General features: G+C 38.7%; 2 protein-coding genes and 3 non-coding genes across 18 annotated transcripts; all 5 read right to left on the bottom strand.

Moving 5' to 3' along the window:
- Positions 1-6,547: 6,547 nt before the first annotated feature.
- LOC131369645 (U5 spliceosomal RNA) lies at positions 6,548-6,660 on the bottom strand. Its single transcript, XR_009207291.1, has one exon. It is a non-coding gene; the product is annotated as a U5 spliceosomal RNA (small nuclear RNA).
- Positions 6,661-6,770: 110 nt separating this feature from the next.
- LOC131369675 (U2 spliceosomal RNA) lies at positions 6,771-6,965 on the bottom strand. Its single transcript, XR_009207322.1, has one exon. It is a non-coding gene; the product is annotated as a U2 spliceosomal RNA (small nuclear RNA).
- Positions 6,966-7,271: 306 nt separating this feature from the next.
- On the bottom strand, positions 7,272-7,384 carry LOC131369650 (U5 spliceosomal RNA). The gene has a single exon (XR_009207295.1). It is a non-coding gene; the product is annotated as a U5 spliceosomal RNA (small nuclear RNA).
- Positions 7,385-24,311: 16,927 nt separating this feature from the next.
- On the bottom strand, positions 24,312-96,498 carry rapgef6 (Rap guanine nucleotide exchange factor (GEF) 6). Of its 12 annotated transcripts, XM_058414900.1 has the most exons (28): positions 95,873-96,489; positions 88,103-88,172; positions 86,968-87,031; positions 86,030-86,152; positions 68,458-68,589; positions 68,023-68,203; positions 67,291-67,427; positions 61,768-61,926; positions 58,914-59,066; positions 55,272-55,436; positions 54,915-55,022; positions 54,547-54,750; positions 54,142-54,250; positions 53,780-54,023; positions 46,156-46,313; positions 39,992-40,232; positions 38,111-38,488; positions 35,522-35,733; positions 34,589-34,712; positions 34,110-34,133; positions 33,300-33,517; positions 31,331-31,510; positions 28,846-28,974; positions 28,509-28,646; positions 28,117-28,276; positions 26,926-27,365; positions 25,585-25,851; positions 24,312-25,204 (listed from the first exon to the last, which is right to left on the bottom strand). In XM_058414900.1, the coding sequence occupies exons 4-28, from the start codon at positions 86,141-86,143 to the stop codon at positions 25,182-25,184; spliced, it is 4,398 nt and encodes a 1,465-aa protein (XP_058270883.1). In that variant the 5' UTR covers positions 86,144-86,152; positions 86,968-87,031; positions 88,103-88,172; positions 95,873-96,489; the 3' UTR covers positions 24,312-25,181. The 12 variants fall into 12 exon arrangements, 9 of the variants coding, with proteins under 9 accessions (XP_058270883.1, XP_058270881.1, XP_058270880.1 ...); XM_058414898.1 differs by lacking the exon at positions 86,968-87,031 and having other exon boundaries at positions 28,852-28,974; positions 95,873-96,492; XM_058414897.1 differs by lacking the exon at positions 86,968-87,031.
- A 2,816-nt stretch (positions 96,499-99,314) lies between these two features.
- Positions 99,315-141,338, bottom strand: fnip1 (folliculin interacting protein 1). Of its 3 annotated transcripts, none has more exons than XM_058415170.1 (18): positions 141,098-141,338; positions 132,782-132,914; positions 130,486-130,614; positions 130,128-130,231; positions 129,852-129,926; positions 129,681-129,772; positions 127,980-128,063; positions 126,994-127,065; positions 125,488-125,623; positions 125,126-125,327; positions 121,058-121,143; positions 115,550-115,696; positions 114,671-114,840; positions 108,386-109,760; positions 103,663-103,828; positions 103,064-103,261; positions 102,649-102,764; positions 99,315-102,377 (listed from the first exon to the last, which is right to left on the bottom strand). In XM_058415170.1, the coding sequence occupies exons 1-18, from the start codon at positions 141,184-141,186 to the stop codon at positions 102,299-102,301; spliced, it is 3,453 nt and encodes a 1,150-aa protein (XP_058271153.1). In that variant the 5' UTR covers positions 141,187-141,338; the 3' UTR covers positions 99,315-102,298. The 3 variants fall into 3 exon arrangements, with proteins under 3 accessions (XP_058271153.1, XP_058271152.1, XP_058271154.1); XM_058415169.1 differs by having other exon boundaries at positions 99,316-102,377; positions 130,486-130,617; positions 141,098-141,337; XM_058415171.1 differs by lacking the exon at positions 127,980-128,063 and having other exon boundaries at positions 99,316-102,377; positions 130,486-130,617; positions 141,098-141,337.
- Between the last annotated feature and the right edge of the window lie 2,841 nt (positions 141,339-144,179).

Below are 144,179 nucleotides of genomic sequence, written 5' to 3'. Positions count from 1 at the left end.
GAGCTTTCTTGGCACGGTACTGCTCTTCTGTCTCAGCAGGGGAGAAGCTGCGAGGGCGTTTCGGCGTCTGGAACGGGAAGCGCAGGTTCCTCGTCAGGTTGAAGATGGACCCGGCTGCTCCGGGTGGCCTGGTCCACCCTCCGGGGAATTTTTCCATCGGTCCCAACCGGGGTTTCCTCCACTATCCTGGCCAGCCGTCGTACTGCTGGAAGTGTGGGGCCCTTGGCCATGCAAAGGAGGTCTGCTCTGGATGGAGGTGCTGCATCTGTGGCTCGGAGGACCACCTCACGGCCGAGTGTGGTGCGCCAAAGGCCTGCAGTCTGTGTGGCAGCGAGGAGCACCTGTATCGCCAGTGCCCATCGAGAAAGGGGACTTATGCCAGTCTTTTTGCTGAGGAATTCCTGTCCTTAAGTGCCCGGGAAAAGGGGGAGCAGGAGGAAGCGGTGTTCACCGAAGGGGCAGCAGAGCCTGCGGCATCAAGCGGGCCAGTGAGCGAGGAGGTAGCAGGGCCATCTAACAAGGAGGTTCAGCTGACGCAGGCAGAAGGGGGTTCTTCAGACCTGACCCCGGGAGAGTCGCTGACAGCCGGCCAGGTAACCCCAGCCGTGGGAGTACCGTCGGGGGAAGAACAGGCTTCGAGGCCCAGTCTGGGGCTGGATGCCGCGCTGTTTGGAAGTTGGGCGGAGGCGACAGAAGGAGTAGCGGAGGCCTCGACCCTGGTGCAACCAGACTGGGCCTCAATGGAGTTCTCGGACGGCATGGAGGATGTGGGATCAGATCCAGAACAGGATATGGGGGAGGGCGGCAGACTCTCCGGGACTGGAGTTACCACAGAGGCGGAGGGGGCGACGGAGGAGAGAAGAATAAAGAGGTCACGTCTGGAGAGAGGACGGGAGTTTGACCTCCTGACTGTAGGGGACATTATAGGTACAAGGGAGATTGAGGTGGAGGGAGCGCGGGCTGTACACACATTGGGGGAGGATTGTTTACAGTGGGATGGAGGGACAAGGGAGGAGGAGGGGTGGACACAAGTTGTGGCAAGACGGGTCAGAACAGGGGCTGGCAGGGGTGGAGGGGGATAGTAATACCATTGAATAAGATGGGTAGTGGAAAATGGAATGAGCAACAGTTGGGGTGTGAGAAGGATTGTGGATTTTGGGGTGGTGGGGAGGGGGGGAGGGAGGGAGGGGAGTGAAGGCTTGGCTGGTGAGGGTGGGTGGAGGGAAGTTTTTCTGGGAAAGGCTTGGTTTTGGGGAAAGTGCCTTGAGATTGTGTTGACTGGTTCGGATTCTTTTAAATTTTTTTTTTGATGATTAGAATAGCATCACTTAATGTGCGGGGCATCAAGCAGCCTCTCAAAAGGACGGCCGTGTTTTTGAGTTTGCGTTCGGTTTCTTTTGATCTGTTATTTTTGCAGGAAGTCCATTTAAGCTTGGAGTGGGAGGTGGTTGAGTTCACGAAAGGGTGGGATCTCGGTCCAGCCGTTTGGGGTGTAGGTGAGGGGAGGGGAGATGGAGTGGGGGTGCTGTTCAAATCTTTTGAGTGGGAGGTGGAAAATGTAGTTTCGGTAGTGCCAGGGAGGATTGTCTGTGTAGATGGGAAGTGGAGGGGGATTAAGTACAGGGCTATAGGGGTGTACGCACCGTGTAGGGGAGGGCAACGGCGGGGGTTCTTCCGCCTGCTGGAGCCTCTTTTCTGCACAAATAGAGTATGGTTGGTTGGGGGGATTTTAATGTGGATGTAGAGTCGGGGGGGGGGGGTTGTGGAGCTGGCCCATACGATGTCAGGAGCAGGCCTGGTTGACGTTTATAGGGTGGTCGATCCACATTCCCCGGGCTGGACATGGAGGAACTCGCGGGGTGATACATCTAGGCTCGACCTCCTGTTTGTGCCGGAGAGGGTGAAGGTGCCGAAATGCTTTCTGAGGCCCTTTTGGGCCTCCGACCACTGCATGGTGCTCGGCAGCATCGAAGTTGAGGGTTGTCAAAGGGGACGAGGTTGTTGGAGATTGAACTGTTCCATCTTGCAGGACCCTGCCTTTGTTGAGATTTTTCGCCATCTATACACAGGTTGGCGAGGGTTGCGGGTGCTGTACGACACACAGCGTGAGTGGTGGGAGGACCTGAAAAAGAGAGTTGCCACCCTGGTCTGCTGGTGGGGCCAGGAGATGGCAAGAAGGAGAGTGGAAAGAGCCAGGCAGTGGTCAAGAGTCCTTGTTTCGGCTTGGAAAGATGGAGATTGTGGGCGGCTCAGGGATGCCAGTGAAGCCCTACGAGCTCACTTTGAGGCGGAGGCCCACAACTACTTTGTTCAGGCGGGTAGGCAGGCACTTGAGTTGGATGAGCGCCCTACACGCTTCTTTTTTAATAGTGTCAGAAGCCGGCAGCGAGGGTCTTATATAGAGGGTTTGAGTGATGGTACCCGGGTACTGACTGTGCCCGAGGACATGTTGGGCTGCGCTAGTGCCTTCTACTGTGACCTCTTCCAACGAAGGGGATCGAGCGGTGAACTGGCAGCCGGGTTTCTGGACTCTGTGGCAGATAGACTGCCTGGGGAAAGCGTAGTGGAGTTGGAAGAGCAGGTGTCTCTAGAGGAGGTGGAGAGTGCTATGCTCTCTCTGAAAACAGGCGTGGCTCCTGGAGGGGACGGTCTCCCTGTGGAGTGGTACCGGACCTTTTGGCCCCTCGTGGGCCCAGATCTGGTGGCCGTTTACAGGGAGGCGTTTGGGGCTGGGCTCCTTCCACAGTCAGCAAGAGTCGGGCATATCGCCCTCCTACACAAGAAGGGTGACAGGGCGGACTTGGCAAACTGGCGGCCGATCACGTTGCTGACGGCAGATTATAAGATCATTGCCAAGTTACTGGCCCTACGCCTCAGAAGGGTGATGGCCACGGTGGTGCACCCTGACCAGACTTGTGGGGTGCCCGGACGGACGTGTGGTATGAACCTGGTGCTGGTCAGAGATGCTTTGGCATGGGCGCCGCAACGCCAGGTACCGTTGGCTTTGCTGAATTTGGACCAGGAGAAGGCCTTCGATCGTGTGTCGCACGCGTTTCTGTTTGCGCTCCTGGAACAAATGGGCTTTGGTCCGGTTTTCACGGCCATGGTGCGACTGCTTTATACCGGGGCAGTGAGCCGTGTCACCATTAATGGACATCTTTCCGAGTTGATCGAGCAGAAAGGGGGGGTCAGGCAGGGGTGCCCGCTCTCGCCGATGCTCTATGTGCTGTTCCTAGAGCCTCTGGTGGAGAGGCTGAGAAGAGATCCGGATTTTCAGGGACTTCATATCCCGGGCGCGAACGGGGTTAGGGCCAAGGTGTCGGCGTATGCCGACGACACTACGCTGTTCCTTGGCCGAGATGAAGACTTCCGTGCAGTGGAGCGGGTGACCGAGGCGTTCTCAGATGCTACTGGTGCCCGAGTTAACCGCGGGAAGTCCTCCGTACTTTATGCTGGGACGTGGGCTGGAAGGGCTGAGGTCCCGGGGGGTTTCTCTCTTTGCCAGGATGGGCTCAGGATTCTGGGCATCGTCTTCTGGAGGGAGGACAGCGCCCAGAAGAACTGGGACATTGCCCTCAGGAATGTACAGGCGAGGGCTGAAAGCTGGAACCGGAGGGATCTCTCTCTTTCGGGGAGGGTGCTTGCGGTCAATGCCGACCTGTTGGCAAGATTGAACCATCTTGCCTATGTCTTCCCTGTCCCCTTTGTGACAGGACGGCGCCTAGAGCGCCTTGTGTTTACGTTCATTTGGGGAGGGAGGAAAGAGCAGGTCATCCGCGTACAAATGTATAGGGATCGAGAGAAAGGGGGGAGAGGTGTGATTTGTGCCCCCCTCAAGACCATGGCCTTGTTCATGTCCTTTGCGGCGAGATTGACCAGGGGGTCGGAGGGACATATATCGCCCCTGTTTGCAAAGTTTTGGCTGGGTTTCACTTTGCGAACGGTGATTCCCTGGAGAGGCACGGCACCGTGGTCGGTCGACCGCCCATGGCATTACCAAAAGGCGGTCGAGTTCGTCCGGGACCAGCCGTGGTGCCTGGTGGACAGTCTCGTCCTGGAACACCGTAGGCTGTATAAGAAGTGGAGGGATTGCTGCGCAGAACACATGAGCGAGGCACTGCCCTGCATGCCGGGTGTAGATTGGGCGAGGATTCAGCCGAAGTGGCTAGATGGGGCCAGCAAGGATCTGCACTGGTTGGGGGCGCTGGGGCGCCTCCCTGTGAGGTAGAGGCTCTATAGGCACGGCTCAACTCGGACGCCCCTGTGTCCAAATGGGTGCGGGGGCGAGGAGACCATTGACCATGCATTGTGGTCATGTCCCATCGCGGCCCGCTTCTGGAGACACGTGTCGGAGTGGTTGCCCGCTGAAGAGGGGGCAGCGATAGGCCGCGATCTTGTGCTGTATGGCAGCGGATTGGGGCACATGGGGCCGGGGATGGCAAGGCCTCTGTGGCAGGCCGTCTCGGTGGCAAAGCGCATTCTTTGGGGCGCGAGGTGCGAGGGCATTCGGAGCCTGTCCCGACGCGTCAGTCAGGCACATCTATTCCGGTTATTCAGGGCCAAGCTCCGTAAGGTGCAAGGTGAGGAGCAAGGGGGGGAGGGTTTTGTGAGGGTAGGACTGGGAGTTTTGGAGGGGGGAGGCTTTTCGGGAACCACGGTACTGGGGTCCCCATGGTGGCCAGACCGGTGAGGTGATGGGGGTGGGATCGTTTAAATTTCTGTATTCTGTTGGATTTGAATGTTTTGGTCTCCTGACATATTTGTGATAATTTTCTTTGTGAATTTAATTTTTGTGTAAGGTGGTTTGTGTTATGACAAGAAATGTGACTGTGGGTCTGATTGTTTTGGGTTTTATATTGATGTGTGGTAAGTGGGTGGGATTTAAGAGGGACGGACTGGTTTTGTTTTGCTGGATTTGATGTATCGTTTATTATTGTGTGGAACCGGTTCTAATAAAATAAATAAATAAATAAATCTTTTGCCTTTTGTTAAAGATTTCCATGCAGAGAAATATCAATGAGTTTGATGTAGTTTTCTGTGCTTTGCTCTGTTAAAGCTGTGTATGTTTCAATGTTAAATGGGTTGTTTCCTGGAGCTGGGTGTTATTTGCTTATGTGACTTTATGCATGCCGGTATATGTGTGGCCTGAGGCTGTCCTTTAAGCAGAAGAGATAAAAGTTTACTGCTTCTTGGCCTTTTGGCTAAGATCAAGTGTTCTCTGGTCTGGTTTTGGTGTTTGACTGGGTTCGAGAAGGAGCATAGACATCATTTTTCATCGACCTGGCTCGTTTCCTGCCTCGGCGCAGTGTGCTCTCTGCATTGTGTTTCTGTGGCGCTGACAATACGATTCCGCAAGTCTCAGCGCTCTACAAGCAAGGGAAAGCGGTTTTTCAGACAAACGCATGTTTACAGCTGAATGGGGCACTTTTTTGACTTTTTTCACACGATTGGGGTCAACAATGATATGAAATGTGATTGTTTACTTTAAAATGTTCAAATTCATAAGAAACATGGGAAAGTGATAAAAAATATGAATTTTCATATGTAATATGATTTTTTTCATCAAAGTGCAAAAATTCACTAAAACATGGAACAGTGATATTCCATGAAAATTCACTTAAAGTCAACTTTCATTATTTTTCATCGAACAGACTCGTTTCCTGCCACCGTGCAGTGTGCTCTCCGCATTGTGCTTCTCTGGCCCTGAAAATGCGATTCCGCAAGTCTCAGCGCTCAGAATGGGGCACTTTTCTTTGACTTTTTTCACACGAGTCGGGTCAACTATGACATAAAATGTGATTGTTTACTTTAAAATGTTAAAATTCATAAGAAACATGGGAAAGTGATAAAAAATATGAATTTTCATATGTAATATGATTTTTTTCATCAAAGTGCAAAAATTCATAAGTAACATGGAAACAGTGATTTTCCATGAAAATTCACTTAAAGTCAACTTTCATTATTTTTCATCGAACAGGCTCGTTTCCTGCCTCGGTGCAGTGTGCTCTCTGCATTGTGCTTCTCTGGCGCTGAAAATGCGATTCCGCAAGTCTCAGCGCTCTACGAGCAAGGGAAAGCGGTTTTTCAGACAAACGCATGTTTACAGCGAATGGGGCACTTTTCTTTGACTTTTTTCACACGACTGGGGTCAACTATGATATGAAATGTCATTGTTTACTTTAAAATGTTCAAATTCATAAGAAACATGGGAAAATGATAAAAATATGCATTTTGATATGAAATATGATTTTTTTCATCAAAGTGCAAAAATTCATAAAAAACATGGAAAGAGTGATATTCCATGAAAATTCACTTAACAAAGTCAACTTTCATCATTTTTCATCGAACAGGCTTGTTTCCTGCCTCGGCATAGTGTGCTCTCTGCATTGTGCTTCTCTGGCGCTGAAAATGCGATTCTGCAAGTCTCAGCGCTCAGAATGGGGCACTTTTCTTTGACTTTTTTAACACGTTTGATGTAAACTATGATATGAAATGTGATTGTTTACTTTACAACGCTAAAAATCCCATTTAACGTTGAAGCATACACAGCTTTACAAGAGCAAAGCTCACAAAAATACATGAAACTCAGATGTTCCTCTTCACGGAAATCTTTAGTACAAGGCGAAAGATTTATGCATGACTGAAGAGAAACCTGGGTTATAAAAAAAAAAAAAAAAAAATTGAATGCAGGGTGGGTTGAATGCAGACATAATTTGATAAGTAAGTAAGTAAGTCAGTCAGTAAATGTTTCTCCTTCATTTTACATCAGAAAACGGTGCACCAAGCCTGGAAGTACTGCAATACCAAGCCGATCCGTGGAGCGGACGTAGCTCCCAGCTCTAAAAATCTGTTTAATATAGAGGTCGTATCAGATATTTAACTGATAAGAACAGTTTTTTTTTTCAATCCAAATCCTACCCATATCCATACCTAACCATTTGCCTTCTCAAGGTCAGAATAAGGATTGTAACGTGAACCCAGACCAACACCAAAAAGCCAGACCAGTGAACACAATAGATCCAGGCTAATACGCCTGAGAAGCGATCCTACACAAACCCCATTCCATCTATTCTCCTTCTCAAACCCAGTCAAAGCCCAAAACCAGACCAGAAAACACTTGATCTTAGCCAAAAGGCCAAGAAGCAATAAACTTTTATCTCCTCTGCTTAACGGTCAGCCTCAGGCCACACCTATACAGGCATGCATAAAGTCACATGACCAAATAAGACCCAACTCCTGGAAACTACCCATTTAACATTGAAGCATACACAGGTTGCCAAAGCAAAGCTCACAAAAATACATCAAACTCATTGATGTTCCTCTCCATGGAAACCTTTAGTAAAAGGCGAGCGATTTATGCGTGATTGAAGAAAAACCAGAGCTATAAAGAAGAAAAAGGGAGCAGCACCGAGAAGCCCTAGTCGGAGAAACACAATGCCCGGTGAGGGTAAGGCCCACATCCCACGAGCAGAGTCGCTCCTGGTACTGATAGCCACCTGGATAATCTTCCTCTCCACACACACACACACACACACACACACACAGACAGCAGAGTTCCTAAACGGTTACTTGTTCATCTTTGTTGTTTGTTTTACATATGACACAGCGTTCACAAAATTTTTTGGGAGTAGTTAGTAAAGCCTATAACATGCCAGTGTTTCCTTAATTCTCTTACTATCCCTCAGTTTCTTCTGTAAACATGGTTTTCCTGTGGGCCCATACCAAACACCTTGTTTTTGGACACGTCCCAACTGCCTCCAGCTTTGTTTCTCCTCACAATCACCCATAATCCCTGTAATTCAGTGAGATTTTGAGTAGGAGCAGACAATATAGTCATGATATTTGTATTTTGTTTCTGTTCCAGTTGTTTTGCTGCTGCTTTCGCCACTGCATCAGCTTTGGCATTACCTGTGGAAATAGGATCATTACAATGCGTAAGCGCTTCACATTTACATACTGCAATAGCATTTGGAAGTAGGATTGCATCCAGGAGGTCAGCTATCAGGCCATGGTGCGCGATAATCTTGCCTGAGGTCAAAAACCCCTTATGCTTCCATAATGTTCCAAAATCATGCGTGACACCAAAGGTGTACCTGCTATCACTGTAAATATTCACAGTCTTACCCTCTGCCTATTTGCAGGCCTCTATGAGGGCAGTAAGCTGATCCATCCACAAATAGTTCCAGATCAGGGTTGATCAGCGGTATCTCTGGTAAATCAGGTCTTTGACTACAAACTTCCTTGATCACACTCACACAATCATGAGGCTCTCCATCCAGCTCTGTGGGAAGAAGAGTGGCAGGGTTACAAGTTGTGCACCATTTAACTGTGACATTCGGCATTCCTAAGAATGCAGTGTTATATCTCAACCATTGAGCGACCATCATGTGTGCTGTCTTTTGTTCCAAAAGCAGTTGCAACACTGCATGTGGTACCAACAAAGTTAATTCACTGTAGCCTATGATGTCTCGTGAGGCACTGACAGCTTTCTCTGCTGCAGCCACTGCTCTAAGACACATAGGAAGTCCTGCTGCTACCGGATCTAGCATTGCTGAGAAGTAAGCCACTGGTCACAGCCTACCCCCGTGCTCTTGAAGTAAAACAGATGTCATTTTTCGTCCACAGTCTGTGTAAATGGACTCATCGGGTCAGGAATGCCCAATGTGGGTGTCGTCTGCAATGTTTGTTTCAGGCGTTCAAACGCAGCATTTGCAGTCTCAGTCCACATCACTTTGCTGTGTGCTTGCAAGCCTTGTCCGTGAGCAATAGTGCTCAGCGGTGCCTCTAACACAGCATAATTGGGTATGAACATACAAAAGTATGAACACATACCCAAGAATGATATTAACTGTTAGTAACCCGTCTGGGAATTTTCTGTATTGCTTCCACTCGTCTCGAGTGTTTTACCTTCTGCAGAAATTAAATGTCCTAGGAACTTCACTTCTTGTTGTACAAATTGCAGTTTTGACAGGCTTGCTTTATGTCCTTCTTTAGCGAGGTGGCAGAGCAATTTAATCGTGCCTTTTCACACTGCTCTGTAGCGTTTCCAGGTCGGCTCACTTGCTCATGGGGTCAGTTGCATCCTTCTCAAAAACTCAATTAACCAAACCCCCCCCCCCCCCCCCCCCCCCCCCACACACACACCCAAAGCGGCTGGAAACGCTCATCCTGACCCCCACACGTACACACATAAGGAGAGTTCCTTTATTCAAGTTTCAATAAAACAATAGTAAAACCCTACCTGACCCATGCCTAACACACCTGTATATATGTATTCCCCTTTTGCCTTTATATTTTTATTGTTGTATTACCACTCATGACCTGTTGTTCTGTGTTTTGCATGAAACAGAACATGTTTTATAAGATAAGATTATATGTTTAATTGCCTATACCCAGTTTCCTCTCCTCTCATACTGTCTCTTTCCAGTCTACTATCAAAATGATCCTCTTTTACTTTTATAAGCAATAGTGTATGCCATATGGTCATTCAAGTACATAACATGAGCCTACTATACTTTAATTGAAACTTTATCCATTCCCCGACTTCACTATAAAGTATGCAAATGAGTGACCTAGCGGAGACAAAGAAACTGTATGTGCGCCTTTTCTTCCCGGCACGACCTCTTCTATCGTCGCCCGACTCGACTCCGATCTTTCTCCGGGACAATACTTCCACTTTCTTCCGAGACTTTGCCGGCATCTTCAGTCGAAGAACTTTTGTTTGCGCCACCGAAACCTTTTTCGTCTCCAGCGGAATCTCGTGCTTGCTCTGAGGACTTCGAATCTCCGAACCTCCTTGATCCACTACATCAGGACTCTTATCAACGAACCAATGCAAGTAAAAGTTACTAATTATTTTAGATCCGCAATTTTAAGCTGAAGCCCCTTTATTAAGGCGAATCCTAATTACCCTGACGATTCTCACACGTGGTAACCAAAACTCGATCTGAAACTTGCCATATTTGATCTCTTCTCTAGTTCCTTCTCTCTCTCTCTCTCTCTCTCTCTCTCTCGTTCTGATTTTCCTCCGTATTCCCTTCCTTACTCTCTATCTCTCTTTGCCTCCTTATCCTCTCTCTATAGGCCTTATTCTGTCTTTTATGAATGTGTGTCGTAGTTAGTATGTGTTGTGTGTTTCTGTGTCATTAAATGCATTTTATTCACGAGTGATTGTCCCTGTGCTTTGCTCACAATTTCGGGGTCCCTGAATATTGACCTTGCTACGTGCTAAATTACAGCTAGTACTTTATAAAGTAGTTATTCTTTCTTGGCCAGGAAGATAACTTTTCCTGGAATTAATAAACAATTATACTGCCTGTTCGGTGGACGAACAAATCAAATAATTGTGTTACTGATTCTCTGACAGTTAGTTCTAAAACCCCCATTTGAATATTTATAATTAATTATAATTACACTTAAATATTTAAATTTTGAGCTAATTTCGTTACAGCTCTTTAGTCGGTGTGGCCAAAAGAATGTCATCTACATACTGAAGCAACACAGATTTCTCAGTTAGCTGCAGTGTATCTAAACTGTGCTTTACTGCTTCATTATAGATTGTAAGTGACTCACAATAGCCCTGACATAAGCGTGTGAAAGTATAGGCTTTTCCATTAAAGGAAAACGCAAACCAAAATTGACAATCTGGATCTATGGGTATGTTAAAGAATGCGTTAGCTATATAGACAACAGAAAACCATGCACTGTCAACTGGAATTTGGGACAAGATAGTGTATGGGTTGGGAACATTAGGTGCATCACAGCATCATTGACCACTTTCAAATCTTGTACGAATCTCCACTCCTCCGGCTCCCCTGGAGCTCTTATTTTCCTTACTGGGAAGAGTGGTGTTCGCACAGGAGATATCTCACATGGCACTATAACTCCAGGTTTTCATAGAGAATTAAACACCAGTGTTATTCCTGCTATAGCTTCTGGTTTTAGGGGGTATTGAGCGCTCTTTGGCCTATAATCTGATTTTGGTGTAATGATCATTGGAGGGCAATTTTTAATCAGACCATCATATTTTCCTTGGGCACTTTTCGTAGTCGTACATCTGAAAGTTCCAATCTGGGTAGGGCCAAGTCAGTTTTGTACCATGGGTTGGGATCTGTCCCAGGAAGGGTCACCATGCCTCTCTCAGCTCTAGGCAGCCAATTAAGTGCTGTGCTATATGCATTTAATTTTGGGCTGTAAAGAACAGCTGGCTGCTCAGTTGGTTCCCACTCATGACTTTGAGTAGCCTATAACATCCATTCTCCCAAAGATTCCCAGTCATCATTGACGGATTTCGCTAGAGAGAGATGTGGAGATCCATGATTCATTTGGAATGGGTGTGGATGACCAGCTCGAACTGAAACCTGAGATAAATCTACCTCTACAGCACATCTGTGTTCACTCCATATCACACGCTTCAACATCAATATGTCAATATGTCTTCCTGTACCATTCTTTCTCATAACTTTCATGTGGTTCGTGCCTGTGTATGTGTGCCTACAGTGCCACGCTTTCGGTATCATGTAGTCTGTGTGAGAAAAGGAGGTGAGAGATTTCGCTTTCTCTACTAGAGAGTGTGTGACATCAGTGAGAGAGGAATTACTCATTTTCCACACATAGAGCAGGGGTCTGGGATAATATTTTACAAAGCAGGAGTTATCTCCCCATTCTATCCTAAGGTCTAGTGATGTGCTGATCAGATTTAAATTTAGTTTGCATATCAAATCTCAACCCAACAGATTTATTGGGCAACACTCAGAAATTAAAAAAGAGAATTCAAATTTTTTCTGTGTAGTTACTATATCACATTTTAAGGGCACAGAGAATGTCTCAATTACTGACATCCCCGATGCTCCTGTAGTACACAGAGAGTGATATTTATTTAGCATAAGTTTCATTCATAGGTGAAATAGCAATCTCTGATTCTTTACTAGACATTGGATTAGTGACAGGTAGAAATGGAACGGTTAGCTTAAGCTTTTCTTCATTGCACAAAAAGATCAGACTTACCCTTCCCTGGCTGCTCACCTGTCCCTCACCCAACCAAACCTTATGCTTCTGTGTTTGCTTCTCCCCCGCAAAGTCTCTCCGGACAGTCTCGTATCCAGTGGTCTGTTTTTCCACAAAGGAAACATCCAGTCTGGCTTGCCCCATCCTCGACCTCTGCCATGGCCCCTCCCCCTGTAAAAATCTCCTTGAGCCTCAGATAACTGAACCATAGTGAGACGGTGTTTCATTTCTGTTCTTTTTTCTTTCCCCTTTTTGTTTTTTAGCATTCCACAACTTTTCTGTGTGCACAGCATGTTGTTCGATCAGAGATAACTTTCTAGTGTCCCAAGTAATACACGTTTGTTTGACTTTTCTTGCAATGTCCTCATTTAATCCATTCATGAAACTATTTCCGAAGTGTGCCCCATAGGGTGTAATATCCGCTGCGGCCAAGTCCGCTGGGCGCTCGAGGCCACTGTGAGCATCATGCATTTCTGTTAATCGTGCAAGATATCTGGAGACTGTTTCGTTATCTTCTTGTCTGCACATAGAGATTTTAGTCATGTCCATCGAATGTGCTGGAAATTGCATCATCTGGTATCGTTTCCTTCAGAATCGCCTTTTGCTTTTGGCTACTGGTGTGAAAGCACACAGGGCAGTAAGGCGTAGAGGCTCCAGGTCCCGTATAACAGGGAGGAGGGTCCCGCTCGGCTGCTGTGGATGGTTGGGGTACGGATGCGAATGGTTGGAGTGGTTGTCTGTTTCTCTGAGGTGGTGGTCTGTGAGGGCAGATGTCCAGGTCTGGGCTACAAGAGATTTAGTACACTGAAGAGAGGAAGATTGAAAGTTAGTTTGCACATTTGTTTGTGCTTCAGTTGCCCACATATTATACGCAACCCAGTCTACTTCTCGTCTCTTTTTCCCATGGCCATGGTCGGTGAGGGTTCCTGTATTCTCTCAACAATCGATCAACAGACAAACGCCTAATTTACCTCTTTTAGCCTGATTTAACCTGCACAGGTAACTCAGCTGTGCTCGTCAGCACCAGCGACGGCTTTCCTCAAAGTCAGCTGAAGGTAGTTATAACGTCAATACCATAGTATATAGTTAGTTCCCAGAACTATTCATGTAACTTTACTGGTTCCAAGAAGCGTTGGCCAGAATCCAAGCTTAACCCTTGTATGGTGTTCATATTTTTGTTACTCAGCCAATGTTCGTGGGTCTGGTGGACCCTCTGAATTTTTTGGGTCTTTAATTCAACACAATCAAACAATTTTATGTTAAAATACTCAACAGATGTTTACTTTATCCCAATTACAAGCAATATAAACAACATATATGGTTAATATTTGCCCTTTCCATTTGTTAGAACACATAAATGAAATACATTGCTGCTTGTTTTTATTTTCACTTTTTAATAAAATGTAATAAAAAAAGGAATATCAATTATAATCAAGATATGACAAAACAGTTCATCAAATTTACAAATGAAGCAACGTTTTTCATAACTATTGATTCTTATTTATTTGAAGTTCATAGAAATTTAACCCATTCAGGTCAGTTAACACAACATTAGCTGAACAAATACAGTAACCATGTCAGTCTAGACAACACATCAGCCCCATTGAATACATTGCCTTTTCATACCAGCCTATACAACACACGAGGGGCAGAGTTTTAATGTGTGTGTTGCATATACACTTTTTGCACTTGATGCATGCATATTGTGTTTTTCTGTCCATCTTGGGTCCACACACTTCACAACGCTTCTTCTTGTTGTTTGCTGACTGCAACCTAGAATGCTGAGAAAATCAGGAACACCTAACACTTACACCTCACTATTGCAAGGCATGTGTGTCAGCAGCATCACACACACACTTCAGGCTCTGATGATGGTGGTTCTGTAGATTGGGTGGATGGGGCACCAGCATTCTTCTCCTGAATCCTCCTTATGATGGCTGCAGACGCTGGGGTTCTTGGAACATGTTGTCTGCTCTGGATTTGTGGTCTCACCAGTGCCTTTCCCAGTTCCTCAAAAAAGAGGCATCTCCTCTGGAGCTTCCATCTGTTCCACTCTGGGTTCAGCGCCATCCAGTTGACAAAGCCGTTGTACGCTGAGATGTCCAATATGTCAAAGAATATCACCACCGGCCAGCATAAGGTCCTCCTTTTGCAGCTGTAGGCAGTCACCAGCTTGTCCATGTTGTCCATCCCTCCCTTTTGCGGCATTATAATCCATGATGATCTCTGGTTTTTGATGCTCCTGGCCAGTTTGTGCGAGGTAAAAAATTGTCGCATGTAATGTTGTGTCCACTGAATCATGTCCAGGACAACTCTCATTCCTTGACTCTTCTCAGCAGCTTCTCCATCAGGTTTCCCTGTGTAGACTTGTTGAAGTTCCAAGAATATGAGGAAGTGGCATCACAGGCAGCCCAGATCTTTATACCATATTTTGCAGGTTTAGATGGTATATACTGCCTAAAAGGGGCAATGGCCCCAAAATAGCATCAGCTGCTCATCACTGATGACATTAGGCGCACGCGCACGCACACACACACACACACACACACACATAGAAACAGCAGGCCCAGACAGGAGGAGGACAGTGTAGGTACACAGGACCTACAATTTCCACACTTTTATTAGCCCAGGGTCCAGTGGACCCAAACATCCCGTATGTAATATATATATGTGTAGGGGGGGTGTACAGTGTGTGGTCATTGAAAATGATATATGTTTCTGATATATGTTCTTCACAGAAAATGACCCAAGGCCAATGAGTCTGAGTTTGAAAAAATAATTAATCATATCATTTTTCTTTTGATAAAAAATGAAAACGGGTCCCACAGACCCGAACAGCATACAAGGGTTAAATTCTGCCTACCTGAAGCCGATAGTCTCAAGATGGAAAGAGCGAGAGTTTAAATAAATTTAAATCTTACCACCTAATTCCAGATTCCAGAGATGCTCCTGGTACTGACAGCCACCTGGTTAATATCTACCTCTCCACACACACACAGCAGAGTTCCTAAAGGGTTACTTGTTCGTCTCTGTTACTTGTTAAAATTTCCACAAGAAGTGATAAAGAATATGAACTTTTTCTGACAAGCCTGTTCGATGAAAAGTGATGAAAGCTGACACACACATACACACACACGTGCACAAACCCTCTGTACGTGACACACCCATTTTCTCCCCTTGAAATACTTTATGTTTCCACATACAGAATATTGTAGATTCATTGAGCGCAACTATGGCTACTTGTCCTGATGCACCTAAAAAACAGAAATCTACTACGGGTAGATTTTCAGACATCTTAGAATGCGAAAATGTTCAATACTGGACATTATCAGAAGACTGCACAGTCGGTTTTATTTCAATGTAGGATCAGTAGACGTAACGCTTTTCAAGCTATCGGGACCCTACCCAAAATTTATAACATTTTATTTATGTGGTCACTAAAGGAGATTAACAAAATAACAATTACCAATGGTACTGACATAAATTAAATCTAGTACGATATAAACTGTATGATGCAATAAGAAAATATATGTCTTTTGGTGAAAAATGCTGGATATTCAGTCAGAATAATCTACTTTCTGGATAACAATAATTAGAAAACAAAACCAAACCAAAAGATTAATAGCTAACATCTATTCAAGGTCAATATGTTTTTTTTATTATGCAGGGTTTGGTTAAGTGTGTGACTAATTCAGACAGGAGAATTTATTTTAGCTCTGGAATCCAGTTAGTTGTTGAAACAAGTAAGCCTTTTATGTACATTATGAAAAGTTTTTTTTAAAACTGTAAAGCTAATCTTTGTAATGCAAATCTTAAAATACATAAAATTTATATATATATATATATATATATATATATATATATATATATATATATATATATATATATCATGATAAAGTAAGGTAAACTGCTGAAGTGGAACAATAATTACTACTAAAATTCAGTTCTTATTTAAAAAAGTTTTTGCTGCATGTTCTTATAATGTGTGAATGTTGGAGCTGGAAATAAGATCATCTTTGGCACTGGCATAGTGCTGACAGTAAATACAAGTAAGTTACTGACATTAGTAGTTAACAAATTTTAACTTTGCACAAAAGCTAAATATTATTAAACATATTAAACAAAAATATTAAACATAATATTTGCTTTGTATATCAAGAGCTTAGTGAGACTGAGACTGAAGCATCACATTATAAAATTTCTAAGAAACTGGACTGAGTAGAAGTCCTAGAAATAGTACTAGTACCCAATATTGTAATGTTGATATCTGGATATTGTAATGTGCAAAAATGCCTGGTAAAAGATTTATACTATACAGTCATTGTTCAAAATAAGATATGATAATATATGGCACCAAAACAGCTTAAAACCAGAAAATTATTGCACAGGAAAATAATGTGTGACTACTGGAGTCCGGAGAGTGTACTTTGGTTCTGGAATCAAACTTATTGTTGAGAGAATTAAGTGGCTAACAAATTTTGAGAGAAACATATTCTTACATGCTTGGGTATGTGCAAGTGCTGACACTGAACAAATTATATATATATATATATTCAGTTTGAATTTTCCCTAAAGCATCACCACACAAAGATTATAGTTGGCAGAAAAGCATTATATCAAACAATGTCTATCAATTTAGATAATCTTTCTAAACCTTCTGATGTTTTTGAAATTTGACTGTGTTTACGTTAGTTAGCTAGTACTGGCATGTAACACTGGCATATTGTCATGCTCAAAAATACATACAGTAAAATAATACAACTTTTACTTACAGTTCCATGAAGCAATCAGTATTACAAAATAAAATAAAAAAATTGATGAATATTGCTTTAGAAGAGAAAATTTTTGCTTAGGAAAATAAGTGTGTGACTGAAGGGGCCAGGAGAATCTACTTTGGCTCTAGAATCAAACATTGTTGAGACAAGTAAGTGGCTAACAAATATTAGGAAAAATATTTAGCATTTTTAAGATGTACATTGACCTCCAGTTTTAACAATAATGTTAAAAACTCAAATTGGGATTCATGTATTGTTGTTCACAATACCTACATAAAAATGTAGCTGCTAGATGTTGCACATAAAATTACACAAAAATGTAAGAGTATATAAAGTAAAGGTAAGGCAAAATGCTGAAGTGGATCAATAATAATTTTAAAAGATAAATTTCTTATGTAAGAATGTTTTTGCTCCTGGTCCATATAATGTGTGATATGTGCCGGATATAAGATATTTGGCAAAACACACTACTGACAGTGAAAACAAGTTACTGAAATTAAAATATTGTATAGTTTACAGTTAGATCTTACTTAAAACTTATTACAAATGATTCAAAAAAGAAAAAATCTCAATTCCACTGAATCTGATGTCTCTCAAAATTCAATTAATTAATTCTTAAAATGCCTTTAAAATGATTTATTCTGCTAAAACACACGACAAGAATTTAGGAATTATTGAAAATATTTGAGAACACACTTCTTGCTCTGGGTTTGTACAGTGTGTGTGTGACTAGCTCTGATAATTGAAAAAATATATTTTGGTTCTGGAACAAAATTGATTGTTAAAACAGGTGAGTGTGTCAGGCACGCCGGACCCAACCCCTCGCCAGCGCACTCACTCTCCCAAGTACTGATTTAGTTCACCTGCACCTCATTAGTTTCTCACCTCCACTCCCCTATTTAAGAGCACTCTCTCCACTTCTTCCCTGTCTGGTCTCGTTTAGATACTGACTTCATATCGTGCTGACATTTGTTAGCATTATAGCTACCGCTATTTCCCCGTTTTGCCTGACTACTACCTTCTCCTCCACGATTGCTTCTCTTCCCAACTCCACTCACCTCTGTGCACGGCCTCCAGCTCCGGCTCACAGTCTCCTCCGAAAAGCTGAGTATTCTCCACTCTCCCTCTTTCCACCCGCTTTCAGTTCTCAATAAACATACCCCTTCCGGGGTTTAAATACTCCATTGCCTGTTCTTCTCTGGTGTTTTATGACTAAGTAAACTCCAAAAAGTTCTTGTATGTGACAGGTCTATAAAAAAAATTCTTAATGTTCAATTATTATTATTTTGTATTATATTAGATATGCTGGCCAACATTTGACTGATCTGAAATGTGCTAAAAATTTGTAAAATTCATTTGTAGAAGTTCTAGAAGAACACTAGAAGATTGTTTGGTAATGGTCATTGTTTATATGCCATTACACAATTAAATTGAGAAATGTAATCTTTGGGGAAAAATTGTGTAAGTTAATGGTAATCGTTTTAATGGAATTTATGTATAATGATGCAATGCTTAACAAGACATCACTAGAGTACCTAAATAACTTGGTTTGCACTGATTTTATAAAACTGAATACCATTTAAATGTGAGCTCAACTTTGAAAAACTGTTTATATCAAACTCTTTGAAGGGGTCGTAAACCATCAACACCCACAATCACACACATACTTAACCACTTGTGTATGGTTAATGTTTCTATTGATTAAATAGAAGTTGTACGTTTATCTCCTGAAGGTTACATAATGCAGCGTTCCCAGACCCACACACACAAGCATATGGACAAGTATGTTTCTATTGATAAAGCATAGAATTTATAAGTTTATCTCCTGAAGGTTACATAGTCATCCCACAGACTCTCTTGGAATCAAATTAAGCACAGAATTAAGTCGTTCACTTTTTTTTCACAAATTAGGAAAAGTGTAAAAATGAAGTTAATTTTTTTAAACTGTGATGTGTGTATGGTAGCTACCCCAAATTTATAACATTTTATTTGTGGTCACTAAAGGAGATTAACAAAATAAATTACCAATGGTACTGACACATCTAGTATGATGCAATAAGAATATATCTTTTGGTGAAAAATGCTGGCTATTCAGTCAGAATAATCTACTTTCTGGATAACTAATTAGTAAATAAAACAAAACCAAAAAAATTAATAGCTAACAGCTATTCAAGGTCAATCTTTTGAAAACACTGAAGTGTAGCATTACTATTGGCCTTGGGTTATTGTTAGAGAAATGGTGTTTGTGCATGATGTCCTGTTGTGGATGACCTGACATCCCATCCAGGGTGTATTCCAGTTTTCCATGATGCTGACCAGTTTAAAGCAGTTGAATGGATAAAAACATCAAACTAGTGTATGTAACTTAGTAGCCTGCATGTTTTTGTGTGGCTGTATAAGAGTGTGTGACTAACACACACAAGCTATTATTTGGGAAAGCAATAAAGCTCACAGCACTATCAGGTGTATTATTTTAGATAAGTAACCATGTCTATTATACAGATGGACAACATTCATTGTACAATTTGAGCCAGCATTTATTTGATACATTGTGAGGTAGAAGTTTTTTGTTAGATAATTTCACAATGTGTGACTACTGGAGGTGGATATAAGCTCGTCTTTGGCAAAGGTACCAAAGATGGTAACTCAAAAATTACTACTTTATAGTAGTATTTTTTTTACTAGTTATTACTTTATGTAGTATCTTTTTATTAAATGTATTCAGTACATTTATTGTAAAAATGCTTAAATATTCTAAAGACCTTGGATAATTCTTGTCTTGACGTGAGTAATGGTATATCTAGGTTTGAGGGAAGGTAATGTCCATTTAATAGTTATAGTTATTGACAAAGTTCAATAACTAAACATCAAGACATGAAGTTTGCCTTGTACTGCCTTTGATTGCTTAATAGAATTCAGTCCATGCAACAGAAGTATATTTTTGTTGGAGGCTTCACTAGTGTGTGACTAATGAAGTTAATGTCAGTACCATTGGTAATTTTTGTTAATCTCCTTTAGTGACCACAAATAAAATGTTTATAAATTTGGGGTAGCTACCATACACACATCACAGTTTAAAAAAATTAACTTCATTTTTACACTTTTCCTAATTTGTGAAAAAAAAGTGAACGACTTAATTCTGTGCTTAATTTGATTCCAAGAGAGTCTGTGGGATGACTATGGAACCTTCAGGAGATAAACTTATAAATTCTATGCTTTATCAATAGAAACATACTTGTCCATATGCTTGTGTGTGTCAAGGTGTAAGGGATTGTATGCGTGTGGGGTGACTATGGAATACATAACCTTCAGGAGATAAACTTCTAACTTCTGTTTTATCAATAGAAACATACTTGTCCATATGATTGTGAGGGTAATAAAGGTTTACGAACCCTTTCAGGAGAAACTTTGCATGTGTATGTCAAGATATGGGTTAAGGGGTGTGTGTGTGGGTCTGGGAACGCTGCATTATGTAACCTTCAGGAGATAAACGTACAACTTCTATTTAATCAATAGAAACATTAACCATACACAAGTGGTTAAGTATGTGTGTGATTGTGGGTGTTGATGGTTTACGACCCCTTCAAAGAGTTTGATATAAACAGTTTTTCAAAGTTGAGCTCACATTTAAATGGTATCCAGTTTTATAAAATCAGTGCAAACCAAGTTATTTAGGTACTCTAGTGATGTCTTGTTAAGCATTGCATCATTATACATAAATTCCATTAAAACGATTACCATTAACTTACACAATTTTTCCCCAAAGATTACATTTCTCAATTTAATTGTGTAATGGCATATAAACAATGACCATTACCAAACAATCTTCTAGTGTTCTTCTAGAACTTCTACAAATGAATTTTACAAATTTTTAGCACATTTCAGATCAGTCAAATGTTGGCCAGCATATCTAATATAATACAAAATAATAATAATTGAACATTAAGAATTTTTTTTATAGACCTGTCACATACAAGAACTTTTTGGAGTTTACTTAGTCATAAAACACCAGAGAAGAACAGGCAATGGAGTATTTAAACCCCGGAAGGGGTATGTTTATTGAGAACTGAAAGCGGGTGGAAAGAGGGAGAGTGGAGAATACTCAGCTTTTCGGAGGAGACTGTGAGCCGGAGCTGGAGGGAGATGAGGCCGTGCACAGAGGTGAGTGGAGTTGGGAAGAGAAGCAATCGTGGAGGAGAAGGTAGTAGTCAGGCAAAACGGGGAAATAGCGGTAGCTATAATGCTAACAAATGTCAGCACGATATGAAGTCGGTATCTAAACGAGACCAGACAGGGAAGAAGTGGAGAGAGTGCTCTTAAATAGGGGAGTGGAGGTGAGAAACTAATGAGGTGCAGGTGAACTAAATCAGTACTTGGGAGAGTGAGTGCGCTGGCGAGGGGTTGGGTCCGGCGTGCCTGACACACTCACCTGTTTTAACAATCAATTTTGTTCCAGAACCAAAATATATTTTTTCAATTATCAGAGCTAGTCACACACACACTGTACAAACCCAGAGCAAGAAGTGTGTTCTCAAATATTTTCAATAATTCCTAAATTCTTGTCGTGTGTTTTAGCAGAATAAATCATTTTAAAGGCATTTTAAGAATTAATTAATTGAATTTTGAGAGACATCAGATTCAGTGGAATTGAGATTTTTTCTTTTTTGAATCATTTGTAATAAGTTTTAAGTAAGATCTAACTGTAAACTATACAATATTTTAATTTCAGTAACTTGTTTTCACTGTCAGTAGTGTGTTTTGCCAAATATCTTATATCCGGCACATATCACACATTATATGGACCAGGAGCAAAAACATTCTTACATAAGAAATTTATCTTTTAAAATTATTATTATTGATCCACTTCAGCATTTTGCCTTACCTTTACTTTATATACTCTTACATTTTTGTGTAATTTTATGTGCAACATCTAGCAGCTACATTTTTATGTAGGTATTGTGAACAACAATACATGAATCCCAATTTGAGTTTTTAACATTATTGTTAAAACTGGAGGTCAATGTACATCTTAAAAATGCTAAATATTTTTCCTAATATTTGTTAGCCACTTACTTGTCTCAACAATGTTTGATTCTAGAGCCAAAGTAGATTCTCCTGGCCCCTTCAGTCACACACTTATTTTCCTAAGCAAAAATTTTCTCTTCTAAAGCAATATTCATCAATTTTTTTATTTTATTTTGTAATACTGATTGCTTCATGGAACTGTAAGTAAAAGTTGTATTATTTTACTGTATGTATTTTTGAGCATGACAATATGCCAGTGTTACATGCCAGTACTAGCTAACTAACGTAAACACAGTCAAATTTCACAAAAACATCAGAAGGTTTAGAAAGATTATCTAAATTGATAGACATTGTTTGATATAATGCTTTTCTGCCAACTATAATCTTTGTGTGGTGATGCTTTAGGGAAAATTCAAACTGAATATATATATATATATATATATATATAATTTGTTCAGTGTCAGCACTTGCACATACCCAAGCATGTAAGAATATGTTTCTCTCAAAATTTGTTAGCCACTTAATTCTCTCAACAATAAGTTTGATTCCAGAACCAAAGTACACTCTCCGGACTCCAGTAGTCACACATTATTTTCCTGTGCAATAATTTTCTGGTTTTAAGCTGTTTTGGTGCCATATATTATCATATCTTATTTTGAACAATGACTGTATAGTATAAATCTTTTACCAGGCATTTTTGCACATTACAATATCCAGATATCAACATTACAATATTGCATACTAGTACTATTTCTAGGACTTCTACTCAGTCCAGTTTCTTAGAAACTTTATAATGTGATGCTTCAGTCTCAGTCTCACTAAGCTCTTGATATACAAAGCAAATATTATGACGCAGCTTTTGTGCAAAGTTAAAATTTGTTCAGTATCATCCCTTTGGCACTCCAGACAAACAGTTTTGGTGGAAACAGAATTTTATGCAGTATTTTATGTACAGCTGTGTTATTTCTCTTTGTTAATTAAACCTTCACTGGCCTATGGCATTTCATATTGTGAAAGAATGTGAAAGGCCATATATAGGCCAGTGTTTCAGATTTACTCATATAGTAAATATAATAAGAAATGAAAACTGATATTCTGAACAATTGTCTCACATTCATCTCTTAATTTCAAATCCAAATATTTCATGTATGCAATCATATATAATTATATGATCTTTGTTCTTGTCAGCAAGAATAAAACAATTGGCCTTGCAGCTCCAATACTTTTTGGATACAATGTAACACAAACAATGGACATACAAAGTTAATATATTTATTAAATTAATCATAATTTTTGGAGAGTCAAAATAATGTCACCCCATGTCTGTATATTTTGAAGTGGCGACACTATAAGCTACATAATATCTTTTTCTATTTTGTATAACAACATTTTAAAAATATCACGATGGGCATTTGCCATACATTAAACAAATACTATTTATGGAATTTTCTTTTTATATCTTTTTAAACAATGATACTAATTATTCATAAAAGAGGATCTGTTATTTGGGACAATTTTCTTAAATATTAGTGTAATTATAAGAAATATTTTCCTCCATCTACATATAATTCAACAAAAATCACTATTTATGCAAAATATTCAGCACCCCCTTCAATTGGGTTTAAATCAACTGATCAACTGAAAAAAGAAGACAGATTATCCTTACATTTTAGTTTAGTTCTTGTTGACAGTATCTTGCACCACTGTAAGAAGCTTTTCAGACACAGGTCAAGGTTTTGATTACAGATCCTCCATCCATTTGCAACCCAAAAAGGTTTAACTGCTTAATTGTTAATAATAACAACTTACACTACATACCTACTTTGAATCAAATTGATATGTTAAGAATCTACAACAGAAAAATCGGTCTTAAGGTATTTTATTGACCCAGAAATACCTTAAAACAGACACTTTTTATTTAGTGTAGGTAGTATCCTTAACAATGATTGACACCTTGTACTTTGGAGATTCCAGGAAGATTACAGTTCTAGAATATGGTGGATGCAGTGGCCAAAGGATTGTTGATTCTTGCCAATAAACCTTTTTTTTTTTAAAACATGTCTTTTTGCTACTGAGGTTTCTACTGTTAATAACACACCTAATTACAAAACTCTAGGAGTGCTGCATCCAGAATGTGCATCCACATTTTACAGTTGCTCTTTTGGTATTATATTAATTTCTTTTTTGGCATTTGACCTGTAGAAGAAAACTGGCTAATAATTATACACAATTAAATGTAATGTCTCAATTTAAGCCTCACACTCTCACCACATCAGCTGAAAATATCTGACACACACATTTTTAAAATTATTTTATTATTATATAGTGAAACAAATATTTTCAGCTGATGTAATACCTTGATAGGATAGTGTGTGGCATGGTTAATGTGGGTTGGAGCTTGAAAACCATATGATCAGAAAATGTGATTTGCCTGATAATTATGCACATGTATCTCTTCACAAGCAAGACATCTCTGTATCAAGGAAGGACTACACAACGAGGAGATGATTTACAAATGAGATTAGTTAAAGATGCTGTATTTACTTATTTCTTGTTGCTGTAAAAAAATAAAATGCAGCATGACACAGTAAAATATAGGAATAATATGAACAAATACATTATCTAAAAGCTCAACTTGTCATTTTTACCCACTTGTACTTTTACAGTGCCATTGCAGACAGCTGCAAAATCCAGCAAAGGCTTAGTAGTTTACATCTTCAGAAACTTGTAAAGCTTAGTTTATTTGACATACAGTCAGCAGTGCATGGAGCAGCTGAAGCAACTGCATCAAGAGATGGCATTCATGATTGCCTGAGATGCTATTAGTGGTAAGGCAATATCATACGTCTAAAAACCAAGCACAGACATAGATAATTTATCCAAAATTATGATACACATTCAAGGTGAGACATTTCAGTACAAAATGAAACATTAAATGAATAAAATCCAGAAACAGGATCTTGATATAGAAGGCATTATATTTTGGTGGATTATCATGGAAAGCATTTTATGGGATAAAATCACCAGACAAATAACCAGCAAAACTTGTTTTGTTCATTGGGTATGTTTCCAGTGTGGGGGTGTGAGAGGGAGAGAATACTCTCTCCAGTGAACGAAAATTCTCTCCCTCTCAAATACCTACAGTGTCAAATAAACAAAAAGTTTTACTTCACAGAATTGGAGGAATTACATATGGTGCTAAGATTTTGAGATTTCTCACACCATGGTGATTTAAAAGAAGAAAAAATTTTAAGATATAAAAAAGAAAGATTTTAAGAAGCTGCAAAGTCCATGTAGCATTGCTTGGTGGTGTTGAGGAGAGATGAATTCAGGTTATAGAGCTGTACACATTTTTTCCGCACACACTCACTGGAGTCATACCGCTGACACCTGTTCCTCTGCAAGACAAGTAAAAAGAAAAAAATTAATGAAGACCAAAATTGAATATCAATATGAAATTTAAAAACCAAACTACTTTCAACAGGAAACAAACTTTGCACAATACCAGGAAATATACACAACACACAACAAATCCTAAAAAAAAACTTCCATAATGGACTGTGACTGGATTGTAAGACTCTTGCCTCCTTAATTGAGCCTTTCTAATGATTACATTATTACTACTGTTAAGTTTTCATTGGTACATATCTTTGCCACAAATGTGTCAAGGAAGACCAAATGAAATTGATGGCTAGATCCAAGTTAAATGATATTAGGCATCTAGCAAACAATTTGCTGTATATATGAATCATGATGTCTGGGGGCTTTGAGAACATACCCTCCTCACTATTAGCTACAGCATGAGGTGCTACACTGGCAGGCCTGGTGAAGATGGGGTGATGCCCATCTGCCAATCTCCATGTGTCACCCAACAGCTTCGACCTTTGTAATGCCACATTATATTTGGGTGGCTTTAAGAAGGCTGGCCGCAGAGCTTCACCCTCTCGTGTCTGCATGTCCCCCAATGACAGCCCTTGATAACCAGGTGGGGTAGGAGGCGGAGCCCTGTACCTATCATCTTTGCATTGTGATGTTACACAATACACTGAGGGAAGATGTGATAAGGAGCAGAGGGGAGAGGAAACAAATCAAATGAAACATGGAGCATGTGAATAAATGAACACAACACAAGCACTTTAAAATACCACGGTATGCATGAATGATGGCAACAGCAGATTTTATAAGCTTTACATTTGTACCTCACTGCCTTTTCAGAATTTCAACATGATTTTTTTTCAAACGTTTAAGATATATTCACATTTAGTGTAATCAGAATCAGGACCAGAATCTGTGTTTCAGCAAATTCAGGGCTTTTAACAATGGACACCATCACAAAGCAGCTTTAAAGAAGAAACCAAGTGTTTAAAAATAAGTACATCCTTCCTGCTAATTTCTTAGCAGCCAGGTGTTACTAATGCAATGCACAAAATAAGTTCATCACCATCAAGAAGCAATTGTTGCTACTTATCAATCTGTGTTGTAAGACCATCTTCGTGGGTCACGAAGACACCTTAAAGGTGGCAATGATGTTATTTTTTAGATAGCTGCATCTGTGAATTTTCAGTGATTCAATGATTCAATGTTTCTGTCTGTAAAAATACAAATTTCAACATGAAATGCTGAATCACTGAAATGTCATAGTTAATACCCATACTCAAGTTAATTTTAACACACTGCTTCACTTTTCAGTATGCAGTTATACCAATGGAATGTTTTCTAATTACACTATCCTGTGTCACTTGTTTGAGGTGTTCCTGTTTGATCTGGTTCCTCTCAGTGGTGTTGGGTCAGGGAATTTTTCTTTGTCACCATCACCTCTGGTGTGCTCACTGGGGGTAAATGTTAATTGGATTTCATATCCAGATATGTAAAGCTGTTTTGTTTAATAGAATTTAGTAAAATAACACTGAAGTTGTGATACACCAAAGTGATGCGTGAGAAGTAATTCCAGCCAGACACATTATCAGGATAATTGTATGTTTAATATATTTAGCAAGGATTCAGCATGGGTTCTTTTTACTCTTTAAAAGTGCTAACTGAATTGGGCATGAAATCTGCTGTTGCCATCTATGAAGGAAAAGCTGTACATAGTCTTATTATAATTACCCAAGTCCCTCACCTATGAGACCTTTCTCGGTGGTGGAGGTGACTGTTTTACATGCAGGGTCTGTGTTTCGCTGCTCATTGACCATCTCTCTGTGTTTAATAGTGCTGTTGTTTCCCTCATAAATGTCTATGACTGAGCTGGAAGAAGCCCAGCTCTGTCTGGATTGACTAAGCTCTGAGCCATCTTTGAAAAGTCTGTTTATGGCCTGAAGATCATCCACATCTGTGACATTGTCAGCCATCTGAGGATGCCGGTAGTTTATCATATCAACATGCATTGACATGCGTTGAACCTGAAAGTTCTGGATATTGTCATGCGAGTTGCTGGAGCTCGATGTCCAGCTTCCTCGGCCACTGTCAGCCACCTCTGAAATGGGCAAAGTTAGGGCTTCAGTGCTGGTGGAGGAGGTCATTTTTGAACCTTGTGTCACCAAGTTCCTCACCAAGGACAAACTAAGAAGACAATAATATCTATGGTGAATTTGAGGAAAAAAACAACTAAATTTAATCAGCTTGATTAATGAATTAAACTTAATTTATTAATTTAATAATAAATGAATTAAAATGAATTATTTTAAAAATAATTAAAAAATTCTAAAAATACAAAAATATTTTTAAATGTAAGCGAGTTAATGGGTGCTCATTTAGGACCAACTTAATATAATTTAGCATTCTCTGATATTCAAAAAGAGAGAAAGAGGGCACAAAAACTAGACAAAATTCAGTGTATTGTTTAAAGCTATTTTGGTATTTGTTATATTGCAAACTTCTTGCCAGATGTATATCTGACAAGGGGTTTACAATATGTACATGTTAAAATTATATTTTGAGAATATAATTATGACCTTGTTTTGTGAAGAAGTGCTAAGTGCCCCTCTTATCTTTTTTGGTGTTTATATGTAAAAGCTGGTGCTTTTATAAAGAAACATCAGGCCCAACCTGACCAAGTAAGACATAAAACCAAACAAACTCTGGATATATAGAAACCACTGATGATGAGACCATTGTTCTTTTTGCATGCATTTAATAAATGTCCTATACTTCTAGGAATATTCCTGGTTCTTGATTCTGACTTCTGATTCTGACAGCCTGAGTTATAAGCAGCTTTAAACAGATGTAAACATGTAACATGAAAGCTTTGGCAACAGAAATGTTTTATTATTTGTTATTCAGTATAAGAATGAGATGGACAGATGTGCTGTACCTTGTGCAGGGATGGCAGTTTTCAGAGTCTGTGTGAAGTGATGCCGACTGTATTTGGCTTCTGGCTTTTCTTGTTGAATGCATGCAGTCTGCTGAGATCCTGACTGTGCTAGAATGTGAGGGAATCTCATTGAGGCTTGGATCCAAGCTGTTCAAGTTGCCTGCAGCCATCAAAGTGTAGAACAACAAACAATGATAACATATTTTGCTGGATTCACATTCGAGCACAATCAGTACTATCAGAAGTGAAAACTTGATTTTTAATTCTCAAACCACAGAAGAGTGTTTATGACTACATGAATTCACATAAAAAAATTGCATTACTGAGTAATGTTAACTTGTGGCCTCACACATCTTTTGAATTTGCACTGAATCCAAAGTTCACTGCCCCACCTATGCCATAGCCGTTATGGACATTGTTCCCTATTGGCATGCTTCTGATCCCCACTTTGACCTTGACTTGACTGGCAAGAGATGATAGCGACCCTGGCAAGTTCATTTGACTACAGTCCTGCAATTCAGTCACTCCCACTATAATATAAGGGAAACATTATGTAAAAAGACAAAGGGAAAAATAAGCAACTAATTCAAATTCAAATTCAAACTAAAGCACAATGTTACAGCCAAACACCTGACATGAACTCAGAGAATTAGTATCAGAGAACATGAAATCAGAATTTTCAATGCATTTATCTTGGTGTAGACTTTAAATTTGTGTGTACAAATTCACCTTTACCCGGGGAACCTTGGGGGGACACGGTAGGACTGGAATGAAGGGAGGAAAGGCCATCATTTTCTTTTCCACTGTACTCCTCTACTAAAAAAGATGTTTTTTTCATCACCTGTGGTGAGCTGAAGCCTGTAGAACACAATTGTGAAATACTACTCTGAATTTTCTCATGTGAGTGATTGATATGCCAAAAGAAATGAAATAGTTTAGAACTATTATTATCCTGTTGTGCTTTTCTATTAGTGTAGATTTACAGTAGTATATATAGAATTTTTATGAATAGAATAATATTTAATGTACATTTGTGATTTAGCCTGTTTACCATTCTGTCCATACAATTTATATGTTGCACTGTAGTTTATTCACATTTAATGTGTTCATATGTTTATTCTATTACAACCCACAATATTTTGTGTGTCTGTACTCTTTGAGTGCAGGTCCAACTCCCAGTTGCTGGCCTGTCCTAGCCTGTCCTGCCTCTAGCATTATGACATCACTATTGGTACCCCTATTTAAGGAACAATATGGGAAGTAAGATGGAGGTTGATTCTGCATTTTCAAATTCATTATTTATTGCCCTGACTAATATAGTACACATACCCACACAATAGACAAACGTGACATTTCTTTCAACAACAATCCAAATGAAATCACTATCGCAAGCAAACAACTATTTAACCCTTGTATTTACCTCCCATTTATTATATATTTATTCTCTCTGCGTGCCAAATTGACCAGGTCTGTTTTGACCGCTTATAAAAAATGAGGTATGTATGATCACCATTTTGTTTTTGTTTCACCTTTTTAGTCAGCTTGTTTCCAACCCCCCCCTTTCTGTTATATTATAATTTATAATTATAATATATTTATATTAAATTATTAAATATTTAATAATTTTAAATATTTTTAAAATATAAAAAATATTTAATATTTTAAATATTTGGTATTTTAATCTCAATTATATATAAAACGATACCTCATTTTTGAGTACTTTTTACACAAAAAACGTAAAAACATAACAGGAGGGTTAAGCAATATGCTTCTGAGGCTGTAAGATGTCAATTTTATATAAAATTATACTGAGGCTGTAAGGCTGTGCAAAAGAGGTGTGAAGAATGCTTCAAAAATATGTATATGATATGTATGATGTATGATATGTATGATTAACCAATTATACCAAGCAGGTGCTAATGATAATCAATTTCATATGTAGGTTGAAACAAAGTCATTATCTAAAACAGAAACAGCTGTGTAGGAAGCTTAAACTGGGTGAGGGACAGCCAGACTCCACTACTAAGGAGAGGAAGAGTTTCATGTCACAGGTCATACACCATGGCAAGACTGAGCATAGCAACAAGAGTTTTACTGCATCAGCAAGGTCTCTCCCAGGCAAAGATTTCAAAACAGACTGGGGGTTCAAGATGTCCTGCTCAAGCTATTTTAAAGGAGCTGAAAGAAACAGGCAAGGTTGGACTGTAATGAGGTCCACAGAGGCACAGAAAAATTTAAAATGTTTGGCTGTAGCAGGAGGCAGGTTGTTTGCCGAAGGGCTGGAGGGTGGTATAATAACGAGTGTCTGTAGGCGAGTGAAGCACGGTGGAGGTTCCTTGCAAGTTTGGGGCTGCATTTCTGCAAAAGGTTCAGGATTAATGGTGTCAGGATAAGTATCTGCCTGTGTTTCCCATCATGCAGGGAGGCATCTCATTGGCCCCAAATTTAGAGAATAGAGGATTCCTGGTTTGGTTTTATATATCATGAATGATGAGGGCTTAAATCATGCGCATGTTTATCAGCAATTACTGGGAAGCTAGTAGAAAGTAGAGTAGATCAAAACATTTCCATTAATTGCTGATGTACTGCTAATATGGATAACTACACAAGTTTTAAAAATAGCAAGAAAAAGTGAAGCAGGACAATATGGTAGTTGAGAGGTATAAGCAAAAAGTGCTGCAATTTTTGAAAAATTTAATTCACTAAAAAAAATTATTTCTGGAATTCTATCCTATCAAGTCTTAACCAGAGAATATGCTGTATGAATGGCCTTTTTTAACTGCAGGCCAATTCTCTTCATACTGAAATGTTTTGTGAAATGGTCTGTGTTGAATAAACAATTAAAAATGAGTCAATATTTTTAACAATTATTTTATACAAAATACAAAAATGACAAATTTTCCTATTTTGGGCAAAGAAAAACAAAATTTTTAAATTAAAAAAATCAAATAAATACAATATACATCAGCCAATCTGCAATTTTGCATTACATTTAGTTCTTAAACCTTGTCCAAGATACGACATTTTATTTATTAAATCTAATATGTATGCATATGTATATCAGATGTAGAGGTCAAATTTCTAACAAGAAATTGCAGCAAGTAAAGAGACTGGAAAAACTAGTGAATTTTTCTATTCAGAATTCAGCCCATCTATTCAGCCCAACAAAGTCCCTAGTAATAGTACCAGTTACGTATGTGAATTTTTGACTTACTGTGTGCAGTCATTAGGTCTTTGGCAATGCTCTTCTTCCGCAGGGGATTGAGGCTGACGGGGGGGACCTGCAGGACCTGGGAGACACGATTGTGTGACTTTCCAGAGATCAAAGATGAGCGTGTGAACACGGGAGACAAGTCAGATTTGGTGGACCTCCTTTCACTCAAATTTTTGGATACTGTGGAGACAAAGCAGGTGGGAATGTGCAGGTGATTCACATAGCATAATTGGGTTAATTATGTGACATGCAATATATATTTTTCCAAATTGCTGAGGTGAGCTCGGATCTTCTGGAAGAGTAAAGTGAAATGCATCCTGCTTATCTTGAACTGTTTATAATGTTATGGGACAAAATATGTATATACACTACATTGCCAAATGTTTTGGGACACTATTCCAAATCATTGAATTCAGGTGTTGGGCTTGGCCCTTTAGTTCCAGTGACAGGAACTCTTAATGCTTCAGCATACCAAGACAATTTCATGCTCTCAAATTTGTGGGAACAGTGTGGGGATGGCTCCTTTCTGTTCCAACATGACTGTACACCAGTGCACAAAGCAAGGTCCATAAAGACATGGATGTGTGAGTTTGGTGTGAAGGAACTTGATTGCACTGCACAGAGTCCTGACCTCAACCTGATAGAACACCTTTGGGATGAATTAGAGTGGAGACTGCAAGCCAGGCCTTCTCGTCCAACATCGGTGCCTGACCTCATGAATGCGCTTCTAGAGGAATGATCAAAAATTCCCATAAACACACTCCTAAACCTTGTGGCAAACCTTCCCGGAAGAGTTGAATCTGTTATAACTGCAAAGGAAGGGGCAACTCCATATTACATTCATGTGCATGTAAAGGTAGACGTCTCAGTTTTGGCATGGCTCACAGTCTCTGCTCAAATACATCCCAAAAGTGTTCTATCAGTTTGAGGTCAGGACTCTGCAGTGCAGGCCAGTCAAGTTCCTCCACACCAAACTCTCTCATTCATGTCTTTATGGACCTTGCTTTGTGCACTGGTGTGCAGTCATGTTGGAACAGGAAGGAGTCATCCCCAAACTGTTCCCACAATGTTGGGAGCATAAAATTGTCCAAAATACCTTGTTATGTTAAAGCATTAAGAGTTCCTTTCACTGAAACTAAGGGGCCAAGCCCAACCCCTTAAAAACAACACCTGAATTCAATGATTTGGAGGGGGGTCCCAAAACTTTTGCCAATATAGTGTACCACTGAAAGTGAGCTTTAAGTGGAGCAGTGGAAAATACTTGGTTAGCTTCTTTTACAAGCCAAGGTCTGTGAATGTTTTCAACTCAAAAGAAAACAATAAATTAACAAAAACAATGGCAATATGTTATGAATGAAATCCCAAAATACCAATGAAAGTAAATTACACTTTATATAATGTTTGTTCAGTTCATTCATGACCAACAAGTTCCAGTTCATTCATATCGTTCATAAAGTAGTTCCCTTAGTTCATACTGAGCCACATGTCCCATTTCATACAGAATACTGTTCTCATTCAAACTCAGCACCAAGCCTTGTTTAGTAAGGGGCATATGTTCATACCACCAATAACATGCTCCGTCACAGCCCTCACTCTACTGCAGCCCATGAAAAGCAGCCAAAGCGACTGCTATGTGTTTTACATGGGCATGACTTAAGTGAGCGAGACATGCAATTTTTGCATGTAGTGATGTAAAATTTAGCATGAAGTATTTGTAAAATTTAGTATGCAAAGAACTCACTAGATGGTAAATTAAAATAAATTTGACTGCAGCCAGGTTGAATATTAACCCAGGAATGAAAAAGCATGTGCTACTTTTCAGCTAATCAAAGATGAATGGTACTGATAACCAGCACAAATCAAATACCACAAATGGATGCTCAGTAGAGGTAATTAATTTAAGAAGATACTCTGGAAGAAGTATGCAATTAGGTTTAAACTGGAAAAATAAGAAAGTGCTTAATCTTACAGGTACTGTAGGCTGGTTCACACTGCAGAGACATAATCTGGAACTTCTCTTCATCTGTCTCCACCTGCAGCTGGGCTAGGTATTGCCTGACCTTACGGGACATCTGTGCATCTTCATATAGCTTCTTGGCATTTAGCAACGAGCTGCGCTGTACACGCTTCTTATGTCCAGCCTGCATATCCAGCAAGTTGGAATTGGTGCTGCCCTGACTCAAGGACCTGATGGAGTGCCAGAGAGAGGAGCTTAAGGAAACATCAGTTTTCTATGCATATTGTTGAAGTAACACACAGCAAGAATAGAGTGACAGTGAGACAGAAAAGACAGAACATAAACAGTAGCTGTCAAGACACATGATGATCAGTGGCATTGTTTTTAAATGTTTCTATATTTAAATGCTCCTTGTTTAGGACTGCTTAATACTGTTTTATAAGAAACATTTAAATAGACAAAAAATAATTTATTAAGTTAATGTCCCACTATTAGTTAATGGGAACCATTCAGGATGAACGGAAAGATATTCATTACTCAAGCACCCTCAACAGTAATAACAGAATTCTTCATAACATTCATCAATACTTCATTTGTTTTTTGCCAACCAACTCTGATTTAAAATAAAATATTTATATAAATAATATATAAAGGAAAAAGGTGTAATACTGATTTACATGATTATTAAACAAGATTATTAAACAATTATCTAAAAAGTTTCCAGATGAGAGCTTGAAGATTGGGTTAAAATGTCACAAAGAACGAAACGGAGAATAAAGACTTGATATTAAGGACCTATACCAGGCATACAAAGCAACTTACCCTAAACTCTTCCACCTCTTCTTCCTGCAACACAGTTACATAAAAAAGAAACAAAGGAGGGCACCAAGGCAGAGATAGAATCAGGAAGAGGACATGCAACCACATACACACCACAACCAAGCTGTAGAAGCTCCATCTATGCAATCATCATGCAAATAGCAATAGGAAGATTGCTGGAAGATTGCTAGTTTCATGTCTTACAGTTTCGTCTGCACAATTCATTTTAAGGCAGAAAAATCCTAACAATCACAAAAGGATTTCAGCCTAATAAAAATAAGAAAATACTGATAAAAACTATAGGATTCCAGGACCTCCTGTTTAGACCACAGATAAGTGTGCAGTTATTATCAGGATAAAATGAACTTGGATGTCCCTCAAACTGATTACTGACCAGTGAAATATTCAACAGAAATTTCCTTAATGAATGACATATACAACATAAACATCATTCAGATTATGATAGCAGTCCAGACACAAACCTCTGATGAAACATGATTGCTGGGTCCATGCTGGTGGTGGTCATTTGCACAACATGCCGAATCTCCTTGGCAATCATTCGCAGCTTCTCAAAGTTCACAAGACCATCCACATTTGTGTCATTACCTGAACAAGTTTGAACAGGGAGAATTGGTATTGTAACAAGAGGATAGGTGATTTTTATATGCTATGTGCTTTATCAGCACCCCTTTTTGTGAGTTTGCACGGTCTTTGTGGCTGAGCTATTGTTGCTCCTAGACAGTTCCAGTTCACAATACTGCTATTTACTATGCATAGACAATGCATATGACTGGGGCATAAATTTTATAAATTGCCTTGTATAAAGCCATTGAGTACTACCTATTCTACTAGCAATTTTTGTCTATGCATGACTATTTGCTTGATTTTATGCACTTTCAAAGAAACCAGTGTCTGAAATATCTGAACTCAATAATTTGGAGGGGTGTCCACATACTTCTGGCCATACCATTCACATGCTTTAATCGGATCATATCAGTAACACAAAAGTCACTGTTATGTTTATGATAAACAAAACCAGTTACTGTTTGGATAATAAATAACTATCCTGATAAAACTTAATAGAAATAGAACTTGCAGCTAGATTAGCCCATTATGAATACAAGTAAAGAACCATGTAATATCCACTTTTCCAGTTCTAAAGAAATGCTGGGCAGCAAAAGAAAGATAGTAGGAAAAACAGAAAGGCCACTAAAGAAAGAAAAGTCTTTGTGTTAAAAAAAAAAAAAAAAAAAAAAGAAGAAGAAGAAAAAAAAGCACTTTTGAGTGTGTATGTAGTCAACAATGAAAACCTGCTAGGGATGGTCTATTATGTCTCATGTTAAACATTTTATCTGTTGTTATTATTAACTTTCTTGATCAAAGCATGTGTATTGGATCATTTTGCATTTACACACCTTCATGCAGGAATGTCAGATCTTTCTTAACCACAGGAAAGAGAGGGATAATTGGCTGCTGCATACTTTGGCTGCTCAGGATGTTGCGGTATTTGGCCATGTTGCGTGAAGGGTCAAAAATATCCTGCAGGTCTCGAAAGAGCTTTTCATATTTGCTGGGAAGCTTCTCCCATGTGCCTCGTAGCCGGGCCACTGGGGCAAGGTTCAGACCACTACAGACAAATATATATTTATACATCCACATACATAAACATATTAAACATGCACACACAAAATTCCTTTTTCAAATTTCAGAATCTTTAGCAGAATAATGACCTAGTTACCAAAAAAATAGAGCAAAACAATTCCCCCAAATTTTAAGCAGGACTAATTTTTACAATTTGGGTTGATCTGATTAATGCATTAAATATTATTGCTATCTAAATCAGAAAAGTTATGCTACATGACTATAAAACTTTGTAGAGTAGTGATGTAACCAAATCAAAATACATTATTTAAATTAAAACAGACAATGCACCCTAAACAAATACAAGTACAAACAATATTGTGGAGGGTCCGGTATTGAAGGAATAGTGATTTTTTTTAATTAAAAAATAATTAATTACAAATTAATTCACATGATGCACAATTCATACTATCTGTTAATTAAATTATTATTAATAATTTAACAAAAGCAGCATGCAATGACGCATGGCATATGTATATTTAAGAAGAAATTAGAATAACTGGGGCATGTAGCCAGGTAAGTGACAAGTACCACATTTCATTCGTACAGAAATTTGTCGACGGTCCCTAAAATACCGCTTCCGAGTGTCTGTATAACTAACTTCACCACGGTAGAACACTGCACGTTGCCACAAATGACAGAAGAAGAATGCAGCTGTTTTTCCGTTTCTATGCTATAGAACTTTCTTTATTTAAAGTATAAATGAGGAAAGAAAATCAAGTCTAATTTTAAAAAGGTGTCTGACATTTTCATCAGATAATTAAAAAACGATTTTATTTTAGTTTTTTGTTTCTGTTTATAAAAAGAAACTTCGAATACCAAAAAGTACACGGACCGTGGAGTAATCATTTTTGTTGTTTTTCAGTGTTCATTATTTAAAGAAAATCTTCTTGGAAAATCATATGAGTATCATAATGAACTGCGCCCCAGTTTACAGTAGATTCTAATGTTGTGTCCAGAAACGTTTTCTGATCTTTCTGGAATGTAAAGAAGTGAACCTTGCAGAAAGCCACCAAAAAAATGATGAAGTCCTGAACACAATAAATAAAAAAAAAAACGATGAATATGTATAGTTATAATGTTAGGAGCAAAATGTAAATGATTTGGAATCAATGAATGTTATAAAAACGTTTAAAATGTATACTTGTACAGTATGTCTTTTCATCAGTGGAAACGTCTTAACACACAACCAAACAGAACTAACAAGAGACAAGAGTATCAGACAAGCCCAAAGTATGTTCACCCAAAATGTTGTCTATAAACAAAAATATATAAATGGATGTTCCAGAAAAGTCCAGCAAGTTAACAAACTACATAATACTTAACAAAATGTTCATTTTACTTTTACTCCCCAAATTATTTTTGCTTTAAAAAAATATACATGAAAAACACTCTAGTACATTTATTTATATACACTGTAATATTTTCATTCATTTTTCCATTTAATATAAGAAATGAATTGGAGTCAAAATACCATGGGGTGTGACTGTCGGATTATTAGATCAATTATGAAAACTTCATATTTCATGCCATATTTCAAGGTCATATTTCATAGTCATTAATGAAAGTTCACCAGCATAAAATATCAACCATTAAGAAAAGACCATTAAGAAAAGACTTTTTATATATTGGAAAAAATATATTAAAAAAAAAAAAACATTCACTGATTTATGGCATTATGGTGGCACAACCTACAGAACTGACCGCAGAGGACTACAACACCCAAACTATCTCACAATCACACTCATCCAACTACTACCTGGACTCACACACATGAACTCAATCACAACCTGGCACACTCGCCATTGTACTTGTATAATAGGACATTCAATTCACTCACTAACTGAGAAGTATACACTCTGAGTCTCTCTTTACTAGTCATTACTATAAGCTTTTAAGAGCTATCCTGGCTGTAACCTTAGTCTGTTTATAGTTTCGCTTACACTGAGCATTTCCAGCAGATATAAACCACATAGCCCATGCAACTTGCATTTAGTGAAGGTTAATGTTGTGGAATGTCAAAGGCATCAAAAGGTGAGACTTGGCTTTGACTGGCTACAATTTCTGTTCTGACTGAACACTTAGGAAAGTTTTCTTCTTTTGTAGTGTGATAGATTCTGGTGCAGAAAGACACTTCATAGAGGGTGACCTTGTTTGAAAACTTCAATTACCACTTCAGCCACTACATTATCCACTTAAACTCTCTTGAGGCTCTTGAGGTCTCTAGGCTTAGGGCCATTGGAATATATATGGTATGTAGTATGATAGTCAGTGTTGCTGAAACAATAGTTATGAAGAAAAAAATGACCAAAATAAAACAAAAATGACCACAACAACGATTATAACAATTATAATTCACCCACCTTATGATGGCAAACATGGAATTGAAGTTCTTGCACTCGCGGCACTGCAGTGCAATTTTGATGAAGTGCTTGATTGTCTTCATTCGCTTTAGTGCATTTGCCTCATGCAAAATCTCAGTGGCAACCCAAAAGGTCTCTTCATTGATAAGGTCCTCAAACTGTTTTAGATGGCCATTGCTGGAGTTCAGCTTAAAGAGACTGTCCACATATTCGGTGGACTCAATGTTCCGGAAGATGCCAAAGTCACGTATAGACAGCTGGGCAGACACTTCCAGTGTGCTGAGCTGGAGGAGACTGATCTGACTCTCTCTCAGCAGCTCTTGAGCATCCTCATCTGAGCAGAGGGTCTCTGTTTCCATGTTGTTCTTCAGGTAGTACCTGACCAAAGAAAGGACAATACAAACTGTCACATTTCTTTGAAGTTACTGTCCCGATGACAGTGAATGAATGCTAAACAGGACCAGGTGGTATTAGTAGCTTATGTTTATAGTTAGCAATATAACCAAATGCTTTGTGTAATGTTTTGGGTCAGAAAACTGAATTTGTGCCTGTTTTGCTGTGCACATGTTCAGCATTGAATGTCTTTGTCATGTCACTCTCAGCAGTGGTGTTTAATGGCTTGTATGAAATTAGACACTCAGTACTTTATACGTTTGCAGTTTTCTTAGATAAATATTTCTTTCTTCAAAGTATATGGGGACATCAATCCCATTTCTGATCTCCGAGATGCCCCAAGTGCTTGTTCTAAACTTTATCTTCAGCCACTAAAATTCTGGGTACGGTTATTCCAACAGAGGTTGGAATAACTGAAAGGCCACAGTGTCCTGACAAATTTTTTATTAGACTTGCAATAATAAAATACTGGTAATGTACTGGTAAAAAGGTTAAGATATGGCATGTTCAGAAACAACTTACATGACCCATGCCTTACCTGCATGGGTCTAATGCTGCAAAAATGCACTAAAAAAACAAACAAACAAAATGTCACCTAAATGCAAAAATTCCTACTCAGAAATATAAATCTTTCAACTATTAGGGGATGAACCAAAGCAATGAAAGAATAAATGTCACATTCTGATTTAAAAATCAAGACAGAGGTATTATTTCGGACAATCTGTGGCAGAGAATTCCAAAGTTTTGGAGCACTGGCAAATGATCTACCACGCTGAGAAACAGAAACCTGGTACAATGAGTACTCCTGTATCAGAGGACCTGAGAGTCCATGTTGGGATGTAAGGATGGAGGAACGCAGATAGATAATAGGGAGCAAGTCTATGGAGGGCTTTAAAGGTCAGAAGGAGAATTTTGTACTGAATCCTAGATGCTACAAATAATAAGTGCAGATTGTGTTGAATGTTAGCTTAGAGGAGAGGAGATAAGATAATTTTAGAAAACTGCAGTTCATCCAAGCTTATAAAGGTAGGGTTTATGTCAGTGATACAGGCAGCAAAAGACAGGTGATTGAGATTGTAAATGCTGTTGTAAAGTTTGTATGTCATCAGTATAGCAGTGATAGTGGAGACAATGATGCCAGATTGAATTATCAAGGGGTAGCATGCAGACAATAAAGAGTATCGGGCCAAGGACAAAGCTCTGAGGAATATCAATTGGTCAATTTCATTTATCCAGTGCTAAATTAGTTTTTAACATTTCAAATGTTAAAATGTAGACACCTTAGCAATATCTTTGGGAATCTGCATATGTTCTGATCAGGCATGTGAGAAGATGCTTGAATTGAAGGGGGCTTACCGCTGAGAGAAAAAAAAGGCACTTTCACTAACCAAAAGGATATAAAATATCAACTTGAAGGAAAATAAGTCAGTTAATCCAGCAAAATTAAACAATAGCTTAAATAGGCAACAGGTTAAGTTTAGATCTCACCTGCTATTGAGTTGGATGCGATCTGCCAGTTTGGACAGTTGGTCTGGTAGACGGCGCTGTTTAATGACACCTTCTGGACTGACTGACACCTCACACAGAGAATAGGTCTCAGGAGCAGCGATGAGGCCAAACTCCTTAACTACATGCAAAACCACATCCTTGGCTGTTGTGTCTTTGCTGATAATGATGTAGCAGCTCTGTTGGTCTGCTCTGAAAACACGTATCACTTGATCTAGAACATCTGTTCATGGAAAATAGAAAAAACCCAGTCATACAGCAACACCACTTAACGTGGCTTAAAGTTAAATAAATGGTAATTGAGAGCTTTTCAATACAATAGGTGAGCAGAATTAGAAACAATATGCTGAAATACTGCTTCCTAATAACCCAATCAACCAACTTGCTATTGTGCCACATAGTTGACACACATGAAAGCGCTTACTGTGAGTTTCTTTCCTGTGTCGGCGTTTATATAATCTAATTTTTCTCTTTTGCCTGAATATTTTACGCTGTCAGGGTTTGTTTTTAAAATCTTTACTTGCATATTGCAGTTAATTGTTCTTTTGTTTTTTCTCGGGAGAAGTTTGTTTTTCCGGTTTTCAAACAGCAATCGGAGGAAAACCCACTTCGAAGCTCTTCAATATCCCGGGTTAATTCATTTAAGGTACGTAATCATAAAGTATGACTAATATTCAGCTTGTACAGTGTGAGCTGCAGGATGTTTAGTAATTCTTCCTCCGTCTTTAGCATTAATTTTACTTGTGATAAGTGTACGTTAGTTAGCTCTCTGATGGAGAAGATACTAGCTTTAGAGGTGCGCATCCAGACACTAGAGAGGGTTAGTGATAGCGAGAGCAGTGTAGTGTCTGTAGGGGCAAGTCTGGATGCCTTAGATGGAGTTAGTAACCCGACAACTCCGGCATTAGAGCCCTCACAGTGGGGGCGAATGGGTGACGACTCGGCGGCATAGTCGCAAAGCCAAGGCTAACGCTAAGGCTTGCCCACGGGAGCACCACTCCTCTCCTCTTCACCTGTCCAACAGTTTTGCTCCCCTCAATGAAGCACCCGCTGAGGAACCTGAAAGAGCTCTGGTTATAGGAGACTCCATCTTAAGGCATATGAAATTAGCTAGGCCTTTAGCAGCACAGTTCAATTCAATTCAATTCAATTTATTTTGTATAGCGCCTTTTACAATGAACATTGTCTCAAAGCAGCTTTACAAAAGAAGAGAAACAGAGAAAGGGGAGGGGAAAAATAAAATAAAAACAAAAAACAAAACTAAATACCTAGAAATCAGAATAAATTATTAAATTAAATTATTAAACTATTTTATTTTATCCCTAATGAGCAAGCCCGTGGTGACGGTGGCAAGGAAAAACTCCCTGGGATGATCTGAGAAAGAAACCTTGAGAGGAACCAGGCTCAGAAGGGAAGCTGATTAATGTCCTTTCTACAACAGCAATCAATGGCCCATGAGAAACTATTAGGTCAGTGTAATTTCTGAGGTTATTATAGACACTAGTTCTTTGCTGTCAGAAGCTGACAGATAAAATGGCAGATCTGTGATGGTGTGAAAGTCCCCAAGTGGCTCTGTCCATGGCTGTCTCCTGGTCCACACAGATCCATCCACAGCATCAGTGGGCACCACCAAGCGACGAGACTCCGACCAGGGGTAGGGCAGTGGTCACGATGGAACTGGCAAACACTGGGAGCTCACACAGGTTAGGTGTATTCCGGGAGCCAGGGCGCCAGACATAGCAGATTCTCGAAGATAGTCTTCCACGTAGGAGCTAATGATATACGCATTCGTCAGTCTGAGGTTACCAAGAGTAATATTGTAGAGGTGTGTAAATTAGCGAAGGTGATGTCCGATGCTGTAGCATGCTCTGGCCCCATCCCAATGTGGCGTGACAATGTAGCTTACAGCAAGTTATAGTCGCTGAACTGCTGGATGTCCAGGTGGTGCTCACAAAAAAATGTGGACTTCATAGACAATTGGAGCTCTTTGAGGGCAAGGCTGGCCTGTTAGAACAGGACGGTGTCCATCCCACTCGGGAAGGTGCTGCTCTCATTTCTTGCAGCATAGCACATAGTCTTAAAGCAGGTCTAGTTAATGAGTGACAATCCAGGGCCAGGGAGCAGACAAGCAGGCTAATCCAACCGTCTGCTAGCTGCAATGAGTCGTCACTCAGGGTTCATAACATTGAGACTGTCTGTTCCCTGAGCCAAACAAAAATGTTTTAACAATCAGAAGATTGGTTTTATTAACCTGATTAACATAAAATTAGATCATAGTGAATGCACAACCACCACCCTCGATCTGAAGCTAGGACTGTTAAATATAAGATCTCTTTCAACTAAAGCACTTATTATTAATGAACTGATTACTGATCAGGAGTTCAGTGTTCTTTGTTTAACAGACACATGGATTGAAACGAGCTGCACAATCTGCACTCATTAACTTTGTTCCCCATTTGGGGTCCAACATGAGCTGTCCCTCTGATGTACTCATTCCTAATCCTGTCCAACCGTGTCACTCCCAAAGAGAACCTCAACACCTTGTACCTCCAGCTCTGACACCTGTCTCTTTCCCAGTAACACTGTCTCTAAACGATACTGCATGGCCGGTCTCATCACTGTCTTGAACACCTTCCCCTTGATTCTCGCTGATATTTTTCTATCACACAGAACTCCTGATATCTTTCTCCACCCATTCCCACCTGCCTGCACTTGCTTTTTTACCTCTTCCCCACACTCTCCATTACTCTGGACTGTTGACCCCAAGTACTTAAAACTCCTGTACCTTCTTCACCTCTTCACCCTGTAATCTTACTGTTCCACTTCCCTCCCTTTCATTCACACACATGTACTCAGTCTTACTATGACTGACTTGCATTCCTATTCTCTCCAGCGCAAATGTCCACCCCTCCAGGTTTTCCTCCACCTGCTCCCTGCTCTCACTACAGATCACAATGTCATCTGGAAACATCATTGTCTGACCTCCTCTGACAACTGGTCCATCAACATAGCAAACGGGGCTCAGAGCCGATCCCTGATGCAGTCCCACCTCCACTTTGAACTCCTCTGTCTGACCTACAGCATACCTCACCACTGTCCTGCCCCTCTCATACATGTCCTGCACCACTCTGACGCACTTCTCTGCTACTCCTGACTTCCTCATACAGTACCACAGCTCTTCTCTTGGCACCCTTTCATACACTTTCTCCAAGTGTACAACCACACAGTGCAACTCTCTCTGATCATCCCTATACTTCTCCATCACAATTCTCTGAGCAAAAACTGCATCTGTTGTGCTGTTTCTGGGCATGAAGCCATACTGCTGCTCACAGATTTCCACTACCTTCCCTAACCTAGCTTCCACTACTCTTGCCCATATCTTCATTGTATGGCTAATCAACTTTATCCCCCAATAGTTGCTGCAACTCTGCACGTCACCCTTATTCTTAAAGAATGGCACTAATACACTTCTCCATTCCTCAGACACTTTCGAAAGCCCTGTTAAACAAACTAGTTAAAAATTCCACTGCCGCCTCTCCTAGACACTTCCAGACCTCCACCGGGATGTCGTCAGGACCAACTGTCTTTCCACTTTTCATCCTCTTCAAAGCCTTCCTGACTTCATCCTTTCTAATCTTATCTACTTTCTGTGCACAGAGTTCACCCCTTCTACTCTTTTCCCCCCTTTCATTCTCCTCATTCATTAGCTCTTCAAAGTACTCCTTCCATCTCCTCTTTGCAATCCCCTCACTTGTGAGCACCTTTCCATCTCTATCCTTAATAACTCTAACTTGCTCCACATCCTTCCCATCTCCATCCCTCTGCCTAGCTAACCTGTACAAGTCCTTCTCTCCTTCTCTAGTGTATAACCTAGTGTACAACTCGTCACACTGTATGCCTTCTGCTTGGCCTTAGACACCTCCCGCTTCACTCTGCGCTGTAACTCCTTGTATTCCTGTTTATTCTCTTCAGTCCTGTCCATGTCCCACTTCTTTCTGGCTAACCTCTTCCCTGAATACTATCCTGAACTTCTTCCTTCCAGATGACACACCCAGCACCTTTCTTCCTGTCTCCCTGATCACTTCTGTTGTAGTTTCCCAGTCATCTGGCAGCACTACCTGACCACCCAGAGCCTGCCTCAACTTCTGTCTAAAATCCTCACAACATTCCTCCTTTTTCAGCTTCCACCACTTGGTTTCCTTCTCTATCTTTGACCTCTTCTCCTTACAGACCATCAAAGTCATCGTACACACCACCATCCTATGCTGGCTGGCTACACTCTCTCCAACAACCACTTTAGAGTCACTAATCTCTTTCAGATCGCCTCTTCTACATAGAATGTAGTCTACCTGTGTCCTCCTACCTCCACTCTTGTAAGTCACTCTATGCTTCTCCCTCTTCTGAAAATAAGTGTTAACCACAGCCATGTCCATTCTTTTAGCAAAGTCCACTACCATCTGTCCTTTAAGGTTCCTTTCCTTAACTTTAAACTTGCCCATCACCTCCTCATCACCTGTGTTCCCCTCACCAACATGTCCATTAAAATCTGCTCCTATCACCACTCTCTCACCTTTGGGAATACTCTCTATCACCTCATCTAATTCACTCCAGAATCTCTCTTTCTCCTCTAACTCACAACCTACCTGTGGGGCATAACCACTAACAACATTCAATATCACCCCTTCAATCTCCAACTTCAGACTCATCACCCTGACACTCTCATCACCTCCAGAACATTCCTCACAAACTCCTCCTTCAGGACAACACCTACCCCATTTCTCTTACTATCCACCCCATAATAAAACAGCTTGAATCCTTGAGCCTTGCTACCCTTGCTAGAGTTCCTATTCTCAGTCCTACACTCTTACCTTTCCTTTTCTCTCTCTGTCTACGCACTCTCCTGCCTCCATTACTTCTTTGACCAACATTAGCCTAATTTCTACCGCCACCCTGTAGGTCAACGGTGCCAATGGCGGTCGTTGTTAACCCTGGCCTCAACCGATCTGGTATGAAATTCAGAGTACTGACAATTTACATGATTAAATTTGGCAACGTTTTATGCTGGATGCCCTCCCTGATGCAACCCTCTCTATTTATCTGGGCTTGGGACTGGCACAGAAGTCACTGGACTGTGATCCCCTTGGCTAGATTGGTTTTTGTATTTCAATAAATGCACAAAATCCATCTTGGGATTTTTCTCAGGAGATAACAGTCTCTAGAGTTAACTCAGAATGTTGTAATAAAGAACAAAAAACTCTAGTAAGGTGCAGTACTGTGGATGGAAATGCCTTGTTGATGGGCAGTCTGGTTCAAGCTGACAAAGTTTACATTAACTCAGATCACCTCTCTGTGTGACTAGAATAGCATCTCAGAATGTACGACACATCAAATCTTGAGGTGGATTGGCTACAGAGGCAGACGTCCACACCAGGTTACAATCCTGTCAGTCATGGACAGAAAGCTGAGGCTGCAGTGGGCACAGACTCACCAACACTGGACAACTCAAAACTGGAAAAACCTAGCCTGGCCTGAGGAATCTTGATTTCTGCTAAGGAACACAGATGTCAGGGTCATAATTTGGCACAAATCCATGGATTCAGCCTGTCTCGTTTCAACAGTCCAGGCTGGTGGATGTTGTGTAATGGGGTGGGGAATGTTTTATGCCACAGCCCATTTGAGTATTGTTGATGACCTTGTGTAATCCTTTCATGGCCATAATTTACCCATATTCTAATGACTACTCTCAGCTTGATAATGCAGCGTATCACAAAGCAAAAAGTCTGTCTTGAACTGGTTTTACACTGAGTTTAAATGTTCTTCAGTAAACTTCCCAGTCACCGGATCAAGAGGTCAAGAACACTCTACAAATGCAGTGAGGAAAAAAATCTCAAAATGGACAGGTTCCACTAACAGAAAAGAACAGGAATATGAGTGCACAGGCTCACCATATCTAAACAGTTATAATGGAAAAACACTAATGTTTTCCAACTTTCAACTACATATTCTCTTCTGCTTGGGCTTGTTATTTTTTCTTTCAAATGATAAGGAAGCATTTCTTAAGAATCTTCCTAAGCATTTTAGCAAGAATTTTATGTCACACTCACCTGAAATTATTTTTAAAGTGAAGAGGAAGTGCTAGGCCTCACCTGTGGAGCTTGAGAAACTTAGTGTGCTGGTTGTTGGCTGTAGTAAATCAGGACTGCTGGAGGACAGACTGCCCATGATTGGCATGATGGCCACACTGTGTCGCAACTGTTTTGTGCCAACAATGCTGTCATCCTGAGAGTGGCCTATGCCTGAATCACTAAGAGCCAGAAAAAAAGATATATACTTTATTTATCTTGCATACACACACACACAATATTAGGCAGGTCTTCAAATATACACACACACACACACACACACACACACACACACTATATAGTATATTGTAGATACACTATATTGGCAAAAGTTTTGGGATACCCCTCCAATCCTTTAATTCCGGGGTTGATTTTCAGGCGTTGGGCTTGGCCTCTTAGTTCCAGTGAAAGAAACTCTTAATGCTTCAGCATACCAAGAGATTTTGGACAATATCATGATCCCAACTTTGTGGGAACAGTTTGGGGATGACCCCTTACTGTTCCAACATGACAGCGCACCAGTGCACAAAGCAAAGTCCATAAAGACATGGTTGAGTGAGTTTGGTGTGGAGGAACTTGACTAGCCTGAACTTGACTTGACTGAGTCCTGACCTCAACCCAATAGAACACCTTTGGGATGACCTTCTCATCCAGCATCAGTGCCTGAACTTACAAACACGCTTCTAGTGGAATGGTCAAAAAATTCCCATAAACACACTCCTAAACCTTGTGGAAAGCCTTCCCAGAAGAGTGGAAGCTGTTGCAAAGGGTGCACCAACTCCATATTAAATTCATGTGCATGTTAAGGCAGACATCCCAGTTTTGGAATGGCTCAGAGTCTCTGCACTAATTCATCCCAAAGGATGTTCTATCGGGTTGACTTGCTCGATATATATACACTATATTGCCAAAAGTATTCGCTCACCCATCCAAATAATCAGAATCAGGTGTTCCAATCACTTCCATGGCCACAGGTGTATAAAATCAAGCACCTAGGCATGCAGACTGTTTTTACAAACATTTGTGAAAGAATGGGTCGCTCTCAGGAGCTCAGTGAATTCCAGCGTGGAACTGTGATAGGATGCCACCTGTGCAACAAATCCAGTCGTGAAATTTCCTCACTCCTAAATATTCCACAGTCAACTGTCAGCTGTATTATAAGAATGTGGAAGTGTTTGGGAACGACAGCAACTCAGCCACGAAGTGGTAGGCCACGTAAACTGACGGAGCGGGGTCAGCGGATGCTGAGGCGCATAGTGCAAAGAGGTTGCCAACTTTCTGCAGAGTCAATCGCTACAGACCTCATGTGGCCTTCAGATTTTCATGTGGCCTTCAGATTAGCTCAAGAACAGTGCGCAGAGAGCTTCATGGAATGAGTTTCCATGGCCGAGCAGCTGCATCCAAGCCATACATCACCAAGTACAATGCAAAGCATCGGATGCAGTGGTGTAAAGCACGCCGCCACTGGACTCTAGAGCAGTGGAGACGCGTTCTCTGGAGTGACGAATCGCGCTTCTCCATCTGGCAATCTGTTGTGGGAACAGTTTGGAGCTGGCCCTTCCTCTTCCAACATGACTGTGCACCAGTGCACAAAGCAAGGTCCATAAAGACATGGATGACAGAGTCTGGTGTGGATGAACTTGACTGGCCTGCACAGAGTCCTGACCTCAACCCGATAGAACACCTTTGGGATGAATTAGAGCGGAGACTGAGAGCCAGGCCTTCTCGTCCAACATCAGTGTGTGTGACCTCACAAATGCGCTTCTGGAAGAATGGTCAAAAATTCCCATAAACACACTCCTAAACCTTGTGGACAGCCTTCCCAGAAGAGTTGAAGCTGTTATAGCTGCAAAGGGTGGACCGATGTCATATTGAACCCTATGGATTAGGAATGGGATGTCACTTAAGTTCATATGCGAGTCAAGGCAGGTGAGCGAATACTTTTGGCAATATAGTGTATATATGATTTTTTTTTCTTATTAACATTTTTTCTTCATTCACTTTTTCATTTAATAAATGTAGGCTATAGGCATGGCATTTATAAGATAGGTCAAAAATGTTTTTAAAGTAAGTGCATAGTAGTGCAGCAGTAGTGTGTGTAACATATGGGGATGAAGTGATGAGTGACTGTTCTTACAGTACTTTACATGCAAACAAATGAAAGTCTGTTTTTGAGGAGGAGTAGTGTTGATGGGTGTCTTCTAAAGTCCACTGTCCTTTCCACAGTTTTATCCTGTTTAGTTGCAGATTGTTCTGACTGCACCATATGCAGACTCATCGCCATCTTAGATGAGTCCAATGAGCGTAGTGTCATCTGAAAACTTCAATAGTTCAACAGCTGGGTCCTTAGAGGTACAGTCATGCTGACTGTTGATATACTGGATGTAACTCCACCCAGCCTCACCTGCTGTTGCTTGCCTGTCAAAGAAACTAGTAATCCACAGACATATGGCAAAGGGTACTGTTAGCTGTAGGAGTTTGGAGGAGAGGTGGTGCGATACAAGCTGCTCAAAGGACTTCATGATGACATGTCAGCACGACAGGCTTGTAGTCATTTAGTTCTGTGATGGAGGATTTCTTGAGGACTGGAATGATGGTGTGATTGAAACAGGAGGGGACACAGCTTCAGTGATCTGTTAAAGATACGGGTAAAGATTGGAGCCAGTTGGTCAGCAGGACGGGGAGACACTGTCTGGGCTGGGTGCTTTCCTGGATTTCTGTATATGGAAGAGTTGATTTACATTCTTTTTGCAAATTGTGAGTGCATTTTGAGTACTGGTGCAATTGTTATGGGGGTTATCAGATTTGTGATGGGGGCATTCAATGGGCTGGACATGCGTTGGACGCATGTCTTCACAAAACTAATGTAAGATGTCACAGTGTCAGTCATTTCATTCAGATTGTTAGTTGCAGCTCCAAAAACACTGGTCCATCTCCACCATTTCGACTACAGGCTCAGCAGATTTAAGTTTCTGCCTGTAGGTTGGAATAAGACAAACCAAGCAGTGAACAGAGTATCCTACATCTACCTGGGGAACTGAGTGATATGCATCTTTAAGAATTGTATAGTAACAATCCAGTGTCTTATTTTCTCTGGTGGGACAGTTGCCTTATTTTGGTAGTTTTGCAATGTTCATCAGTACCTCCTTGGGGAACAGGTGGTTCTCATACCCTGCGAGTCCTGCCCAGCCCAAAATCCTGCTCTAAACTTGATCAAAATCTCTGGAAAATCCTTGGCAACAAAGTTATTGCAAAGAAATTCACTAAAATTACCGAACTGAGACAGGGAAGAGACTGAAAGAAGTGTGAACCAACATCACACCAGAGCAGTTAGAGAAAATTGTGATGTCCTACAGCTGTCACCCTCAAAAATTTTATTTGTGCTTCAATGGTTATTGTTCTCCAATTTTGATCACTGTATATCACAACATAATGGTTTAAGTGCCTAAGTAATTTTGTAATACATGCTAGTAAAACAGTGGTATAACCCACAGCTCATATTCCTTCAAATCCTTAGTGATGAAGATTAACAAGTGTTATACAAACACACACACCATATACAGTATGTATATATACACTACTCACAAAAAGTTAAGGATATTTGGCTTTTGGGTGAAATTTATGGAAAATGGAAAAAATTCATGCTACAGTGATATATCATATCTTAAGTAGAAGCAGGCAGTGGTGATTTCCTCATCTCAAACAATTTATTGAAACAAAAGCCAACAACAGTGGTGGGTATACCACAACAAGAAATGTCAAATGTCTCAATAATTTGTCATGTGCCCTTGACCATCAATTACAGCTTGACAACGTCGTCTCATGCCGTTCACGAGTCCTCAGGTCATTGAGGTTCTGGGGTGCAGGGTTACGAGCCTCTACACGGCGACTCAGCTGATCCCATAGGTTTTCTATGGGATTCAGGTCTGGAGAAAGTACAGGCCACTCCATTTGAGGTACCCAGCCTCCAGCAGCCATTCCCTAATGATGCGACCTCAATGAGCTGGAGCATTGTTGTCCATGAAGATGAAATTAGTCCTGTGTTGTTCATGCAGGGCACAATGACTGGATTAACGATGTTATTCAGGTAGTATTGGCTTGTCACTGTACCATTCACAAGATGTAGGGCAGTTCTGTATTGAGTAGACACTTGCCCAGACTGTAACACCACCACCACCAAAGGCTCATCTGGTGACAACAGTGGCTGATGCATAGCACTCTCCTTGATGTCTCCAACATTGTTGGCGGCCATCATTTCTGCTCAATGTGAATCGACTTTCATCAGAGAACAGCACTGAGGCCCACTGGTCCCTCATCCATGCTCCCTGGCCCATGCAAGACGATGACGCCTGTGCCTGGTGGTGTGGTCAGGTACCCTTGCAGGTCGTCTAGCATGCAGACCATGCTGATGTAAACGGTTTCGAATTTTCTGACGTGACACTTGGGTGGCACTCACCTCCTTTAAATGTGCCTGGAGTTGAGTGGCATTCATCATCCGGTTCCGCAGGGCACTGTTCACAATGAAGCGGTCATCAACATGGCATGTGGCCAAAGGATGTCCACTTCTATGCCTTTCTGTGACTCTTCCAGTCTCTCTGTATCTCTGTCACAACCTGCTGATGACACTCTGTGACACTCTAAGCTCAGTGGCCACTTCCCTCTGAGAACATCCTGTTTGAAGCCTCGCAAAGGCTTGGTACTGTTGATCAATTGTTAGGTGTCGTCTTGGTCTCATGATGTCAAAATGTGAACAGCATGATGAAGAGGAGTGTTTAAATACCAATTCTAATTGAACCAGAAAATGTATTGGTTGATTCATTGGATCAAACACCAGTTGTGAATTTTGCCGTTAAGCACCTTGTTAGAGAACAGCAAGTTACGCAAAAAGTACTGAAACACTGAACAGTTGGACATGTGCATTCAAAAGTGTAGAGAAGGTCAAATTAAGTTCACCTGTAAAGGTTATAGTGCATTTTAGGTGCATCCTGAAATTTCACCCGAAAGCCAAATATCCTTAACTTTTTGTGAGTAGTGTATATATAATATAAAACAATCACAGATATCTTTAACATGACTAAGAGCTATGCACAGAGCACTCTCCTACTAAAACATTGAAACTGATGCTTGCTGAATATGCAAGGAACTTGGGACTGAAGACCATGTCTAAAATCATACCTCACAAAAACACAGGTACAGGTACTCATTTACCACAACCACAAACAGATGCAATGCAAATTCTGTCATAACACACAGTGAGAGGAGGACAAGAGTATGAATGACTGAACCTGAACACTTGAATGTATATGTCAGGCTTCTACAGGTGTTGATTTCAAATCATAAAACAACAATTTAATATTTGACAGTACACTGATTCAGTGGCGGACCGTCAGGGCCAGCAAGGCCTTCTCTGCTGGCCTAAACAGCAGTGATCTGAATCACTGACTTGCATATTAATATATTTAATATATTTTTCCATTAATGTGTATTAAATTATTCCCAATAGTCTCTTCTCTACATTTCATAGCTTTTCTCTCGGTTGCTCTGCTTCCAGTAGTGTATATTTATGAGTATTTATCCAATCATATTTCAGCTAGTGGCTGACATCATGTGTTGCCTGGCCTTAAGGCCTTCAGAATTAATAGTGCAGGCACCCGGAGCTTAAAATAAGTGGCAGTGAAATTGTTACCTTAACCAGTCAGATTTCGAGTTGGCGTCACTGGGGCCATCTAGCAGGTATACGATTACGTCAGCAATTTCCCGTCCTTTGATTGGATAATTGGAGTAGTCAGAGGCAGTGACCTGACTATATACATTGTTTCTATATTCGCTGCATCTCTTTTCGGATGCTGCGTCCTCCGGAGATTGCAGTTTGCTGCATACTTCATCAAGAATGTCTTTTTGTGAAAAGTAACCGTAATAAAATTGACTATTCTTTGTGAGGTGTGTGTAATTTCTTTTTTACTTTGTTACTTTGTTATTTGTTTGTTTTCTAATCACCCGTTGGTGATTAGTAGGGCGCTGGTGGCTCAGTGGTTTCTCGCTTACCATGCGGAAGGGTTTGAGTCCCAGCCAGTGCCCCCACCCCAGCCACTGGATGCAGTGCCGGTCCCAAGCCCAGACAAAATGGGAGGGTTGCGTCAGGAAGGGCATCCGGCGTAAAACCTGTGCCAAGTTGTTGTGCGGACCAGTTGGTCCGCTGTGGCGACCCCTCATGCACGTAGGGAGCAGCCGAAAGATCAACAACAAGATTTAACGGGTGATTAGTATCTATTGCCATGGCTTCCAGGGGCGATTCTAGAATTTTCATTTAATGAGGGTATAATAGTAAAAAATAAATAAATAAATGAAATAAAATAAAGGTTTGACTAACAGTGTAGGATGGTAAACTTATTGCAGCATTCCACTGTATTGCACAGATGTGTATAACATTTGAGTACTGAACAAGCCAAATACGAGTCTTCCTGATCACACACACACACACAAACACACTTGTCCTCTGATCCTCGCTCTGCGATTCCGCGGTCTGCGGATTGAAGAACGCGCTGAAAGACGGGGAAGAGCCGAAGTCTGCAGCCGTTTTCATATGAAATTTAAAGGGGACTGAGGGGATCACCAATTTGTGTACAGTTTATGGAGAATTGCAGAATTTTAGATGTGCTGAGTAGAAAATGTCGGGGGGTCATAATGATGGTATAGAGGTGGATTAATTTAGGAAGGACACCAGTGAAGGCCTAGGTGTGAAATGCACGGTCCACCACTGCACTGATTCTACAATGATACAATATGCTACAATTCATTTTAGCAGCCTCCAATTTGATCGGCCAAGTTACTTTGCCAGCCTATTCAATTATTTACACATCCGGGTTTTTTTTTTTTTTTTTTTTTTTTTTTTTTTTTTACACAAGGGGTTCATGTTCTCTTTTCATTTCAGATAACTGAATCATGGCTTTATATGTTGGGCTGTGCTTTTTGGTGTGCTTTTTGAAGCCTAAGGCATTTTTTCAGAAATGGACAATACTTTTTCATTAGCTATCAATAGATAGAAAACTGCCAACCCCTCAGCATTACAAACATCTCTAATGCACAGTTGCCCATAACAACCAATCTGCCCACAATGGTGCAAAATATTACTTTGGCAGAGGTAAAGAAAGTAGGAAAATCAAAATGGATATGAGAAGTGTAAGAAAAGGAGGGAGAGACAGAATGATTTTAAGAAAAAGAATAGAAAGAGAGCTGAGTGAGAGTGTCTCTTACCCAAACAATCCCCTGTGCATGTAAAGCCAGTCATAAAAACAGGAGACAATTGTCCATGAGAAAAACACACTCATTATGCAAATCACAGGGCAAAGAGCAATACAATATAACCAGCACTGACAAAAAACATTGTGATTTTACCTCACACATGGGTGCAATTCTGATTTTATTTCCATCCATTGGTCTTGTTCACAGTAGTATTAACAGAATAATAGTAAAAAAAAATAGCAATTTTTCCGGTAATATTTTCTTCAAATATTTGTAGTTATTGTCATACAGTTTATTGAGACCCAAATATATAACAAATTAAAATAAATACTCTTTTGGGTACTAGTTTACTATACAAGGTCTTATTTTCACAACTAATTAATGTTTTAGAAAACCTAAATCATACCTAAAGGGTTTGGGAGGTAGAATGCTAAACCTGGTCTTCTCCAGCATCTTGCGTATCTTGTTGCGTCCAGCTGAAACTGTGTGGGCCTTCATTTTCTTGTGATTCTTGCTGTCGGTAGGAAGTTCCATGTCGCCTGGCAGCTCAGCAATGGAAAAGCGGTTGCCCTTCTTCTCATAAAATTTGGGAAAATGGGGGGCTCCATTCTTCTTGTCATGCTTCACATTGTTTTGAAGCTCTTTGAAGACTGCAGCAAGAAAAATTTAAATCCACATACGACCAAATGGCACAATAGCAAACATTTTTTCATTTTGATCTATAAGCTGAGTGTAACATGTTAATGGAGGTTCTTGTTTTTAACATACCAAAGATGTTCATCTTTACAGTAAGAGAAAGGTGAGTATTGTTCCTTAGAATGTCCATAGCTTTGGAGTAAGATATGTTTTCAAAATTTTGGCCATTAACCTCTATTACCTGAGAAAGGCACAGTGAGAGAGAGAGAGAGAGAGAGAGAGAGAGAGAGAGAGAATGAGCAGGATAGAAATATTGTGTTCTATATTTTCTATTTATTCATGTTACATTATACTACATGAATCTATTTTAAAGTCATCCTACTTTAAAATAGACATACCATAAATTTAGAGAAAACAAAATATTTTAAATATTTGGAAATGAAACGTTTGGGAAAATATTATGAATAAATTAAATAAACAGACACCCATAACTGTATTTTGTTTCTCAGCAATAGCTTCTTCTAAAAGTCACTTTACCTGATCTCCTCTTTTGAGTCCAGCCTCTATGGCCTTACTGTCCTCCTTCACATTGTCTATGAAGATGCCGAAGCCTCTCTCGCTCCCTCCTATCAGGCCAAAGGGCAATGGTGAGTCTCTGTTTGCCTTCTGCAGCATCACCTGACGCAACTTGGCTTTAGCTGCTGAGGCCATGTTTAGCAAACGCAAATGACCATTCATTTTCTGTGGTTATTGAAGCAAGAGATGAAGTTATGTTTTATACATTCAGTCTGTACTGTCTTGTGACATATCTCACAATGGTCCAACAATTGTATGTGTGTGTTAGTTCTCTTTATCAGTATATCACCAAACACAGCACCAGTGACATTAACAAATGTAAGTCTCACCGCTTCATCCAGCAACATCTCAAAGTCCTCTAAAAACTGTGTCATTGAAGGGTTTCCTTCAAAATCATTAAAATGATTGTTCACCCATAACAACACTATCCGTGTAACCTGCATAAAGCAGCAAACATTGTTGAACATTATAAAAGTTTGAAATTTCAGAATCATATTTCAAAATCTGTCAAAAGATAATAATTCTTAGCTTTTATTTAATGATAATAAAACTATTATTCAAGAAAGAAATGTTTCAAGTAAATTTCAAGTAAAACCACATTACAAAAGAGTCAGACTTATGGTAGCTAAAAGTGGGAGTCACTCTGTCACATTCACATAATTGGACATGTAGACACACATACACACCGTGTCTCTCAGATTGTCCACTCTGAACCACTCTAATAGCTTATTGCCCACATCCATCGGGGTGGAAATGAACGTGCGGTAAGTGAGGAGGAAATCTTCAATGTAGGTTGGATCAACTACTGAAGGCTCCTCCACCAAGTGCATAATCAGCCTTTCTGGAGTGCCCTAAATCATACAAATTAACACAGAGTTACCAAATAAAGCAAAATTGATAAAATATAAAATAGGAAACCCCTTACAATAGTATTTAATGGATTTTTTTAATTTAAACAAATTGTTTTTATTTTTAACTACAATACGTACTATAGCCACAAACATAAATGTACATTTGTTTTCTGTACTTGTGCCACGTGTGCAAAGTCTAAACTAAATTGTCAAAAATAAATTTAAATTAAATTCAAATAAAACTGAATTAAATCTTTTGTATGTTTTGTCTCTTTTGTGCTTTTGTACCTTGTTTCCATTTGAGCCACCTTTATACCATCATTATGATGCCACAGCAATAGATACTAATCAACCGTTAAATAGCAAAGTAAAAAAGAAATTAGGCTACAGTATTTCATACCTCACAAGGAATACTCAATTTTATTACAGTCCACCTTGTAAATGCATTTGTAAGGATGTCTGCGACCAAATCGATTTCTTCCTCTGTCAGCCATTGTGAGTTAAAATATATATATATATTATTTAGTTTGTGTGGTTCACTGCCTCTGACTACTCCAATTATCCAATCAAAGGACGGGAAATTGCTGCCGCAATCATATGCCTGCTAGATGGCCCCAGTGACACCAACTCGAAATCTGATTGGTTAATGTAGCAATTTAATTGACACTTATTTTAAGCTACAGGCACCTGCACTGATGATTCTGAAGGCCTTAAGGCAAGATTTCTTTCACCCTGGCAGCACATGATGTCAACCACTGGCTGAAATATGATTGGATAAATACTCTTATCATAAATATACACTACTGGAAGCAGCGCAACCAAGAGAAAAGCTATGAAATGTAGAGAATAGACTATTGGAAATAATTTAATACACATTCATGGAAAAATATATTACATATATTAAAATGCAAGTCAGTGATTCAGAACACTGCTGTTTAGGCCAGCAGAGAAGGCCTTGCTGGCCCTGACAGCCCACCATTGCCATAACTAGACTAAACTGAAAACACACACACATTTATATATAAACTTTTATATAAGCACTTTTTATGTGCTGTTTTCACATTCACATTCACTGCAATGCTGTTTTTGTACATTTAATCACATTTAATTGCTGCCATCAACTGCTGCTACTGTATGTTTCCATATGCTTACAAGAATTCTCTTATTGTTTACGTCCTCTTGTTTGCACAGTGGTCAATTGAGACTGCACACTGGTCAGTGCTATTTTATGTCCTGGAGCATATTGTATTATCTGTCTGCACTGTTTGCACTAAGTTGCACACTATGCACTTAATGCGATTAGGACAATTTCTTTTCAGTCCTTAGCTCTGTGTTGTTTTATGTAGCACTGTGGTCCTGGAGAAATGTTGTTTCATTTCACTATGTACTGTGCCAGCTATAATATTTAAAATAACAATAAAAGCTTCTTGACTTCACTTGAGCCAAGATAACAGGATTATTATATAGTATAATATTATAATACTATAATATAGTGCATTCAGATTCTACTCTTGACAAAGAAAATTGGACATTTTTATTAATAAATACATTTTTATTAATTAATCTGCTGCTATAGATTTCAAATAAGATTTTTAGTAATAGGACTAAAATAAATAGGTTTCCTGAAGGAATGCAATTCTCACATTAAGTTGTTTAAGATATAATTACCTATTTATGTTTGACAGAATGTTTTTTCTGGAGCTATAACTTTTCTGAAAGCTTTAAGCAACAGATTGCTTCGAGCATATTATAAACTCAATATAATAGTTTAACAAATATAATTCCACACTTCTGTAAGTAAATCAGTACTATTATAAATGACCACATCAGCATACAATCTTTCCCAAGTGCAACTTGCCTGGTTACATACAGCCTTCCTTCCATATTCACATAGGCTGGTCATCTCTGTCCAAAGTTTGCGGACATCAGATTGTAGTGTAAAGTAATGATATATATTGTCAGAGCATACAGACAGGCCCTGCTCCATCGCTGACAAAGTTGCTTTCATTGGCAACAGTTCAGAGCATAGCGATGTGGTAGCGCTAATAAATTCTGTTTTGACTGCTTGGAGTTTGATTTTTACCATATCAAATTCCTCGGCAAGTATTGTTTTAAACTCTGACTGGAAGAGTGTGGTGATATCCACTCTCAGGGAGGAAGTGATTTCAGTCAAACAGAGAAAAAGAGGTTAGAGAATCAGAAGAATTTCACCTGATGGGATGGAACTCTCAAATTGCTCATTAAAATTCACTGCCAGTCTTCTCACTGCCAAAGGGAAAGTACTGACAGCTTTGTAAAGGTCTGTACCAGCATAGTCCTGAATTTATATATTTCTATGAAGCTGCTTTTTGACAGTCAATTGTTAAAAGCACTGTACAAATAAATTTAATTAATTTAGTCTAGCCTTGCAATAACAAATTAAGGTGATTTAGATGAGACATAACATCACATACAAAGCTGTACAAATACAGCTCTATATAGTCATACAGAAATTTCCGAACTGTGCAGGACTTTTGGCTCTGCAGGCTGCCTAAAAATAACACATTAATTTTGCTGATTTGGTCTCTCTCCAAAACACAGCCCATACTCAGCCAGTACACACCATTGTGGCAACTCTGGCAAATGAAGTTTACCAGGCTAACAGTAACTATTGCCTTTCTCTTTTTATCCCACAGGTGCAAATTACTGATTTGTGAATGATATAGCGAAATTATGTTAGTGCTGCATTAACAGCAGTTAGCCTGCTTGTCAATCTCTTGTGTTGTCCCACCATAAATGGAGTACCATCGGTGATGACAGACACATTTTAGACCATGTACACAGGATGAGGATTATAACCATAAGACCATCTCCAAACATTTTAACATTTACTATACTACAGTGAGATGGATTAAATAAAAACAGAATTGTAGCAGGGTGTCCTTTCTTTTTCCCACAACTGTAATAACATATATTTCCACATTTTCAAGAGATGGTGAAATTGTGGCCAGATTGGTTAATATGATGGTCAATTAATTTTTTTCCCCCACCCATGACTGGAAGAGGGACAGAGCTAATACAGCTAGTACAGATATTATAACATATATAAAGACAGAAATCTACAAAAACAAAATATGCAAAAAGGGAAGAATGTATCATAATATTATTAAACATCCACTTTTGTTACAGGATTGCATTACACTTTAGGAAAAAGTGTTATGTATATATGTGTAGCATATCAATGAGAGTGAAGGAATGGATTGCCATGTATCCTGGCTAAATAAATAAATAAATAAATAAATAAATTGATTAATTAATAGATAGATAGATAGATAGATAGATAGATAGATAGATAGATAGATAGATAGATAGATAGATAGATAGATAGATAAATAAATGACAAGGTTAAATTCTCAATTTAAATGTCAGTTCTTTTTGAAAACAAAAAATCAAGGCTTTTTGAGGTAGTTAATATTTTATCAAAAAGAATAACCTCACCTTGATGACGATGTGGCCCTTGCATGTGCCACTGCGATCCAGCTCACGATACTCCTTTACCATCACAATCTCACCTTCTTCCTCCACTTTGTGCATGTTTTTCTCCACATGGTTGAGGATGCGCCAGTAGTCCTCCTGAGCGATGCACACCAGCTGAGCCAAAAACAACATGAGACAGCAACTTGAATTTAGTGTAGAGCATGTCATGCATACACCAGAACATTTACAACTCTTCCATAGAGTAAATAACATTTTCCAGGGCCAAATATTTTTGCTTTTTTATATCAAGAATAAAGATTTTATTTGCCATAAACCAAACATAAGATGCTTGAAAGATGCAGAGCAGTGTTAATTGGTTTATTCTTCTAGCCCTCTTGTACATAATTTAACTTTTTCTTAAGTCAAAATTAACAACTTTATATTTGTAAACACATTATACCATTTTCCTAAATCACCACCAGAAGAAGAGAGGAGAGATACGATGAACAAAAACTCAGGTCAACACAGATTAGCTTAAATAACCTATATTCTGATTCCTGATTCTCCCCTAGATCATCATTTGATTAAGTGAATTCAGCCATCCTTGCTTTTTATATACAACCCCAATTCCAAAAACGTTGGGACACTGTGTAAATTGTAAATAAACACAGAATGCAATGATTTGCAAATCTCATAAACCCATATTTATTTACAATAGTACACAGAGAACATATCAAATGTTTAAAATGAGGAAAGTTACCATTTTAAAGAAATTAGGTAATTTTGAATTTGATGGCAGCAACACATCTCAGAAAAGGCCATGTTTACCACTTGGTTCAAACTTTTCTGATACGTGTTGCTAACCCGTTAATTCAAGTGGTTAAACAAAAACATTGGATTTAGGAATTTCAGCCTTTTTTTTTTTTACATAGTTCCTCCATTTTGAAAGGCTCAAAAGTAATTGCACAATTGACAAGCAGTTTCATGAAGTTCCCTTATTTCAAGACAATTTAAGGGGAAAAAAGCCTGAAGGGGATTCCAAATATTTAATTTAAATTTGGTAGCTGTTCATGGAAACTCTCCATATGTAAGATTCAAAAAATGTCAATGCAAGCAAAGGATGCTATTGAAGGAGTGAACTACATTCTGCAAATTACAAAGTGAAATAGCTAGTTTGCTACATTCTTGTTTTGCCTTTTTTTTTTTTTTTTTTTTTTTTTTTTTTTTTTAAATTGCCATGTGGCTGTGGTTCGGGATCTGCCAGCAGTGGCTCATCTTGATTTTGGTAGACAGGATGACATTAATAATGCTACAGCCTCAACCAAAATATAGCTGAGATTCTATCATACTTGACTTATGGTATTGGTGATTAAACTAGGGAATTTTTAGACTAACCCATGATAGGACTTTGAGTCAACAATATGCAATCATCCGGCATAGGCTATTAGCTTGTTTTGAGTGATTTTAGATTTAATGGTGCTCGATTGTGCTGGAGGTAATAACATTAACCAAGATTAATTGGTTTCAGCCCAATGTCCAGCCCAACCACATCTACAAACATAAAGAAGTCCTGAAACTAGAACAAAAAAATGTAAATTGGCAAAGGGAGACAACTTGATTTTTCTTTCTTTGCCTGGCCAGAAAAAGTCACCACCTGAATTTAACTAAGCAAATAGGTAAGAGCTTTCTATTTGATAATTATTGCAGTGGCTTATATGTTTCAGCTTTAAAGTTATTTAAACCTAATTGATGCAGTGAGTTTCTTCCCATTTCTTAAACAACCATGTTGGACGATATATCCTGTGGTCGTTGAAAAACAGTAAGTCAAACAACTAAGGAGATGAAACTAATAAAATTGGATTAACTGTCCAACAGAGATCACTTAAACGTTTGTTGAAATCAAACTGTAAATTAAAAATAGAACTCATGACTAATAGTAAGAGCCATAAAAGCATATGGAGGCAGTGTTATGACCTAGGGGTTGCCTCAGTTGGTCAGGTCTATGCTCTGCAAAGTTATGTGCCCAATAAATAGGTCAGCTGACTACTTGAATATACTGAATGACATCAGTGGATTTAGCACAGGCATAGTCAGAGATGACAATGTCAGGATCGTCTGGCTCAAATTGTGAAAGAGTGGTTCAGGGAGCATGTGACATCTATTTCACACATGGACTGGCTACCACAGAGTCCAGACATTAACACTGCTGAGAATCTGCAATTATCTTGGAGAAGACTTTCATAGGGGTCTGACTCAACAGATGATCTTGGCAAGAACTTAACACAATTCTGGAAGGATATAAACACTACATAAGCTTAACAAAATAATGCCGTGATGAATGCCAGCCATAATCAAAGCATAAGGCACACCAATTAAATATAAGGATGTTTTTTTGGCCAGGCAGTTTATTTCTGACATATGGATATTGCCCACTCCATAATTCCCCTTTACCTCTCCCAATCTCTGCAATACATCTTACAAAAGAATTGGTTCTGCACCTTACAGAACACTATGTGCACTCACAGTTAGTCATTTATTCTAATGATTTGCTATAAAGCAAAATTTTGAGCCCATTTGGACCATTAGGAACAGTAGTAGCTAAATGAATTCACTGCACTACAAATGTTTAGAAAGGCATCATTTCAAATGTACATAGTTGGGAATGATGACTTTATGATGATTAACATTTGGTTAACAGCTGATATAAATAGTGGGGCTCTGCCCCTCACCACAAAGCTCTCCACTCACTGGCACCACAGTGAATGGAGTTGACAAGGATTGGACTGAGGCAGTATATGAACTACACCTTCAAAGAAATGACGATTTGACAGAAAACAATGAGTAAAAATTGAATAAGTCTATGAATAAGATGTACCTGGCAGTCATCCCCTTTTGTGCGCACCTCTCCATTCATGCATTGCTTCATCAAGGAGGCAGAGATTCCAAAGCTGTTCCCCATGCAGAGGATCTCGGTTCGGCTGTCTCCGTAACTTATCTCTACTGCGCCGTTCAGGATAACATACCATTGGTCCAACTAAACACAACAAAATTCCTGTTACCAATAAATAACATACCAGCTGTCTGGCAAATCAGAATATTTAATCAAAAGCTATAGCTAGCCATTTTATAATACAGCATAAGCAACTTATTGTAACAATTATGACAATGACAAATTTCATTTACAATAAACAGACAAATCAAATATTTGTAAAAGTGAAACATTCAGTTTTAATTCAGAAAAATGATTTACATTATAGCCTTTTGTAATTAAGGCAATAATTTAATTTTATATATTTGCTGCATGTTTGCACATCTGATGTTACAAGCCTTCACAGATGAAGACGTTAATTTCATCAACAAGTCTGACAGCCTCTATAAAAGCAGAACTTTGGGCATTTTGGTGTTCTAGAGAACTCAGGTCATGCCAAGAACAAAGAATTTCAGCCATGACCTCAGAGAAGCAATGGTTTCTGCTCAGCAATCTGGGAAGGGTTATACGGTCATCTGCAAAGAATTTGAAATTCACAATTCAGCAAGAAAGATTATAAATGGGGACTGTTCAAGGCAGTAACCAATATTCAAAATACTGGGTGTCCCATTAAATTTAGACAAAGTCTAGACCATTTAAAGTTTAGAGATATAAAGAAGACCCAAGAGCCAAACAATGTGACCTACCGACCTCTGTAAGCACAATAAGGTTTATGTTCTTGACAGCAGGAAAAAAAACTTGATAAGTATGGCTTTCATGGAAGGGTGACTAGGAAAAAAAATTGCATCTGTTGAGGTGCAATATTGCAAACTGTATCTGAAAAACCACAGACATTCTGGAACAATATTGTTTTGCAGTGACGTGATAATTCAGTGGCCAAGTTAAAGTCTTCAACCCCACTGACATGCTGTAGTGGGAGCTGTGTGTAACATTAATGAACTGAAGTAAGGTTGTTAAGAAGAGTGGGTCAAAATTTCTCCCAAATGATGCAAGAGACAATAAACTACTAGAAAAATACTAGTTTTTGTTGCTAAATTTACATTTACATTTCTGGCATTGGCAGACGCTCTTATCCAGAGCTATGTACAAAAGTGCTTTAAAGTCTCTATCAATGAATACATCAAAACTGGTTCAGTAGGTCACGGACTTAGGATACTATTTGCCTAAAACTTTTTTTTAAATATATACAATATATAAAAACAGGGAAAAATAAGAGCTATTTTAAGTGCTTCAGGAAGAGTGCTTAAGTGCTTCTCGGCTCAGCTGTATGGACATCTGAGGGAACTTCATTCCACCACCGAGGTGCCAGAACAGAGAAGAGTCTAGATGCATACCTACCTTTTACCCTGAGAGATGGTGGGACCAGTCGGGCAGTGCTAGTGGATCTGAGGGAGCAAGATGCAGTGCGAGGAGTAATAAGATCTTTGAGGTAAGTGGAGCTGGTCCATTCTTGGCTTTGTAGGCAAGCATCAGTATTTTGAATCTGATGCGTGCAGCTATCGGAAGCCAGTGGAGGGAACGCAGCAGTGGGGCGGTGTGGGAGAAAATGGGCAGGTTGAAAATAAGTCATGCAGCAGCATTTTGGATCATTTGCAATGGACGAATTGCATTCAGAGGAAGACCTGCCAGTTAAGAGTTGCAGTAGTCCAGTCTCGAATTGACCAGAGACTGAACAAGCACTTGAGTAGCCTGTGTGGATAGAAATGGTCAAATCCTTCTGATGTTGAACAGAAGAAACTAACATTTGTGTGTCACATTAGCAGCATGGGAGGAAAGTTGTCCATGGTTACACCCCAAGGTTGTGAGCAGTGGCTGAAGGGGAGATCATGGAGTTGTTCAGAGACAATGCAAGATCCTGGGTGGGGGATGAACCACCTGAGATGCTTAGCAGTTTTATGGTTCTACATGATCCTGAATTACAGCGTGTAGTAGGACAGTATCATTTCCCAAATATCCCAAAGCTTCAGGTTTGAGGTGGAAAACAGGCACAAAAAATTCACACTAATTTTCTATTCATATCATATTTGGACATCTCATCACCATTTAATTAGCATTACAGTTGACTAAACCTTTACTTTTTTAATGCTTAAAGGTTTAGTTTATTCTTACAGGAGAGACTCTTTAGATTCAGACCAGTCAAAGCTACAGAGAACATTTAACACATACAAAAATCTCTCTCTCACTACTTAAAAGTTTGCTTTTTTTTTTTTTTTAAATCACAGAAAACTAAAACGCTTAAATCTATAGTTTGCCATATCTTACAAGCTTAAATGTTCTGTATTTCTGCATAAATTTGACATGAAATGTTATCAGATTCTTTTTCATAATCTGGGTCTAAAACTATTTGAAATTCCTAAAACTAGATAAAGGGTACCCAATTAAACAAATAAAGCAAAAATATATTTTTTTAAATGTTTTTACACTTGAAGGAGGTGAACCTTTGTTTTCAGTAACAAATGTGACCCCCTTGCACAACAATAATTTGTTGCAAATGTCTCCAATATCAGAGTTTGAGGAATGTTGGCCTATTCCTCCTTACACAACTGCTTCAATATCTGAGTCAATGTCTGCTATTCCAAAATGTTACACATTTTCTGCTTTAGCCATTTTTTTGTGATTTGGGGCTTAAGATTATTGTCTTATTACATGACTCATTTACTTCTGTTAATAAACAAAGGCTATAAGCTTCTATATAGTCTTCTGGTTTATATTAGGACTTAAAGCAAAGTTCTCACAGGCTGTAGTTCTTTTTTGAGAGTAGTGGCTTCCTCCTTACCATCGTACCATACACCACTCTTGTTCAGTGTTTGCCTTATGGACATTAACATTACTCAATGCAAGTGTTGCAAGTGTTCCAGTCTGGTGATCTCCTCTGATTGAGGCATAGTACACACTCTTAAACCTGTGTGGTGAAAACCATGTTCCTGTAAATAAGAGTTTCTCCATTCCCTTGATTAAATACCTGACTTCATTTAACTCTTTAAATTAACTCATACTCCTAGAGATTCAGATAATTTATTTCAACAAAGATATATAACATTGGATAATTTAACTGAGTAAATAAAGTTTAAAAAATGTTTATCAATTGGGATCTCTTTGGATGAAGATCTGCTCACATTTCCAATGTCCAATGTGACTTCATTATCAGAATTTGCCTTGATGTATTGGTGCACAGTAATTTAAAGCAAGGGAGCATAAATATAAAGAACCTTTGAAAACTATAAGAATAAACATAAAAATATAAAAAAGAAATTAAGAAATTTAAACAAAAAGAAATATTAACTGTATAATAGTGCAGTATACATAGTGTATAAAAGTGAACCAGTGCAAAAGCTAAATTATAAATGCCACTGCAGTGCAGATGAAACATTGTACATTAGAGGACCAGTGCAAATGCTCACAGTTTGAGGTCGGAAGGTACAATAAGAAGGTGCAGGTGCAGTATAGCTGTAAGTTGTGTGTGATAATATGACCACAACAAACAGGGTTTGTGTGTTAATGTCCAAGGAGGTGAGTAAGAGACCATGGTGGGTTGTTGATGAGGCCAGTTGCTGATGGAAAGAAACTGTTTTTGTGGCATGAGGTTTTTGTCTTGATGGACTGCTGTCTGCCACAGAAGGGAAGTGCCTGTAAATTATTGTGTCCTGGGTGATAAAGGTCAGCCACAATCTTAAATGCCCGCTTCAGTGTCCTGGAAGTGTACAGGTCCTGAAGAGGTGGCAAATTGCAGCCAATCACTTTCTCAGCAGAGTGAATGACACTCTGCAGTCTGTTTTTGTCTCTGGTAGTGGCAGCAGCATACCAGGTGGTGATGGAGGAGGTGAGTGTGGACTTGATAATGAAGGTGTAGAAGTGCCCCACCACTGAAGTACAACCACTGGTGCGCTTTTATTATTAAAGAGTTTGAGTGCAGCACCCACTTGAAATCCTGGGCGATGATGGTTCCCAGGAAACGGAGAGATCACAGTATTGACTAGAGAGTCACATACGGTTTTAGATTTTAGTAGGTGGTACTGGGTTCTTTATAAAGTCTACAACCACCTCCACTGTTTTTGCAGCATTATGCTCCAGGTTGTTCTGACTGCACCAGGTCACTAGATGGTCAACCCTTTGGTAGGCAGACTCATCCCCATGAGAGACCAGTATTTAGACATGTTTTCCTAGCATCACATGCTGCTTCTTGTCAGTCAGGAAGTGTGTGATCCACCTACAGGTGCAATCAGGCACACTCAGCTGGGAGAACTTGTCCTGTAGTAGAGCTGAAATGATAGCATTGAAAGCAGAGCTGAAATCCACAAACAGGATCCTAGTATCTGCTCTTGGGAGGCCAGGTGTTGGAGGATGAAGTGGTGGGCCATGTTAATTGCATCATCTACAGACCTGTTGGCTCTGTAGGCAAACTGCAGGAGAGGGTCTGTGATGAATTTGAGCTGGGGCAGCACAAGGTGCTCAAAGGGCTTCCTTACCACAAGTGTCAGAGCAACAGGTAGTCAATTAAGTTCTGTAATCCTGGGTGTTTGTGGGATTGGGATGATGGTGGAAGTCTCTTCTCAGGTCAGGCATTTAATTTAATATTCTGTATTTGGGGAGTTCCTATGTGAGGTTGCCTTTAGTAAAGTCACCAAGGTCAGTAAGCATATACTGTACCTTCTGCACGTTGGCTTGCGGTGGAATGTAAACACACCCACCATTATGAATAAAGCGAACTCACATGGGAAGTAGAAGAGTTTGCAGTTTATAAAAAGACTTGAGATTGTGAGAATAGTACTGCTAAATCACTGTCACTTCATTGCACCAGCCATTATTTATAATAATGTCTTGTCTTGCTTGATAGTTCCGTGTGAAAATAAGAATCCTTTAAAAAATAGAATCCTGCCAGGTGAGGTGCAGCGTGACGGCCCTTATTTTTCCCCACCAGTAGCTAAAGTTCATCCTGTTTGTTACACAGTGAACGCACGTTAGAGAGAAATATTCCCTGCAGTGGTGTGCAATATTTATTTTGGGCGAAGGCGCACAGGCACACCGGCACATTTCCCCCTCCTCTGACGGTTTACTGCATGTGCACAGGCAAGCACACTTTTCCAGTAAATTCACGGATGTGTCGATGAATTTGGGAAATAAATCCTTAGGGACTGTGGCCCTGATGTTCATGAGCTATTCTCTGGTGAATGAAGTCCTGGTGTCAACATAAAAGACTGACAAGACAAGACAAAACAAGATGCACCAATACACAGAGGCAGCCATCAGCAGTGCCATATTGGATTTTGGAAGCAAGCTATCTGACAATCATGATATAGGATCTCGTCTTGCCATGTGTAACTAGTGCTAACTATGGAGGAAAGCTATGAACAGGCTCTGAATGTAACTGAGAAACTGCTGAATGTAACTAGCAATAAAATGTATGTTTACCTCCTGTTTGTCATGCAGGATGACAGTGCCAGCCTGTTCTACAACCTTAAAGACCATGACTGTACACAGCTCTCTCCTCACTGACATGGTCATGTTGGCAAATGCTGGCAGCTGATGCATGAAATCTAGGAGCAGCTCTGGAAAAGAAATTAGAGTGAGAAGGGTGAGAGAATGAGAGAATGGGAGTGCTTAGAGGGACACTCCTCTAAGCACTCCCTCTAACTATATCACTACTATATCATTAATTGCTACATAGTATTGATTCACACAGAATGATACAACATGGAGAAAATTAAAATAAATACTGTAGTGCATTTAAAAATAAATACTGTAGTGCACACACTGCAAAAGCAGTCACCACAGGAGCTTGCAGAGATTTATCACATAAACTGTACAACCCTTAACATCTGATTATTAAATTTCATGATAAAAACAATTAGCTTTATAAGCACCGCATTATCATATACCATCTTTAAAAATTAGAAGATGCACATATCAGTGCAGTCATACTTTGCTACTTTTACCAGTTTGTGTCGTCCCTGAAGCATTCCTAAATACTTGTCTAGTATTTTACACTGAAGAATTCAGTACATTGCTCCCAGTGTTAGGCCTAAATATAAAAGTAAATATTTTGATTTCTAGTGGCACAACACTTTATTCTGAGTGGCTGTATACAAACCAAGACTGAACTTTCTCATCTTTAATGATTAATGTTATAGGAGAAATGCTAACCAATGTCGTCATCATTGCGCTCGGCTGGCTCCTTCTCCAAACACTCCCTAACCACATCTCGGCCAAGCAAAGGGTCTGAAGCATGCTCAAGTTCTTCATCTTCCTCATACTCATCATCTGAATCAACAGGTGCCTCAGGGAGCCCAGACAAATCCATGTCACCAACTTCACTCTCTGTGGCCTGAAAGAGTTAAACATGTACTTATAATTTCCAGCATGGTTCTGCTTCTGCTTTTGCAGTTAATTCATCTGAAAGGCCTTTTTAAAATTAAGCTGAAGAATATAAAATGGTCTTTCATCCATACTGCACAAATGTTTTACTTTAGATTTCACTTCCTTCAGAAAGGATAAAAACAGAAAAAGAATGAACTTGCAAAGTACTGTTGAACTACATTATGATCTTGTAAAAAGTGTATTAATAAAGCAGGTAATTACATGGTATATATCTGATAAGCTACTGCTCGCTGAATCACTGCCAATGCTGCAGCCTGATTGGCTGGATGGTACTGGCATCACTGGCAGATGTGCGTGGTCCGTCAAGTGCATCTTGCCAAAATCTCCTGGAAGCTGTTGACACAAGACAAGAAACAACATGGACTGACTTAGGATTTAACTTAGATTAAATGACAATGCTGAGAAAAAACTACTAGTTTTATCCAGGTTCCTTATCAATACATTATGCAAACCAATATGATTGAGAGAAAGATGAGCAAAGAAATATGCATTAGTATTATAGTATTATGTAGGGATAGTAAATCTCAGAGACAGCCAGCCTTGAGTAAACAAACTTCTGAACTTCAAGAACTCCTCTGTCTAGTAGACCTAGCACAGCTATGGCAGCAGTCCCAAAAATACCAGCTGCATATTCAAAGAAATCTTAAAAGAATCTCATGTACTGGGATACTAATAATGGACAAATTTTGACATTTTCACATTGGCTACATTTTGCTGATTCCTTCACTCAAATTTGTATTTGTATTTTATTTTTATTTAAATTTTATAAAGTTGCCCTTTGAACAATTTAGCCCCACCCACTCCAATGTATAATGATTTGCATACTATGCAAAACCCAATTTTATGAAGTAGTACTAGAATTTAGCTTTACATTATTCTCCACAAAGTGGTGCTAAACTAATCAGGAAAGTGTCCAGTGAGTGTGTTGCCAATAATAATTGAAACAGGGTTTTAGACTATCCACTCAAAGCACTTCATGATTGTAGACTTGAGACTGCAGATATTATATGTGACAGTGAGGGTCTTCTTAAAGCATGTGGTAATCATAGTTAGTCTTAAAGCAAGATTAAAGATATCTATGAAAACCTCCAGTAGTTGGCTGGCACATACTTTGTGGACATTGCCATAGTCAGCAGGTGGCCCTGGAAATTTGTGTTAGTCACCTTGTGTAGAGTCTGATAACATCAGGCACAATGATGGCTATTGTGCAGCTGTTGCAGTCTACAGGTAGTTTCACTAGGTAGTTACTTACCTTAAACCAAGCAAAGAAGGCGTTTAGCTAATCAGGTAGCAATAATACATCCATGGAGATCCTGTTCAGAGACAGTGTGGTGGAGACTGCTGTATTCTAATGCATACTGTACACTGTATGTATTAGAATGTAACAAAGTCTTTTTGCCTACAGATCCCCACAGAAAGTATTAGAACACATGGCCACATTTTTTTTCTATACGCCATTAGACAATTTGGTTTTGAGATCAAAAGGTGAATATGAGATGATGGATCAGAATTTAATTTAGATCAAGATGTGAAACAACTTGGAACATGGCAGCTTTGGTGGCAGACCACATAAATTTATTTAAGCATAATGTTGGAATGTTTAATACAAACACAAAATCTTTCGTTGCATAGCCCTTGCTTGGAATAACTGTATCAAGCCGGTAGCACACTGATGATATCACCAAACTGCTGCATTATTTACATTTACAACATTTGGAAATCACATTTATCCAGCAAGACTTTATAAAACTGAGTGGTTGGGCAAGATTTATGACTTCCAAACAGTTCAAGTTCAATATCCTAACTGACCTACCTCTGCTATGTGTTTATTCATTTGTGATGCTTTTCTAAACCATGTTGTATCATGGGTATAGTGTTCGTTTGGTGTCTTTTTTGCACCAAACATACCTTCCAGAATTCTTATCATCATTCTCATCAGATCCTAATATAACATTTTGCTGCATGATTCAGGGTGATTCAGTTGAGCTTAAAAGCTTTTTTCCTACATCCACCCTAGCTCAGACATGTGAGGAATATGAGAGATTGCTGCCACATGCAGAGAGAAATCATTAGCACCTGTAATGTTGCTGTAGGTGTCTTGGCGGTTTTCTATGGGATTCAGGTCTGGAGAAAGTGCAGGCCACTCCATTTGATGTACCCCAGCCTCCAGCAGCCGTTCCCTAATGATGCGACCTCGATGAGCTGGAGCATTGTCGTCCATGAAGATGAAATTAGGCCTGTGTTGTTCATGCAGGGGCACAATGACTGGATTAATGACGTCACTGTACCATTCACAAGATGTAGGGCAGTTCTGTATTGAGTAGACACACCTGCCCAGACTGTAACACCACCACAACAGTGGCTGATGCATAGCGCTCTCCTTGACGTCTCCAACATCGTTGGCGGCCATCATTTCTGCTCAATGTGAATCGACTTTCATCAGAGAACAGCACTGAGACCCACTGGTCCCTCGTCCATCGTAAATGCTTCCTGGCCCGATGCCTGTGCCTGGTGGTGTGGTCAGGTACCGTTGCAGGTCGTCTAGCATGCAGACCACGCTGATTTCGAATGGTCTGACGTGACACTTGGGTGCCTCTCACCTCTATTAAATGTGCCTGAGTTGAGTGGCATTCATCATCCGGTTCTGCAGGGCATTGTTCACAATGAAACGGTCATCAACGTGGGATGTGGCCAAAGGACGTCCATTTCTACACCTTTCTGTGACTCTTCCAGTCTCTCTGTATCTCTGTCGCAACCTGCTGATGACAGTCTGTGACACTCTTAGCTCCGTGGCCACTTCCCTCTGAGAACATCCTGTTTGAAGGATGTGCATTCAAAAGTGTAGAGAAGGTCAAATTAAATTTTCACCTGTAAAGGTTATGACTTACACTACTCACAAAAAGTTAAGGATATGACACATTTATGTGTCATTTATGCATTTATGCACAGGGAGTATTTATGTGTCATGTGCACAGAGAACATGACAAATTTCCCTTTGGGATGAATAAAGTATCTATCTTTACGCTGGACGAGGGACCAGTGGGCCTCAGTGCTGTTCTCTGATGAAATGGCTGCCAACGATGTTGGAGACATCAAGGAGAGCGCTATGCATCAGCCACTGTTGTGGTGGTGTTACAGACTGGGCAGGTATGTCAACTCAATACAGAATGGTGTATTGAGTTGTGAATGGTACAGTGACAAGCCAATACTACCTGAATAACATCATTAATCCAGTCATTGTGCCCCTGCATGAACAACACAGGCCTAATTTCATCTTCTTGGACAACAATGCTCCAGCTCATCGAGGTCGCATCATTAGGCTGCTGGAGGCTGGGGTACATCAAGTGGAGTGTGGCCTGCGCTTTCTCCAGAGCTGAATTCCATAGAAAACCAATGGGATCAACTGAGTCACCGTGTAGAGGCTCTTAACCCTGCACCCCAGAACCTCAATGACCTGAGGGCCACCCTTCAAGAAGAGTGGAATGCCATGCCTCAGCAGACAATAAGTCGACTCGTGAACAGCATAAGACGTCGTTGTCAAGCTGTAATTGATGGTCAAGGGCACATGACAAATTATTGAGACATTGACATTTTTTGTTGTGGTATACCCACCACTGTTGTTGGCTTTTGTTTCAATAAATTGTTTGAGATGAGGAAATTACCATTGCATGCTTCTACTTAAATGCCCTACTTTCATGACATAATATCACTATAGCGTGAACTTTGTACATTTTCCATAAATTTCACCCAAAAGCCAAATATCCTTAACTTTTGGTGAGTAGTGTATATACAACATCATACTATAACAAGTCAAACAGTACTAAGTATGTTGAAAGGATCCTGAGTATAACAATGTGTATTTTTTTTTTTTTTTACATATTTAGTTGTAGTACCCAAGTCTAGAGTGAAATTGAAATTCACCAATCTACTTAAAATGATTGAGACTTGAGTGTAGAGTGTACTTTTTGTGTAGTTGTTGAAGAGGAACAATAGGTGGACAAGATAAAAAGAGTGACACTGCTGAACTGAATAGGAACATCTGAACAAAGCATTCTCACCAATCTACCCGGTGTGAGAGATTCTTATGCCCAGACTATTGTCGCTTTGGATGCATATTTTAAACTGAGGAGGAATGTCCTTCTAAAATGTCATAAATTCAAACAGAGCGCTCAGTTAATACATGAGACAGTTGATGCTTATTTAAATTCACTGAGAAAACTGGCCAACTCTTGCAAGCTTGGTGCTCTTGAGTTAGACATGCTAAGAGATGTGGATTTATGATACAGCAGTCAAGTGTTGTCATAGTGCATCGTAGGGACCAATCTGCCTTCCCTCATGGGCCTGTACAGGTCTTGTCTCAGGAAACAGGCAGGGACAATAGTAAGGGACCCGTCACACCCCGCATACAGTCTGTTCCTTCTTCTGGCAGGCGATGCAGACCGATTAAAACCTGAACTGCCAAACTCCAAAATAGCTTTATCCTGGCAGCCACAAAGATTCTTAACACCATCCAATAATCTTAATCTATTCTCAACTTCTAAACTACTATAGCACCTCTGTATCTTTGTGCTATCCACTTTGTGCAATATTTTATCCATGTGTAATATTTTTCTTTTACTAACTGGAGAATCACTGCACTATAATGTCACTTTGTTATAGGCAAAATGTGTGCTGTTTTACTTACTTGGTCTAGTTGTCTTTAGTTGTCTCTAGTTGCATTTTACAGATTGAAATGAAAAGGATTTAAATAACTTAGTCAAGTGTTTGGTCTACAAGAGGTTGAAATTATGGGCCATTTATTAACCATTTATTTATGTACCATTTAGTACATGGAGCACTCAGACCCCAGAATGTAGGACAGTTTATTATTTCTTGTACATGTGGATATTTGATGAAGTTTTGCCAAAACTTTACAAATAAATCTGAACCAGACAACTATGAGGAAAAAGTTTGAGTGGGAATAGACAATTCAGACAGAAGAGTCATTCGCAGACATGAAATTTGCCTTGTCTTGAATATTTTCTTATTTAATTGTGACAACTCTCAGAGACTACCCATGGTACATACTGAAACAAAAATATATTGAGAAATGTGCTGCTGCTGTGAGATAAGTAGGAGGAAGTTAAAGACTGGAAAGGTCAAGTGGCTGGTGATCAAAGTAACAGTAAGTATGTTACAACAGAGAGTTGTGCACAACTTGTAGACCTCATGCAGCACCCAAGCACATGCAAGCACAACAGAAATGGGAAGATATTTTCCTTAGCACATTTTTTATTTTATTTTTTTTTTTATTTTTTTTTAAAAGCCATGTCAGTATCTCAGCTATAAATATAGCTAGAACAGATAAAATAAGAATTTAATTAAAATAAATGAGATATTTAAAATTAATACTATGTAAAAATTCTAAAATTCTTTCATATGAAACATTTTAAAGACATTCCCTACATTTATTTCAGAATCAAATCTTTGTCTAACAGTATTGAAATGAGTACAGTCTAATAAGATCTGTTTAATAGTTAAAACTGTTTGACATCTGCGGCAAAAAGAAGGTTCTTCAGCCGTCAATAAAAACCCATTTGTAAGTCTTGAGTGACTGATATGACACCTAGTATGCACTACTTGATCATGTCTAGTTTATAAAAAGGTCTGTTTATAATGGGGTTTATTTCAAACAGCTTGTTGTTATTGAATTCATCTCATTCCATTTCCACTTATTAGAAATATAGGTTTTCACTAGAGGTTTGACATCTGAGGGTGGATTTTGGTACTTTGATTTGAAGAGAGAGAAAAAGCTTCTTAATCAGTGATGTCTGCTTTCACATTGCCAGAGATTCCAATATGCCCTGGGTTCCAACAGACCATACTGAAGTTTTCCCTTTGTAAAATGTCAACTAGATAAAATGTTTGAAATTATAGAGTGGTCAGTTCTTACAGATTCCAGTAGTTGGAGACAAGATCTTGAGTCAGAAAATGTTGTGCTTGTCTATTCTTTTCCAGGGCTTAAAGTAATGCACAAGCTTCAGCTGAATTAATGGAGCATTTTCCTGGAATGCGGATACCATATAGGTATAAAAATAGGCTTAAGCTGTGGAAAATTTGGTTTAGATTGGGTGTCTCTCTGGTGTTGGATTTGGGTTTGTCTCTTTCCTTTTACATTGGGTCAATGTCTAAATAATGCTTGGTCCAAGGAGGTATAGGACAAAGAGGTATCTAGGTTGATTGCGAGGTATCTAGGTTGTATCTAGGTTGAGGCTTAATTAATGCCAAAAGGTTTGAGGCACCTGGGTTTGTTTTCATATAAGTGAATATATTCAGGGTGAAGAACTGTCTTGTATGCTGGTTTGCTTAGGTTTACCTTAGGTTTAACTGCATATTGTAGAGCAAGTTTCAAATGTTTATTCTGGAGTGAAGGTTCTCTGGCTTCTGTGTAAAGGCACTGATTTTTTAAAATCATGTCCCACATCTTTTTGGTTGATATGTGAGGCTAGATACAAATTTTTCTTTATTTACAAATAAATATTTAATTTTTAGTCTCATTAATAATTCTGCACGCATGTGCATCTTTCAAGATTCTCTGTAGTTAGATGTCTATTAAAAAGTGTCTCTCTGGTTTTTAATTGCCTTTTTACAGCTATCATTGAAAAAAAAAAAAATCTTTAAATGTTGTCTAAGGAGAGAGTTTCAATTGCTATTTCAATGAGACTGTCAGTGAATCTTTTTACAGGATGTTGCTTATCTTGAAGTACTTTGTTAATTGTGTCAAAGCATATTGAAAAAAGCATATTGAAAATTGTACCAGTTAGCATTTTTGAGTTGCCATCTGTGATTTTTTTGTTGGAGATGTTATTCCTGATCGGTGTATATATATGGTTATATAAGGTTTTGTTTGGTGTGAGGAGTGTCTCTTGGAGGCAAACAGCAACTCAATGGTTCAACTGAATAAAATGACTACCCATCAAGTGAGTAGAATTGGTATATGCAATCTACTCCTACATTTTGGAAATGGGCTATGGGTGTCTAAAGCCTCTTCTTAATTTCAATATATCTTACATAGTAAAGGGATCCATTGCAACCTGGGTCCTTACACAGAAAGTATACTGAAAAATAACTCTAGTAAGAAGGGGGGGTCAAGGGTTGATTTCTCTTGTCCTAAAGACCCTAAAAGACCCTAGCACTACAGAGCAACAGAGCACTGTTCCTTTCCCGTGCCATACCTGGTTCCTCATCATATCTAAGATATGTTGGATTCACTGTGTCAAAACCTATAACCACAATGGTGAGCTTCAGCTAGCTAGCTAGATTGGTTGATACACAGCATTTGGTTCGAATTATCACAATGGGTGAAAGTCCTTTTCTGTATTTTTCCAATTCATTAAATTCAACTTTGGAAAAGGACTTTTATTCATCAAAATGTACAGCACATATCAACAATGTCATAGCCCCCAGAATTATTGAAAGATTTTCTAAAGGATATCAAACAATAAGTGATCTCTGATCAGTAACATCCAAGATTTTTTAAAACCACGTTTCATCCTCAAAGATGATGGTTTACCACTATACTTCCAGGTTTTAATAATGTGTAGGGCAGTTCTTAACTGTATCTCCCTAGTTGTTTTCTTTGCTTGATGCAGGCCAATAATTTGACCCTACTGAAACAGAGTAACTTCTTTTTCTTAACCTCAGGATTATGGTTAAAAAATGAGAAGCTTCTCTCTGCATTATTTAGGGTTAAATAACTTGTTGCCAGCTAAAACATTAACCACTGCAGTGATTACCCAATGATTGACTTTTACCTATTTGTTTAGTTAAATCCAGGTGGTCAAGCAGTGTATTTCGTTTCGTTTCTTCGCCTGCACACTGTACACAGGGTAGTATATCTAAGATATATATTTATTAGTCAACTATTGTTGTGAACTATCAACAATGGTTTCCAGATTTGGAAAACACATCATTGCTACAAAAAAGTGATTAAAAAAATGAAAAAATACTTCTTTTTTTATATTTCAGTGTTTCAGATGAATAGTGGCAAAAATACAGATACAAAATATTTGAGTAACCTATCTGAGCAATGTAGATACAGGTACAGACATTAGTATTACATTCAGAGTTACATTATTTACTGTCCAGTGTCACCCAAATGAGGATGGGTTCCCTTCTGAGCCTGGCTCCTCTCAAGGTTTCTTCCTCATATCATCTCGGAGTTTTTCCTTGCCACCGTCACCTCAGGCTTGCTCAACAAATAGTTACTTAACTTAAACTTATAATTTTTTTTCTCTTTTCTATTTTCTATTTCTATAATTGTGTAAAGCTGATCTGATACAAATAAACTGAATTGAATTAGTATTACATGCCTGGTAGAAGCAAGTCTAACTATATTTACTCCTTTCTGTTCCATGTCAAACACTCAAGCACATCCCTAAGGCATATCTATGGGCAAAAAAAGAGCTTAAAAAATTTCACCAGAGTGGTGGTTAAGCAGATTAGTAATGTGCTGTGCATTTATACCAGACTGACATGCTGCCACAGTGGATGTCATCTTTTTATCCAGTGAACGAATTCATTCTATTTAATGAAGGGCTTAGATGGATAATTAGCAGCAGGAAAAGCCCTACTAATTGCTGCAGTCTCATGGGGTTAATTCATTCTTCCAGTTTAAATGAGTGCTAACTATGTTGACTCTTCGGGACTGTGTGGCACACTCCTTGTGGCATGAAATATTATGCTGATCTGTTAAATATGAAAGCAAATTCCTTTTTGCTACATGAATCTACAACATTTTTTAATTCTGCACACCCCTGTACATAGGCTTCAAGATAACAAACTACAATCATAAAGACTCAAGAAATAGCAGGTTACACAATCTGTAAGTAACTAACTTAGAAAACATTTGTTAACATGCTCAGCGTAAACTCTTTTGTACTTTTATGTCTGAGCAGCTGTAGTCTAACCCATAAAATATGACTAGATCTAATCATTTTCCTTTATCAACAACAACTGAAGATGTAATTTTTAAAAATATCACTGGGGGATTTGAAGAGCAATCACCTCAAGGAAACTTATCCATGAGAGCAGGTAAAAACACTGACTTTGTTTGCCTGATTCAAGTCATCAGAAGTTTCACCAAAGTGACTCACATGATGTGATATATGATAATATGACCTGCAACTTTCCTGTACTTTATTATTGTGCAGGACTCCTTTATGTCCTACCCCTTTAAGTTAAAAACACATCCATATGTAAGCCTTCTCCAAACTGTTGCTGTAAAGCTGCATTTTCCCTTCACAGAAACTAAACAACCTAACCCAAACGTTACAGTATAACAGTGTCCCTGTGCACAAACCAGGGTCCATAAAGACAAAGTCCATGAAGAACTCAAGTTGCCTGCACAACCACCTCTAGGCTGAATTGTAATGCCAACATCAGAGCCTGACCACACTATTGCTCTTGTGGTTGGATCTGTACAGATCCACATATCCATGTTCCTGTGGAAAGTAGAGGTTATTATTAACTGCAAAAACGTTAATGAAATCTGGAATGGAATGTTCAAAAAGCACATATAGATGTGGTGTTCGGGTGTCATCAAACTTTTACACTTACCATTTTGTTTATTAGGAGCAAATATGTGTATTTACTACTTAGACCTAAACACATGCATGTTCATGCAGTTATCTAAATCAGCCAATAATCAGATTAGGGGGAAAATTTTTCAGACCAGCCCATGAGATCACATTTTTCCTATTCTGGTCAAATCCCATATGATGTGAACATTAAGTAAAGTGCTTGTGTATCTGCATTTTACGCATTATGGTACTGCCAAATAATTGAATGACTGCAAATGAAATGATCAAGTATATGGGTATTTCTATAAAAGTAGATGGTGAGTGCATACAGATTTTGATGCACACCAAGCAGGGCACAGAGCAATTGCTTTAAGTGTCTTGACCAATGGGCAATTAATTAAAAGAAGATGCCATGGAAAAAGAAAGTGATTATTATTATTTATTTTTTGTGATTTATTTTTTATTGCTTAAAGAAACTGAGTATTAACGTTGCATCCTCCTAAGAAAATAACAGTTTACCAATCATCAAACACCCTTTCATGTAAAACAATAAGCTGCAAATGCACATTATATGATTGGAAGTTGAGGTTACGTTAGTCTTTTAATGTGTATATTTATAGACGATTGGAGGCATACGTAGCACAAACATTTTATGGGATTTTCATAAATACTATATTCTTGTGTAACTCTCATTATATCCACTTCATATCCAGGTCAATAAATGAGACCCAATGTAAGATATTTTATGGAACATATATTTCTATAGTCCTTTTCAGATTAGACTAAATTTACACGAGGAGGTGGGGTAATGTAGTTGTTACTGAAGTATATCTGGGAGTATATTTAGTTATAATAAGTTTTTTTTTCTTTTCTGCTTGTTTTACTTTCAATAAAGAATAACAAACATATCAGTTTTATATGGGCCTTATGTAATGCATCTGCCATACATGTTTCTCTAAATGCTGCTACTATATAAAAATCGATTATAATAGATAGGTATAATAAGACTGGAATTCTTTTGTAATCTTCAATCTTCAAATGTGATTAATTTTTTTAATTTACATGAAAAGTATCAAAAAAGAAGAACATACATTAATGCAGTTGGTCAAACAATATAAAATGAGATAACATCTGGGCTGATATTGATACTGCAAAATATCAATTTTATTCTCTCAGCAGTATGATTTTATTTGACCTTATTTACAATTTTTTTTCTAATTCTAGGCTATATGTGTTTTAGTGAGGACATTGTAGAAAGAAAGCATACTCATCTACAGTAACAAAAGATCTACTTAGGTATATAATGAATGAAAGAAATTTTGAGGAAAAGTTTATTCGGTTGCTTCAGAAATAACAGCAAAAGAGTGCAAACAAAGGGACCATCTATGTCCTTGTGACCCCTGTATCCATGTGTTTATGGTCATTTTTTCCACAGGTTTAAATAAATAAGGTAAATAAGGCCACTGAACACAGCAACACATGCATGCACACACACGCACACTCACATTTACATTCATGGCATTTGGCAGACACCCTTATACAGAGCAACATACAAAAGTGCTGTAAAGTCTCTATTACCGAATACATCGATATTGGTTGACTGGGTGCACACATGCATACACGCTGAGCACAAACACACACACAAAATTCAACAGAACATGACAGCGATGGCTACTGAAGGATTACATCACTTACTTTGGAGGACCATGGTTGCAAGCAGTTGGCATAGCAACGCACGAGGAAAGCCATTTCCCAAGCTGCAAGAAAAACTTTCCACTTTCATCAATTTGAGAGAAATGAGCAACAACCATAAACTATCTTCCCCTCACCATTTGTAATCAACTACAGTTACTAGGGCAAGCCAATATCATTAAATAAATCTTTCCTGGAAACATAAAATACTTCAGATGTATGACAAAAAAAATGGTCCATGTCCCCCCTATGAGGAGAGTAAAATCCAATGCGTTTGTAAATCTTTGCAGCAATTGCAGATCAAGACTTTAAAAAATTAGCTGTGCAGCTGCACACTGTAGTGAAGAAAAGCAAAGAATCCAAAATATGCCAATGGTCCAGAAAAAAACTCCAACTTCAAACTTCACAGTTAAAATTTCAGACATTCAAACATTTAAATCCAGCATTAGCCTCTTTTCCTCTTTGCAGTAAAACAGACAGCACAGACCAGACAGCACACACACTTTCCTTTTCGAAAAGCAGTTAATGTGATATATGTGTGTATCCAAAGCTGCTGTACCCAGTCTTAGCCTGAGTGTGCATCCCTGGCTGCAACGCCCCAGTATATCCCCCAGGAAATACTCCTATCGATTGAATCCACCAGCAATAACACATGTCTAACCAGCAGAGAGAGAGGGAGGGGAGGTTGGCAGAAAAAGAATGACATCATCTGAGTAGGCTGCACAGTGTAAGGAGCACCAGGGTGGGGGGGACTGCATTAGAGCTATTGGCTGTCTGCTTTAAGTAGAGGGAGCATCTTCATTGATCAGAGAGAATAAATGCTGTTGACCATAGCTCTAAAAAGACCCTAGGCATAAATAGCTTTGAGAAAGCATGAATAGCTGGTAAACAAAAGAGAAAACAGAGAGAGAAAAAAGACATCTAAAAGCTTAGCAAATTAATGCATTCCTCTTGCACTGTTTCAGCACACTTTTTGGGTCATGACAGAAGCTAAAAAAAATCTTAATGTATGAAATCACCTGGCAGTTAATGTAAAGTACACTATCCCTAGTGAACAGTCAGTTAAACAGTGTCAATTTTTGCTGTAAGAGAGATGTGAATCATTTAGTGCTTTTATATTTGAAGTCAAACCTATGACTCAGTTGCTTTACCTCTATTGAAAAAAAAAATGACATCATCCTTTTCCTTTCCAGCCAATCGCCTCTCAGCACATGGAGCTTTCTGAAGATCACAACCACAGACAGTATTGTGCATCATACCCTTTTGGGTGGGGTGTGGGGGAGCGTTTGCTGCTGGAACAACCCTCTTTTTCACACAAAGAAAAGATGGATTTCAATGATTTGATTAATCCTATAAAAATATTTCTATTTTTTAATGCAAATTAAACAAGGCTGTTTTATCTTTTATTTAGCATGTGAAAGACTGTACAATGTAATGTGCCAATTAGATTAATAATCACCAGAAATTCAATTTCAAATTAGATTATTTGTTCAGATTAGAGGGGTAAAGTATCAGTGATTTGCCTGCAATATGCCTTTTTCTATTCAGCCATTTAATCCAGTGTTAGTCCAGAAGTGCCAGTTGGACCAGTCCAGATGTAAACATACTGTATATAAACATACTCCAGCTTTGTAGTTTACTTGTTTTTACTTACTCTGCAAAGACAAACAGGACTCCATCCTATTCCTACTGACTGCCAAGAAACGTGCTTAGACAATGGGACAGAAGGTAAACCACGGATCTGATATTATAGAATATGAGGCCAAAAGTCTTTAGACAAGTCATCATCACCAATTTTGGAAAGGGATCTTCAAAAAGCAAAAATGGGTGAGAGTCAAGTATCCACAAAATTTTGGCCACATATGGCTATATATGGCCAAAATCTTCGGTTTCCCCTTAAATAGAAATATTATTTAAATAATAAGAATTTCTAGTATTTAATTTAATAGTAATAACGTTCCCCCATCACCTACCCAAATGGGTGTGATGGTCACGTGTCCATAAACCTTTGGCCATATAATGTAGCTTTTTTTGAGTAATGGAGTGATGGCTTATAATTGCAATAGTCAAGAGGATTGGCTCATTGGATATACTCATTAGGTATGTAATTATAAATTTACATCCACATTTCTGTAAATAAAATACCTCAAAAAGTATTGGAACAACAAGTCCAATTTTTGATATACACTAAAGACACTTGACATTTGAAAGCAAAAGATGAATACAAATCGTATTTACAATAAGTTGTGTTTGCATATCCCTTGCTTGCAATACCTTCATCAAGCTAAGACCCACTTATCTCATCAAACTGCTGCATTCTTCTTCTCCACATTAACACATTGTTTGTTTTAGGGTGGTATGGGGTCTGTTCTTCCTTCAGTCTCCTCTTTAGGAGATGAAATGCATGTTCCATTTTGTTAATTATACTGGATATTTCTCTCCATCACCAGTGAAATTTGTGAGTCTGTTCCAGAAGCAGCCATGCCAGCCCAAGCCATGACACTTAAATCCATGATGCTTGACTGATAAGCTTGTGTGTTTTGGATCATGAGTAGATCCTTTCTAACAAAAGGCTTTCACACATACACACACACACACAAAAAAAGTACTTTTCCACTGTGCTTTTCTTGTTTTGCACTTCTTTTGTCCAAGCATCTGTTGGCTTTTCTCAATTTCACAAGTATATCTTTAGTGTAATACTAGATCAACACATTTTCAACAATAAACAAGTAAACACCCTTCTTAGTTCTGGATTGTGAAAAAGTGTTGCAAATTGAAGAGATCACATTAATACTGTAAATGTATTAAACATCAGTATATACACATGGGTGAAAACTGGTGGCCCTATTATGTTGCCATCTTAACGGTCCATTTTGCTAGTATAGTTTATGTATATATGTAATATCAGACTAACTTCAACGACAATATGATTGACATTTTGCAATATTATGATCTAATAATATTTAGTTTGTATAGGTATTATCTTGATTTGGATTTGGCCTCTGGGACACATCAGATTTATACCTCAGTGAAGCAGAAATCATGGAAGACATGTACCTAAACACCTAAACAGCTGAAAAAAAAGTAAAAAGTAAAATACAGTTGGACTTGGTATGAATTTCTCTTGTATTTTCAGTGTGAGATTAGGATAACTAACCAGATATTTTTTGTATATATTAAATACTGTATATATTACTGAAATAATAGGAATATTCATACAGTCCAGAGGTCCCTTAATTCTGTATTAATCTTGTTAATGACAGCAGGTCTTTCTATGGACAAAGTTATACCCCACTAAATATCAGGCTGTTGCACAACAAATCATACTTTCAGAGACTTTAGTATCATGAAGAAATGCTACTTATTACATTTTCTAAAGCTTTTCTGACTGCTTTGTAGATTCACTGTCTTACTTAAGCAAGTACTCAGGATACATTAATAGACTGTAAACAACTGCTGACAGGATGTGCATCCTGTGTAGTTAGAGTATGCGTGTTTGCGTTTGGGAAGTGGTTTAAACTATCATGATGCTGCATTGTGGACTCTTAAATGTAGAATTGTGGCAAGAAGTTCCTTGGCTCTCTTGCTATTAACTGATGGAGCAAAAAACACAGGCAATTAACTGATGGAGCAAAAAACACCAGAGGAGGAACAGAGCTGATTTTCTGATCTGATTATTCTGCAGCACGGATGCTTTCTTTATACCTAAACAGGAAGCCCAGTGAAACAATTAAGTATCTACATTATCCATAAACACTGGTGGAATTAAATATTTTTAGTGAAGCAAATGATCAAATACCTCACTACAATACCACATTGTTTATTAATTTTACTCAAACTGTTGACAGCACACAGTGGACAACACAGACTCGCCATTGCAAGCTTCAAACAGGATGTTCTCAGAGGGAAGTGGCCACTGAGCTTAGAGTGTCAGAGTGTCATCAGCAGGTTGCGACAGAGATACAGAGCGACTGGAAGAGTCACAGAAAGGCATAGAAGTGGACGTCCTTTGGCCACATCCCACGTTGATGACGGCTTCATTGTGAACAGTGCCCTGCAGAACCGGATGATGAATGCCACTCAACTCCAGGAACATTTAAGGGAGGTGAGAGGCACCCAAGTGTCACGTCAGACCATTCGAAACCGTTTACATCAGCGTGGTCTGTGTGCTAGACGACCTGCAAGGGTACCTGACCACACCACCAGGCACAGGCGTCATCGTCTTGCATGGGCCAGGAAGCATTTATGCTGGATGAGGGACCAATGGGCCTCAGTGCTGTTCTCTGATGAAAGTCGATTCACGTTGAGCAGAAATGATGGCCGCCAATGATGTTGGAGACGTCAAGGAGAACGCTATGCATCAGCCACTGTTGTCACCAGATGAGCCTTTGGTGGTGGTGGTAGTATAGTCTGGGCAAGTGTCTACTCAATACAGAACTGCCCTACATCTTGTGAATGGTACAGTGACAAGCCAATACTACCTGAATAACATCATTAATCTAGTCATTGTGCCCCTGCATGAACAACACAGGCCTAATTTTATCTTCATGGACGACAATGCTCCAGCTCATTCGAGGTCGCATCATTAGGGAACGGCTGCTGGAGGCTGGGTACCTCAAATGGAGTGGCCTGCACTCAGATGAGTCACCGTGTAGAGGCTCGTAACCCTGCACCCCAGAACCTCAATGACCTGAGGGCCGCCCTTCAAGTGGAATGCCATGCCTCAGACAATAAGTCGGCTCATGAACAGCATGAAACTTCGTTGTCAAGCTGTAATTGATGGTCAAGGGCACATGACAAATTACTGAGACATTGACATTTGAAATCGACTGTTGTTGGCTTTTGTTTCAATAAATTGTTTGAGATGGGGAAATCACCATTGCATGCTTCTACTTAAATGCCCTACTTTCATGATATAATATCACTGTAGTGTGAACTTTTTACATTTTCCATAAATTTCACCCAAAAGCCAAATATCTTTAACTTTGTGAGTAGTGTATATCAGTACTAGTCATAATTGCTTGGAGCCTGCAGTAGTTTTGTCATTTGTAGATATAGTTAATAAACTATTTTTTATGCTTTTACATTTTGTATGAGTTTCAAAAAAGTAACGTTCAAACAGAACTTTATACTTTACTTTGTTGCTGTTGCTTTTTGGAACTGATTTTAGGACAGACTTTTAGAAATCATACTTATGAGGAGAGACAAAATTAAACAAGAAGGCAGACATAAAAAGGTCAATTTAGTTGTATTTGTACAGTAAAACTGACTGGCTGTGTTTATTATTATGATTATATGTCTTACATTACATGGAGTCAGTCTCCTAGGGAAGTACTGAAACAGCAAGGCCAATTCTCTAGTTTTTGACACACACTGAAGACATCTGAATTTGAAAAAAATATCCGCTGATTATATCAGTGGAGATAGTGTCATGACTTGAGCTTGCATGGCTCACTAATCTTTATCAATAATGTAACCCATGATGGTAGCTGCAGAACAATTTCAGAAGTCTACAGAAACATTCTGCACATTCTATACAAAGAAATGCATCTAATCTAATTCGGAAGAATCTCATCAAGCAGCAAAACAATGATCAAAAACACACTGCCAACACAATAAAGATCTTCATGAAAAATGTTTAAGGTTTTGGATTGGCTAAGTCAATAACCAGACCTTAAACCAATTCAGCATGCAGTTTGCATCCTTGTAGAGGAGATTAAAGGGACCCCCAAACAACAACAAAAAGAAGCTGCAGTAAAAGCCTAGAAAAGCAGAGGAATTATAATTTTATTGAAATCCTACAAACATTCAAGCACTCATTCTTGAGATATTGTGCTAATTCAAACATTATGCAAAGAAACTGGTACACAAATGTATTCAGAATGCATTAGACCCCAAAATTTCTTTACAGAAATAAAAAAAATTGAGCTGAAACTGAATTGGCATAACATTTGCTATGTAGTTGGATGATCACAAATTCAAATCCCAATGCTATAAATGTCAATAACCAATTATAATTGCCCTTGTTCTACCAATCAGAGAAAACTGAAAACTCTCTTTTGCAGAGTAGTGTTAGACAAGTAAAAAGTAAGAAATTTAAAATGTGATATGTGCAACCTCTGTGGACTGTCACTTAGCTTGCCACAGACTTAAAAGTTTTTATGCTAAAGGGTTAATAGGAGTAAAAAAATGTTAATTGTAGTAAAAGGTTTTGTGATAATGTGATACCAGAGAGATTTTAAAGGGTTGAAACACATTTCTATTGGTCGATTGTTGTCGGTGTTATGGGACAAATGAAACCTTATGAGCATGCACTAAAAGCAGACAAGCAAGCTGGCTGAATAAGTGTGGGCACATACACAAATCCCCCTCCCAAACACACACTCTCTCTTTCTCTCTCTCAAAGTTTGTACAAGTGTGCATACAATTATAGTGGGCCAAAGCAAAAAAAAAAAAAAACTGCCCTCCTTACTCTAAGTGAACAATAAGTGAATTGTGAACAATAAGTGCTGGAGCCTTACCATGGACGAGCTGACTGGTTCCTGAGGATGTGTGACTGGATCTTGAACTGCTTGTGGGTTAAGATAGTGTTGTTGAGGATGCTGTTTCAAATCCCTTTTCTTGTCATTGCTCATGTTATCCACCTGCAAAGTAGCAGTGTCAGCAAGCACTTTTGATTCCTGGACAAATAGCCAATTCTTCCATGTATAATGTACGATTTTGGCTACAATACATTAGAGCAGTGGTTCTTAAACCTTTTGGGCCACTTTTGAGGATAGAAAATAAACCACAATCAGTATCTCTGCTGGCTGGAATTATTTGGGTAAAGTTATGAAAGAAGTTTTGTAAATGGTTTTATTCTTATTCATATAAATATATGTTGAAAAATGGCAATCACCTATAAATTAGTGGGTGGTGCTCATCACAGTTGATTTGTGTTTGGTGGCACCCATAAAACTACAAAAAAATAAAAAGGTCCAAAAAAAAAGATTAAAAATTGTCAGCAAATGGCCAAATAAGTAGAACCTTCTAACAGCAAAAATTAATTCAGAGCATTCTTAATCTGTGAGCAAAACTCAAAACCTTTTTGCATCAGGCCAAAGAATGACAGTCCTCACTGTACAAAAGGGGTTTTGGGATGTAGGAATTTACACTTGTAGTACACATAAGGTACTACCCACATCAAGCGCTAAATTACTTGAAGTGGCAAAGGCCCATTGAAGTTAAATGCCAAGTTGGAGAAGTTGACTGTAAAGTCAGGAGAATGGATGGAGTAAATGCACATCAAATATACCACGTCAACCAGAGGTAAATGGTCAGCTGTGTTCCCAAATTGATAAGACAAGTACTTGATAAGACAAGCCTTCCAGAGACCCAAGACAGTTCCTGGGGCTATTATTGGAGATTTACATCTAATATTTCTGATGTCAGGGATTTCTCAGGGAGGGATGATTCTCACCTGTGTCTGATTACCTCCAATCTACTTGTTTGTGTTTCTCTGTGCTTTCGATGATTGCCATAACCTGAGTGAGAGAGAACCATAGCTAGCAGAGCTTACAAGACAAACACATACACATGTGCATATGCATGCAGAGCTTAAACTGTTCCTTTGAACAAGGCAAAGTTTGTTTGTCCTTTTTTGTTGAAATTTTGAAAAGTGCATCGAATAAACTAGGTGGTAATAAGTGGTGAAAGCATAGGCCTAGAGTGCTGCTGACATTCTGTTTGCAAAGACTATCACTTGTTTGTTATTATTTATCAGAGCTTAAATAACTGGTTTCTGAGAAAGTTAATCAGTAAAGCCCATCAAAGCATTCCTCTTTCATTTTCACAATTGTAAGTATAGTAATTTTTTGGATTTTTTTTAAAAGGTGCAACCTTTCTCCATTCCCACTGAAGGAACATTTCAGAATTCAGGTCAAAATAATTTTAAGAATTTAGTAGCTACTTGCTCACTGACAATTCTTCTATACTACCAATCCTGGTGACAAAAAGTAAATGTGTCACATTTTCAAGGTTGTAGGAAGGTAGTGGTCAAAGGGATAACTCCAGAGAGAATATAGTAGCTTTTTATTATACAATGGCAAAACCAAAATGTGTATTTTAGCAAACAAAATGAAATGGACTAATTAGACTGGGCAGAGCAGATTTCTAAACAGACAAACTGGCTGTTTGGCTTACAATGGTTACCAAATTCTGTTAAGTGTTACATCAACTCTTAACAGAACATAGTTGCAACACATCTCCTTCCATATACAACATTAGAGTGTTATAGAGTCATTTGTTTATAATATTGCATCATTCCTAACATTCAGTGGATTCCATATGGTTTTATTTCAAATTATAGCGTTCTAGGCAGATATAAACAAAAAAATGGAAACAAAAAAGTAAAAGAACTTCAGTTATCAAGAAGGTCTTGGCCATGTGTTCTCAGCTGAATGAACTGGCCAGCTAAGTTGAAGTGGGCAGTACATGAAAACTTTCTGGGTTCTATTGGCAAAAGGTTTTTTTGGCACCCAACTGCAGCAATAAGAAACCAAATGAGCTATTACAGAGCTATTTTTGAGCTATTACAGACAGAAGAATCCACTCACCACAATCATTTCTGATGGTTTCAAATTGATATATTCACATTCTCTTATTTCACCCAGATACGTGACAAATCTGTAGAGAGAAAAGGAAAAAATAAGAGAGCAGCTATTGAGTCAAACATGTCTTATTGATCGTCAGGGCTGCACAACAAATAATTATTAAAATATTTTCAATACTAGAGCTAAAATATGCAGAGAAGGACTCTATGCAGAAAATGATGGCCCAACTAAAACATCCTAAATCAGCTTAGACTTGACTACACTGCAGTATGATAGACGAGTCCTTCGTTGGAAGTGTTCACAAAATGTCTGCTGACAGCAGCAATTAAAAATCATAAAACACCACTGCCATACTGTTGCATGCCAAGCCCAGACAGCATGATATTTGTGAGAAAGTAATAACTGTGCTCTTGTAATAGACGGCACTGAAAGTGAACAAGGCACCTGTGTTTTGCATGTGGGATGTGTTTTTCACATCCCTTTATTTCTGTGCTTATCATTAAGGAGTAATCACATGACAGTTGCATTTTCCCAGTACCTAGGAGCATCCTGTTCATACACAACACTCCTATGCTAATCATCAGCACACTAACTCTCAAAAACTGTGCATCAATATAATGTGTTCAGCACAAACTCAAGCCCAAGAGGCAGACTCAAAAGTGATTGAGCAAAAAAATTTGCACAGGAAAGCAATGTGCTTTGACATAATGAAAGACATCATGAACAAATAAAAGCAGGAAGAAAGAAATAACTAGTCTACTCAAAGTAAAACAAATTAAAGCTTGACCAAAAGCTTATTTGCTTATTTACTTTTTCTTTGCTAAGCATTTGTTCATAGAAATGCTTTTGCTCATTCATGGATCGCTTAAACTTTTTTTTTTTTTTTTTTTTTAGCAGGCAAAAGAAATGTCATCCGACCGGCTGTGGGGAATTCAGAAACACTGACGATACTAGTATGTGCCACTTGCCACACAAAAGGAAAAGAAGGCAAAACATTTTTGAAAGCTTTTATACACATCTTTAAATTGATGTCTCTGAGTCTGGTACAAAAAAATGTAAAATGTTTGAAAGCTGTCTAGGATACACAATACCCAGGTACTAGGATCTTTATATCCTGTTATGGAGACGCAAAGCAAACTCATTTCCTCATTTTTCACCGTTTTAGCCATTACAAGCATGCATGAAGCATTCAGTAAAGCCCTCTCCCCACACATAAAACAAACCTTAGTTCAAAACCCCCCACAGAAGACACACACCAGAAGTTGTTTAGCCTTGTTTCACATAATCATGAAGCAACAATGTTCATCTGAAACTTCATCAAGTGTTAGAATGTTTCTTTCATTATTCCTGCTTTAAACCGAGTTATGCAGTTCAAACTGTTAGTCAAAGAGAACTTAAACATGGTCAACAGTTACGGCCAAATACGAATAATAGTGGCACTGTAGTGCAGGGTTTTATGTTGTGGTCCGGGTTAAAATATCATCATAAATCTTGAATAAAAAATTTGCGTGTAGACCCACTGCTGTCATTAACAACCGGCCACCATTGTTTGTGCTTTTCATGTTTGTACACACAAAAGCAAGCATATCTCTTTGAAAACAAGGTGTACAGTGAAAACACAGTGATATCAATTGTTTTATTTTCAAACGCCTATGTTGAAATTTGCTTCTGTTTTCTTCTTCTTTATTTCATTCTTGTCCTAACTGGGCATGATAATGTGTGTTATTGCATGGTGTTATTGTTTATAGAAAGAATTTTATAGGATTGGAACACTGTAATTAGCTCACTTTTGTGATGCTAGTGCTTGTACTGAGAGCTTCGCAAATAACACATAATGGCCTGCTAGATAGACAGAACTCTCTCACTCAAATGCTCATGAATTCTTACAAACTCATCTTCAGGATACAAGACATTTTTTTACCGTTGTACTTCTTAACAAAGAATGCTCACACAATATACTATTGGCTATAGATGTATTTCCTACTAAGAGCATATTAAAACAGAGGCTTGATTACAGTGATTACATTGAATTTGTATTCTCACGCCTGTTTCCATTTGATTGGACTTTTATCCATAAAGTGTGAATGATTATATAATACTTGAAAAGCTAATTGTTGCATATGTTTTGGTGTATCGCAAAATAAATATGCCCTTGAGTTTTTTCCATACATCATTTTGTGTATGGTACAAATTGTGTAGCTTTTGTGTCCCACATGTTCTCAAGAGGGCTCTGGGGAAATTAATTGCATTTACTTTACAAACTTACTTTTTAAGTACATATAACTGCAATTGTACAAAATATCAGATGACGCAGTTGTTCATCTGATAGGGCTCCAAGTAATAGCCCTTATGTGACAAAGCCCATGGGTCTGGGACAGACCACACAATAGGATGTTATAGGAATGGGATATATATAAAGGAATTGAATGTCACAGCCCACATTTGAGATGCTGTGCTAAATAATTAGGCCTTGATTTTGCGCCCATCACAAATGTATGTGCTATAGTTACATTCAAAAGATTATGTTGACACTTTATATTGAAATTGCTGAAGGATCTGGAGAAGGACAGTGCAGCAGGCAAGATGATACATACACTATATTGCCAAAAGTATTCGCTCACCCATCCAAATAATCAGAATCAGGTGTTCCAATCACTTCCATAGCCACAGGTGTATAAAATCAAGCACCTAGGCATGCAGACTGTTTTTACAAACATTTGTGAAAGAATGGGTCGCTCTCAGGAGCTCAGTGAATTCCAGCGTGGAACTGTGATAGGATGCCACCTGTGCAACAAATCCAGTCGTGAAATTTCCTCACTCCTAAATATTCCACAGTCAACTGTCAGCTGTATTATAAGAACGTGGAAGTGTTTGGGAACGACAGTAACTCAGCCACAAAGTGGTAGGCCACGCAAACTGACGGAGCGGGGTCAGCGGATGCTGAGGCGCATAGTGCGAAGAGGTTGCCAACTTTCTGCAGAGTCAATCGCTACAGACCTCCAAACTTCATGTGGCCTTCAGATTAGCTCAAGAACAGTGCGCAGAGAGCTTCATGGAATGGGTTTCCATGGCCGAGCAGCTGCATCCAAGCCATACATCACCAAGTGCAATGCAAAGCGTCGGATGCAGTGGTGTAAAGCACGCCGCCACTGGACTCTAGAGCAGTGGAGACGCGTTCTCTGGAGTGACGAATCACGCTTCTCCATCTGGCAATCTGATGGACGAGTCTGGGTTTGGTGGTTGCCAGGAGAACGGTACTTGTCTGACTGCATTGTGCCAAGTGTAAAGTTTGGTGGAGGGGGGATTATGGTGTGGGGTTGTTTTTCAGGAGCTGGGCTTGGCCCCTTAGTTCCAGTGAAAGGAACTCTGAATGCTTCAGCATACCAAGACATTTTGGACAATTCCATGCTCCCAACTTTGTGGGAACAGTTTGGAGCTGGCCCCTTCCTCTTCCAACATGACTGTGCACCAGTGCACAAAGCAAGGTCCATAAAGACATGGATGACAGAGTCTGGTGTGGATGAACTTGACTGGCCTGCACAGAGTCCTGACCTCAACCCGATAGAACACCTTGGGATGAATTAGAGCGGAGACTGAGAGCCAGGCCTTCTCGTCCAACATCAGTGTGTGTGACCTCACAAATGCGCTTCTGGAAGAATGGTCAAAAATTCCCATAAACACACTCCTAAACCTTGTGGACAGCCTTCCCAGAAGAGTTGAAGCTGTTATAGCTGCAAAGGGTGGACCGATGTCATATTGAACCCTATGGATTAGGAATGGGATGTCACTTAAGTTCATATGTGAGTCAAGGCAGGTGAGCGAATACTTTTGGCAATATAGTGTATTATAAATGTTACATATGCTTCCTTGCAAAGCTTTGAGGTATTAGATATCTTTTAGACAAAATAGACCAAGTTAAACATATCAAAGTCCTGACATGAATGATCTAATACCACAGACTTATAACAACTCAACACTACCAGAAAATAATTTAACACTTTTTTTCTATTTGCAAGCTGTTAAAGACAGACAGAGATCCAGATTGGTTTGTCCTAATTTGTGTAGCCTGTATGGCTTATTCTTCTCTCATTTTGAGTCATTATTGCATGATACAGTATATTTTTTGTGAACACTATTGTTATCCTTTTTATATAATTATTATTAAAGAATAATTATTAAAGAATTGTTGCAATTTATAACGTTTATTTGCAACACTGTTGCCACCCAGTGTATATTATTTTTTTATCTTATTATTGTTGTTATTATTATTACTGACTGTGCAATGCAGAACACTGCTGTTATCCAATTTATGCCATGTTTCTTCTTTGTCCTAATATTATTATTACTAGCATTATTATTAATGAGGTTGAAACATGCAACACTACTGTTATTAGGGATTGTGTGGATTATACCACTGTTCTACTAGCATGTTTTACCAAATTACCAAGGCATGTCAACAAAAACATTTATGTTGTGTCAAAAATAGAGAACAGTAACCATTGCAACCACTTAACAATGCCACAGCAACACTATTTCTACGTCTATATTGGGGAGACTGCTTTAACACTACAGGACAATGCTGTCAGTTATATTTATGATCAAATTTGTAGTTATTTTATAGTGAAATGTTACATTACATTAAATAGTTAGACCACCCAATTTTAAGCTAAGCAAGAGTATTGGAACAGATCATCTCAAAGTAAATAACACTTAATATTTGGTTGCATGTCTTGCTTGCAATAACTACATCATACCAGTGACTGACATCACCAAGCTGCTGCATTTTTTTTTGCTGCTTTTTAGGCATGCATTTACAGGTTCTTTTAATTGTTCTTTGTTTTGGCACTTTCTCCCTTCAGGAGGGGAAATGCATGCTCAATTTAGTTAAGGCCTGGTGATTTAATTGGCCAGTCCACTTTTACCCCCTTATTAATTCCTTTGTGTTGGCAGTGTGTTTTGGTCATTGTGTTGCAACCTGATGATGTTCCTCCCAAAAAGATTGGATTAATTTCTTTGTAAATTGTCAGGTGGAATGTTTCTTCTGAATTTATTCTGCAGCTACTATCATCATCATCACAATAAATAAGTAGTAAATCTGTTCCAAAAACAGACATGACACTACTTCCTCTGTGCTTGACCAGTGACCATGTACGTTTTGGATCATAAATAGATCCTTCCTTTCTCCACACAGTGGTCTTTTGTACAATTTTGTAAGAGGTTCCAGAACTTTTGTGGCTCATCTCTGTATTTTTTGCAAATTCCATTCTGGCCTTCCAAGCATTTTTTCTGCAGAATGGTTTGTATTTCGTAGCATGGCCTCTATATAAAGTGTCTTCAATGTATAGCATAAACTAAAGAATTGGCCTTGCCATTCTACTACATTCAGAGGGGACTGCATGCGCAATTTCTGTAAGGTTTAGTAATGAGAAGCTCTATGGCTACAATAAATATTTTGAATATTATTGTACAATAGGTTTAATGTTCATAAAATCTTTGATGAATGCTCTGTTGCTGTCATTTTAAAGGGGTCCCTGGCATTTATATTCACAGTGTTTGCCTTGAGGTTTTTCGTTACGCATAACTAAACGCATTTAGTTTATGCATATATATAGTTTTATGTTTGGATACCCCTATGAGGCTGAATAATAATTTGCTCTGTCTTTATAAGATACGGTCATTCTGTCATTCTGTTTCTAAAGAAAGCTCCATGCTTTCAGAAAATAAATGACAAAATTCTTAGTGTAGCAGTACTGAGTTAAATAAAAGAATATCAAATGTGAAAAGTTTGCTGTGCAAAAGTTTGGGCATGTTTTCAGTAGCAACTTCATGCTATTTGACTGCAACACAAAATTGATTTGATTGACTCAATTAAGTTAATACCAAACACTGGTGCAACCAAACATGAAAAAGGACATTTAATGTAGCTAATTGTTAGTGTGTTTTTCCCTGATTCTCTACTAAGTAGCAACATGGGAACCTCAAAAGTACTTCATAATGACCTAAGAACTAGCATGATTCAATATGAATTATAAGAAGGATACAAAAAGTTATCACAAAGGTTTAAGGTCTCTGTCTCAACAGTCAGAAATATAGTTAGAAAATGTAAGGCCACAGAAACAGTCCTTGTGAAGGAAAGATGTGGTAGGCCATGAAAAATAACTGAAAGGCAGAGGCGAAGAATAGTTAGAATGGTGACAAGACAAACCACAGACCAGCTTAAAGAACATTTTGCTGCTGATGGTGTCATCGTACATCATTACACAGTCCAGCGCACTTTGCACAAGGAAAAGCTTAATAGAAGGGATGATGCGAAAAAAGATGGTTCTTTGTACTGCCAACAAGCAGAGTCGTTTGAGGAAAGCAAAGGCTCATCTGGACAAGCCAGAATTATTTTGGAATAATGTGCTGTGGACAGATGAAACTAAGATAGAGATATTTGGTCAGAACCAGGAGCGCTTTGCATGGTGGAAAAAATCACAGCTTTCCAGGAGAAAAACCTGCTCCCTATTGTAAAATGTGGTGGAGGGTCCATCATGTTACGGGACTGTGTGGCAAACACAATTAATGGAGCCTTCAGGGTTCATGGATTCCACCCAGTATCAGTAGATTCTTAAGAACAATGTTCAAGAATCAGCCAAGAGGTTATGCAGGGGTTGGTTGTTTCAGCAGGACAATGATCTGAAGCATTGTTCCAAATCTACTAAGGATTTCACACACAGACACAAATACAATGTTCTAGAATGGCCATCCCAGTCCCCACATAATTAAAAATAATTGAAAATCTATGAACTGATTTGAAGAAAGCTGTCCATGCTCATCAGCCATCAAACCTGACTAAACTGGAAACATTTTGCAAGGAAGAATGGTCGAAAATACCTGCAGCCAGAATTCAGGGCCTTATCAGTGGCTATAAGAGGCGTCTTATTTCAGCAAAAGGAGGCTCTACTAAATATTGATGTGATAATTCCATTGGGGTGCTCCAATTTTTGCAGCAGTCTGTTTTTGTTTTGATTTACATTGCATTGTTTACGATGATTCAAAAAATGTTATTTTAAAAGTGAAGTGTTTCATAAGGTATAAATTATATCCAAAATGAAGCTGCTGCTTGGAAAACAGAATATAACATGGGAGGTCCCATATTATATCATGCTGATTGCACTGATGAACGATCGACTATTTCTAAATCACAGCAAACCAAGTATCAGTGTGTAGTGTAGAAATATATCTAAAAAGTGAGGTTTACAGTAAAATTGTCTCAAACTGAATATACTCAAACTATAAGAGGCCATCTAAATTAGACCAAATTTGTTTAATCTTTTGAAAGACCCATTTGGCTTTCCATACTCGAGTACATTTCAATGTCCGACCCCGAGACCAAGGAACTTTGAGCGTCTGATAGCGAGACTGCAGGGTCACCGAAATAAAGGCCAGACCCAAGAGAAAACATGCAGGCAAAGACAGCAAAATGTATGATAAAGGTATTGTCAAGAGCTGTTTTGAAAAACACAATTTATTTCTTGGTCAAAAACCTACCTGTCTTTTATTTTTGTGGCGCTATAAAGCCTGACTAAATATGTCATGTTATGCTGGGCGCTATATAGTTATTTTAGCTACAAGTTTTCTTCTGTTACAAGTTTACAACACAACTGCTTCTAAATTAATTAATTTCATGACACACATTAATTAATTAATCGGGGTTGTTTATATGCACACTATGGGAAGTGACTTTGGTTTGCTGGCTGTGGGTTTGAGAGGCTGGAGATGAGCACGTACCTCAGCTGTGTTGTGATGAGTTCGGGAGATTACAGCCGCGCTGGAGGAAGACAGCCATAGAAAACTGGTGTTTCAGCAGGCACACGGAGCTCCGGGATTTAACACTAAACTAAAAACACCGGCCGTAGAAGCTTTAAATCGGGGAATATTCAAACACCACACTGTCGATTACTGAGTTTTCGGTCCCTACCTAAGCATTTTCACTATTTAGTATCGTGTACAAAAAGTCGTTACTAGGTAAAGTTTACACAGAAGACATGTGAGACAGTGCTAGACCAGGCAGGACAATCTCCCCTGCCTGGACCACCCGTGTTCACTAAAGTTTGCCGAGTTTCCACAGCAGAAGGTCTTCGAAACAACGTCCTGCTGTGTCGAAAGTAGTTGCCGCCGTCAAATAATAATGCCAGAATCACGCAGCTCAACTTCTTATGTAAAATTGTCAATGCTGAAAACTGACACAGTAAAAAAAAAAACCCTCAAAGCTGTGTTTTAATGTCTATTCTAGTAATGTAGCTGCTTCTGCTAGTCGGAATCAAAACAAACGACTTAAAGAGGGTCACTTCCTGACTGCTAACGAGAGTTTGCCAGGCAGGTTTATTTGAATAGCCTTATAGAGCTGACGTCACAGACGCAGCTAAAGTTGGACTGCAGCTTAAACCAGAAGCTCGTACTTGTAGCCGAGTCTCATCACCAAATGCTGTCACCAAATGCTTTTGTTCCATAGCGCGTGCGCAACTGTCTGTTAAATTTGAAAACATGTCAGTTATTTTCGTCACTCCGAAGATTCACTGAAACTCCCATTGAAATTTTATTCATCTTTTAGTAATGTGAGTAAATGTTTGCGTTCTCCAAACCGACTTATACGTTTGGGTAAGGAAAATTCCACCTGTAATGTAACGTAGCGTATTCCGACACAGCTTATAGTGACGGCTCAGGCGGGTGTGGTGGCGGCTCAGGCGGGTGTGGTGGGGGCTCAGGCGGGTGTGGTGGCGGCTCAGGCGGGTGTGGTGGCGGCTCAGGCGGGTGTGGTGGCGGCTCAGGCGGGTGTGGTGGGGGCTCAGGCGGGTGTGGTGGGGGCTCAGGCGGGTGTGGTGGCGGCTCAGGCGGGTGTGGTGGCGGCTCAGGCGGGTGTGGTGGGGGCTCAGGCGGGTGTGGTGGCGGCTCAGGAGGGTGTGGTGGCGGCTCAGGCGGGTGTGGTGGGGGCTCAGGCGGGTGTAGTGAGGGACACAAACTCCATAAAAGTTCAAGTGCACAGCTCAGGGTGAAGCTTGGAAAACAGATGTGGAAATAATTTTTGATTCACTACTATGGCAGTAATAATAATAATAATATAATAATTATAAAAATAATTATAACAATAATACATTACAACAGTCAGAAAATTTTAATGGAAGACAATGGGAATTTTGGCTACAGGCTTCTGTAACAGAAAACCCATAATTCCAGATTAGTAACAAAAACAACTAGATAGGTAAAGTTGTCACAAGCTTTAATGTTGGCCTTGTACCCCTGTTTTGGCCCTTGCCATGGATTTACTGGGTGTTGAGGTTGATCCTGATCTCAACCATTCTTCCCCTCTTTCCCCAAAAGCTGTTCAGTGTAGATTTTGATCACTGGCATGGGAGGTTGTTGAGGATAATTATGAACAGGCCTGCACAGAGGAGGTTGGTGCATGCGTCATACATTTAATAGCAGTAATCACAATATAAGACCGTGTACAACAAAATAGTGCTAATCTAACAAATGGCACAAATAATAATAAACATGGCAATTAACATACTCCAAAAGCACAGAAACCTGAGAAATATGAGCTGTGGTCAAAACCAGTAAACTGAAACAAGGATCAATGTCTTGGTATTGACAGATATGTGCATAAACTGAACAAATATTTTACACCAAATGCAAGTCACGTGAAAGTCTACATAGATACATTAAATCAAAGATAAAACTCAAAACAAGTGAGACTTTTCATTACACATTACAGCAAGAACAAGCGACAATACAGGGACAGACATGACATTAATGAAAACAAACACATAAAGCGGACACGATCTCTGCAGTGCTGATTCCAGGGCTTGCACAGACTAGCTCTACAGCACTGGCGCAAGGGGAGATTCATGACAACAGTGATAAGTGACAGAAGTTCTTAGCAAAGCAAGGATTCTTCATCGTCAAACCACAACTGGCGAATGTATAAATAATTTTTGGGTAACTTTTTTGCCTTAAATCCCCTGTTGTCATGAATCTAAGTTAAAGACGGATGCAAGTGCATAATTTCTTTAATAAGGAAGAAATACAGTGTGGAAAGCTGGAATTAAGGTGACTAATCACACATAGAACAGGTGAGCAAAATAAACAGAAGAAAATAAAACTTTACAACCAAAAAAAAGACATTAACTCAAATGTGCAGAGTTGCCCTCTAGTGGTCTGGCAGTGAAGTGTCCCATATACAGAGCCCCTCTCCCACTGTGCCAGCCACTGAACCAGGATCAAGGTTGCAAAACACACAGACTAGGGGAAGACTATAAAACAGCAAACACATTGTGACCTCAACAGAAGCAAGAAAAAGACAATGTGAAAAACAGGATCTTAAACAAAGTGATGGATCAGTAAATAGAACAAGTTAGCATGACGAACAAGGAAATGAAACCTTACAACCAAAGAAGACATTAATGTAAACGTGCAGGGTTGCCCTCAGCTGGCCTGGCAGGGAAGTGTCCCAAATGTCTGTCCCACCTGTAATATAAACTATAAAGTGCAATAAATTATACTATATAAAAATAACAGTCTTTCCACTTGTGTGAATAATTACACACAAATTAATTGGCCATATGCTATACTGAAACCGGTTAAAACACCTATTTGTCAATGTACTTAGCTGTCTACCTGGTGGCTCTGAAGTGCTTGGCCCCTTCAATGCTACTTGCAGGTGTATTTATTATTATTGTGGATGTTGTTATTAGGCCTATTATTATTTCCACACTCATTCATACATCTGTTTTCTAATCTACACACCTTCTGAGTGATCTCCTCCACCCTGGAAGCTCAGGGTTTTGGTGCCAAAAGTAGACTTCATTGAGAATCAACAAAGCTGACCTGGTGTATCAGACAGATAGATAGTTGTAGAATTAGTTATGTAAATATACCATAGATAGACAGCGTGCTAATACTTCTAGTGTTATAGTAGATAGACAGACAGGTGGTCAATACTTGTAGAGTTGGATGGATAGACAAATAACTGGGGTACCAATACTTCTAGAGTTGGGTCAATTGATATGGTGCCAGTACTTCTAGAGATAGGTAAAGTATGCAACGACAAATTTTGATGTTGATGGATATATAGCTAATACTTGTAGAATTGGGAATTAGATAGATAGATAGATAGATAGATAGATAGATAGATAGATAGATAGATAGATAGATAGATAGATAGATAGATGGAAGGGAATAGATCAAACCACAAGTACGTTTTAGCTTGACTTTTATTGCACAATATTCCCATAAAATTGGGAAAGAATAAAATGAGGAAAGGCTGTAACAAAAAATATGTACAAATGCATGACAGAAACCAAAGCAATATATATACAATTTATGTGAACCAAGACATGCCCTGCTAAATAATTTAAATGTGATCATATAGAAAGAATTAAATATAAATACAAATACAAGAGGACAAATGGTAGATGCACCTCACTTGCTATTTGTAAATTAAAATGACCTAGGCAAAGCCTTCTCTTTATGTTTTTGTTTCCAAGTTAAGACTCATATGCATGGCCTTAATTCAGGAGAGAAAAAAAATCTGTTAAAATGAGTACAAAAGTAACACATTTGTTCAATATCGTTTTATAAAATTGCTTTTATAAGGTTATTTATATGACCCTTTTGTGGGTCCTTTTGGGCTATCTAAGCACAGCATGATCAATAGACATATACACTATATGATCAAATGTTTATGGACACCTGTCCATCACAGCATTAGCGGGCCTTCCCTAAACTGTTGCCAAAACAAGTTGGAAGAATATAATTGTATAGCATATCTGCTGCAGCATGTCAGTACCCCGTACACAAAGAGAGGTCCATGAAGACATGGTTTGCTGATTGCATTCCAGGATACTTTGCCCAACATCAGTGCCTGATCTCACTATTGCTTCTGGTGTTGAACTTGATTGAGCAAATCCCCACATGCTCCAAAATCTATTGGAAAATCTTCCCAGAAGAGTGCAGGTTATCATCTGCACAACAGAATATTTACTGTCAAAATTTAAAACTTCAATTTCAACTTCTGTGACCTATGGGGTTCCACAAAGTTCCATTCTGGGACCAGTATTATTTTCATTATATATGTTCCCCCTTGTCCTATTTTTGTAAGGAAATATTATACTTCATGTAATGTTTTAATGCTGATGATACACAGATGTACCTCCCTTTGACGGCAGGTGATCTATCATTTAATTCTCTTTCTGATTGCTTGAAAGATGTAAAATGCTGGAAAGACAACTTTATCCACCTAAATAATAATTAAAAAACAGATCTTTTTTTTTTTACCCTAGTAGCTTTGTAAATAATATTGCATAATAATAATAATCTCATCTGTCATCTAATTTGCATGCCTATGTCAAAAATCTACATTCTATTTTTTGACAAAGACTTAATGTTTGACAGGCAAATTAGTTTAGCTGTGAAGAAAAGTTTCTTTCAACTGGAAAAATTGCTAAAATTTAATCTATTTTCTCATTCATGAGCTAAAGAAAGTAATTCGTTCTTTTATTACATCACACGTTGACTAATGAATGCTTTGTGTCTGGGTTTGAGTCACACTTTTATGTCATGCATGCAAAGGGGGCAGAATGCTGCAGCAAGGTTGCTAACTAATACACGAGAGAGGGATCATATATCTCTCGGTTTTGGCATCTCTGCACTGATCACCGATTCAATTTAGAATGAAGCATAAGGTGCTATTATATGTTTTTAAAGCTGTACATGGACTAGCACCAGATTATATTTCTGAGCTTATTTCCACAATGCCAAGATTTTTCTTAGATCAAACAACCAGCTGATATTCTTGATATTCCTTGGGCACACTTAAAGTCTTAAGATGCATCTTTTTAATGAAGCCTTTGCTGCTTTATATGTAAAACTAGGTATGAAACAGATATGGGCTATTTGTGGTGTTTTATGTAATTTTACTATTTTTCTACTTTGCTATTCATTTTTTTGTAATTGTACAGCACTTTGGTACATTCTGTGGCTTTTAAAGTGCTTTATAAATGAATTTGAAGTGTAACAGCAAAGGGTGACTAAATCTGTATGTTTAAAACACACATATGGGTGTTATGGTCAGGCCTCCACAAACCTCTGGCCATATAGTGTATTGCTGTTCAATTCCATCAGAAGTAAACATAGTACAGCGGCTGCAAAGCTGAAGAAAGTTCATTGTTTGACATTCCAGCACTTTCAAATGCAAAGATTTTGTACAAATAACTATGTAACACATCACAGCATATTTTTTTTATTTTGTCTACCTGAATGGAAGCAGAAAACGACATCCCTTAGCCAGTAAAATGCTCTGTGCAAATCACCTGCAATTATTTGAGGTAGTGCTGTACCAAGGAGTTTCTTCACCTCTTTTGCTGACTAACACAGAGACTGTGATGGTAAACAAATGGAATATTTTCAGATCATTGACAATTGTAATTAAAAATTAAAATAAATCCAAATAGATTTTAGTATCCACCTGCCAAAGTCTTAGGTATTAATGCCTTTTTGTAAATCACCTTGTCTCTTGTATTTTCTTTTTGCCTTTAAGTGTTATTCCAGGGAAAAGGATTATACTAAAATAAGTATAATTATATATAAAAATATAATCTTAAAGACTGAAACAAGATGCAAGACATGAAAATAAAATCAGATATTTCCGGTCATTTACTGGAATTTACTGGCTGAACATTTCTATGGCTTTTAGGGATGATTTCATGTATGCAGCATTATGCATTGTATCAAACCCTGGTGCTTTCCTTCCTTCCAGTGTTGTTCTTTAGGCAGGTGAGAAAACTTGCTGTACAAAGAAGATGCAAAAAAAGATGCTGGATGTAATGAACAAAATGTTTTAAACTAGATATTAATACAATAACCGAACCATGTATTTAATGCTGGCTTTAAAATTCTGTGCTATTTGTGAAACTATCCATGCACTAGCCAAAGGTTTGTTCATCTTTCTTCTATTCTCACCTTTCTGAATTTTACAAGTATATTTTCATCCCTCAGCCAATTTTTTTTTTTTGTTTATGCACATTGTGAAACCAAACCAAACAGCAAACGAACCGAAAGTATCAATTTCACTCTGATTAGATTCAGCAACAGATTAAAAAGCTCCCCAAAATAACCTGTGGGAGGGAATGGGGATGTATCCATATATCTCCATGTCCTCTACAGCAAGATCTGGGCAACATATGGTGAGTGTGTGCTTGCAATTGCTGTCAACAAGGGCAGGTCACTGGACTCAATTCTGCAAGGGGAAGAGAATAGTGACTCATTAGTCTACTGCTTGATTTTTAGTTTTGTTACAGTTACAGCCTGACTGCTGTCTAAAGACCTCAATATTATTGGCATCAAGCATTGCAATAAATCACCATAACCACATGTTAAAAAAAAAAGAGAGAGAGAGAGAAAAATGAAGAAGAAGAAAAAAAACAACTACAGCGTCAACAGACATATGATCTATTAGAGTCTAAAATTATTTAAGTGACGACATTCAGGTTAGAAAAAAGATTTATTACCCTAGAACCATGCCTAGCTCTTTGACATGCACCCTGGTCTGTCCTTTCAGGTATTCAGCAAGCATTTTGCTCTTGAAATAGAGCTCCTGGAGTCGGTCCTCTAGATGCATTATGCACTGAAAAGCAAAGAAAGGGAGTGAATAATTTACAAGATAATTAAGAACAAACAAAAAACCCACCTTGCACTGAGTACTTCTATGAATTAAGGGTTTTATTTAGTTTAACTATAAATTAATAGCATGCATCAACAGAACATGTTTAAGTAAGATAAAGAAATATATTTGGGGTCATATCAGCATAAAAGACACAAGATTTAGAATGCTGGTGTCATGAAGCAAAAAGAAAGAAAAGTTAGTGTTGCCAGTTAGCATGATGTTAACCAAAGTTCAGAAGGACAACCAAAAGGTGCACTCACAAAGTTGGGAGACAGGTTGAGACGGTAGAGCTGGTAAGTGGATTGTAATAGACTTGACACAAGGTTTGATACCAGCACATCTTTTCCAAGCTTATTCTCTGTGCTGGGTCTCTGGCTACTGGCCACCTGAACTGTCCACCTGTCTGTATCTGCAATAATGCAGACAGCCTCAGCTACAGGCTCATCCAATACAGGTTGCTTCAAAGCAAATGGAAAAAAGAGCCGTAAGACCTTTAGTATCAACATCATAAGCAAGAGACAATATGCTGCTCTGACAGTTTAACTTAAAAATAAAATGGAATACTACACAATAAACAAACTCAGTCTTTTTTTTTTTTTTTTTTTAAACCTGGCTTTTAGGTTGTTAACTGTATTAAATTAATTTTACATGATTAAAGCAAAGATTTAATTTCCATGTGCATTGCCATTAATTTTTAACTGATATAAATACTATAAAATAAAGCTTAGTATTAACGAGATAACTAAATATGGTTACACACACATATATATGTAGACCATATCTACATTACAGTTTGTAATAATCTCAATAATGACAAAAATAAAACTCATAAAACACAGTTTATAATAGCTTTATTCACCTGGACTGCATGGGCCAAGTCAGACATAAGGCTTTGCCTCAGTTTGTCATCATTGGGAATTCCATGTAGAACAAAGTCTGGTACATAAGTAGGGCAGTAACTGCCAAAAAGTGATCTCCCAAAGTTAGCAATGCTAGGTTTGGAGTAGTTTTCTGCCAGCTTTGCCCTGCCAAAAACAAATATCAAACATGCACAGAATTATACCATATCCATTCATGAGAGGCGCAATTTGTTACTGCAAACAGGACCAATAAGAATAATGTCGCACGCACGCACGCACGCACGCACGCACGCACGCACGCACACACGCACGCACGCACACACGCACGCACGCACACACACACACACACGGTGGCCAGTCTTCACTGAATTCACATTCCATAGCTATACATAAAATCTCGTAATCCACACAACATAATGGGAGACATATCGAAGTTCTCTCTGGCACATCTGGGACCAGAACAGGAAGTTTTTGTGGTGCATCAAGAAAACTTCAGAAAGGAAGTCTGAAAGGGATGTCCTGGTACTAGCCCAGACTGTATCCAGAAAAACATAAAACCACAGCTCTCCTGTTTCCTCTAAAACTGTTTGTCAGGAGCTACACAGGGTCAATATTCATGGTCAGGCTTCTCAAAACTTTGGTCACTTGTGTCAATTTCAATGATGCCAACACCAAAAACTTGGGCTGTGGACAATATGAAACACATATTGTTTTCTGATGAATCCACCTTAATTGTTTTTCCCATATACAGGGAGAGTTAAGGTGTGGAGAAGCTTACCACCCACACTGTTGTGTGCTCAGAGTGAAGCACGGGATGGATGGTTTGAGCTGCAATATCATAGCATTCCGTAGGTCTGCATTACATGTTCAAACACTGTGCCCTGAAAGTGGTGCTGTGTATCAGGGTAATAATGTGCCAATACACACAAAACTGAGTGGTTTGATGAACATATAAATGAATACTACTGAGTCACTTTGGAGTGTTTTGGAGGAGCAAGTCAGGAAACAGTTTCCTCAACCAGAAAAATCAAGTAGTTACCAGGTCACTTCAAAAGGAGGCAGTACACCATACTAATACATGATTGTGATCTAAAACTAGATGTTTTAGTTTCATTATCCAACCCCCATCTCTCTCTCTCATTATATATATACACACACCGTCTTATTCAATGGTTTTTCTTTTTCTTTTTTGTATATTAATACTGAAGACATTGCATTTATAACATAACAAATATGGAATTATATAGTCCAGACAAAACATATTAAATAACCCAGAATGTTTTTTATATTTTCGATTCTTTTCGAAATCACCTGGAATGGTTTTCCAACAATCTTAAAGAAGTTCCCAGAGGTGATGAGTACTTGTTGACTGTTTTTCCTTCACTCTCTGGTCCACCTCATCCCAAACCATCTCAATTGGATTTAGGGTGATTGTGGAAGCCAGGTTCATCTGATGCAGCAGTCTATCACTCTCCTTCTTGGGCAAATAGCTTTTACATAACCTACAGCTCTGGAAAAAATGAGACCACTGCCCAATCTCCAGATTTGAATCCTATTGAAAACCTCTGGAATGTCATCAACAGGAAGATGGATGGTCACAAACTATCAAGCAAAGCTGAGCTGTTTCCTTTTGTGCAAAAAGAGTAGTATAAAGTTCCCCAACAGCAATGTGAAAAACTGGTGGAGAACATGGAGCCAAAATACATGATTGGGGTTATTCCACCAAATACTGATTTCTTAATTTATTTAGCCAAAGCATTAACACAATTTGTTTACAAATTATTTGCATTTTGTTTTATTTGAGTTATTAAAGCTCTGAAAATACTGCATGATGGGTTATTTTGATGTGTTTTCATTTTCTTTAAATATACACTCTAAATATCAATAGTTATATTTTGAATTTAGGAGAAATATTGTCAGCAGTTCCCAAAAAATTAAACAAAACTGTTCATCTCACCAATACATGCACCTGTAAGAAAATAACATAAGAAACTGATTATTTTGCTGTGGTCTCTTATTTTTTTCTAGAGCTGTATGTGTGTATTTGGGGTCATTGTCCTGTTGGAAAACAAATGATGGCCCCACTAAGTGCAAACCAGTTGAGATGGCATGTCGCTGCAAATGCTTTTGTAGCCATGCTGATTATGTCACCACCAGTGTCAAAGTAGCAAAGCACCCCCACACCATCACACCTTATCCTCAGTGCTACACAGTGGGAACCAAACATTTAAATATAGCTGCAAGCAGCAATGACGGGCCCTCGCACTATGGGCCATCACTACACGGTGCCATCGCCGCCCAGGCGCACCAGACACAGTGAGCACAGTGGGTACATGCTTTAGTAGGGGAAATACCAAAAGGACAAGAGTGACAATTTGGGTCTAATGAAAGTGATCACAGCAATGTCCACTGATGGCTACAACAAAACTAACTCTCTGTCTAAACTATATAAGGGCAAAAGTGACAGTTTGGGTGTAATGAAACAGATCATAGCAATGTCCAGTGATGTCCAAAGGGATAATGACTCTCCCTCTAAACTATATTTCTGTATCAGTTTATATACAGAGAGAGAGAGTCACCCAGGAAAAAACGTCTACTTTTTCTTTTCTTGAAGTCTATATATACATTTTTTGGCTGACTCTGTATATATAAAGTGTGAACATGAAGCCATATTTAAAAAAATAAAAATGAAGTGGAAAGATCCTCTAGTGGACATAGTGTAATACTGCAGGAGTCAGGCCAAAACCATGTCCAGTCAGTGCACTGATAAATGTAAACATTTGTTGTGAGCCATTAGAGCATCACAAAATCATGAAACTAAGCAAACTTACTCACAACCAGTTGTTCTTTCTATGTAAAATATTTTGAAATATTAGGACTTTCCACTGTTACGATACAAGAACATTAATTTTCTTCTATGATGCACTCACAATAGCAACATCATTCACAATATCAAAAATTGCTTCACAGTTTCACATCAGCCATGTCCTGACATTATTCTGACTGATTTTGAACCAAATCAGGTGAAAGTAAGGGAGAAAATATTAGAGATTTCAAAAAGTGACACACTTCCTGCTGCCAGTTGGTGGCGCTATGACCGAGACTCACAGTTGTCATATCAGTGTGATCAGCTTTCAATGCTCAACAAAATCCTAAGGTTTCATAAGATCACTTAATGTACACAGAAGTTATAAGCCACTTCCTGTTTCATTTTATTCGCCATAAGTTTAAGGGCTTCTCACGGCTGAACCGTTTGAGATATCAAAAATCCCTTCACAATTTTGCGTTATCAATGTCTTCAGATCATTTTAGCCTGGGTTTGGTGGCGGTTGTATCAAGTCCCTAGGAGGAGTATTTCAAATTCCATTGGGTGCGTTTTGCAAACAAATCAAAATAACTCACGTCCTGTGGATTAGACTTAATGACATGTAATGTGAACGTTGTTCAGTTCAATGAGATCTAAGTGTGTACCAATTTCTACATGGATACTTGCAAGTGTGTAATTTGTTGCAATTTGTTTACAAATTATTTGCATTTTGTTTTATTTGAGTTATGCAGCAAGATTTTCCAGGGGGCGCTGTAACGGGTGTGTGCCACGCCTAGGGCCGAGCCACAGCGACGTCCTAATGGCCGCAGATTCCAACCTGTCTGCTGATTTTCAAGAGTTTCTGAGCATGTTAAGGGGTCCAAAATACCCCGAAAGGTTGAAAAAAATAAGTAAAATAAAATAAATAAATATAAAATTCTAACAAACAATAGGGCTTCCACATCTACAGTGCAAGGCCTCTGGCCTTGCTCCTTCAGTGCTCGGGCCCTAATAACTGTACAAAGCCATAGCAGTGAAAACCAAAAAACCCAAATTTTGACTCATCAGACCAAAGGACCGTTTTCCACTGATCTAATGTCCATTCCTTGTGTTTCTTGTCTCATGCTAGTCTCTACTGCTTGTTGTTCTTCTGAAATAACAGTTTCTTCGACCAATTCGACCATGAAGGCCTGACTAATGCAGTCTCATCTAAACAGTGGATGTTAAAATATGTTTGTCCCTTGAACTCAGAAGCATTTATGTGGCTGTAATCTGAGGTGCTGTAAATCATAAAGTAAATCCTCTGCAGCAAATAAAGTAAATAAAGCATAAAGTAAATCCTCTTCCTTTCCAAACATTTGATGGTTTTGGTGACTGCACTTGGGGATACATTCAAAGTTCTTGAGATTTTTCTGATTGACTGACCTTCATTCAATTAATGATAGACTTTTCTCTTAATTTGACTGAGTGTTTTGTGCCATAATATGTAGGATAGTACTTGTAGTAGCATTAATAGGTCTATTGACTCTGTACCCACCCTTTCACTGCACAAGACAACTGATGGTCAAAAGCACATTAGGAAGGCAAGAAATGTCACAAATAAAGTCTTGACAAGTCACACCTGTGAACTGAACACCATTCCAGGTGACTACCTCGTGAATCTGATGAGAGAATGTCATGAGTGTGCCAAGCTGTCATCAAAACTTAATGTGGCTACATTGGACAATCTAAAATCTAAAACACATTCTGGGTTGCTTGGTTAACACTTTTGTTAATTCTGTGTGTTTGGATATTGAATTTGTGTATATGTATATACACAATCTAAATCTCTCTCTATATATATTAGATTGTGTATATACATATACACAATTCAATATCCAAACTATGTGCGTCAAGACCCACAAAAATTCACATACCCAGGAAATGGTACTTCTATCTCTTCTTGCCAGTCAGTCTGGGCTTCACTGAAGAATTGTGCAACTTGCTCTTGTCTGTGTATTTCTTGTGATGTGTCCTCACTTTCACTGTCTCCCAGTGCACTGTCTGAACTCTCATTTCGTGGAATCTCCCAGTCATTCAGGGTAGATGTCTTCTTCTGCTCCCTCTCTTTCTCTAGGCCTGGTACACTCAGTGAAACTCTGATGCTTTTGTTCTGTTCATCAGTACATTTTGTACAGTAACCTGTGTTGATGGGGTGTGTGGTACATTTACACGTTGCCTGCTCCCTGTGCTCACAAACCTGTTCATATGTCCTAACTAGGGATTCCCTCCAAGTCTCTTGCAGTCTCTTGTTTTCAGCATCTACAACCTCCTGTGAAGCTGCTTTGGAGACATCACCAATACTTCTTATTTCTACAGAGTTACCATCACTAAAATACTCATCAAATAGATCCATGCACTCCTCCTGGGCTCCTGGGTTAATACAAGGAAGACTGCTAGTATTGTAGGACAAGGTTTCAACATCCTTGCTCTCGATTTGGTCCGTTATAAGCGGCTTAGTGCTACACTGCTGCTTTACATGGCAACACTGCTGCTTTACATGGCAACACTGCTGCTTTGGTTTTTCAGTGAAATGCATTTTGTGTTTCTTGAGCTCATCTTCAACCCTGTGCCTCTGACTCTCTGTATCAGATTCCGGTGACATAGACTCGCCAATAAGGAACGTCACTCTAGTCCCACGCTCCTCTTCTTCCTCATCCAGGAGGAAAGAAGCCATTGTTGTGCTTTTATCAGGTGGCTTCTTTTCCAGTGGGATCCCTGAAGACCGAACAATTTTTACAGGCAATAAGGTGGGTGTCACATCAGAGTCACAAATAGCTGGCTGTCCTTGTACATCTAGCAGAGCAGTACTGCTAACCAGTGAGGCAGTGCCCACCTTCACCACTGTCTCTGTTAATGGACTAAATAAAGAACTGCCAATCTCCTGGCAGTTCTGGATTTCACTCTGATCCTGAGCCACGATGACAGGATTAATGTGCTCTGTTTGCTGCTCCTCTTTCATGCCTGTTTCACTGCCCTCTGGGCTAGGCTTATGCACAGTGACCAACACATATTCTGATTCCTCAACCTCTCCACGGCGCAGCGAGGTTGTAATAATTGATCCAGGCAGAGCAAAAGCCTCCTCATCCTGATCCTCATTTCCAGTCTCGATAGCATATGTCTCTAATAGTTCTGAGCATCGAATGAAATAGGTGAGCACATAGAGAAGCCGCTGAATCAGTTCCTTTTGCCGCCCAACCAGTACTGTGCGTGAGAGACGCACTGGCGAGCCAATTGCACCGTACAGGTCACCTGTGGAGAAGCAAAAGACATTCAAAATTTAAAGAACAACAGCACTAGCTATATTACTAACTTTTGTAGAGGTGTACCAATATTAATTTTTAATCTTACACTTTTGGCCAGTACTGACAAATAACATGCCTACCTAGGTGCCAATCTTAGTGGTACTTACTGTGAAAATTACAGAGGGCAGAAGTGTTAAGTGTTGAGGTACATCATGTCATTGTACTTGTACTTAAAGCTTTAATTAATTACCATGCTACCCATTGTGTAGTATTCCTGTATTTCTATAATGTTTTACAGGCATGGCTGCTTGCTATATACTTAAGTACAAGTATGCCAACTCAAGGATATTTGTCAAAGATAATCACCAATACAATTTAACAAGCTACAAAAAGCAAAAATGTTGAAGATAGATTAAAAGACAGTTCCATGAAAGTATCAATTCTCATCCAAGTATGCCTGAACACACAGAATTTGAATCCGGTTCTCACATCATACACAACCAATAAATTAAAAATGTAAAGCCTTTTTTCCTCTAAGAGCTACTTTCACAAAATGAAGGTGGCCAGGAGCTACTCATGTTATATTATTTATAACATTCATTTACATAGCTTATTGCCATAAAGCAAACCAGTTGAATGAGCTATTTTTGTCTAAACTTTCTAAAAATGTGTCTAAAAGTGTCATATTTTGCAAAAATCATTTTAAATTCAAATGAGCAGCATGTTAATTGTTGAGTCGAGTTAACTGATTTAACACAAGTTTGCTGACTAGACTTATCAGTTATTATTGTCAAATTGGGAAATTTAAACACATTAATTGAAGGTTTATTTGATTTTTATCAATTTTGCACATATTCTATGAACCTTTAGACGAGCTACTCAGAAGTGGATGACCCCCATTAGCAAAATAAAAAGAAAACAATTACTTGGCATCAGTGAAGAAACTCCCTTCTAGTCTGTAACTGATGTTTCAGAATGACAGTGCAATTTGGAAAACATTGTAATATGTAAAATAAATAAATGTACATGTATTGCAAAATCTATGTTCATAGAAATTAACTGCATAGTAGAGGAAGGAAAAGAAAATAACATCTGACAGATGGAAACAAAACACTGTGACAAAGAGAGGGAGTATATGGGTATCCAAGGTGCATGGAAGCTGACTAAGAGACTTGGTCCCTTAAATTCTAACAGCAATTTCTCTCTATCTGCAGTATTAACTTTGCAGTACTAACCAGCCTTCACAGTAATTAGCAAAAAGCATCTGAAAATAGTTTAAGGGAAATAAGGAAATAATTTCACAATGCAGACAAACTGCATGCTCATGCATATATTGGACATAAAACTTCAACAGACCATTGTTAAAATGGCAGGGGATGCATTTTTGTGATATAAAACAAATTAAACCAATTGTTTTTAAACCAAATGTTGCACAATTGTGCACACTCTTTTATAAATGGGGCTTGTTACTGAGCTCACATTCCAATTTTCAATTTTACAAAAAACAATTTTCATACACTTGTTATCAGTGAAGTTCTCCTGATTAATCCTGATTAAAATAGGGATCAGATTCTTTTGACATCGTCTTGGTTTCATCTGACTGCTGGAGACATGGTTCACAAAGAGCTCACAAAGCTTGTACTTGTGCAGGGGTGTTCAATCTTATCCACAAAGGGCTGGTGTGGGTTCAGGTTTTTGTTCCAATCAAGGAGGAGCCATACCTGATTTCACCTGGTTAATCAACTCATCTTGGCTTTCAGTAGATTCAGGTGTGGCTTTTGCTTTTTTGGAATGAAAACCCGCACCCACACCGGCCCTTCGTGGATACGACTGTCTAATGGAATCAAACAGGAAAGGGGTACAGAAGAATATCCACAAGCTTAGATATGTTATATCTAAGAACACCATGAATAAATCTGGAATACCATGAAGGCCATCATTAACAAGTGGAGAAAATGGGGCACCAAAACAGACAAAAGGAGTAAGTATCTTGGACAAGTACTTCATCAGTGACATCATATTCTTCATGTCTGAGCTATGAGGTGGAGTGAAGTTCTTTCTAACAATGCAGGGGAAAAAATATATTCCTTTTGGTTATGCATTATGGTCAGATAACACTAAGATAGAACATTAATAATTCTATAAATAAATAATATAAATAATTCAGTACAAAATAAGACAACTTATTAAAAAAATAACACCATACCATAAACGGCGAGACAGTACGATACAATATCTACATGCTGAAAAGCAGGATGTATGATTCTGGTTCATCTAGTAAGAGTATACACAGCATTTACTACAAGAAAATGCTAACCAATTTTGAAAAAGCATGCTCAGTTGCATCATTAAACAACCAAATCTAGAAAAAGTAGCAGCAGCAGCATTAGCTAAAGCCTTAAAAACAGCAGTGGAGTGCAACGGTGACGGACTAAGCTCTTAGCTGAGAACTGAGCTGAGGTTTCAAACGCATGACCCTGTACAACATACTGGAGTGTATGTATATATTAAAAAAAAAAAAAAAAAAAACACACACACACAGCCAACTAGTTGATCATTTGTCTTCAAATGCCACCATTAGAAGTTCCTCATAGTAGTATTCCTTGTCTGCCACTGCCCAGCAGACGGTCTGTATAGAGTAATTCTCCCAGAAGTGATGCTGAAAGCTGATCAACACTATTACCTGCAACATTCTCCTTTAGTGACTGGATGCTTCACCTCCTCACAAGCAACTCATAATAGAAAGAAGCCACCCTACATCCTACAGACCTACTTCCACAAGCACCCATCATGTTGCTGCTTGGTAGATATATTATATGAATTCACAAGGTGCTCAAAGGTTAGACTTGGGTTGGATTATAGTTGGCAATGTCTGTCCGCAAACCAGTATCCATAAGTAAACTCTAAACCAACACAATCTTTTTCAAGGTATGCCCTAACCGCTACATTGTAAAAGAGAAGTACAATGACATCAGACACCTGTATCTCCACACTTCAGTTTTTGGAGATTGGCCTACATATGAAGACAAGAAAACACATGTAGGATGTGCTTCAACAAGACTAGAGATTATCAGAAACAGCCTTTTGAAAGACAATGGAACAAATATTAGTGAGAATAATAGATGGGCAACTCCCCTTCCTTTTCCACTTCCTACCCAACAACAAATGAACCATTTAAGATTACTGTAACCATCTTAAAAAGATATTGAAATGAAAATACTTTTTACATTCATGGATAACATTCTGAAATGTCAAGGCTAAGATCTTTGGAGTCTACCAACAATGGAAACCTGGCCAAATTTCAGTGTATCCAAATATGAAGGTGTTTTATTAAATGCTGCCCTTCCAAGAGGCCCAGATAAAAGGTCCAGTCAAATTGGAACACTCCTTTATTGATGGGTTTAAGCCTTTACCTGCTACCACCATCAACTTGTGAAAAATGAACACAAGAGATGCTATCATGCTCTAACCTCTGGCTATAAAATAGACTCTAACACTGATGAGAACAAACTGTGAAAATTCCTGATTGAGCAAGGCTGTGCCCCACCACATTCCTCACACACTGCAGGGGCATAGGAAAGGATGGCAGAAGTTACACACAGGCTTTTGTATTCCGTGCTACAGCAGTTAGGGTCCTAAAAAAATAACTCATGAGAACCTCACAACTATCTTAGGTAAAGTAACAGCAATTGTGAACTCAACACCCTGATACCAGTGACTATGGACCGAAAGATATGCTCATACTTTCGGCAAACCCCACTTCCTCAAAAGTATGTCCCACTATTCCTTCTCCTGTTACTTCAGCTGCAAGTATCTGTACAAACATCAGTGGAAAAAATACAGGGCCCTGTCAACACTTTTTGGGACAGTTGGCAAAAGCAATACGTGTCTACAAATGCCAAATCTCACTGAGGGAAATATTGTGCTTCTTAAAAAACAGTCTAATCTAAATCGCCTGTGTGAAGCAATATCAAAATATTTCCCCAAAAAAGATTAAACTAAAATGCTCTTCAGACCTGTTTCCAGTTTTTGCTAGAATGTTCTCCAGTGACCTGAAGATACACAAGACTTATATTTAATAAGTCTTGTGTATAGACTTATATACTTATACTTTCCTTATATGTAAAGAGGATAAATAAATTTGGTTGTGGTATACAGGAATACCATGCAGGGAATGTGGTTCTTTAAAGTGCATTATTTGTAATTTTATACACTGAGCTTGTTGGCCCTAGAACATTATTATGCTATAGCTCATTTATGACATCATTAGTCAGTGTCAGTGATGCTATAAAAACTAACCAGTGTCATTTAAGCTAACCATCAATCCAAGGTTATCTGTTGTATTTCAAACTCTATATGAGCATCGTTAGTATCTAAACATTATAGATGTATTCGGTTAAGTCAATTATTTGAATGTTTTTATCACATTTAAAAACACATTTTTTCTACATGTGATATGTACATACATGTTCATACACATTATTATTTATTGTTAAGTCTAACTATTTTAATGTTTACTGTTCTCATTCTGGGTATGTATGTTTGTACCAAGAGCACCTTAAAAACCACAAAAATTCCTTGTGTGCCTGAGCACACTTGGCGAATATAGCTGATTCTGATTCTAATGTATTTAAACTGTCATTGTAAGACCATAGTTATCAAGCATTTTGCTGAAATATACAACCTCTAAGCTACTGTATGTTTCATGGCAGTAATGCACATATATTATATAGTCTTTCCTTACTTTTACTCTATTCTCAGTCATTAAATGAACAGGGCTCCCTCTTATTCATAGTGATAGAAGCATGGTCTGTGACTGAATGGCAAAACAGCCAAGATACCACCAAAATTCCAAATGCTTAGACATTCAACTTCCATGATTTTGCTTTATGTATAGACCATTTAATATTTATTCACCAAGCTGAGCCCATAGAGGATTGTAGGGATGTGTCTTGGCCAGCATGTCCACACTTTTAGAGGAATGTTTTTCCAGAAAGATCTTGATGGGAGGCTGGCCATTAGGCATGACAGTAGGCACCCAAGCAAGGTGGTTAGTGAGCACAGCAGTAAGAAGAGCTGGAACAAACCTAGAGTAAAACCAATGGCAGAATATAATGATCAGATACAGTGTTGTTTAAAACTGTACTGTTTACTTAAACACTTTACCTTTTATCAAATGAAAATGAATAACAATCAAAACATTTGTTACAGACTCAAATGTTTGCAGACTTATAGGTTTTAGTTCATTTTTTAAATGCCTCTTACAGTCCAGACATTTTGTCCTTATTTAAGAAGCATCCTTTCATCATCTGTTTTTTAGGTGTTTATGACTGAATTACTCAGTAGTAAAGTCAGTAAAAACATTTTTCAAACATTACATTTCCAGCAAAAAATTGCTATCCAAAATATATGTAAAAAGAAAAAAAAGTAATATATTACAAAATACAGTACTCAGACAAAAAGAAAATACTAAACTGTACTGTTTTGTACAAATACAGAAGCAAATGTGATTGCCTGCCAATATCTCCAGAAGAATGATCAGTTTCTCCAAGATTCTCAGTAAATCTTACTAGGCAATTTCCTCATAAAACTGCACTAAGCTGAGGGCATTTATACATTTTAAATTTTAAAGGATTGTAAACAGTTGTAAAGGAATGTCATATAGACTTTGTTTAGTTACTTTTTTAAAGCATATTTGCTTTGTCAGCATTTCTTTGCATATACCTAAGAATTACAAGTAACACAAATAACAGGGTTTGTTTAACAGGTAAAAAAGTTTTTATATAGGTACTCAACTGGTTTTTTGAGGCTTGTTCCATGAGTAAAGAGAGCTCACGCATGAAGTGGCCACAAAGCTGGTTCTTCTCAAGTGCACCGGACATCATAGTAAGCCAGACAGGCTCAGGCATTCTTGGCATGGTATACAGATTGCAGATAGTCATCCTGTGTGGATGCACATAAAAGACATGAAGGGACAGTTTTTTAAAAAAATGATCTGAAAAAGTCTGATAGCTGCAAAAAGAGTCAGATATTGCGTTGTTTAGGAAAGCGTGGTGCGGAGATGCTGAAAATCAAAGTACAGTACGGCTGGAGGAAAGAGTCTGGCCAATCGGAATGCCCCATTCATTTGATCACAGTTGTGATTGACTGCTGCTGGCTATGCGTGCAACTGGGGAAGGTCTTGGCATGTCACTGTCCCGAGTGTTTCGTTTTGTTCTGTGTACGCTGTATTTTTACGTTTTTTCTGCAAGCCCTATTATATCGCCCAAACACTCTGCACCTTCTAAGGCTTTTGGCAAGAAACATACATACATACAGTACTCGCTATAAATGTGATATTACTACGAATTTACCCAAAATTCACTCGCTATATGCTTGCAAATGTTTTCTGTGTGTGTTTAAAGAGTGTGGGAGGGTAATTTATGGTTTAAACAATAAAAAAAAAAAGTGTTTAGGCGGTGTATTGCGGATTTTCGTTTATCGCGGGTGGGTTTGGAACGTAACCCCCCCAAATAAACGGGAGATTACTGTATTGCATAAAGTTCAGATCTCTTGGGAATTTTCACACAAATAGTCTCTAGAGTTTTGACAGAATGGTTGGTAGATAGATAGATAGACAGACAGACAGCTACTGTCACCACTGAGCTCGGCTCTGTTCCGCAGCCCCAGATATTTGTAGGTCCTGACCATCTCCACATCAACCCCCTGTATGGACACAGGTTGAAATTGTAGTTTGTTCCTACAAAAATCCACCACCATCTCCTTGGTCTTGAAGGTGTTTAGCATGAAATGGTTGGACCCACACCACCTCATGAAGTCCTCAATCAGGTGCCTGTAATCCCCGTCCTGTCCATCCTTGACAAAGCCAACTATGGCCGAGCTCAGAGTTGTACTGGAAATCAGATGTATACAGGGTGAACAGTACAGGTGACAGCACAGTACCATGTGGTGCTCTGGTGTTACTGACCATAGTGTCTGAAGTGCAGCCATTCAGCCTGACATACTGTGGCCTGTCAGTGAGGTAGTCTGTGATCCATCTCACCAGCCTCAAGTCCAATACCATTCCTGCCAGCTTATCCCTTAGTAGGTGGGGGCAAATAGTGTGAAAGGCAGTGGAGAAATAAAAAAAAAAACCAAACAGAGGATGGCATCATCTACACCCAACTTTGCCTGGTATACAAACTGCAGTGGATCTTGAGCATGTTGTCTGAGGAGATGGAGAAGCAGCCATTCAAAAGACTTCATAATGTTTAAGGTCAGAGCAACTGGTCTAAAGTCACCTGGTTCCCTGGAGTGAGTCTTCTTGGGGACTGGGACAATACACAAAGTCTTCCACAGTGCTGGCACCCTCCCTAGCCTCAGGCTCAGGGTGAAAAAGTACTGAAGTGGCTCCTCCAGTTCACCAGAACAGGCCTTTAGCATTCTTGAACACACCCTGTCCAGGCCAGACTTCCTGGGACGTAGCCTCCTCAGCTCCCTGCAAACCTGGTCTCTAGTGACCGTGGGTGTAAATGGGGTTAGATTGTCCTTGGATGCGGGGGTGTGAAGAGGTGTTACATTGTCCAGCGACAAAGAGGTGGTGGGAGGAAAGGTGCTGAATGGGCAATCAATGTATGCGGTGGTGTGAGGAATAAAAAACATTGAGAGACTGACAGTTTGGTGGGTTGAAATGAGATGAGAGCGTGTTGTTGAGAGAGGTCAGATTGGTTCAAGTTTCCAGGAAGGATATAGTAACAGTTAATCATACTTCACAACTGTGGTGAGCAGAAAAGCATCTTAGCATGCACAAGACATCAAACCTTGAGGTTTGGCTGGGATGGTCTAAAACAGCAAAAGACCACATTGTGTTCCACTCTTGTCAGCCAAGAACAAGAATCTAATACCACTGCACATATCAGACAAAGACTGCAGCAAAAAAAAGTTCCATAATAAATTATGTGCTGCTACACAATAGTTTACAGTATACAGACCATGTTTTGGGTATTTATTGTCCTGTCTTACACTGTTGCACTTTATTTGGTTTTGCATACTGTTATGTATTGTATCAGGGTCCATCATTTAAGTGTATGATAATTACTTTTAAAATAATGAGTTTGAATGTGATGCATACCTGTTCATTATAAACACAGTCACATACCCCAAAATAAAATACTTATTAAGTTTTTCATTTTTCTATTTTCTCTAACTTTTCTACTTGTTTTTCCTCTTGAATGTTGTTGGTTGCTATAAATCGCAGTGGGAAAAGATACAACATGATTTTGGATTTCTCACATTGCATTCATATATTTACCTATTAGACACCAGGCAGCTTGGCCTCAAAAGCAGACACTCCAGTGTGACTGCTCAGCTTTAAGGCACTGAAGCCTTACAAGTAGCAAGATCAATCTCAAGATCATCTGTCCTCATTTTATGTGTTCTACAACACCTTAGATACTGTGAATCATCAGATAATCCTGTCAACTCTCTCTGGCCTAGCCATCATCAGAATGCCTCTGTGCTGGATGGAATCTCTCAGCCACATCTTTCAAGATATCATGGATAGGAGTAATGTCTGAATGTCAGCAATTCACAACTGTGTTACCTAGGAGTCAGTTCTGGGTCCACTGCTCTGATCTACTTATACAACCCGGAGTCTTGTGACTGAGTCTCATGGCTTCTCTCATCGCTGTTATTACACTCCTTTGTCTTTCTAGCCTGAAAATCCATGGAACTCAGCAGACATCTGTGCCTGCCAGTCTGACATCTCAATCATCTAACAAAAATTTACATCATCCTGTCATCCCTGCTTGGCCCTCAATCAACCACAACCTCACAAAAAAGCTAGACTCAAGCAAACAAGGACAGCCACAAACCTTTGTGACTTTTGATGACCACTTAAACTTTACACACAACATTTCAAGTATATAAGTTAAATAAGTTAAAATTTGTTGAAATAGCCCACTTTTTAAAAAAAGGATCACACGAGGGCCTATGCAGAAAAACAAACATTTGACCTGAGTTTTTCGTACTGCTGCAGAAAAGTGGGAAATACATTGTTTTTTTGTTGTAATTAATAGTTTGCAGAACATTTTTCTTTTTCTTCCAGCAAATAGCTTACTAATGCAAATTCTTAGTGGGCATATTTGTTTCATTTATAACCCTTACAAACCAGAAACATTAAAATAAAACATATGTCAGATAATATAATAAAATTTTCATTTTTATATAAGTTTTCTTAAAATCTTTTTTTCTGTACTCAAAACCTAGACCATACTTACATGAAATTTTACATGTTCATACCTATCTACCTGTTGAGAAGGCCTCTTTTCTGAGTGTGCCTTTGTCTCTCAGTCATAAAAGAAAACCTGTGCTTTCTGATTACCTGTATCAAATGAGTAGACTGATAAACTCTGAAATGGCTGTTGTACTATGGCACACTGTCTTGCATGGTTATACAGCTATGCTAAAAGTCAAATTTCTTTGTTTATAAGGGTTCCCAGGTCTGGGTTGCAAAATATTCCCCAAAAAAGAGCTTAATACTCAAAATAAGCGATTTGCAAATATTATACACTGCCTTCCCCCATTCCATTTTGACCCCAATTGGGTAACCTGCCAAATCCCCCCAAGAGCCCTCCGCTATGATAGGACAGCTTCCAACTAAGAAGGGTGGAGGCATGCTTCCTGAAGCAAAACAACATGCAACCGATCAACTGCATATTTTTTAAAATGCTGCATTACAGAGGAATATAACAATCTTCCACATACACACGTTCACAGATATTGTCACTGTATGTGACATGGAGAAAGTGTGTATGCTACCCCTCCCACCCACTCTGAATGGCCATCATTTTGCTTCCTGGCTATGCAGATATCTTAATGTTTGCAAATTGTTATGCAAATGTTACATTGTATGTATGTAATGCATTGCATTTTTAAAGTTGAAAAATAAACCAATATGCTGTTTCTGTAAATAGTTCTTTTGAAGGTTCAAAGGTATTTGAAAACAGTCTTGGGAGTGAAGCTGGAGTCTTTGGTTGAGGTGTCTGAGAGGAGAATGCTGAGGAAACTTCTCAGTATCCTTAACAATGCGTCACACCCACTGCATGTGACACTGGAGTCCTACCGGAGCATGTTAAGCCATGGACTACAGAGACCACAGAGGATAACCACAGAACACCACAGGAGGTCTTACCTACCAGCAGCCTTCAAACTATAAAACTCCTCCCCAATCAGTACGGAGCAGAGCTGACACAATCATCACTGACTGTATTACTGTATTATTATGTGCACTATAACATATTGTAAATTGAAAGTTAATATCATACCATCTGCAAGATCACACAATGTGCAATGTCACGTTCAAGATCATACCATGTGCAATATCATCTTATTTCTCAAGCACCTTTTTCTGTACATTTTGTATATGTAGCATATTTCATTTATATTTATTTCTCATGTATTCTTGAAGTAGTCTTCGGCATTAATAAAGTTCTGTCTTATCTTAGAAATGGACAAAAGGCTTATATAGCATGCTGCAGCTACATATTTAATTTTCTAAATAAAAATAATAAAGCTGATTGGCTGATGGCAGCTATGTTTTTAAGTAATCCAATAACTAGAAATCCAATTATACAATGATGCAGTACACTAAACATCATCTCATTCTGACGTATGATTCATGAGAAACAGCATTTTGTACTCCATATCCTATGAATGACCACACACAAAAACCATCCTCAACAACATTTTAACCTTTTAAATTTTTTATGAATTCATGTAATCATGAGTAACATCTGTTTGATAGTAAGATCCATCGCAGTAGAATTCATAATGTGTAGACATTCCAACACAGGCTTAAAATATTTATATTCAGTTTAATCAATAGTTTTTATTTAATAATCCTGCAGTTGGAGCTACCTGTCTGAGGACTCTGATTACATGCTGTTTGGGTATAGTGAGTGAGTATAAGCATCATAACTGACAACACAGTTCTTGTTAACAAATGTTTATGATTGATTAAGTGGTGCTCTTGATGCATGCTTACAAGCGGACAAAACACTTTATCCTGTGTTAAAACTACAGACTTCCCAACACTGCAGTTTCATGACATTGGCTCGATGCCTGCTAGCAGTGCTGAATGCCTTAAGAGGATGTACAAGTTCCTTTTGAGTACACTAATGGCTTGAGTGTTCAGCAGGATTCTACATTTCATTCTCCCTTTATTTGAAATTTACCACTAGATTTTTCTAAACCTTACACCCATCATATGCGAAACATTTACATTCAGTTTTGTGTGTGACTAAGTAAACTGTGACCTATACATACCTGAATTCATTAAGGCTGTCCACCATGCGGTTATGAGCCAGGATTCTCTGACTAACATCAGTTGACCGTCGGCTCATCTTCAATGCCTGAGAAAAACAAAAACAAAATGACACTAGATCACTGTGGATAGAAGTCAATTCAGGGTGAGGTCTAACACTTGAAGTCTAAAATGTTTTTAGCTTGTAGCCTAATCTCATGCAGCACCAAGGGGTTATGTACCTTCACCACCCAACTAATAGGAACATCTGTACACTTGTTTATTTGTGCAGTTTTCAAATCAGTTAATCATGTGGCACCAGCATAACAAATAAAATTATGCAGATACATGTCAGGAACTTCAGATACATCAAAACCGGGGGAAATGTGATCTCTGTAACCATGGCAGGGTTGATGGTGCCAGTTGGACTGGTTTCAGAATTTCTGAAACTACTGATATTCTGGGAATTTCAGACACTCCCTTCAATCAAGTGTTAATTGAGCATGCCGCAGATGCATGGACCTTACAGGCTCATAACACGTGGTCAGCTTACTGTTACTACTCTCGGGGAAGCCAAGTTTGAAAAAGTTCACAATCACTACCCTCCTCTACTACCCAGACCTAAAGCGGGACCTTTTGTAAGGGGACCCCCAAACAGCACCACCATCATGGTCACATTTTCACGTTCACATCAGTGAGCCTGGTCCCTCGTTTACATTTGCCCAACAGCTCTGAGATGGTCCTAATAAAGATGGCTTCTCGCAGTGGAGAACTATGCCAAAGATGTATTCGACTTACAGGTGATGGAGCAGTTTGTCGTCCCACCGAAGGGGACAGCAGACTCGGTCCAGTACCACTAACCTGGCAATGTTAAACAAGGTTGTCCAACAGGCACAGGATCACTTGTTGGCATATCAAATGGCAGATGACCACGTTTTTTTCCCGACCCTTCCCATGTAACCGGACCATTGAGGGCCATTTTCTCCACCCATACCTCGCCACTCTTGCTTGTCTCTTTTCCAAGGGACCACACGTATACAGGTAAGACCTGGGCTGGTGTACTGGTGTTCCTGGGAAACCGGGCATTTTTAGGACCAATGCTACATGATTGATGTGTGGGAGTCCCCGATGTGCCACAGGCTGCTCCTGATCAAACTGGGAGGTACCTTATACTGGTGAGTATTCAAGGGGGCACCAATTCTAGGTTCAAGTAACTTAGTTACTTAGTATATCAGGAGTAACAGGGGTGCCCTTCCATATGTACATGAATATCCCCAAGTGGCCATTACTATTCTCTTGTTCTGGGGACAAAAGCATAGAATGGAGGCCCATAGTTAGTCCTCCTCACCTGCTGAATGTGTGGATGGCTCCTATGTGCATAACTCATTGTGAGATGTGTAATGTGTACACAACTAAGTTGGTAGGTGTTTTCTCCCTCAGGGTTGCTCATTGGGGTAAATACAAATAAAAAAATAATTAAAAATTTTAATGTTAAACATTCTTGTGTCTCAATGAAAACGTGTCTGACATGATAATATGCTATGTTATCCTATTAATCATAGATTTATGTATATGTTCGAAGAAAGATCCCAGAATTATCACCCACAATTGGATCACCGTCTGACCCCACAGAACTAGATCAGGCAACTGATTACTGATAGTCAGCATTCAAGCTGCACTCTAGATAATGTAGCTCCACTTATATAAAAATAATTAGAGAGGAAAAACTAGCACACTGGTATAATGACCCACATGCACATTAAAGCAGACCACTAAGAAACCGAAATGTAATTGGCATCAAACTAATTTGGTAGTATTTCAAGTAGCATGAAAGGAAAGCCTCCTGAGTTACAGGAAACCTCTCAGTGCTGCTAGATGAGCACATTTCTCCTTCTTAATCGAAGATAAAAAAAAATAATCCATTGTATTCTATTATTTATAATAATAATAATATTCTATTATCTATTATTATTATTCAATCTATTATTTCTATAATTTTTGATATTTCTGTAAAGCTGCTTCAAGAATGTCCGCTGTTAAAAGCACTATACAAATGAAACTGAATTGAATTATTATTTTGTGTTACTTAATTACTTTGTCTTGTGGACAATAAGTAAAAATATGTGAAATAGCTTATTCAGAGCAGAACTAAAATAAATAAATAAATAAAAACAAACACATACTGCTATTTATACTTTTACATTTAACATTTTGCAGGTTAAGTTCTGCTTATGGTTAACTATTATCAACTGTAATATAACATTACCACTAACAGATCAAGCAAATTACAGATGCACCTCTCAGTGGTTTGATATATTAGGCATATTAACAGCTAGTTCTCAAAGTTTATGTGCTGGAAGCAGAAAAAAAAAATTGCAAGCGAAATGTTCTGAGCAACACTGAGCAAGTTCTGAGCAAGTCAATGTGTGATGGTCACTTTTGTCTCATATTTTCCCCACTTTATCAGATTTTGAAGATTATTGTGTTTACAGTGCTCCATGGTGAAATCTTCTGTAACACTGGGAACATTGGAGGCCAGATAATTGAACTGTTTATCATGTATTCATACATACACAGGATAAAATTAAAATTAAAAATATCTTTTTTCCACCTCAGAAATTAAATATATATAAATATATAAAATAAATTTTTATATATATATATATATATATATATATATATATATATATATATATATATATATATATATATATATAATATATATATATATAGAGAGAGAGAGAGAGAGAGAGAGAGAGAGAATATATAGCATTCTATAGCATCAATTTGACTGCCAGACAGAGAAGCCTGGAGGCTTGTGTACAGATGCTCATCCATGGAAAACCATTACACAAACCTGCCAAAAGACAGATATTCAATGTTGCCTCTATGGGCTGTCTGGAACTCTGTAGTTCAAGATGCAAGATGCAGATAATAGCTGTGTTTGATTTTTATGCAGTTGATTTTTATGCGCTAAGCATTGCAGCAATCAAGTGGCCTTGTTCTGAGAGTTGTATGAAGACTTTTGGAAAACCCTGTATGGGAGAGTCAACTGGAAGCATTGTTACTGTGAAATGGAAGTTTTGGACACTTTGAGAGTCAAGTACAAAGAAAATGAGCCTTAAATGTGAGGTAAGGATGTCATCATAAATACAGGCATCTAACACACTTTTAATGAAACATTGTTTAAACTACAAAGCAAGACTTGAGGAATGAATATGTGGAGTGTTAACAGTCCTTAAACACCTAAGAATTACCAATATGTCTTTATTATCTCTGATTATTCGTTGAGGCAGATTTTGGGACAGGCACAATAATGAAATACTTAAAGCAGTCTGACACTAAATACACAGTGGTTGGGAGATGCCATCTGGGATTTAATCAAGTTTTCAACAAAGCCTTCTTGTCATTTCCTATAGTTTTTTTCCCCTTTCAACAAAAAATGGTTTTCAAAATTCTCAGAACATCCAGCCAGATTATGTTGATGGATTAGGTTTTATTATTTGGTAGGGATAGACTAGATAATCTGGACATTGGAAGGAGAGCTTGTCTCCTATACAGGCATGTCATTCAGTTCATCTGATAGGGCGACACTGTTACATGAAAATAGTGTTATTTTGAAGTCCAAATTTGGTCTGAATGCTCTTTATATTGTTCTAGTATGCATTACGCCCATGGTGAAATACTTTTTGTGGGAATTCAGATATCTTATGTTACTGTCCATGATTTCACAGATTTTTTTCACAAGTATCCCAAATCTTCTGAATTTAGTTTTTGATTACATCTGTGTGCTAAGCATACCAGAAAATGGTCTCAATATATGTCAATCTTTTGTGCTAGAGCAGTTGTCCATGTTTGAAGGAAAACTTGCAGCCATACCAGCCCTCTGCAAATATGACTGGAGATCCCTGGTGTAGATTTTTTAAATAAAGCAGCCCAGTGATCATATAAATAATTGATTATAATTGATATTAATCTACACTGATGGCACAAATATCTGTCCTCTGTAATCCCAGTGAAATGTTGTATACTGTAGCATCTTATGTATTTGCCACATATGATTAATATATAGTAAGACAAATGTGCCATACCTGTTCAACTGAGCTTTTCAGTTTGTTCATGTGGCTCTCAAAGAGGGGGAAGTGGGAAAAGAAAAACTCCTGGAACTTGCTGTTCTCATCTTCATTGGGTGACAGGAGGAAGATGACTCCAATAGCTATCTTCTTCTTCCGTGCTGTGCCTAGGCCTGGGGCACCACCCTCATCTAACATGTTAAAGCTCTCCTCTACAGACCTGGACCCAAAAACACAAAACAAAAATAGTATAGCCAGATTTTTTTTAAAATCAGCATGGAGTCATTAAAATCACTTGCAATTGAATGATTTAGCTCTTCTCCAAACCAAAGATCAAAGGGATTCTCTGTCTGTGTGGATACTGACTGCAGCATTCTCACCATCGGGGGAAGACTCCATTTTCCAAGCTGGTGGTCTGACTACGTAACCAGCGGCGTTGGTAGCTACTTGCACAGCTACTGGTGAGAGAAGAGCCAGGTGACGAGAAAGGTGTAATCAGTAGACTACTCAGAGACGCTGCAGGAGGAGGTAAATTGAGACAGTGAATGAGGGTCATCAAATTTATTACAGTTTGCAGCACACAATTTACCATCAAACCAAATCCCAAATATATATCTAATACGGTGAACTAAAAAGCATTTAGTCCTTACTCCAATTAGTCAACTACAGTTATAGGAAGACTGAAAATGATATTTTTCTATAAAGCTGCTTTGTAACCATGTTCATTCTTAAAAGCACTAAAAAAATTTATCTGAATTGAACTGAAACCACATAAATAACCTCTAGTAATAGATGTAAGATATAGCAGTTTTAGCCAATTTCCATATAATCTATTTATTATTAGATTCAATAAGTGCTCAATTGCCATTTAAGGGATGTGTTAAGGGATGTGATGCAAGCTGGAGAGTGATATTAAGTACAGGTCTTCTGTGCTAGAAAGACATTTCAAATTTGCAAAACCCATGAAAAGAAACAATCCTCAATGTAACCAGTAGCAGTTTAGGACTAGAGAAATGGCCTGAATAGAATTATGTAGAACAAGTTTCTTTAAACAAGTGCACAGATAGGAAATGTTTAGGCTTTCATCTGGTAATAAAAGTATCCAAAGAGATAAATTGTTAATTCCAGCCATTACACATGAGGTGATAAGCACAGGATCTCATGACCTAACCTTCAGTTTAGCCTAGCGCATAGGCACAAAACATAAGTCTCTGTTAAACTTTTAAGGCATGTTATATTGTTTGCTGGCAGGTAATCTTTGAAAACAAGTCAACCCAAATACATTTTAAGGAAAAATAAGTCCAGGTGATTAGTTAAAATGAAATGCCACCAAATAAAAGAATGGGCTGGTCTCAGCAAATGTTGACAATAAGATGAGGCAGTGGCAGAATTCATATGACTGGCAGAGTCACGCCATTTATGCCCTTAGAAGGCAACAGATATTTAGCTGTTTAATCTTTTTATCTTTATTAGATAGAGACTGGTCTTTTGTAAATTCAACATAAATCTTTTGTTTGATTTGCCCAATGCAAAAGATTGCTGAATGAAACCCACTGTGCATTTTACAAATAACTATAAGAAACAATTTAAAGCTGTAATTTCAAATATTTCAAATTTTGATGTCTCATACAGAGAAACACACACAGCCTCCTGGTGGTACAGCTCTCACTGCCACGGTTTGATTCCCAGCCAGGGCACTAACCCAGTCACTGAAGAGTTAACTCTCAGTTCCGGTCCCAAGCCTGGATTAAACGGGAGGGTTGCGTCAGAAGTGCATCCGGCCTAAAACCGGTGCCAAATCAAAGCATGCGTACTAAATGATCCACTGTGGCGACCCCAAACAGAGAGCAGCCGAAAGAACAACATACAGAGAGACACACACATACCTGATCTTGCAATGCCACTCTCTCTCTCATCATAAGGCCCTCGGGCAGGCATGTCCATAGGGTTACTGTGACCTATTAAGGAATTAAGCAAAGAAAGAGATTGACATAAGGTAATAATGCTTTAATGTTCCACAGCAAAGGGCTACCCACCACCACTACACCTCTGCAATAGTGGGTCCAATACATCAGTCATGTGTGAGCAACATATTCCCATGGCATGCAGTGATTACAGGCTTTATGACGTGCATGTGTGTGTAGGGCAAACATATCAAACTCCAAATCTCTATAGCAACAATCAATTATAAATTTTAATTTGTTAACTCAAGAAAAAGGTTCCAGTGTTTTTGCCTGAGTGGAATTCAACAACTTGAAATTTGAAAGGTAAACTAGCTTAATTACATAGAACTGATCTCACATCTTACATGAGATGCATGATAATGGTGATTACACAATCAAGCAATCTGGAATCCATGGAATCCATCATATATAGTATTGTTATTCTTTTGCTTCTGGATCAGTCTCTGAAATTAACCACTTTTTCATACCACTGTATAGATGTTTGTGGATGGGGTGTCAAAGTTAAAGTCAAATTTAAGCCTTTAAGCCAGTCATGTGCAATAAGCAAGACAGCTTATTGTGACTAACCCTAACCAATATTCAAAGAAAGCAAAGGCACATGGGCAATTCATAAGCTAGTTTATATCCTCACTCCTGACATCAGCTTGTGTAAGGTAGTACAAGTAGGTGAGTGAGCAAGTTAGTAAAGAATTAAAAAGTAACTATGGAACCTTGATGATGGTTATAACTAAAGAGAAGTAGTGAAAAAAAAGCAAAAAAGTGAGGATGAGCAGCTTTTAAGGAGGTGAATGAAGGTGATATTACTGTCTAAAATATTGTATGGTGCGCATGCGCTAGTCACAAATAGCTACATGCTGACTACGCATACACTTGTCCTTGCTTCACACACCCAAACACACAGCGCCAACCTGAAAAGAAAGAGGCGCTCTTGATGAGACGGAGAGGGCCCTGTTCAGAGAAGGCCCGACGAGGGCTGCATAGCTGAGAAAATCCTGTGCAGGATAATGTCCACAGATAACAGAAATGGGTAGTAGGTTGGGAGTAAACATTAGAGAGAATGAGACAGAGACAAAGAGAGAGAAAGACACAGAACCAGATTAGTCAAGCAAAAAGACCTAAGACATGAGAATACATCCAAGGTCACTGGAGCATAACAGCACTTTAACACAAACAGAGCCCAAGCAAATTCATGCTAATATTTGCATGATTTCAAATAAAGCACATTTTCACAGAAAATATAACAACAATTTTTAATCACATAAAATTGTAGTAGAAGCCTATCCTACCCCAATGGCTTAATTACAGTGTGTACCTATGGTCCTGGATTTTATGTAGTGCGTCTTCAAATTGGTCAGGATAGACAGGCAGTATCCTGCAAGTTTAACAAAATGTGGAAGGACGTGCACTGGCAATGTAAAAGGTTGGAAACTGTACATCCAGCTGATTAAACGTACATCTAGCTGATTAAACAAGCTTTTGGAAACTGTACATCTAGCTGATTAAACATACTTTGCAAAATATTCTCACCTAAACTTAAGCTGTATGCAAGCATCTAGTTCCTGTTTGGTTTAAGCACTTGAATGTTTCATTTCATTCAAAATTTCAGTGAAACATTCTCTTTATATTCTAGTCAAGGCACAGCTACAGTAACAGAGGCAAAAGTTTCGAACTTTTCTGTATTTCATTATCACCTGTATATGAAAATGTTGAATTTGGTAAAATTCTACTTAAAACATGAAAAGCAGCCAAACACTCACCTCCCACTTAGAAACACCATACTAATACTGGCTAGTTTACAAAATTTGCTTACAGAACCCCCTCAATTTTTCATGGCACAAATTCCACAAGGTTCTTTTGAGACTCTTGCCCATGTTGACAAAATTACATCACATAATACTGCAGATTTGACATTTTACCACATCCCAAAGATGTCCTGCTGGCTTCAGTTCATGTTTGAGAGTATTATGCATATTGAGATTCTCCTCACCAAAAGGGAAAAAAGGTATTTACAGTATTCCTGTCAACTCTAATCCTCCTTTATCATTCACCTCTGATATCTCTTATCAACAGAGTTTCTCCACCCAAGGAATTGCTGCACTTTGTAAATGGTTCCATTTTCAAAGTGCCTATTTATCTTCCAGTAAATCTTCCAGTAACGCGACACAGCCACTGCAGTGTGTCAGCTAGCACTGGCACATGCTTACTCCTCCCTTTTAGGTGGCATTTATCATCACGTCCTAATTGAACAGTAAGTATTGTTTGTCACAGGTTAAGGATTTGTTTTGGATTGCTTTCTTTACAGTCATTAATATGAAGTGACTAAGTTTCTCAAAACTTTCTATGTGTGTTCACAACGGAAATAACTATGAGATCTAAACTTGCCAATTACATAATACAAAGCCCATCAAACAAGGCTCTCATTTAGTGACTTGTACACAAATTTATACAAACTCTGAAGTGCTTAAAGCCTTTTTATAGGACAGTCTTTTTGAAGAAGTACCTGTATTCCCATGAATACAATGTTTCTTGCATGAATGTTCTTGCAACAAGGCATAAATTTAATTTTTGCATCCAGCTGACAAATGAGGTCTATTATGTGTAATGATTACCTATGCTCCCCAGGAAGCCATTGACCACAGTATGCTGATCTGGCCTGAGAGCTCTTGAGTCCTGATTGATAAACTCCAAACTGTCTTGCAGCCTGCCAGATAACATTAGAAAAATGTTAGATATGTTAAAAAAAAAGTGTGAATAAGGAAGATTATATGAGCAGTGCTTACGTGTTTAGGCTACCGTACACACTGCCACCTGTCCGTGCTGTAAACACTTTGCTAAGCATCAGCTGTGGGGGAGATCTGTACATGAACACAAAGACAGAACAATGTGAATGCATGTGAGTACATGAGAGAGAGAGAGAGAGAGAGAGAGAGAGTGTGTCATTGCATGGTTTAGACTAAATAGCAATGTGTCTGCCTTTTCAGCAAAAATACCACATCAACATGATCCTGTATTCATTCCTCCAATAAAATCTTCAATGAAATGACTTTCTTCCTAACCGAATCTGATGGATTTTCAGTGTAGACCCTTTGTAGCTCATCGCCACTGACCCAAACATCATTTCGCCCAACATATTGGGGTCTGAGGAGCAGCGTGAAGCACCCTAAGGACAAGCAAGAAAGAAGGTGATGTCAGAGTAAAAAGTTTAACATTGTCTCACAAACCCTCTACTCACTCTTTACCACATAAATATACTGTTCATTCATCATTAAAATAAGAAAATGAAAGCTCTGATGCCAAAAATATAGAGCATACATATTAAATTCCAAAATCCATATACATATAAAATGTGCTCTGCCATTAATACAATCACTTCACATTAATATAAGATAGGGGAAAGAACTTTGACCTGCTGACCTGAAAACGATTGTGCTCCATAGGCTCAGAGGCACAGGAAGAACTGCTGTCCAGAGAACTGGAGCTTCCCCCATTTGGCCTCAATGGACAACACTTTCTGAAAAGTTTAGCTTGAGACTCACCACACGTCTTCTAAAAACATAAGTGCAGAAAAGCTAGCATAAATATACATATCTGTGGTCTGCTGAGTTGATGCATTGTAATGGGTCCTGATTTATAAGAGAAACCCTGAATACCATCCTCCATCCAACAATATACTCTCTCAAACAAATATATACTAAGATAAGAAATACAGTGATATATTAATAAATATGAAACAGATTAACAGATTCATTAAATATTATGTATGATTGTGAAACTATGTATTGCAGCCTCATGCTCAAAAAAACAACAAAAAAAACAACATTGATAACACTAAAACATTATAAATTATCATAAAAAAAATTACCAAATAGTAAGATAATAAAATAATTTGTGTGCTCAAAATTCTAGCCCAGATTAAAATAAATATGTACAAAAAATACAAATAAATAAATACAGCTAAATTTAAAAAAAACTATTTAGTTAATAAGCACGTAAATTTACTTTGCAGTTGTGGCTTAGAACGTGGTGCAGTTAGAGAAATAAGGTCATGTGATACACATGGCATCTTCCACTTCACTAATTACACGTCAAACAAGTGTCTATTCTACCACTGACAAAGCACACAAAAGCAGCTGAGCATGTGATCCACAATCATATGACTTCCACAGCATAAACTGCTTAGTTGCCCCCACTGTTAACTGCCCTCTCTCATGCTCCATCACTCTGTCACACAGAAAATGCAAGATCCTCTGCCAAAGCATGTCATGTGAATGCAGCCACAGTTGTTCTCGGAGCTGCAGGTTTTTCACACTCCCCCTCAGTCACATGCATCAGACAGGTTGTTTAGTGCAGTGCAGTTTAGTTAAAGCCTTTATACTCAAGCTGTATAATAATACAACCCAATCAGCAAAGCACTATTTTTCTGATTAACAGTAAATTTATATACATTGATGTGCATTAACTGAATTAAGCTGGAAACATTCACGCACACGCACACACACACATACACACCCTGACAAAAGTCTTGTCGCCTATCCAAGTTGTAGGAACAAATAACTTGACTTCTAGTTGATCATTTGGAATCAGAAGTGGCTTATATGAAAGGCAAAGGCCTCTAGATTACGCTTATTTTACCAAAATAAAATCTTATCATGCCGTGATTTTTAATTATTTAATTAGGGCAGAAAGGTCAGACTTTACTTAGACAAAAGTCTTGTCACTTAACAGAAATAATGTACAGTACAGAACATTAAAGTCTGGTTCACATGAACCAGAATGGTTCGGTAGTCCGTGGCAGTGACGCGCCCATCTAGCACAAGTATTGGGCCTAGGGAATGCCATGATATTGCAGCCCAAACCATCACTGATCCACCCCCATGCTTCACTCTGGGCATGCAACAGTCTGGGTGGTACGCTTCTTTGAGGCTTCTCCACACCGTAACTCTCCCGGATGTGGGAAAGACAGTGAAGGTGGACTCATCAGAGAACAATACATGTTTCACATTGTCCACCGCCCAAGATTTTCGCTGCTGGCACCATTGAAACCGACGTTTGGCATTGGCACGAGTGACCAAAGGTTTGGCTATAGCAGCCCGGCCATGTACATTGACCCTGTGGAGCTCCCGACGGACAGTTTTGGTGGAAACAGGAGAGATGAGGTGCACATTTAATTCTGCAGTGAGTTGGGCAGCTGTGGTTTTATGTTTTTTGGATACAATCTGGGTTAGCACCCGGACATCCCTTTCAGACAGCTTCCTCTTGCGTCCACAGTTACTCCTGTTGGATGTGGTTCGTCCTTCTTGGTGGTATGGTGACATTACCCTGGATACCGTGGCTCTTGATACATCACAAAGACTTGCTGTCTTAGTCACAGATGGGCCAGCGAGACGTGCACCAACAATTTGTCCTCTTTTGAACTCTGATACGTCACCCATAATGTTGTGTGCATTGCAATATTTTAAGCAAAACTGTGCTATTACTCTGGTAATTAAACCTTCACACTCTGCTCTTACTGGTGGAATGTGCAATCAATGAAGATTGGCCACCAGGCTGGTCAAATTTAGCCATGAAACCTCCAACACTAAATTGGCCAGTGTTTCAGTTTCATTGTCCAACCCCTGTGTGTGTGTGTGTGTGTGTGTGCGCGTGTATGTTTCCAGCTTAATTCAGTTAATGCACATCAATGTATATAAATATAAATTTGGGTGCTCACCATTGCTGCACCTTCTTCCATTCCTCTCTTCTTAGTGTCAGAGTCGAAAAGGATATTTCGACCTCGTCTCTCGCAGTCTTGGTAGACGATAAGGCGGATCTGGCTGGGCTCCAACTCTGGAGAAGGCCAGGTGCTGTAAAGCAGATACAATAGTTAGGAGGAACATGGAATTGATCCAACACACAAGAGCTTTGCTTTCAATACACTTCTGCCAATGCCTCCTCCCAGGCACCCACTGGGGGGGAAAAAACTGACATACTGACCACTGACTAATAACCTTGCATAAATTTTTAGGTAGCATAATTGGAGACGACTGGAGGCCATTTTCAACATTATAGAATGTACTAAAATAAACTTAGGGAAGAGGATTGTTCAGAAAACAGCATCTGCAGTGTATGAAAGTTATATGGATATAGGGTTATAGGACAATGTGGAACATAGAATTAAAATCAGAGCTGTATTATAGCTCAAACACGCCATTTAAATGTCATTTCTTTCAATGTCATGTCTTTCATTCATTCAACCAATCTGCCATTAATTCATCCAAAAGTTAAATACATAAAATACATAATAGCAAAGACAAAACATGCTCCTTTTCATTACAAGTAGGAAATGACAAGAAAACGTAAATAACGAACATGTGTAAGTTTATTGTAAGGCAAGAGTTGCCCAGACTATACAGCTAGTAAAATGTTCTCTTCTGCTATCCTTAAACTATCCTTAAAAAGAAGATTACGTCATTCAGTGAGATATTATTACATGTGCAGTTGTGAGCAGGGAAAATCAATATTGCACAAGCCTTCGTTATACTTGCAGTGTAAAGTACTGCAAAATAAGTAACCCCAAAAGGAAAACAAAGACACCCCAACTTTTAACTTAACTGTCTGTAACAGCTGGCCTAGTGTTCTATTATTTGCCACTGCCTGGTATGTTTCATCAATAAACCTGGACTAAAGACGTTAATCTGCTCTGTACCCAATTCTGGATAGACATGGTCTGTCACAGTCTGCAGTCAGGGAAGGACACCTGAGTGAACTCTAAGCCCACTATGCGAAAGTGTGTTATCCTTTGGTAGTTGATGCAATTGCTCATCTGCTTGAACATGGTGATGAACATAGAATCTTGATTTGTAGTCCACTCCCACACTAAAATTGAAGTCACTAAACAGGTACAGACCTTTCCCAGCTGATATCACTTCTCTGAAAAGTCTCGGCTAACTTGTCAACAACATCTTGTTTTGTGGCTGATAGGGGCCTTGATTCTTGATGTTTCATCTTTCAAATCATGTCACTTTTCATCAAACTATGGGTTAGTATGGGTGAGCGAGCTTTTGATTTCTATGATTAAAAGGTCGAAGTACGCATGCCTGCACTTTGCATATAATGTACATTGTCTGTAACCATTACAGGATCAAAAGCATACCTAATTCTCTCCCCTCTATCTATCATATACACATGCTACATCTGACCTCCCAGCGTGACCACTTCTTCTCTCCGGACCTGCCTGATCCATTCTGATGACATACTTCTGGTTGGAGTCTCATTGCTTGGTGGTGCTCAGTGCTGTGGGGATGGCTCTGTGTGGACAGTCTGGAGACCCATGGGACCGCTGTGGATAGAACCACTTGGAGATAATGGCACCAATGTTGAACTGCTGCTGTGGCGGTCAGATTTGTGCTCGAGTCTCCATCACTGAACATTTGAAGACTTCAGCAGGAAGGAATTAGTGTTATATGCTCAGAAGCTTTTGGTTGCACAACTCCAGTTGACAATATACAGTTGTAGAAAGCACATTGTGCAAATAAACACTGTTGCACCGTTTCCTCTCCATGTCTCTGTGCTTAGCCTGTTGCAGCTTGAGTTTCTACAATTATTTGGTGCCAGAAGTCTTTTAAAACTGTTAATTGCTGTAATTCTGAAAAATCTACTTTTCTCCTACAGTTCTACTGGATAATTTGAAAACACATAATTAAAGTAGGAAAAACAAGTATGTGCCCTTTGCTTTTACATTTTGGACACAGACTACGACTACAAGAAGTTTCTGCCATTTTAATGTCCTTTCATTGTTTAGTATTTTGAGACATCTTTTCTTGATTTGTTTTTGTACTATGTTGTGCCGTTTTACTCTTGAGCTTTGGTTATATTCAGCAGGTATGGTATAGGTAGGTGAGACTGTCCTATCATTGTGGCAAATTTAATAATAAAAAAAAAAATCAAGCAGAGTTCTGTGGGCTGCCATAGACTCCCAGTAGAAGTACAATAATTATTATTATTATTATTATTAATAATATTATTATTATTGCAAGTGGCATACTACAGGGCCAAGCATCATTTGCAGATACACTGTATTGTACACTATAGCAAGCTGCTTCTTGCCAGGTTGCAGAGAAAACTAAATTAACCACAGAAAAACAAACTATAAAAAATTCATGATAGTAGCTTAATACCAAAACTGTGATGTGAAAAACTGTGCGATGGTGTGGTGCAACGTGACTGGCTGATGGCCCGTAATCTAGTAATTCTAGATCTGGAAGTAATCTAGTCAACAGTACAGACCCACCCAGAGATTAGCACAACAATGCAGTGTAAATTCTAGCTTCACCAGGCTCACAATCTGAGAAACTGTTATTGTATTGTATTGAATAGGAACACATCATGACTCAAACACACACACCAGGGCTCTATGCTTACTGGTTTTTAGGGGCACAGACAAATTTAGGGGCTTTGGTTCTTTTTAAGGAATTACATGAATATATTACTTTTTTATCATTCAACACACGGACAAAGTGACTTAATCAAGATGCTACTTGAAAAACACATGATTTACATAACACCTAAATAAAGAACAGTAAACACCTTTTTTTTTCTTCAAAAAAATGTTTAAGGTTTAATAAAATTCAAGTTTAAAAGGATAGTTACAGGCCCCACCTGAAATTCTAACATTAAAAATCAACTTGAAGATGTGATTTATGTTATATTACCTCTGCTCCAGTACATTTCAGGGAAAAGCTTTTACTGTACTACTTTACTGTACTTACTTGCAAACTGCCAGAAAGTTAAACTCTCACATCATTTGCATGTTAATGCAGAAACAAAAATAAATAATAATTTATATAAATAATAAATAAAGTAATATAACATCTCTTCTTTAGCTATTAGGTAGGCATTTTAAATTTGAGTTTCAATCGTCTACATGGCTCTTCTGTTGTAATCCTCACTTGTCTACCAGCAGCAGCTTGCACTGGGTTTCACCAGTGCATCCCTTTTTAACCCTTAGAGGTCTGGTGCCTTTTTTAAGACCCTAGAAATGTTTAGACATGCCATGAATATTGTTCTTAATTCAGTTACCTAACGCATATTAATGGCAAAACTTTCATTACACTAGGGCTGCACGATTATGACAAAAATAATAATTGTCGATTATTCCCTTGAAATTGTAATTGTGATTATTAATTGAAAACATTCTTCCTGAAATACATCTATTACTAAGACTCAACTATACATTGCTTTGGTTTCTTTAAATAAAATAATAAAAAAAAAAAAATATATGCATGGCATAAATAATGTTATACTAAAAATGAAATTAATTTTATGAATCTAGGCTAAGTAATTGCAGGAGGGGATAACATATCTCTTATCCAGTGTGTTTATGAGTATTTTAAACCCCGCGCTGAAAACTGTATTAATCGGCACCATGTCTTTTGCAATGAAATGCATAATGGCTTCAGTTATCTCCATTTGTCCTGGAGAACCTGCCGTATACGGAGAAGCACAAAATAATAACGTCGTGTTGGGAGTGTGTGTTGCGATTCTCGCATGGCTTGTTGCTTTTTTTCACGCTAAAACACTGGTCGTATTGCACTCTGTGGCTGAATTTTAAATGATTGAATTCATTTGTGGTGTTGCTGGATGGTGCAGAAACACACCATAACATGCCACTCAACATCATCGCTAGTGAATCCAAAATAATTCCACACCACAGATAAAGCATTTCTTTACGGTTCTAATTCTTGATTCTTCTCAGCAACACTTTGCAAAATATCAGATGCTTCTTTATCAGCACACATGCTCGCGAAATTAACATGACGAGATAGACATGCACAAGTGGATAATCAGGGCGTTGATAAGGACACACCTACAGACTATTAGACCTATTAAAAGTATTTATTCGCCCCTCACAACATAACATGCAATAAACACCCCTTAAACACCCAGAATAATGGAAGTAGATTTTTTTTGTAATCGCAGCTTTGAACAATTACGTAATCGTGGCATCTGTAATCATAATCGCGATTAGAAAATCAATTAATTGTACAATTACCTACATTACACTATATAAGTTCTGCTACAATTATAGGTAGCCAACAGGCATGCTTATTTTGCATTTTTGAGAAAATCAAGTTTAATCATGTTTAGTATTTAAACAAAATGTTTGAGATGTTGAGACAGATTCATAAAAAACATCACCACATGAAAAGACTCCTAAAGTGGATTCCTCTCCACAAACAAGAGCCTGCTAATTCTTTCGAAGCATTGCAATATTAGCATACTATTGCATTTTATCTGTGTCGTACTGTAGCCAGGGAAAGTCTTTCAGGCACTGTTGAATTTAGATTGCCTGCCTTTAACGTTAACAACATTAACTTTAGGTCCCGCTGCTGTTTTCTGTTTCTTTTGTGGAGGTTTCTCCATCTTGTTTTTGGTCATTCCCGCAACAACCATATTCCATATTAGCCAAATGTGTGCACTCTCGCCACATTTAGCGTCAGCTACATTAGGGAGTTGCAGTTGTTGGGATTCATGACTAAAGTTCCTACTCATCCCCTTATTTTTCACACTTGCACACTCCAATTTTTACTCGTATTTACTTGCATCACTGTAGAGTCGTGCATGCTAATGACAGTATGAAAAGTACTAATGCGTGTGCACATGATGAAAAAAATTGGTTCAATTATTAAAAACAAAAAGGTTAACCCACTGTTTTCAGATAGAATTTTCTTTTACATTGGTCATGCATGGGTTACACCATTCTGATGGTTCCACCATTCTACATTTACATGCAGCCTAATAATCTGTTAAATAGAAGAAAGATAACCATGACACCTTTGTCTTATTACTTTACAATCAAAATCATTTGTAAAGTTGATGGTGCAGATTTTAACTATTTGAGATTGTCGCTGGACTTGTGATGGGCATGATGGGCCGAGGGTTTCACAACTAGCACTTTGAGGCAACATTTTGACCTCAACAAAGATCAGCATTAGACATTTAGACAGGCTGTAGAAATGGTTACAAAAAGCAAGGCTACAATGTGGAAACTTTCTGATCAAGACTTTTTACAATCATTTCCAAACTGTGACCTTCCATGTTATAGCAATATTAGAAGATGGAGAAAGGACTTTAATGGAAAATGTGACATGAATAACATTGATTATCTCATTACAATGGCACCTGGTTCAAAGGGTGTGATATATTAGGCAGCAAGTGAACAGTCAGTTTTTAACGTTGTGTTTCAAGGGAAAAATGGGCAAGCACAAGAAACTGAAATGATTTTGGCAAGCGCCAAACTGTGATGGCTAGACGACTGGTTCATAGGATCTTTAAAGCAACAGGTTTTGGGGTGTTCCCAGTATGCAGTGGTTTGTGCCAGCCAAAATGTACTAAGGAAGGACAAACAGTTAACCAGGCACATGATAATGGGCATCCTGGCGCATTAATGTGTGCGGAGAGCTATGATAAAAAGGTGCCAGAACACACAGTGCAACAGTGCAATATACAACAATGCATAGTCACAAACCAGTTAGAGTGGCCATGCTGACACCGGTTCTCCACATGGTAAGAGTATTCCCTAAATGGAGATGGCTCTTTATAATATAATAGGGATAATGTGCCCTGCCACACTACAAATTATCACATTGATATGTACTTGATATGCATGAATAATACACCTTACTGATGGAAAGTAAACAAACATTCCAGTAAATAAACTTAGCATTCAGTGGCTTGCAAGTCCCCAATCCTCTGAAAGTAGCATTGATTTTGGTGCTCACAAAGCCACATTCTGATTGGTTAATCCAGTCAAACACAGGGACCACTTTGTAAATAACACAACCATTTCAAGACACCAGTCTCTTGCTTTTCTTGGTGATATAGGAACACAAACACATGCACGCAACATTCACATGTACACTCAGCCCAGTGTCCAAAAGTCCGACAATTCCAAAGTATGCCGTTATTGATGGTTTACTTCTAGCCTGACAGCGACTTTACTTATAGTAGTATTGGTCTTGGTCAAATTCGAGTAACCTTCCAAGTTTGTAAGGAGTTCAAGCTTGGAAAAATGTAAAAATCATGGGCACAGTAATGAGATTTGTCAACTGTTTGAAAGTATCATCTGCACTGCTACATTGCTTGCCCTGCATAGGTCACTTTTGATGATTTGCCCCATCACAATAATTTTTTGTGTCTCAGTAATACAAAAGCATTTTTGGGCTATTCTGGAGGAGCTGAATTTTTTTTCTTTTTCTTTTCTAAGCTAAAGACTGAAAGGTTTCATACAAAATAAAGAGATAATCGACACCATCATGTTTTCTGCTACATGTGTGTATTTTGACTGATATAACACCCCACCTCGATATGTTGAATCCTAAGGCAAAAGCAATACTGTGTGTAACCTCAGATGCAAACTTTCCAGAAGAAACTTGAGGTGTTCAGAAGTGAGACACAGGAGGGCATGAACCATTTCCCCAAACTATTTGGAACAAATAAAAGGACAACGACACTCACAGAAATGACAAAACTTGTTTAAGAGTTCATTTTGAGTAAATAAGTCTTACTGTGCATTGAAAAGCCATTTCTGACAATGGACCAATACTGCTCCTCATACATAATTGATTGAGCTTCAAGAATAGCTTGCTCTGCAGGAAGCTCACTGTGACCCTAAAACTGTCTAGAGAAAAGATAGCTACTGCTGCAAAAGTTCCTCTCCTGCAAAAGGTAGCCTTTCACATTCTTACTGTTTGCCTCAACATACACCGGAAAATCTGCATTTCTATCTCTGAGTCTGGTGAAGAGACGACACTGCAGAAGGCTCACAATTGAACACTTACTATAGTGTAAACACTTAAAATGAACACCTAAAACGTTAGTAACCGAAACAAAGAGTCTCTTTTCTCAATAAATTCACTGTTGTCATATATATATCTGAGTTTTCGGGGGATTTATAGTTCATACATCAGTTTCATCGTGTATGCTGTGTAATGCATGGGATTTGTTTCACTTATTTGTCATTATTAGACATTCAGACCTGTGGATATTTGCTAAGCGGCTTTCTAAGTTTCGTGTATGCGTGTATCTCTGTGATAGACCATACAAACCTAAATTGTTCTACATTTTGAATGCCTGGTACCATTCTGGTTTTTAGAATATTTTATCTGGAAATGTACTGGGGTTGTAGGTACAAGTAATCAGAAAATTGGCCAAGTACCCTTAGCTACTCGACTCATTAAACACATGCCGAATTGAAATCCTGCTAGCCAGGCTCCATACTCCATAAATACCTAGACTTTATAAGGTGTACAATATTGACTTCTACATCCTAAACAGTGCATTACACTTCCAAAAGACTGAAGCTTCACAAAAAAAGACAAAAACTGGACCGCGACCTGCATTCATCCAGATGTGTATTTCCTTTGCAGGTGATTAAACTTGCCTCACACGTCACAAAAGTAGCAGTACATTAGAAATCGTCGTTGTGTCGTGTAAATACTGCTGGTTTATTTAAAATCTTTAGTTCAGTGTCATTGCTGGATCCGAATCTTCACACATGATTAAAACCCGGACAGTCAATACAGTTAACATGCTATGGCTAGCGATGTGCTCTACTGGAGTGGCGCAAACATTGTTTATTATCGCTGGTGTACATTATGGCAGATATAGGTAATAAACTCGGTAAACAATAAAACTGAATCCTTGTACAGATCTCAGTGGAACACTGCAGTGTAAATCACACACTACTGCAGAATAGATCTGGCTATAACACCAGGTCCTGACTGGCGGTGTGTTACTGAGGGCGGCAGTGAGCGATCTGGGACGAAGCCATCAACTTCTTTCGCTACTGTGGAGGTGCGGAAAAGCCATTAGGTAGCAAATAAAACAACAGTTTTTTAGACCGATAGTACTCTCAGTCCATAAACTAGTGAACCAGTATCATGATGTGTTTAAAGACAGAGTTTGAAGCAGGTCTCTAAGTTGTTGTGAATAAGGGCGTCTGGTAAATGGCGTAAATGTAAATGTGAATGTAAATATCCATACGTACCTGAACGCAGATTCGTCCTTGTCGCACTTCGGCGGCGGCGTAAAACCATTTCTTTTATTGAAAAGCTTGTGAAACAGCGTAGGTGGCATATTCGACCTGCTATTTCACTTGGAAACCCTCGTTTTATGATTAATTCCTGAAACACATTCAATTCCTTGTAAACGACTCCATTTGTGGCCTAGTCATATGACGAGCATTAGTCACACGAGCTGCTTAACGCCGTCGTCCGCAGCTCCCTGCTCTGATTGGCTGATATTTTTGGCTGTAAACCACGTGACGAGCGCGCGCGCGCGCGCGTGTGTGTGTAAAGCTTTAAAAGTTTGTTCTTCAACGAAGGCTGCTGGTGCCAAACCATGTGGAAACATGCACGTTAAATGAGGTTTTGGTCTGGTACCTACCCAGATATCCAGCGTTTCTGGCTGAAACTTGTGTTCAGCCCTGCAGCACTCGACACGCAGCCGCTGTCACACAGAGAGGTCAGCGCAGGGCTGGACAGGAGTCACGGGCTGACTCGGTGACAGTGGGCTTTTAGTCGTTTGGACGATTTCAGACCGACACTAAAGTGTGTTCCATTCCCTTTAACGGAATCATACGAGGGAGACACACAAATGCGCTTAGTTCCTTAATATCCTAATATGAACGTATTATAACGCCGCTAAATCATGGAGTACCACGACGCGGAATTTAAAAGATTTTTTTATTTAAAAGACCTTCAAGACGCATATCGATATTATTGACTAATAATACAGATAATTATTCCGTTTAAGGGGCCTGCATGTCTATCCTAGTTTGGGTAAATTGTTAAGTCCTTCTGTAAATGGCTGTGGATAAGACTGAATAGTGAATACTTGTTATTGTTAATACACTGCATTCTGCCATGCTTCTGACAGCAGCTATTTTTATTAACTTGTTCTAATTGCATCAGGGAATTTTATCCTCCATTCCATTAGGTCTTCACTTCTATCGTTCTGTTTAATAAATCTACCAGTTCTTGATTACAAGCATCCAGACATTTTTTTTACCCCCTTAAACATTTGTAATGCCTGGCCCCTGATTTGTAATATGCATGTGTGCATTTCACAAAATTATAACCTAGAATGTGACATTTCAAAATACATCATACTCCTTATCATACATGTATGTATGTATTTTATATTTACTCTGTATCTGGAATGCTGTCCTTATTTAGGATTAATTTGTAGCTTGGATTTGTTGTACTTTTGTATATGACAAAAAAAGGTTGGGGACCTTCCACATGCAAGAGTTTAGAAATAATATTCTATATATAATAATAATAATAATAATAATAATAATGTGTTGTGCAAATCATAAAGGGGACATGTGCCAGGTGACCACACAAAATGTGATGTAGTGAAATGCACAGTACAGATCAGGTAAATGTAAAGTTGTGTGCATGGACACCAGTGTGTGTATTCTGAATGGGATGCCAGTCTTTCACCATGCAGCCAATTAAAGTGGGAGGAAATACCCATGCAGTCATAGGGAGAACAAGCATAGAAACTCCTCACACACAGAAACTCAAGTTCAGGATCAAACCTGGAACCCTGGAGCTGAGAGACAACAATGCTACCAACTGCCACACTCTTCATTTAGTCCACTGTAAACCTTTCTCAACATTTTATTCAAAGGTCCACAATATGATGACATTATATAGGAATATCAATACTAAGGAAAATAATTAATTTCCAAAAATATGGTTATAAATGTGTTATAACTTAATAAGTAAAAATCAAACAAACAGAAACAACCACAGCAACAACAAAAAAACAATATTGTTTACCTTTAGTATTTACTCAGTCGTTTTTATGTTTCCAGTAACGTGAGCTAACATATGCGTTTCATAGGCTGTTTTTATTACCAGTAATCAACACTTAATACACCAAATCATACAACTAGAAGCAATAATGGCTGAAGATGCACAAGTAACAGCTATAGATCCTCCAAAACAGAGCTTCCTGTCATGCACTCCTTACAAATCTTCCTTACGAATCTCTAAGAATCAACTAAACTGTTCCTGTGTAATATATATATATATATATATATATATATATATATATATATATATATATATATATACATAAATATATACATAAATATATACATGTTTCAAACTGTTCAACAATTCAATGTTTTTTATGGAATGTACAATTACTCCCAGAAGTCATTGGTCAGAATCTTAAAACAGATTTTTAAGCTTTAACACAAAGGTGGTGGTAAAACATCAGAATTTACCCTGGCAACAAATCCAAATAATGAACAAGTTGAACACAGTTGAACAGGTTAACATGCTCAAAAACACATTTGTTTGCTTGGTCTGAATCAAAGTATATATTGATACCTTCAGTTTCATTTGCTACTTAGTTGGGTTTAGTTTTAGACTGCATATAATTAAACAATCCAATAAACAAAAAAGAAAACACTGACTGGGGAAAGCCCTTGGAGAACTCTTTCATTAGGTTCCACTCATCAGGTTCCACTCATCAACATTTGCCAGCCCATGACAGAAAAGTTCAGGCTGCAGTGGGGAGAGGGTCACTAAAACTGGACAGTTGAAGTAAAACACAGCCAGATCTGATGTTTTTTTTTTGTTTGTTTGTTTTTTGTTTTTTTGCCAAGGCACACAGAGAGAATTTGGTGCCAATAGCATGAATCCATGGATACTACCTGCCCTGTGTCAACAGTTCAGGCTGGTGGAGGTGGTGTAATGGTGTGAGGAATGTTTCTTGCACACTTTGTGCCCATTAATACCAATCAAGCATTGCATTAATGCCACAGGCCATGTAAATACTGTTGCTTACCATGTGTATCCCTTCAAAATTTGGCATTAGAGCACAGCAAATCATTGAGTTTTTAATGGTATAATAACAAAGCTAAAGCTTACACTAAGGTTGACCCAGAGGAGGCACCACTTCTTTTTACTGCACATGTCCAACTGGTTTGCTCCCCTCAATGAAGCACCCACTTAGAAACCTGAAAAAGCTCTGGATATAGGAGACTCTATCTTTTAGTACATTAAATTAGCTAGGCTTTTAGGGGCACTAGCAGCACTAGTTAGGTGTAA

The sequence above is a fragment of the Hemibagrus wyckioides genome, linkage group LG18, assembly GCF_019097595.1.
Source record: "Hemibagrus wyckioides isolate EC202008001 linkage group LG18, SWU_Hwy_1.0, whole genome shotgun sequence".
Taxonomy (NCBI): Eukaryota; Metazoa; Chordata; class Actinopteri; order Siluriformes; family Bagridae; genus Hemibagrus; species Hemibagrus wyckioides.
The sequence above is the reverse complement of the archived record's forward strand: the minus strand, read 5'-3'. Positions and strand labels throughout refer to the sequence as shown.

What these genes read in the sequence shown, in the direction of transcription:
- fnip1 (XM_058415169.1), bottom strand. Translation starts at nt 141,186, where the DNA reads ATGCCACCTACGCTGTTTCACAAGCTTTTCAATAAAAGAAATGGTTTT. An exon ending in GTGTACGGTAGCCTAAACAC is followed by an intron (nt 129,773 to 129,851) that starts GTAAGCACTGCT and finishes GTTATCTGGCAG; the next exon opens with GCTGCAAGACAGTTTGGAGT. An exon ending in TCCTCTATGGGCTCAGCTTG is followed by an intron (nt 109,761 to 114,670) that starts GTGAATAAATAT and finishes GCTTCTCCACAG; the next exon opens with GTGACCTGTACGGTGCAATT.
- rapgef6 (XM_058414897.1), bottom strand. An exon ending in AAGAGGTGGAAGAGTTTAGG is followed by an intron (nt 33,518 to 34,109) that starts GTAAGTTGCTTT and finishes GCACTCCATCAG; the next exon opens with GTCCTTGAGTCAGGGCAGCA. An exon ending in CCAAGGTTCCCCGGGTAAAG is followed by an intron (nt 28,647 to 28,845) that starts GTGAATTTGTAC and finishes CTTATATTATAG; the next exon opens with TGGGAGTGACTGAATTGCAG.